This window comes from Cryptomeria japonica, chromosome 11 (assembly GCF_030272615.1).
Source record: "Cryptomeria japonica chromosome 11, Sugi_1.0, whole genome shotgun sequence".
NCBI lineage: Eukaryota > Viridiplantae > Streptophyta > Pinopsida > Cupressales > Cupressaceae > Cryptomeria > Cryptomeria japonica.
The window spans coordinates 219,313,431-219,457,609 of NC_081415.1; the positions used below are offsets into that span (position 1 = coordinate 219,313,431).

A 144,179-nucleotide genomic window follows, 5' to 3' on the forward strand; every position below is an offset into this window, starting at 1 on the left:
TAGTGGCTCAATTTTATTGGTCGAATCATTACAAAGACGGTCTCGACTCTATGGATTGATGGATCTATGCTACATGCATATAGGTCACTGCAGACCGTTGGACGACATGTACAGGTTTTCGAGCCCAAGCACAAATCAAGACTGCTTATGTTGAGGTTTAGGTCTCAAAGGTGTAATGGTCGATATAGCTAGCAACGATGACTGGGCATCAAGATCAGCAAGCCACTGGGGTGCTCACTCTTACAACCGTGAGAGATCAGTTGAACTCACCAAAATTTAATGAAGGGGATTTGAAACTTTAAGCAAATCTAAAACTTCACAGAACAAATCGTCCCTATTACCTCAAATAGATAAATTTCACTACACTCGATGTGTAATAACAAAAAGTAAAATAGCAATCTGTGTATGCTAAATGACGATTTTGACACCTTATACTTTAAGCGTAGGAAATGGAAATTACTAAACTACAGAAAGAGAAAGATAAAAATATAATGCCTACAAATTTGAAATGTACGTTCCACTAGAGTAGCCTGGACACTTCACAGAATGCTCTCTTCCAGATGTCTGGATGCTTCGAATCTGCACATCGAAGGATGGAGTTAAAATGTTGGGCGATTGTTTAAAGGCTTGCCTTAATTAAACTCTGTATTTCTACGTCCACGAACAATAAGATTGGATTGGACAAAATAGATAAATGAGAGATTCAAAGACTACTGTACATAGTGAGATGGTGTTACCAACAGACTTGGATTTCTTCTCTTGAAATGTTTGATGGATTTGCAATGAAAGCTTGGAGTGCTAACAATAATGCTTGCTGAGAGAGAGAGGGAGCTTTGACAATGGGTTGAGTGCATTGTGACAAAGCTTTGTTAACTAGAGAATTTTGTCCTAAAGAATTTTGTTGATTTTCAAAATGCGACCTGGCAGCACTCGATCTTTTCTACGTGCAAAGTCACAATCTTCACAATCAAAGTACATATTTTGTCATAAATATCAAGATCAAGTTGGCTGTTGTAAAGTTTGATGGATGAACAATTGTTGAAAATTTGAAAGGAATGCTGGTTTTGCATAATTATGTGTAACTGCCACCATACTAATCTTGAATGACGTGAATGTTAAGGTTAACCATGCAAATACTTATACCTGCATGTATGAGCACAAATGGAAATACATAGATGTAGATGCATTCAATAACAAGCACAAGAATCTGTATAACTTTGTTTTCGTATTTGTATATATAGTGGAGATGCACTAGACTCTTCTATTATTTTTATAAGTTACATATTTGTTTTGCAGTTTCATTTTCCACGGTCATTTGTGGACATTAAGATTCTACAAAATCATGAAATAAAATGTTTTCACTATGTGCACATGATGCAGAAAGCAAATCTGAAATTTATATGATTTTTATGAAGAAAAATCATCCAAAACATTCATCAATAATCTATTACATAGAATTTATTGACATAAAGTGTTTTCAGTAGATTTTGGATAGGTTCAGATTCAAGCTATCTTGATTGTTGTTTTGGCTGTCTCTATACTGTAGTTTTTCTATTTGTTGATTTCTGCCTTTCTTGTTTTAAGGTCCATTTTTTTATCCTTGTTTGTATGGCTTTCTTACTTATTGTAACATTTTGAATTCTTTTCAAAACTCTCTTCTAACTCTATTTATAAATAAATATATATCGTAATCTAATGCATATTATTTAATTCAATAAAATATCAAACATAAAAACCAACGATTGTATCCTTATCCCCAAATTTCAAGATTGTTGTTTTGGCTCTTTATGCTGTAGTTTTTCTGTTTATTGTTTTCTCTCTTTTTTGTTTTAAGGTCCATTTTTTTATCCCTATTTTAGTGGAGCAGCTACTGCTTACCCTATGTCCCCATGCGACTGCTTAAGTGCAATTTCTGCTTAAAATTAAACGACCAGAGTGGTCCCTTGCAAATTTTTAATTAAGAAGAAAGGATAAATTGGAATCTTGTCCTATTTAAGTGGAGCAGCAGCTGCTTAAAACTTAAAAATAAGCTTTGAAAAAAAGGGGGGGCTCGAAATAAGCAGCAACTGCTTATTGAGAAGATTGACATGTGGCTCTCCAAAACAGTTTCCCTCTTTTGCTTTGTTTCCAATTTTTTCTCCACAATTTATGTGACCAATTAGAATTAAATATTTCTTTTAATAATGCAATTTAAGATGACTGCTTATTTTACAAGCAGCAAAATTTTACATTCATGGAGCCACCAGCTCCACAAATTAATGCTAAAAAAATTGAGCTAAGCAGCCACATGGGGACCTGCCCTTAGAAATTAAAAATAAGCTTTGAAAAAAAGGGGAGGCTAAAAATAAGCAACAACCGCTTATTGAGAAAAATCATATGTGGTTCCACAAATTTCTTTCCCTCTTTTTTATTTGCCTCCAATATTTTCTCCTAAATTTACTCCAGAATTATTACATACATTTTTTCATCTAAAACTAAAAATTAAGGTAATTGCTTCAAAGATAAGCAATAAAATTAAATATCCATGGGGCCACTAGCTATATAAATTACTCCTAAAAATATTGAGCAGTGGCTGCTAGCAAAAATAAGCTTAGTAGCTGCATGGGGACCTGCCTTAAGCTTTGGAAAAAAAGGAGCTAGAAATAAACATTATTTTAAAAAATGATATGTGACTTAATAAATTTCATTTCCTTGGTTTTATATGTCTCCAATTTTGTTTTCTAAATTTACTCCAAAATTTATTATTAATGATTTCATCAAAAATAGAATTTAAGATAATAGCTTAAAATATAAGTAACAAAATTAAATATCCACGAAGCCGACAGATAAATAAATTGCTCCTGAAATATTGGACAGGTGCTATGAACAAAAATAAACTTTGTAACATGGGGACCTGCCCTTACACATCATATAGGATACGGTGAAGGTCAATTATAGATATTGCATGAGTCTATGAATACGGGTACTGCTACATTTAATGGTCTCCATATTGTTTCTCGGGTTCATCTCCTAAAGTCTAGGGAATCATTGATGGGGTTATATCCTCATTTTCAGGTGAGAACAATGCAACGGGCAGCAAGATTTCTGTACTTCTCCGCTGTGGTGTTAGTGCAATTGATGTGCTTCCAGAATCTTGAGAAGCCAAATGGTTGTTGTACTGCCAATCTGTAATGTAACCAGGCTGAGAAGCAACAGGAATTTCCTCCACATCACTAGTCAGCATTGCTACCACTCGAGACATTGACGGGCGCATCGCAGGCGAAGCTTGTGTGCAAAGAAGGGCTACTCCAATAACTCTGAGGACTTCTTCTTCTATGTATGTTGGTCTTAGTTGCGGATCCATCAATTCCAGCAGTCTCTCTTTCTCATGCAGTTGCCAAGCCTGTGATTTGACCAGTAGATGGTGGCCATTACTAATGGTTAAGCTAAACTAAAATTAAAACTCTGCATAATTGAAGAAACTTTACTAGACTAGTACACACCCATTCCAGAAGATAGACACTCTCTCGTGGCAAGGTTGTCTCTGTATTACTCCTACCGCTCACCACTTCTAAAGCAACAACCCCAAAGCTGAAAACATCAGCCTTTTCTGTGAGGTGACCTCGCAATGCATACTCCGGAGCCAGATATCCTCTTCAAACACAAACACTTCCAATCAGATCATGCCAAAGTAAGCAGGGCAACTTCCAACTGTTTTTTAAAAGCTTCAACATTTACAGAAGTTTTATTAATCAGTCCCACAAAATAAAATTGCATTCTTACATGAAAAGAAGAATATAAGACATTTGTAAACAGATGAACAAGTTTGTAACCAGGGAGAATATCTTGTTCACATAGGATCTTACAACATCAGAATATTATATTGTTTTTACTAGTGTAAGGAAAGTTTGTCTCTGATAGGTTTCAGAATATTGAAATTTAATACTCAAGGTGATCTTACATCGTGCCAGCAACTCTGGTACTGATATGAGTTTTGGTTTCATCAAATAGCTTAGCTAACCCAAAATCAGCAATTTTAGGGTTCAGAGAGTTATCCAACAGGATGTTACTGGCTTTGATGTCTCGATGCACTATTCGAACACTGGACTCCTCATGAAGATAAGCAAGCCCACGTGCAATTCCTATGCAGATTTTGTGCCGAGTAGGCCAGTCCAGGTGGACTTCAGGTTTTTTATTACCTGCATACATGAAACTCGTATGTTTGTTGCTCTGTTGTGAATGAGTACAAAATAACAATTTTACAAATTCATATATTTTTACCAAATAAAGCTTGTGCAAGGCTGTTGTTTTCCAGACATTCGTAGACTAAAATGCGATGTTCTCCTTCTACACAGCATCCATGCAATTCAACAAGGTTCCTGTGTTGCACTGCAGATATTGCAATTACCTCATTTATAAACTCGCACTTTCCTTGCTTAGATTCAGATGATAGCTGCTTCACTGCTACTAATTTACCATCTGGAAGAATGCCCTGTTATAATGCCATAGTTGAGCAGAGGAAAAATTAGATAAATTTTAAGGGGAAGTTCAAGGATAGAGAATGATTTGTAATTGGCACGAGACCTAAGAAAAATATACTAGAAAATATAAAGTATGGAAAATGTCATGTGTGCTACCGCTCTATAGAATTTATTTCTGTACACAAAGCTAAAACAAATGAATGCAAATACTGGAATACATATTAACATACCTTATGAACTTTACCATATCCTCCCTGGCCCAACTTATTTTCTTCATGAAAATCGCTTGTTGCATTTTTCATGTCAGTGTAGCTGAAAATGTTCAGTTTTGCCTGGATTCCTCTAAGTGCTGATAAAGAAACAAGTTGTGATGGGTATCAACACCATTACCAAATATCTCCAAATTAAAGTCAGCCAAATTAAGAGAAAGACAAAACTACAATCTTTAAATTTCACCTTCTTGTTCCTGACTACGCGCTTCTAAAGACTTTCTGACTCTCCTCCGCCACAAAATGATAAAAACAAAACATGTCAAAACAGCAGCTATTCCACCTAAAATAATTCCAATCGCTAATCGACTCTTGAGTTTCTTCCGAGGGAAGTTGGAAGGTGGACGATCTGTAACGGTAGGAGTGAAATCTACACAATAAAATATTCAGCAGTAAAGATGTGAAGGATTTCCAATGCATTTAATGTTGTAAATTACGTGAATGAATTTGCATATAACTGCTAAAGAATGCTTTCTAGTAAAACAATGCTTGTTTTTATGCAATAGTCCTCGTCCCCAACAGAAATATCTGAGGTTTATATATTCTTTAGATTAAATAAAGTAGGATAAAAGTCCTGCCATTTTCTTTACCAGACGTAACACTAATGGCTGATATTAAAGGTCCGTAGGTTCCTGGTTTTGTAATACAGCATGTTCCCTTCCCAGTCCAGAAAAAATGTATCTCCAGGAAATTTTCAGTCACATTTGTCCCGAAAGACCGTTCAACTGGTATAAATGAACCTCCTGCCTCCTTTTGGATGTTGAAATTCGTCAATACTTTATTCCCCTACATCACCATGGGGCATAAATTTGCAGAACTGAGGTGCCATGCACTATGCAGAATAGTATTTACCCAATGAGAAAACAAAGAATCCAAATGGGCTAGCATGCATTACGATTGTCACACTAATTATTGTAAAATAAATGTTTTTCTAAAATATTAAATATCAAGAATACAAATCTATTAAATTGTTACATGTAAAAAGTTGTGGGTCTAGTTGGAGACAAGTGGTGAGGATTCTATTTTAATTGAAATAATAAAATAACACCTCCACAAAAACTGAAACATAACATATTTCATGCATTTATCAGTCATTTACATATCAAATTGTTTCAAAAATGAATTTTTTCCACCTTCTACCCATACAAAAAGTGGAAATACATTCACATTTTTCAAGCAGAAATAGAAACCAGACCATTAGAAAAGTGGGTTACACATACCTGCACAGAAACATCAAAAACGCGTCTTCCAATACTCATCCAGCTCTCTGTATCTCGAATGTCTATTTCAGCAAAGTGCAGTTTTACTGTATACGGTCCATTTTCAAGCCCTAAACCATAGTACCTTAGGGAACTAGGAGATAAGCGTGCCATTTGGTAGAGTTCTGCATCTAGTGTATTTGTAAATTGAGATGGACTAGATTCTGTAAAATTGTGGGGGGGAGTGCCCTGAAATTGTCCAGTATTAGAAACTCCCCACTTTAGTGTATCACTCACATAAAATGAGGCGGGATCAAGTGTTTCGTTGTCACGTTCGTAATCAATTCCTTGCTGGGAAGTCGTTTGCGAGCCGCCACAGTTAATTGCAAAGTGAGAATCTGAAAATATAGAAGTCGGAATGTAAAATCAACAATACATTGCCACACTATTTGGAGAAGAAGACAAAACGTTAGTATATCATAATTATGAGGAACAAACTATATTACAGTTCTAAAATAAACTATTCATCATTGGAAACAATAGCATCGTTATCATCTTTTTAATTGTTCTTGGCCATTCAAAATTGTTTACCTTTTATTTTGCTTTTTTTAAAGAACTGACCAATTTCCTTCTAAAATGTTTCTGTTACGAATATTGTATTATTCTCGTAGTTAGGTTTGTTATTAGGAGTTTGTGTATTCCATGAGTATGTGTTATGGTTTGTTTATTTTTATCATTCTTAATTCATAATTATTTATATGATTTTTCATGGCTTCCAAGACTTTCTTGCATACATTCTAAAACTTGTCCATTGTATCATGTGTAGGATTAGAAGAGGGTTTGCTATTAGGTGGAATTGGATTTAAATTTAAATAGGCCCAATCAATATCTAGACATGTGTTATGATACAAATTTTGAGTATCAAATTCAAGCATCTTAGATTTTCTACAAAAAGGAGGTGTGAAATCTAATGACCTCCAATCATCCTTTCAGAGTTCTTCTTTGGGAACATCTTTAGTAGGAGATGGTGCATTTGTCCGAATTGGAGAGAGGATTGTAGGAACTAACAAAGTATGTTGTGTTTCAATTTGTATGTTCTTGCCAACTCCTAAAGTAAACACTTCATTATTATATGTGTAAGGTACTGCATGATAATCAGGTTGATGGTTCACTCCATCCCTTACAACATTTTTTGGTTTTTGGTGAGGTTGGGAGACATCTTGATAAAGGTGGACAACAACCTTAGGCTTCTCAGCAACATGAATAACATTGATTTGATCTTGGTTAGGTTCTTCATCTTTAGGAAAGAGGGCATTGGAAACATTATAATGATGGAAAATGGTATTATCCTCTTGCTGTAAAGTATCGTCATGGCAAACCTTAGGAAACAGACAATCATATCTCATTGATGCTTCATCTCTAGGGGGAAGGTTATTGAAATGAATAGAAGGTGAGGTGTTATTAAGGGAATTGTCAATCACATCACCCTCTTGTACCATAATATCATTCTCTATCACCAAGGTACTCTCATGGGGGAGGGACATATTAAGTTAATAATCAACATCATTCTCCAATGGTTCATCCCAAAGAGGGAGACCATTGAGAGAACTATTAAAAATATCTTCTCGCATCAATATGTCCTCTTTAGAGAGAGAAACTTTGGGAGTGGAATCCCTGAAAGGTTCATAAAGCGGATTTTCATATATCTTAAATCCATGTAGCTTGAGAGCATCCTTTTGCACCAAAGTATCTTTGTAAGGGAGATTATTGATATTATTCTCTTGCATTAGCATGTCATAATGTGTAGCATAACAATCAAAGTCATAGGTACTAAATGGCTTGTCAGAGGTAGTAAAGTCTTGTAAAAAGAACTTTGACATTTTTCTAATTTAAGAAAAAAGAAACTTGAAATGAAAGAAGCTAATGTAATGAAACAAAGCAGAAAGGGACTAATCTAAGCACACATAACAATGCATGAAAGATTTTTTTTTATTGTTTCATGTAAATTAGAAGATGCAATGTAAGAATGAACTAGATCCGAAAACACAATTGAACAATTATGCAACCCACAAGTCAATTTTAGGAAAATAAATTAGGGTTTTTATGAAATTAACCTCTAAATTTATGTAATTCAATTGTGTAAATATGATCTATGAGTGCAAATTTGAATGCTAAAGTGCATACAAATCAGACCTAAGATAACAAATCAAAAATAAGCATGAAAGAAGTCAAGTTCACCAAAATGTAATGGTGGAAAAACTAGGGTTTCACCAATTAAGATAATGAGACCACCAAATTGGAGACCACTGCATTGAAAGAGGGGTGAACCTAATACATTTAGCCACAATCCAAATATGGAAAGAGCTGAAATTTTGATTAGATTCATTGGTTATATATTTTCCCCCTCTTTCTAGTTGAAGATTGGATGATAATTATGAAATTAGGGTAAAACAAGGAATGATTGAAGAAAACTATTGCAAATAGACCACTACAAATATCTCATGGAGCCACAAACTAAGATCTGGGCAAAATGAGATTTTTAGAATTTGTTCCCAAAAGTTTGGCTTGATTTTTCGAGACCACGTAGTACAAACTCGCCTTGGTCCCCTAAATTTTTCTCTGTCAAAAGATGAACCTATTCATCATCGTCAACTCTATCAGAATGCTTGAGTATAGCTCCCGAGCCTATTCCCTACACACAAAAAGAAAGGAAATGGGGTTGTGGATGGGGTTTTGCCTTAGAACAAACCTCGATTTAAGAATTAACCTTGAATTGAATAATATAAATACTTAAGTAAACAGTAAGGAGATATACCTCATATTCACAATTGATGATGATGCAATTCTCTTTGAATCTAATCACAAATGTTGAATGTAATAGCATGACAAACACATGAACATGGAAAAATCTAATCAAGCACGCATGCTTGCATGAAGACTGATGTAACTTTGCTCCATAATACTTGAAGGATGAAATGTAACCTAGAATCTCTGAAAATGTATGATGATGAATGCTTCACAGATGCACATATGATGGGGTATATGAGTGATGTCAAAAAATGAATTGATATGATGTCTTTATTTAGGGTTACCTAGGTAAATTATCGATTAGGCCAACCTCCAACAATCAAGTGTAGCCATGGGGACCAAATGCCATCAGAGAGAGAAAGGGTCTGCCCCATTTCAAATTAGGGCCTATTCAAGGGGGGATTGAGGTGTTTTGGGGCACCCTGGTCCTCCAAAAATAAGACCAGCAAAAGGGAAATGGGGAGAGGACAACCTTCGAGATGGGGCCTACATAATGTTGTCAATGGGTGACATCAAGGTTGGAATAAAATAAACCAAAATGGACCTAGGGGGAATGAAAATAGGAAATGCTAAAGTAAGAGCACAAACATAAGGTGTAAATTTTATGGATCTTACAATTAACAATGCTACATTTATATGAGTTTTTAGCTTTAAAGGTGAAATTTAGGAAAAGAGTTCAAGAAGTTTTGTTTTCACACAATTTTTTGGATTTGTATTGATTTTGTATTGCATAACTAAAGAGATGGTTAATATAAGTAAATTTTTGAACTCTGTTAAACTAGTTTCTTGTTTTTCTTTTTATTCTTTAGAATTTTTTTAGAGCTAAAGTGCAAGACAAAGGCCTTTATTTGCATTAGGTTTGGTATCAGAGTAATCTACAACAACTTGGAGGGGAGTTCATGTGAATTGGGGGTGAAAGGGAAGGAGGAATGCAAGCCCTTGAAGGAACACTCATGACTTGCTTCAAAGAGTAGAGACACTTGAGGTAAGATTAAAATTGGATGAGTTTGAAGAGGAACCTAAGAACTTGGTGAATATTACTAGGATATTAGATCCTATAGAGAAGCTTATTGAGGCATTGACAAAATAGAGTTCTAAGATAAAAGTTGATAGTTCTAATTTTAAAGGTGAGCTCAATCTAGACACATTTTAAGATCAAGTCCAAGAATTGGAGAAGTCCTTTGAGATGGAAGACATAGATGAAGATGATCCAAAAAGAGTAAATATCTCTACTCCCGAGTTGAAGTCGTGTGCACCCCTATGGTGGAAAAATGTGCAGAGATTGAGAAGAAAACAATGAAAAGAAAAAATTTGACTTTGGCCTAAGATGCTGAAATATCTGAAAGCCTAATTTTTGCCTTCTAATCACCAACAAAAATTGTTTAAAAAATTTCAGAATTTAAAACAAATGGGTCAATAAATGTAGACTTATAGTGAATTGTTTGTGAGACTTCAAATTTGAGTGGATATTCAAGAGAGTGAAGGACAAGCGATAGCCTGGTATGTCAATGGACTCAAATTTCAACTTCAAGATGAACTTGCATTGGTGAAAGTTCCTACTACTTGAAGACTATGGAGGAACTAAATTGGAAAAACAAAATAATGAGTAAAAGGGATGGAAGATATCAAAGCAAAGGGAAAGAGGTTTCCTTAGAACCTACTACAAGTGAAGAGCTATAAGAAGGTAATATTGTGAAGGTTGACTTTAGAGGAAGGGGAAACTTTAGAGGTAGAGGATGTGGACAACCACCGTCAGGAGATGTAATTTCCCCTATTAGGACTTAATATGCCCTAGAATTCTTCAAATGAGGCCTAGATTAATGCCTTGATTGAGATCCTAGAACCAGGTTAGTTTCAATAGATAAATAAACATATATTTTATCATTGTTTCAAAGAAAATTTTAATCATTATCATAATAGATGAGCAAATGTAATTCCATGATGAATTTGAAATAATCCTAAACACCACTATACTTAATTTAATATATGATTAGGATTCTCTTAAGATCTTCCCAAATACGCTATTTGCATCATAAAGCACCCTATGGAATCGTACAAGCATCTTGAGCTTGTCCATCAAGCCTAGGAGCATGGAATGATAGTTGTCACTCAACCTCCTGATCCCTCTAAGGTCATCACTACTCGAATGGACCTTATGCTACTTTTCTTCCTTGTGGGTATGTGTAGGATCATGAGGGGCCAAAAAGTGGCAATGGGGAAAAAACCACGTTTTAAACTTTGCCAAACACGCCAAAATCTGCTTTAACTTTTTGTAAAGGTCGGTCAAAACTTGAATTTGGTTTGGTAATACCAAATCAAATTGGATATCCATTAATAATGGATATTGGATATTAATGGATATCCATTTTCCAACATACCTTTATGTTTTTGATAAAGATAAATGAGTTTTACATGGACCCAAAACCAAACGTTTTACAAAAGCCGGCCATCAGCCAAACAAACATAAACCAACAACAAAATAGGAGAGCACCCCAAATCAATCATGAAAGCAAAAGAGCCTCAGACATCAAGACAAAACAAAAGAAAAACACTCAATTAAGAGAGTGCACCAGCTCCTTGTTCTTCTAGATGGAAATCTTGTTGATTTCCTCTAGTTCCTCCATAATGAATCTGGAGGTACCCTTATTGTTGCTCCTTCTTTTGGTTCTGGAACTAGGGCCAGTGGTTTTGTTGTCTCCAGCAGCCATGTCTTCACCTCCAAGATCTTTCTCAGGTTCACTGTGAAAGGATCTGTATTCCGCAACCATGACATTGATCTTTTTGAGCCCCTCTATACTATTGTTCATGGCTTATTTGCTTATGTCAACCAGGTTCTTGAGGTTTTTCTTTATCTCCGTCATAGATTGTTCCACCTTTTCAATTCTTTGTTCGTGGTTGCATTTCATCACCTCGACGTCCTGGGAGAGCTTCTGGGTCATAGTCATGAGTTTCTCAGATTTGCTGGGCTCAAGGGAGGCAGTGAAGATATCAATAATCTCCTTAACCCCCACTTTGAGGGTATCAATTTCTCTCTCCACCCACTTCCAGCAACTCTTCTAGCTTCTGGTAGCTTCCATCACTAGGTTCATTAGATTACTAGTCCTTTGTGTCTCACTGTTCTCTTCTTTAGCCATGGTCCCCTACTTTTCCTTCAGGACATTGATTGGAATGTCCAGTTTAATTTCTCGATCCAAATTCTTTGGATCATACTCCTTAGCTGCAAGCTTCTTCTTTTTAGAAAGGGGCTCGACTTTAGAAATCAGTTTACTGGTAGATTTATATTTTTTGGCCACCCATCTGGGAGGATTCTTACTGCTAAATGTCCCAGGGGTGAACATCATCTCCCCTTCTTCCACAGGCTTATAATCAAGGTCATCAAAAGGAATGGCACCCCCACTATCCTCCAAATCCATTTCTGAGTTAGAGACATCCTGAATATTAGTATGTTGGCCTTTCTCAGTTAGAGAGGGCACAACTTCAAGGGTCTTAGCATAATCCATGATGAGTACAATAAGCCCTTCATGAAGAATAGGATTGTTTGGATTGTCCATATGTTTTTCAAGACAATTTTCTAAAGAGGAGGCCAGATAGAAAGGAACATAAATGATTTTACCATGTCTAAAATGATTCAAAATGGTAAAATGATAGGAAAAGATACTAGCATATCTACCATTGAGCGTAATATACCTCATGATGAACTCGTCCATGTCTGCCTAGGGAGCCATAAGATCTTTCCTGTTGTAGCCACAATCAACCATCTTGTTAACTCTTGAGCGCTCCTTGTCTTTGTCAAAGAAATTCATCAAGTCCTCCTCCCTAGTTTTCCTGTCTCTATAGAACCTTCTGCCATTCGTCACCAGACCAATGACCATCACCACCAGGGTTTCATCAAGCTGATACTCGGCTCCATAAGCCCTCAAGATCCCTTTCTTCCACCCATTGACAAAGGACTCTGTGAGTAGAGGAGAAGGGTCATGAATTCTATCCAAGAAGGGGACAATTCCCCCATCAACTATTTCCTACCACACACCCTTGTTTTTCTTCCATTTCTCACAAGTAGACGGTTCTTGCCTGTTCTTGTCCCCACCCATTATGCTTTGGGTCACCAAACAGCAGGAAATGGGCCACACCAGAGAAGTCTTCGAATAGTCGCAGGAAATGGGCCACACAATAAGACAAAAAATCCAAGCACAAGGGAAGTTTCTAGATCTTCGGTTAGTGAAAGCAAAAAGGAGCCATTTCCCCATCAACTCTATCAAATCATGATTAAAGATCATTGATTAATGCAAGGGGCATAATCATCACGAGCCAAATTGCACAAGTTTTTTGGGAATGAATCCCTACTACTCCACCATTTAGTTGCCACGTAGCCCACCGCCAGATTGGCCAGAAGATCTGCCGCTTTGTTGCCTTCCTGGTATACGTGCAAAATTTTGAATTCTTCCAACTCATTTATTATATCCTGGCAATCCTTGATCAGATTAGCAATCATTCAGCTAGGATCCGTGCGCCCATTCAAACAATTGACAGTGTTTAGTGAGTTAGACTCCAGCCAAACTTTTCTAAAGCCTTCTCTTTTAGCCATGTGTAACAAATTGTGGGCAGCACTAGCCTCCACAAAGTGGTTAGACTGGGTGCCCAGAGGGAGCGCCACCATAGAAACCAATAGACTTGAATGATTCTTAGCCACTCCCCCGCACTTGGCCGACCCAAGATTCCCTTTAGCTGCCCCATCCACATTGATTTTGATCCATCCCATAGGGGGGGATGCCAAATAACATTTTGTCTGCACTGCTTGGTTTTGTGAACTGGAATGGCAATATTCCAATCAATTTGTCACTGATTGATAGTATCTCATTCCTCCTGGAGAGTAGGGAGGGGATGGTCATTCTTTCTGCTAGGGAGGGAGTGCAGGAAATTCTCCTTGGTAGAAATGTGAATTTTAGTAGCCACAACAAGCGCAAGAGTTTCCAAATCTCTTAAGGCTTTATTGTTTCTTTCTTTCCAAATTCCCTAGGCAATATGAGGAAGAGATAAATTACAGAGTACTCCCAAAGCCTGATTGTCAAAGGGGCACTTCCATTCAAACCACATTCTTTGAATAGATTCAGGGAAGACCCAATTAGTGTTCCAAATGTTAAGGAAGTGGTTCCAAATATCTCTGACAAAAGAGTAGTGAAGCAGCAGACGGCCAGCATTTTCCTCCACCTCTTTGCAAAGAAAACATCTATTAGTAAGAGGAATACCTCTTTTGCAAAGATTGTCAATGGTAGAGATCTTACCTTGCATAAACAGCCAGAAAAATATGTTAATTTTCTGAATTAAGTGCTTATTCCAGATACCTGCCCAGAAGGGGGGGGGGGAAGCTTTTGGAGATGAACTTATAAGCATCAGCAACCTTGAACTTCCCAGAAGAGGAGAAATTCCAAAACACTTCATCCTCCACATGAGAGCAGGGGATGTGTATACAATTCAACTAAGGTTGCATAGGAATCAAAGCATTATCCCTAGAATTGAGGTCCAACCAGTCTCCATCTCTAAAATAATCAACCACCCAGACGCCAATTTTTCTGAGACATAATTCTTTGAAGGGAGAAGCCCAAAAAAAATCCGATAGGGGGCCATCACCAGTCATCCCAAAACTTGATTTTGGTACCATTCCCCAACACCCATCTATAACCATGCAAAATAACTTTGGAGGAGCCAAAGAAGTTGCTCCATAAATCAAAAACAGCGTTGGGAAGATCATAAGATTTCAGAGTGTTTTGGATATCCAGAATGTGGTATTTATATTTAAATATGTCAATCCATTCATCAATCTCTTTAAGACATCTCCACAACTACTTGGCCATCAGGGCTTTATTGAAATCTCTTAGATTTCGGATGTCTAGTCCCCCCATGAATTTTGGAAGGAAAACCCAATTCCAAGCCACAAGATGTAATATATTCTTAGATTCAGTCCCAGTCCACAATTTTTTGTTCTTGTATTCTTTCCAGTTCATCAGCAATTTTGGCTAGGATTTTGAATAAATTCATAGCATAAACTAGGAGGCTTTGAAGCGAAGCTTTGAGCAGCTGGAGTTTACCAGCTTGGCTTAACAAAGCACCTTTCCACACAGCCAACTTATTTTGGAATTTATCAGTAAGGTTCACCCAGAAGGAGTTTGGGGTCGGACCATGGCAAAGGGGGAGACCTAAATAAGAGTTGGGCAAAATTCCAACTTTACAACCAATAATCGAGGCAATCTTCTTTTCCTGTGCTCAGGGGTGTTCAAGAAAAAAATGGAGCTTTTAGCCAGGCTAATTTTTTGCCCGGAACCTTGTTCATAGATATCCAGAGTCTTTTTTAAATTCTTAGCTTCTTTAACCAAGCCTTCCCCCATCAATAAAGTATCATCTACAAATTGTTGGTGAGACCATGAGGAGGCCTAAGAGGAGGGTCGTAATCCCATAATATTGCGTTTTCTAACTTCCCTCTGAATAATTTGACTAAGAGCTTCACTCATCAAAATGAAAAGGAAAGGAGATAGAGGATGCCCTTGTCTAATTCGCCTTGACATGGAGAAGAAACCAAAGGTAGGAGAAAACTCCAGTTGACTCTATCAAAAGCTTTCAATAGGTCCAATTTCAGAAAAAAGTCAAGTTTTTTATTGATAGATAGGGAGTGGATGTTCTCATGCACCACAATAACAGAATCCAGGATCTGCCTTCCAAGAACAAACCCATTTTGATGCTTAGAAATTAAAGAAGGGATGAAAGTCTTAAGTCTGAGCACCAGAATCTTGGTGAAGATTTTATATAAAGAATTGCAAAGACTTATAGGTCTAAAATCCTGAAAAGAGAAGGCATCAGATTTCTTGGGGATGAGGACAAGGAAGGTGGTGTTTAGCTCCTTTAGGAGATAGCGGGATCCAAAAAATTCTTGAGCCACAGCGACCACATCAGAGAAAATAATCTACCAAAAATACTGAAATAAAAAAAAAGGGAAGCCATCAAGACCAGAGACCTTTTTACCTTCAAAAGAGAAGACCGCATTGCGAACTTCAGCAGGAGAGGGAATTCTGGTAAACTCCAAGTTCATATCCTGAGAGATAATGGTGGGAACCTCCTGCAAGATTTCATTTTGAGCTAGAGGGTCAAGAGGATCATCCACTGAAAGGAGATTAGAGAAAAAATTGATGGCTTCCTGGCAAATCTCTTCATGCTTAACAAACCATCTCTGGACAATCTGAATTTTGTTTATTCTATTAGCAGCCCTATGTTTAAGAGTCGTCATATGAAAGAACTTAGTGTTTTTGTCACCACTTTTAAGCCATAAAGCTCTAGATCTCTGCTTCCAAAATTCCTCTTCTTTGGAAATAATGTCATGCAATTTAGTCAAAATTTCAATTTCTTTATTCAAGACATCTTTATCAAACCCAAAAACTTGAGTATGTTTTTGAACCTCCTCAAGATCCAGTTTGAGCTTATCTTTAGCTTTGAAGATATTGCCAAAAGAGGATTTGTTCCAATGTTGAATATTAGATTTGACATTAGATAGCTTCTTGGCTGTATGAAACATGGTCGTGCCCTCGATATCAATATTCCACCATTCCATAATTTTATCTTGGATGTTAGGGGCCATCAACCATATTTTCTCAAATCTAAAGGGGTACGCCTTTCTGCCAGACAACAAAGTCACCGAAAGGCAAATAGGGAAGTGGTTTGATCCAACATGGGCCAAGGCATTGAGTCTGTAGGAAGCAATCTGAATCCAATCAGGGGAGACAAGTCCCCTATCAAACTTAACCTGAATGAGATCCTCCCTACTGCGTCTCTTAGACTAGGTGAACTTAGCACCAATAAGATCTAGATCCAAAAGGCTCAAAGAGCTGATCATGTCAGCCAAGTCTTTTCTACTATCAATAGAGATAGGAATACCCCCAGATTTCTCCAAACTTGAGAGTGGGGTGTTGAAATTGCCAAGAAGGACCCATTTCTCATTATGGAAGAGCGACCTAGCATGGCAGATGGAAGACCAGAGGGATTTCCTAGCAGATCTCCCATTAGGAGCATAGATGTTGGAAATAATCTAGGAGGATCCATCTTTAAGATTTAAATATCTAGTAGCAATGTGATTAGGAGAAGAGAGAACCACCTTACCACTTAGCAGTCTCGGATTCCAAAGGGTGGCAATACTGCCTGAAGCACCATCTGCATCCACACAGTGAACACCACAATCTCCAAAAATCGCCAATTTAATTTTTTCCACTTTGCTACTAGGCATTTTAGTTTCTTGGACAAGGCAAATATCTAGTTTATGATCTTTGACCAAATTGGATAGCAGGTTATGCTTGTGGGGGTGATTTAAACCCCTTATATTCCACGAGATGACTTTCATTTAGCATGAGAGGGGGGATCCCATCCCCATTTTTGGTAACGTTATCAGGGCTCTGTCTGCAATGGCAACCCGACTCTGCCTATCTCTGCTAACTGCATTGGGTGGTCTCCCCACCTCCCTTGAATCTGACCCATAGTCCATTTTTTGCCTATTTCTGGTTAAGACCCCCCCTAATACTAAGGTATTTTGGCCAATAGGGGAGGTCCTTCTTCTGTTTTTGGGTTTGACCTCAATAAAATGAGCGGAGTCCTCAAGGGATCATTCCAACAAGGGGGAGGTCTGGGGTTTCGATTCAATAGAGTTATCCATATCAACAACTAGCTGAATGGGAACATCCTAGCAGATCCAGTAGCATTTAAGAAAATCTCATCATCATAGGGGGCATCCACAATAGGGGATTCCCCAATATTCTCTGCAAGGGGCGAGAGGTTCGAGTCAAGGGTAGCAGGAACATTTGGCTCAGATCTAGGCAAAATCCCAACCCCCACAATTGGGGTAGGAATAGAGGGAATAGATCCAACCAAATCATTGCTCAAGTCATTAGGTTCTATGGGTAGGGCATCCATCTTCTCTAAGAGTGACAAATCATTCCTCTTTGTCCATTCCTTCTTTGGCTTAGATGAACACTACTTGGCCCAGTGACCCACTTTTTACAATGGAAACACGTGAAAGGGATGGATTCATACTCCACTTTCTGCATCCATTTGCCTAGCTTGGAGAAAAGATCTACCTCAGAAGGTAGGTTTGTAGACTGTTTGACATTAACACACAGTCTGGCATAAACCAGTCGTCTTTTAGCTGCAGTCATTGGGTCGACTAAGATTAGCTCACCAAAACAAGCTGTAATACCCACAAATATTTCTTCTCCCCAGAATTCCATGGGTAAACTTGGCAGTCTGACCCAGATAGGGGCTTCATTATATTCCCAGTCTTTGGGATTAAAACCTGATTCCCACTTTTTAAGGGCCAACAAGGCTTTGCCTAGCATCCAAGGACCTCCCGCCAAAATAGATAGAAAGTCTTCTTCATAGGCGAATGAAAAGGAGAAGAAGCCACCAGCCATAGCCATGACATCAATTTGACCCTTACCTTTCCATTTCCTAGCCACCCAGGATCTAATAGCCTCAATATTCGAGCATGGTCCAACAAATTTTCCAACCAAGACTAAGTTCATGTGAGCCATATTCTAATCCACAATACAGTCTAGGATAGAGATGGAGCAAGCACCAGAAATACGGTCCACTTTATGTAGTACTAGCGAAATGGCCTTGCCCTTAAGTTTTGTTGCAAAAAGAGAGGTCCATTTCTTGTTGCATTCCGTAGAGAGAATCTTATTATTGGGGCCCTCAAGCTCACTAGGTTTGTCGGAAATGATAGATTTACCATTAGCAATATTTTGCATGGTACCACCATCCCATGTATCATTTGAGGCCCCATCCAAAGGATTAGGGATCAATTTTGTGGGGCGAGTCACGGGGGAATCCTTGGACTCCCAGAGCCAGAGTCATGCAAATTCAAACCTGAACCTATTCCCGCATCAACTCCTGCTCCTGCTCCTGGAAAGTGCGCCATCCGTAACATACCTTTATGTTGTGATACAACCATATTTTTAATCATCATTCAAAGATCCTAGTAAAAATCTTCAAGAGTTTGGAAATTTTACATTAGTGCTTTTATCTCCTCTTGCATTGCCCCAATGCCCACCCTAACCTCTTTTCCATTTAGAATGGAATATTATAATTTACTAGCACCATATCCTCTAACACATCACCCTCCTCCAAGGATGAATAAACCTAAAGATTTTAAAAACTCTCATGAATCTCCATATTTTGCACTACCAACTTTAATTTCCTTGTAAAATCACCCTTTGAGTCTCTTAGCACATATCTTGCACCCAGAATACCTAGTTTCTTTTTGATGTCCCACCAAAATTCAATTTTACTCCATTCATTATTGCCTTCCATCTTTTCTCCTTTCTATTATTTTTATGAACTACCGACCCTTGAATGGGATTGAACAATTGAATTTTATCTTTGATGTCTATCTAGGTTTTAATACAAACCTAAGTATTGTTAGGGTATACTAATGATGATCATGTGATTGATCTCAACAATATTGTTCCCAAATCAATTTGGTTGATAAGAGGGAGAATTCTATGTTCTTATAGGATTTTGCATTATTGGGTGAGGAAATGATATTAATGAAGTGTCAAAATGTAGGAGCTTGAGCTTCCTCTTCTTAAGGCTAATATCATTGCTTGTAGTTGAATGTACCTTGTGTAACTTGTACCTTATAGTTATAGTAGTCTAGCTTCTAAAGAGTGCAGATATTTGATTTTGACATTGAAAACTCTTTATTAAATTTCAGAATTGGTATTTGATGAATCTGAACCTTGATTGGTAAATTTATTAACATGTTAATAATAAATGTTATCATCTTTCTTTTTCCTTATATTTTCTTTATTTGTTTCAATGCTTATAAACTATATTTGGTTTGAAATAATAAGATCTAATTTAAAGACTTCAAAATGTCACAATCCATAATATTAGTAATAAGACTTTGGAAAAAAACTTAAGAAATGCAATTGAAAAGCATCAATGTTTTATACAACAACAATTTGAATTAGATTCCATATTGTTGTCATCCAAAGTATCTTTTTTTGTTTTCTTCTTTCTACTAGTTTTGGATGACAACAATGTAGATCCTAATTTGAATTGGGGTCCATAAACATTAATACTTTTTATGTCTTTGTATTGATATCGAATTTTTTTAGCAATATTTTATTTTGAAAATTGCCATGTTTTCTCGAGTACTCTTAAAAACAGAGTCCTTGTTAAGAGAAACACTATGAACAATCTTTGATACAATAGATCACATTTATCTATAAATATGTGATGACCAAATTCTAGTTTGAAATGTTGTCTTCTCTTTTTTTGTCATATCCATTACATTGCATTGAAGGAAGGACCCAACTGATGGAATTCTTTTGAAAAAGAACATAAAGGATGGAAAAAAACCTTGTTATGTTTTGCCAGTTTGTTTTGTATCTTTCTTGACAATAAGAGTTGTAGTGAGAAAGTGTGGAAGATGGGTCTAACAAGCATACCTTAGAAAGGAAATGGAATGAGAGTTTAGGTAAGTTGTTCAAATAAGTTTTTTAAGTAGAATCATGGTTAAAAAGCTCAGACTTGGCAGTGATTCAATTGGTCCAAAAATGTCAAAATCTTGGGACTCACCAAAAAATTCGAGAAAAAAATGGCAATAACTTGACAAATTTATTGAACATTTTAAAATACATAGATTTTTAAAAATATTCTTCAAAAACACATATTACTAAATTTGTTGAGCATATCACTAATTTTCATCATATATAAGTGAAGATAGAGTTTAATGCTAAGTTGCTGGTATAGGTGTGAGAACCGGGTATGCCAATAAGGGAAATTTTTTAAGCCATTAGGTACAGTAGGTTTGGACACACACACACGCACACACAAAGACATGTATACACATACACATACACACATACACATACATATACATATACTACACAACTAAATACATTTCATAGTATGATACTTCATCATTGATCAATGCTAAATGCCAACGGATAGTTAAATATCTAATATTTATTTTTATCAATTAACATTTAAGTGTGATAATTTTATTTGTCTAAGTTCTTGATTTTGGTCTCCACTTCCAGATCCCCTTATTGTAATCAAATTTTTTATATGACAAAGATGCCAATAACTAGCAAGAGGTTTGGCAATGGAGACCCTAATGGGTTTGAGGGGCAGCAATAATAAACTACACAAAGTGTTAGATGTGAGAAAAATCCAAAAATAGGAGGAGTAGCAGGAAACATTTCATTTTCCTCTGGGTCAAAAGTGGGGGTTTGAGAGCTGTGCCCACCCAATTTTTTTTTTTTGAGAAAATGAGAAAAGAGAGTGAAGATCATCACCAATGAAAATTATGTTTTTATAATTACAAAAAAGAAAAACTAAATCATATGAATTTGGATGAATTTTTCAAGGAAAAATCACGATTTTTTATATTTACTCGCAAATTTTTCAAACAAAGAATTGGCTAAGTATTGGACGAGTGACTTACCTAACGAACTGGCTCACGAGTACTAACAAGTTTTGCGAGTACTTGGTGAGTTTTTCAACTATGTGTAGAACAACAATGCTGGACAAGCTAGGTTTGTTTCTATTGAGAGAGAGAGCAACTCTGATGGAGCATAGAGGAGATCTTAGCTGGAGTATGGAAATGCTTGGAGTACCCAAGAGTTTTGTCAGATTCACCAGCCAGTGGATGCCTCTTCATCGGGACTTCAAGGATTCAGTATCCTTATTCTTGAATCTTTAGTTTACATAGTTTTAGGTGAAGTAAATAAATTTTCAATATCTTTCTGAAAGGGAGTGTTGAGGTGGTCCATTAAGATATTGGAAATAGATGTATGGAGAAGCATATGATTAGAAATTGAATAGCCTTTAGTTTAAAGAAGAGTTTAGAATTATTCTTTTATTTAGTTATCTCTTCATTGTGTGGTATTTTCTTTACATTCTAAGGTGGACAGTATTCTAGGCTAGATATTATCTTTCCCAGTGCATTCAAAATCATCAAGTTTAAGTGCTTGGCAATTTAAATAGTACTTACAAATTTACCAAGCAAAACAAAATCGAAGGACGGACTTGTCTGTTCAAGCTGTTTGTATTTTTTCAGGGATAGAAAGTTTTACGTTTTTTTGGCCTTGATTTGTGGTATCTGCTCCGGCTTTTGTCTTTTGTCTTTTGGGTGTTTGGTCATATGGGCTCCAACAATTATAGTCTAAGTATGATATTACCATCTTTTCTTCGGCCATGGCTATTCTAGCTCCAAAATAGATCTTTTGTACAGCATGTTAGTGACAGGTTAGTCAATCGCAACCGTTAACTACAAAATCGACGGTGTAAAATGCGCGACTAACATGCGTGTTAGTCAATCCGTACTGTCTTTTTGAAACCAGAATAGACGCGTCCCTTTTCTTCACTACAGTACTTCAGCTTTCATACTAGTAATTTTCTTACCATTAATATTAAAATCAACTTTAAAAATAATATCTCCACCTACTAGCTGTTTACCTCATAAATACAGTTAGCTATAATCAAAATAAATTATTTCAACTTACATCGAGGAGCTCCTCTATTACAAGGAAAATTCCTTTGAAGGCAAGAGAGTCTTCTTGAGGCAAATCTGCAGTTAACAACATTGCCATTGACTTGAATGCAATGTGCTGCTTCATGCTAATTTAAGGGAACAGTTTATATCTAGGAAAATACTAAAGTTTTGCGGGCTTAAACTTTAAGTGCCAATTTTTTGGATTCATAGACAATCTTCCCTAGTATATCATATTAAAGAAGAATAATGTACTAAGTTTCTTCTTACATGGTAGAATGTCGACCACTAGTGTGATGGAAATGTTTGTACAATATTTCCTTCATCTTTACTCTTTAATAAAATATGACAATAGAGAGGGAATATTCTTACCCATTATTTGTCTCCGTTATTTCCAAGTAATTTCCTACCAAATTCCTGCAAATAGAGAAATTAAATTTCATATTTTGTACAATAAAACTGATAGAAAGAAAGAACCTTGTTGAATATAGTTCGCAATAATAGAAACATTTATTCAACGAAAGTTGTATATATTAGACAAAGATGAAAAGAAGCAGAGTTTATAAAATCCATTTCCAAAAACCTTGAAAAGTCTAACTGATGACTTGGTTTCAGTAAATGTATACGCTCTCTCTTGACTTACACTTTCAAAGTTGTGTCATTGGTCCAGGTTGGAAGAGTTCCTGAAAATTGGTTGTAAGATAGATCTCTGGGACACAGGACATCAAGACGAAAGTAGGTTCAAATTACAAGTAAAAGTCAAAAGAATACTCCATAAAGTAAAGAAATTCAGATAGCCTGAGATTTCTGTTCACAAATCCAATTTTTAAATAAATAGAAAAATTCTCAGTACATTGGTATTAATACAAATACAATAATCTCATTTTGAACCATAACAACCAACAATTGTAAATGGAAATAGAGATAGACAAATCAACATAAACATCTTTGATGAAAGTATAGAATATGATAGAAAGGGTGGTTGACTGATCCTAATCTATTGGAAAGGTGAGGAAGAGCTCCACAATTGCTATCAAAGGATATGAATAGCTTTGTACCAATATTAGTTACTAACCTGTATATTAATTAAATTGTTCGATGCATCTTATGTGAGAAAAAATAAATAATAAGCTGCTTCTATTGGAAGTTTATAAGTTGATTTGAACGCAAGTACATAGAGAATTTCCCCTAATTAGAAAATGTTGCAGTTGAAAAATAAACATATAGTTGAACCAATGGCAGGGGCTTTTACAAGCTCTACTTAACACCTAAAACAATTCTATAAGAGCATCAACGTCTTATTAAAGTTTATTGTACTCTATATCTCAATTTTATATCTATTGACTGTACAAGGGTCAATACTAACTTTCATCCTTCATATCTTCTCAATGCATTCTACTGTTTCCAAGTTTCTCGGTTATACAGAATTTACTGGACGGTGCACATTACTGATTTGTTCTAAGTTTGATGCTAATCACTATCATTAACTTGTGTGTATCATTAAAGAAGTGAAATTCAATCACTTTGTGATTAAATTAACAAAGTCAATATATTTCATACATGGTTGATTAAGAAACTAACCTTCAATCTCCATGTTCAATTTCCATAAATAACACGATTCATGCAATAGGCTCCATATAAGACAAATTTCAATACCATGACCACTGTTAACTGTGTTATTGTCAAAATACAATGGAGACAACAAGAGAAACATAGATGTGTGTTACTTTGAAGAAGTAATAGCACTGTCATGCACTAGATTTGGGAAGATTAGTACAAAATTCAACCAACAAGAGAGAAACCTATTGTGTAGACAAACATACCTTGACGTTCATAGACCCATCCCCTTAGGATTTGAACTCATCAACTTGGAACTCCAACCAATTTGTCAAATCAACTATTTTATATGAAAATAAAAATACTAAGTTTCACTACTCTATATATATAGATATGTGCATTATTCAATAGAAATCAGAAATTAGAAATTATATTAATGTCCTTTAATGACTAAAAATAGACAAATGGGACTGGACTGTACAATAGGTATAAAAGCAAAGGATTTTGCTGAAAGGAAAAAGAATGAAAAAGTCAACTTGAAACTCCAAACAATTCGTCAATCAACTATTTTATAAGAAAATAAAAATGACTAAGTTTCACTAATACATATATAATACCAATATATGTGCATTATTCAATAGAAATCAGAAATTAGAAATTATATTAATGTCCATTAATGATTAAAAATAGATAAATGGGACTATACTATACAATAGGTACAAAAGCAAAGGATTTTGCTGAAAGGAAAAAGAATGAAAAAGCGAGAATAGCTGAAATATGAAGGTTAACCTGAAAAGAGCAACCCCCAAATTAGTACAATTACAAAATAGAAAAATAGATGGAGAATCTCACAAAGCAGTAGGAACAAAAGTAGATCACCCTCGCTAAGAGTCAAAACCCTTAGATGTTAGTGATAAGTGACTTCTTGGGGGAGCCAATGATGTTATCGTCTATCATTGTAGGAGTACCAATGCCAAGTTTAAGAATGCTCATTGAGGAAAGTTCAAGGCTAAGAGAACTAGGTTGGACAATCCGAGGAGGCAATTGCTTCCATAGAGGACCTATCTTACCATTCAAAGCCAAAAGTTTACAGCAAGTAGTGATGTGATCTTGTCCTTGATATTTGCACCATGGAAGAGGGATGTGAGAGGGTCCTTAATGCCAAGAAGAGATAGAGCACTAACCATTAGAGTGAGAGACAAGGTGTCGAGGAGCCTTATATTTAGTCAATCATAAGGATGAACAATCTATCATCAATTTATCCCCATCCATACGTGGATCAATAGTATCCATAAGATTATTAATGCCTCCAAAATTAGTGGTGGGATAAAAGAATAAAGTTATCAATTTGGTATATTTGGGACCACCAAGGGGAGGTTTGATCTCATTTAGAAAAAGCCTTAAGCACCTCTAATTAGGGTAACATAAGAATGTGAATAGACAAGCATCAAAATCTTTATATAAACATTAGTACCTACCAAAAATTTCATAGTAGACTAGACCCTAAAAAATAGATTGCTTCTTAGATTTGACTTCTTGAAGAGATAAAAGGAAACACACTCTTCAATTCTATAAAACACGATGGCCCATCTCAAGACAAAGTTGATGGGAGCACACCCACAATGATCAAGGGAATCCTCAAGCCATGAGACCAAAAATATTGAAGATATGTGGAATGAATAATCATCCCATCAATAACTTATAAGAAATGCTTTGTGTAGAAAACTAGCTTGGGATTGAAAGGATTTAGAGGGGAGATCCAAGTAACATGGATGTGAGAACAATAAATATGCCCTCCAATGGATCCATTGAGAACCTCTTTACCTAGAAGAAGATGAGGAGGAGCACACAAGGAGTTATTCAAAGGAGGATATTGGACCAAAGAAATGCCAATAGATTAGAAAAGCAGATGCACCTCAAAGAGCCAACAAAGGCAATGCACATGAAACCCAAAGAGGCAATATGCTTTGAAAAATAAATTGCTAGAAAAGGACATCTCTAATCAAATAAAGCATCAACCGCCATGGATCTCAACTACTGAATAAATAACTTGAATTTGAAAATACTCTATACATGAAGACATTTTGCCAAAATATTTACCTTGAACAATATATCGAGGAACTATTAATTTCCAATAAATCACATGTTGAAGGAAAATCATATAAACCCTCTTAACAAAAGTTTAGTCAAAATGACCCACACTAGGGTCCCAAACCTCACTTACAATGTTGTAGGCTTAATTATTGCATCAAAGAGTTGCATCTTTGAAGGGAAATCCTAGAAATGTACTTGAAAACATTAGTGCTCAAGAATAGAGAGTGAAGCATTTCTTTGTAAAGTCAAGGCTAAAAGGTAGCCTGAAGCGGGAGAGAACTTGCAAACTTCACTCATAGATAAGTATAATTAGTGGTTACCTCCACAGGGTGTCCTTTGCAAAACAAATAAAAGGTGCAAAGGGAATCCTTGGTAGTGTTGTAGACTATGACATTATTTTTATTAAGGTTAACCACAAGTTGGGAAAGTTCACAAAACTTAGAAAATGCATCATGTTATGTTTACAAACCATGAAGAGAATGAGAGGACCACCTCATTTGCAATGCAATTTATTTAAGAACTATTTTATTTTATTTGAATTGTTTAAGAGCTTTTTTATTTAGTAAATAGTTATTTTACTTAATGAGTTATTTTACATCTTTTCTTAAATATATGTTGATTGTATTTTGGTTTTTATGTACACAACTTCATGTCTTGCAGCTATTGTAGTGTGCCTCTTCGTGTAATAAATAAATATAATAAAAATTGAAATGGTTGAGTAAGTTATATTTTAATTAATAAATATGAAAAAACCAAGGTATTGTTGACTAAAATGTAATGTCCCCTTCTTCATCTTAAGCGTTGAGGAAGTATTATTAGCCTATTTTATTCCCCTAGGCTAATTTTGAGAAATTTTAAATAATTAAATTAAATAACCTTAGGTGTTTTAGGTGACTTTATCTAATTAACTTTATAATGCAACTAAGTTAAGAGTAGAAAAAAATAAAATATAGTCACTTTATAGGACCAAAAAGGTGATACTTTTAATAAAGATAAAAATTGAATTATAACTTCTCAACTGTTAAGAGTTATAAAAGAGGAATGAAGGGTTCATTTGCACATTTTGGATGATTAATATTTCTCTCATTTCAACTTTGTACTTGAGTACAACTACAAACCCTAGGATGAAAACCCTAGAGGTATTTGACTTTGAGGATGTAACATTTGTCTCTAATCAGATTCATGATGGATTCGCACAAGATTCATGGTTGTGTTTAATTAAAGAAACAAATATTTATTTAAAGTGTTGGCTCTAGAATATCCAAGCGCAAATTTATTAAGATTTGTAGACGAACAATATATTTAAGTGGTGGTGTCTACGTATAGTGAAATGAAAAAAAAAACGAAGAGAAAGAAAGAAAGAACGAACAAGTGATGTGTGTGTAAGTGACATTGGACAAAGATCTTTGTAGTGTGAGATTGTGAAAGGAGGGAATCAAATTTATTTATTTACCCCGATTTTTTCCCAAGGAATCGTACCATTATATCTTTTAAGTACTAAGAGGGGTCGATTGTTGCTAAGAAAGGCTTGAAGACTTTTCTAAGGGCCAACGTGGCCTTGCCAAGGCTCCACCATTACCAGGCTCAACTTTTTTAGGCTGTCACCCTCCTTTTAAGTGCTGTCGTACTCTTACAAAGGCTACCGCACAAGCTTGGAGAGGTCGTACAACTCATGGAAAGGGAATTAAAGTTTTAAGATGAAAGCTGATTGGTTTTTGACTGGTCTACCATACAGGTCAGTGAATCCAGATAGTAATATTGATGATCTATTAAAGATAAATCTGCTTTAACAATTTCTTAGATCTTTTCTTTATCAGCAATACATGGACACATAAAATTCTCTATTGCGTATTTTTATACAAATAAAATTGGTATGATGATGTTATCATTAATATGGAGTGTGAGAAGTAATGTCATAAAGAATATTTGAAATATATCCTCAATACAAGTCGATACAAAAATCCAAAACAGCATCTATGCAAATTGTTTGACGAAATGTCTCTACACCTAAACTGGTGAAATTTGCAATATTTTGGTTTTAAAATTATTGTCAGCATATTTCAGTGGTATCAGAGCAAAGTTTCCTACTAGCCGGTGGAAATTTAAGGCACTTTTAGGCAGCAGAAATGTCTTATGCAGCAAGAGGGTCCACGTCGATATTATTCTAGAAGAAGAGCAAATGATCCACCAAAGCAGCTGAAAATTGAAGGGGAAGTTCCTATTGCATATTTGTTTGTTGAGGGAGCCCTAGAGAACATGGGTGTTATGAGAGAGCATAATGAAGGGAGTACCATGCAAATTTGAATGATCTTGCAAGAGGGCAGCAGTAGTTAGTACATTTAATGACACAAATAATGCAACAGATAAACACTGATAAGAGCAATGGAGGAAATAATAGCAATAAAATCAACGGAGGTAACAATGGGGAGGCTAATAACACAAACATGCTAGTTAATAACATTCCAGTACTGTGTAATGTCCCCAACTAGGGATTACCTGAATTTCATCCTAAATTAGTAATTCCATAATATAGTTTATCATTTTTTCAAATTATGAGAGTGACTTAATCTATTCATTAAATAAACTTACGAATTGATGAATAAATAGATGGATTAATAGCACATATATTGCAAAGAATGATAAACATGTCTTTCTACCTATAACCAATCATAGTTTAGTTTGGTAGGAAAGCTTTGAGAGGGTGCCTGTAAACTGCTCAACCCAACTAAGCCCAAGAGCACGCAGTGTCCCACTATGACAACTCACCTCTTGGCCCACAAGAGGCAGGAACGTCCTACTATGACAATTCCATCCCTTGGGGTGGCCTACTTAGCTTGGGAGAACCGGTAAACTGCAATTCCCTAACATACTTCCTCCATTCATTCCTTTGATTGATTACGAGATAAGACATGCATATATAAATAATCTAAGAAAATATAATCAAGTATATATATATAAATATAATATCAAGCCAATATAAATCTTGCTAACATCATTATCGTATATAAATCTATTATCCTTATTCTAATTTGAATATATATATATATATATATATATATAAAATTATATTACCAATATATTTGGTAATTACCTACTATATAAATTATTAACACCACTTCTACCTATTGTGGCTGTAAAAGAAGACAGATCTGACATGCGTCAGATCTGGTCTACCACAGTAATGAAATTAAATATGAATGTCATCGTATTGCAGTCTATATTAATAGTATTATTAAATTCTGCATAATAACATTATCAGGCTTCATATATTAAGCATACGTATTAAGCACATCCCCATGCATACCACCAAGAACACAAACGTTACCGCCTGTAACTTGATAACAATTCTGATCTGATCTGATCAATGGTGTTCTTACTAGATGCTTTTGATTTCTTTCCTTTATATCTCTCAATGTGAGGGAGAGATCACACCTCTTCATCATGTATGCCCTTTGGCAAGAGACACACCCTTTCACCATTCCCTTTGATAGAGTGCAACTCTTCATTATTTCTGCCTTTTGAAAGGGACACAACCTCTAATAATCAGATCTGCACTTATTATTTAAATCAGATCTGCACTTCTCATTTCCAAATTATCCCCCCCTCTCAAATGAGGTTTTCTTCTCCCTTTTATATCTCATTGTTGAGGGAGTCACAACTTTTCCTTTCATGTCTTTTGACTTTTCATTAACTTAATCAATTTTTAATTAATCATATTATTTTATATTTTAATTTAATTTTTTTATTATCATTTATTATTAAATTCTATTTCAAAGTGGGGACATTACATACTGTTTGTGGAACAACTGCTAGACCATTGATGCCTACTCTTTTACTAAATAATGTTGTTGCAGGAGAAATCCAGCAACATGTAGAAGAGGGCTTTACAGATTGGTTACATGAATACAAGCCATTAGGTGATGAGTTTCATGCTGCCGTGTCTTTATAGGATTTTTGGTAGCTCAAGCTAAGGAACAGACCTAGGAAAGATAGGTGTCCTAATAGTCATGATTGTAGAAGAAGTTGGGTAAGCTCTCTATTCGCACATTCAATAGTTCCAGCAATTGAACAGCTAGAATGTGGGCACAAAAATTGGGAACTTACTTTTCATTAAACCCCATGTTTGAAAGAGAGGCTATCAAATATCTTACCTTGCATTTAGATGGTGAGGCTCACAAATGGTGGTATCATAGATTAGTGACTCAGGGGCATAACTTAATTAATTCCTATGCAAAGTTCATGTAGACGCTTATTGATAGTTTTGATAACAAAGATACAGAGCTGCACTTTAGAGAGTGTTGTGCCTTGCACACACTCCCCGTCGTTGACAGGGTCCCCCCTTCTTTGTTTTACTGTCTCGTTCTTGCTGAGGTCCTGAGTAGGAAGTTTTGGGTAAATTCGTGGAGAGATGATGCAGCAACTAAGAGTTTGACTGTTGAGAAAATGATCCAGCCCGAGTCCTCGATACTAGAGTAATTGCATCTTGAAAATGAGGAGCAAAATTTTGTAGTTAAATTAGATCACCAAGCTAACAAGAGGGTCTTGAACTGATAAGAAAATTGGTTACTTAAATAAGAAAGGGAGCTGAGGTGAAGTCCCGAAATGTTGTCAAGTCAACATTGCTCATCAACGAGTTTAAACCCTAAAAGCAAGAATTGCCTAAGGCCAATCAAAATACACCTTTTGACTGAATTGCAAAGGACTAAAGTGAGAGCCCAAAATTGGAAAATTGACTTCATAGTGCGAGTTGAGAAATGAAGTTTGCGAACAAGCCTCGTAGGCCGAAAATGTTCAAGTTCGTGAAGGTTGGCCCAAGAGGTCGAAATGGGAAAAAGCTCACAAAACCGGCTTGTAAGCCAAAATTGAGGAAAGAAAACTAAAAGCTTGCATTTCCTTTCTTTAGGCCGAAAAACTCTTTAGAATCAAAAGAAGATTTAAATTGAAGGCCTCTAAATTGCACATTTCGCCTTCATGGGCCAAAAATGGTGAAAGACTAAAGTTGCACATTTCAATTCATTGAGCTGGAAGAGAAAAGTTCAACTCGTGCAAAAGGTCTATTCAGGCCGAAAAAGAACTTAAAACTTCACAAAGACTTGCAAAGTTGGTGTTTAGGCCAAAAACGTGAGAAGGTGGAGAAAACAAAAGTTAAAAGTTGCGCAAAATCTCTCATTTAGAAGACAAAGGGCCAAAATTTCAATCTCGCCATCTTCCTTATTTGCCCAAAAAGGTAAAATGAGGAGTAAATTCAAAATGTCTCTCTAAGCCGAAAACTACAAAAGTTCAAATCGCACAATATCATCCTTTTAGCCGAAATGAGGCTCACAAAATGGTTCCTTTGCCCAAAAAACCTATAGCTAAGTCTAAAATCTCACAGAAAACATCTTCAGTAAATCTCGCATTTGTATCAAAGGGCGCGAAATTGAAAGGCCGACAAACCCTTGCAGAGTGACCATGCACAGAATCATTAAGGCGTCAAAATACGAAATGCAAAACCACTTCCAAACTCTCAAATCGGCCTCCCAGGCCGAAATGAGACAAGGCTCACAAATTGGCCTCTAGGGCCAAAAACATAAAGGCCCCCCGAAAATCGCAGATTTCCTCTATTATGCCTGAGTTTTGTGACAAGAAGAGGGCGTCTAAAGTGAAACGAAAAATGAAAATCGTGCGGAATAGGCTTCATGATCGAAAATTTGCAAACTCTAAATCGCGCAAACCCTTCTCAGGCCGAAAACGATAAGTATTCAAAATTGTGCAAGCTCACAAAACTGGCTTGTAAGTCGAAATTGAGGAAAGAAAACTAAAAGCTCGCATTTCCTTGCTTTAGGCCGAAAAACTCTTTGAATCAAAAGAAGATTTAAACCGAAGGCCTCTAAATTGCACATTTCGCCTTCATAGGCCGAAAATGGTGAAAGACTAAAGTTGCACATTTCAATTCATTGAGCTGGAAGAGAAAAGTTCAACTCGTGCAAAAGGTCTATTTAGGCCAAAAAAGAACTTAAAACTTCACAAAGCCTTGCAAAAACGGCTTCCAGGCCGAAATTGGCTAAAAAAAAAACAAAATTGCCATTTTTAATTGAAAATACCGAGTTAGGTGAGTGTTCTCCCATTTTGGTTCAAAGTGCCAAGTTTCAGATTCAAAACACAAAGGTCTCACATTATGGCCCTTAGGCCCGAAATTCAAAAGGAGTGGCTTTAACTTGAAGTTTGAAATCTTGCAAAAGGCCTCTACGGCCCGAAATTGGCAATGGGCAAACATTGTGATTTAAAATAAATCTTGAATTTCACCTATTTTGTCCGAAGTGATGAAAGGAGGACATTTAAACTCAGAATGAAATTTCTTCAAAGTTGTCAAGTACCGACTCTCCAAAATCGCATAATCCTTCCAATGTAGTCGATTTCATGTCAAAGGATTAGGCGTTTAAAAATGAAGAAGGCCGACATTGTTTAGATTTAAATATTTTTGTTAAATTGATTTATTTAATTTTTCAAAAATGGTTAATCCGAAGTGGAAATTGATTATTTGTAGGTCGAAGGCGTCGTCGGGAAGAACCAGGAGAAAGCTTGAAACGTCAAGGAGACCTGATCGCGATTAAAGCCGGAAGTGAGAATGCAGAACGCACCACAGAGCGCAAGGTTGAAGCAACGAAGCATGGGAAAACGCACCACCACTTGAACCAATAAGACCGAAGTGAAGAACACAGAACACTCAAAATGTGCAAAGTCAGAAATGCACAACTGGATTTAATTCCGGAAGTTCAGTTCCTAAAAACTGAAATTGTTTAGTGTAAAACTGCTTGTGGCCCCACTCAAGATATTTTGAAACAAAGTGGAACACAAGTCAGTTGTGGACAACTATTCCCAACCACCAGGAGGACCAAATTAATGCCAAACAGTTGTAGGCAGTTGAGATAGTGATTGGGTAGATAACTGAAAATTGAGTGGGCATGGGTTAAAGTTGCCAGCTTCTAGAATGCAGACCAGGGCCCTTGGATGTAGTCAATCCTAGCCACCGGTTCGAATTGTAAAATCTATAAAAGGCAGAGGCTTTTCTTTTGTAAAGGGTTAGACTCTAGTTAGATTGTTAGGTTAGATTTTTAGGTTTAGATAGTTAGATTCTGGTTAGAATTTAGTAGTTAGAAGTAGCATAGAGATGCTGTAGAAATTGTTGTAATAGGTAGCTGGAATCAATATAATGGACATTGATTTGGTGTTTATCATCTTGGTTTTAGTCTGTGTGCATGGTTTCTTTCAACATTTTAGATAGATCTTTCTTTTGGGTGTGCAGGTATTTGATGGATTCAGGCTCATACCACTGAGGATATATTGATTGTATGTCCTTGTGTATGGTTAGCCTGAGCCTTTAATTGTGTTTAGTTCAATTGCAGGTGTCTGTTTGAGTTGCGTCAGAATTGGGTGTTTAGCCATGCTCCTGTAGTCTGAAAATCTTTCAAGTGCCCTTGAAGATTGCACCGTTCCTGCGAGGTTGTGAGTTATTTTGGCCAAGCAAGGATTGTTTATGTTGAATCCGTCCACCTGCATACCAGCCCGGTTAATTTTAGGTTTCCTTAACCCTTCCCTTTTGATTTTATTTCCCAGTTCGAGAATCAAATACAGAGCAGCTTGTTGCAAAACGTAAGGCCCCTTGTGCTCCCAACAAAACACATTGACCGTTGAGTTATCCCGCAGTCAAGACCTGACAACCAAAACATTGAGGTCACACCCACATGATCAAACCAAACAACATTAGGGATTTCCTTATTTCAAGGGAGGATAGGATACTTGGTGAGATCATTCTATTCTGCATTGGCCGGATAGAGTTGTAGCGATGCGACTTTAGCCACGTCAACAGAGAGCTAGCACAACTGAAGCACAGTGGTATTATTGATACATATTGCAGATTTTCAAAGGCTTGTTGTTATGGTTCTAAATTTTTCAAAAAGGAGGTTGATAGTGCTCTTCACTGAGGGGTTATCAGAACCTCTTCATGGTTGGGTTAAGGCTTTTCATCCTCCCGCTCTTCAAGATGCAATTAAGAAGGCCAGGAACATGGAGGTTTCTACTCCAAAAGAAAAATTTCATTCTAAGTTTCCTCCACCTAAGAAAAACAAGAAACCTTTTCTAAAAGAGAGGTCTACAAAGCCTAGCTTATTAGATGAGGCTAAAAATGAATTGAGGAAAAACTTATGTTTCTCCTAGGAGGAAGCATGGGAGCTAAGAAACAAGTGCCTAAGAAAAGGTAAAGTTCATTATAGAGAGGTGGTTTCTATCGGTGAAGAGGAGGTAGCAGGTAATGGGTCAAGTAGTCAACAAATTGATTCAGAGGAGCACACTTCAAATGGAGTGAAGGGAGGTACCATTGCCACTCTTTCGTGCACTCCCATGTATAACTCTTTCAAAGTTACAAGAGTCCTATAGGGATATTGAGTTACTATTTTGATAGATAGTGGGGCAACCCACAATTTCATGGATGAGGCCTTGGCAGCCAAGAGAGAATTACAAACAAAGGACGTTGAGGGCTTCAGCATGATGGTGGCCAATGGATTTACCATGGCTTCCACCAAGAGGATTCCCTAGTTGAGCATTGCCTTGAGTAATTATATTGTGATAGATGATGTTTATGTGGTATGCATTGGGGAGACTAATGTCATATTGGGAGTTCAGTGGTTGCACTCATTGGGTAAGTACTCATGGAATTTTCAAACCATGGAGCTGAAATTCAAAGTAGAAGCTAAAAAATTTGTACTTCATGGCATGTCTAATGGTGCACCTAGAGTTGTTACAGCTAAGAAAATGGCAAGTGGAAAGTGTCTTTCGTCATGGTGAGGTTGCTAGGTAGCTCAATGCTTCATTTCTTCTGAGGAACATTCAATCAAGGAAAAGACATCATGTGGATATTCAAGTTGTTTTGGATAAACATGTTATTCCTCCAAAGAGGCCACTAGGTAGAGGATTTAAACATGTGATTGAGCTTGAGGAAAGGTCTAAACTAGTGATTACTCCTTATCGTCACAAAAAGAGGCATAAAGAGGAGATAGAAAAGGCCATCCTAGAGGAAGGGGCTAAACTAGTGATTTCAACAAAGTCTGCTAAGGACTCCTGGTCTACAAGCCTTATTGAGAGTATTGTACAAGATGATAGATCCTTCTATACGCAGTGACTAATGAGCTGATAATCTACGAGGGGAAATTTTTTATCTAGTATCAAATTTAGAGCTTAAGGTGAATATTTTGAGAACTTTCCACGATGCACGTATGGCTGGAGAATCGGGTTTTTTCAAAACATGCAAGCAAATTTACGAGAGATTCACTTGGAAAGGACTTAAAAATGAAATCCTTAAGTATGTTCGGGAGTGTCCTACATACCAACAAAACGAGAATGAACACACTTATCTAGCTGGTTTGTTGCAGCCCTTTTCGATTCCTAATCAAAAATGGGATTGTATCTCTATGGACTTCATTACAAGACTACCGAAGGTATAAGGTAAAGATTGTGTATGAGTTGTTGTAGACCGATTGACAAAATTTGCACAATTTTTTTCCATTTAGGCAGCATATATAGTAGCACAAGTAACCGATTTATTCTTAAGGGAGATATTTAGACTCCATGGGATGCCCAAGAGTATTGTTAGTGACAGGGACAACAAAGTCCTCAATCTTTTTTGGTGGAAACTCTTTAGGTTGAGTGGCATTGAGCTCACTCCTAGTACCAATTATCACCCATAGACAAATGGGCAAACGTTGATAGTGAATAAATGGGTGTAAGTGTACCTCATAAGTTATATTTCAAGGTAGCATAAAGAATGGTTGAGGTGGTTGCACCTTGGTGAGTACTATTATAACTCAACTTACTACATGTCTATCAAGATGTCACCATTTATGGCGTTGTACAGATATCAAGCTCCAAATTTATTGATCTATTGTTTAGGGACAACAGAGTGCCTAAGGCTAGAGATTTATCATAGGGAAGTCAAGACATTGAAATCTTTGAAAGAGAACTTGCAATAGGTACAAAATTAGCAGAAGATGTATGGAAATCAACATCACAGAAAGCATACTTTTGAGATTGGTGACACAATATATCTGAGATTACAACCCTATAGGCAGTCCACTCTCAAGAAAAGTGGGTTGAAGAAGCTTAAGCCATAGTTTCATGGCCCTTTCAAGATCTCCAAACAGATTAGAGAGGTGGCTTATGATATGGAGTTACCGAGAAGTAGTAGAATGCACAACATTTTTCAAGTATTATGCCTCAAAAAGGCATTGGAGCATAATATGGTTCCTTATTTCAAGTTGCCACCATTAGATGAGGAAGAGAAGTTGATTTTAATTCTTGAGGTTATCATTGATTCCAAGGAACACACTCTACGAATGAGGACTATTAAAGAATGCTTGGTCAAGTGGAAGAACCTGCCGGTTGAGGATGTGACATGGGAGAATGAATAGCTATTACAACACCCAGAGCTACAATTGCTTGAGGACAAGCAAGTTTGGGGAGGGAGGATTGTAGTGTCCCCTTCCTAAGCTATTGACAAATGGTTATCGTTAGCCTATTTCTTTGGGTTCCCATAGGTTAATGCAGTAGGATTAGTGAACTCCTTGGGACTTGGAGACCAATAGTTAGTCCATATGGCCTTTCTATGTGTTTCTTCGAGCTCAGACCATTAGATGCTTTGGGATAACACTTTCTAGGGTGTTCTCGGATACTCTATTAGTTATTACTATTTTTTAGTTAGTCATCATTTTGGGCACCAAACTTGTCACTGGACAATGGTTACATCTTGGCTTTGTTGATTTATGCATTTGATATTGATTTGGTGGTTATCCAAGACAAACAAGTTACTTTAATAAATGCTAATGTCATAAAGCTAAATTAAATATTTAGCCTGGCATTTACTAGAATATTAAAAGGTGACTTTATTAAGTGGATGCCTAGGAGACATAAGGTGTTGACAAAAGTTAATTTAATGTGTTTTTAAAAGGAGCGTCCAAAAATGAGGAGTCATAAGGAATTAAAAATAAAGTAAATATTTAATTTCCCAAGTTGGGCGTTGCGTTTTGGAGAGGAAATAAAAGTGCTTTGGGAGTTTAATTTGGGGGAGGCTTTAGTTTTGATAACACGATAGTGCTGGTTGGACTTTGTTCATCCAAGGGCTTTGTGAGGATGAAAACCCTCATAGAAGACATCAATTACGGAAGTGAAAGATCTTTCCTGGCTGGTTTGCAAGTGGCTTCATTCAGGAACTATGCAAGAGCTTCATTGATTTGATCTTCCAATTGTTTTCCCCAGATTTTCAAGAAGGCATTTTGTGGCATTTCTGAGAGGACATTGCAGCAATTTAGAGAGCACTAAATGCAGATATCACCACCATTAATGCTGCTTGTATCTGTTGACATGTGTTTTGTGACCACACCAACATAGAAGAAAGTTTCCCAACCGTCACCGTATCCTCTCTTCATCAAAATCAAATGTATGCTAAGATTGCAGGAAGATCATACATTGACTCCAAGGTTCCAACTACGTACTAGCGACTTTATGTGGATATAGGCTCATGTGGTAGATGTTTGTTGGTAACCCAAGGGGGCTTACATTTGGATCATTCTTTCACTTCTTTGTTGTGGCTGGAACTTCTTCATTGGATATAGCAATTTTGTGATGCTTCTGCTTCAAACGGACTAAACTGGAATGAATTGAAATTAAAGGGGAAAGGGTTAGAAGGATCTAAATCTACTCCTAAGGTCAGTGATATCAATAGATAGTGCTCTAATGGATGAATTCCAAATAAACCAAGTTCTGCTTCGCCAAGATTAACTACAACTCAACAAGAATTGGTGCAATCTTCCAAGGATTTTCAAGGATTTTCACATCGAGAACGTGAATTTGAATACCCAAAACGACTCAATCCAAACAACTATCCACAATCGAACTTAGCACAAATTTAGTGGCTTGGGCTAACTTTACACTACAACTTATAATCAACAAGATGCAAAAAGTATGAACCATGGAAATTGATCAAACACCATTACATTCTCAATTGAAATCAAAGCACTACTCTACTTCTACTCTACGTGAGGAAGGTGAAACCATGCAAGTTTTGAAAAGTAACTTATGTGAACACCATCAGAGAACAATGCATCACTGTTATTATCTCAATAACTTATCACAACAATTTCATACAAATCTCCCTCTCTTTACAAATGAAGGGGTCACCCCCTTATATAGGCCTCCAACCTTGATTACATGCAAATCCTAATTAGGGTTTGACCCAAAAGATTCCACACACATGATGCAACAAGGTGGGAATAAACATTAAATGCCCATTATGCCTATTTACAATAAATTCTTTCTTGCCCAAAATGGTGCCCACTATGCATTAAATGCACCACTTTCCATCAAATTCGTCCAATATGTCATAAATATTCTTCCATGTAAAAATCAGTCATGACACCATAAAATGCTCCATCATTTCCTAAATACAATAGCTACATGCAAAAGATGCTCCACTACTTTACCATGCGTTGAGCTAGTCACCACTTGGTCAAATATTCCAGCCATACATGCGCCATTATGTCAAAAGATTTTCGTCTGGAAATGGACGGCCACTATCTCACTCATTAATAGCATATGCATTGAACCTAGTGACGACGACCTCCAATTCTCCTATGGAGACACTTGGCATTCTCTCCATCCTAAATTTTACTAGAGCAATTTCTTCCTCGCTCTTGGAGAAAAGCTTCTCCCAATCTGCCGCCAACTCCTATGTCTTCCACATGGTACTGGAGAACAAAGAAACATTTTCCAAGTGTCATGGAAAATGAATCCACAAAAAAAAATTAATGCAATCTATCCCTAAGGAAGTCCATCGTCAATCACTTCTCAGTCACTCTTCTAGAAAATAGTGCCTCAACTGCCTTAAGGATTTCTTCTTGTACTTTCTTGACTGAATCCCTCAAAGAAGTAGACTCCCTGTCGAATCTTTCAAAATATTCCTTTCTGGTGTAGACGGCATAAAACCACCGCGGTAAATCATAAACATCATTCTCTTTAACAACTTTCTCGTCAATCAGTGTCTGCCTAGGAATTTTAATTAAACTCTCTGAGTTGCGGAATAGTTAAGTCCTGGTAAATGTGCACATCCTCTCATGAACTATTTGCAACTCCCAGCCTATTCAGGATTGCAAGAATTCTGGAGTGAAGGCAAGCCAAGTTCTCAATGAATCCTCCTGCTGAAGTGAAAACACCTTCCACCCACTCCTTAGAGCATTGAGCTCTCTTCTTGACTTCTTCAGCACCATCAATAGATTCCTTAGGAAGAGAGGAGGGAAGTACAAAGAATGGATCTTCTTCGCTGAGTGGATGTCTAAAACTCCACATATACTCACACAAGGCTCGATTTTTGTCTTTAGCCTCTTGCACTTCTTCATTTTTTTCATTTTCTCCTTCATGGCCAAGGATGATTCTTCAAAATCTTCTACTACCTGTGTCGTGGATGCATGCCTCAAGTTGACTCCCTTGATCACATATTCATTAGGCGTAATCCCACTTTTGTCTTTGTCTACTATAGGTTCGGCCAAGTGCAACATCCTGGATCTAGACTCATCCCTTGTAATCTTTGAAAATTTCCTAGTGGCCTTCTTCTCTATAGGTTTATCCATTCTGCTTAGAAGTCTTTCTAATTCTTGTGCTGGATCTATTTCTTCTTCTGGCTCTCTTCTCATTCTTTCCCTGAGCCAATCAGGAGCGGCCATTGATTGATCTTGAACTTCCATGTGTACTTTCTCTTGTGAAACTTCCTCCATGTCCTCGAGAATTGTATCAATGAAAGCATCTTGGTCTTGCTCTTTTGGATGTGGAGGAACTTCCTACCTTGGAGCTGTTAGCTAAACTGGTTTGTGAGAAGCATTGGCGCTGAGCATATTTTGTGCTGGTGTCTTATCAAAAATATTATCCTGAGCCTGACTTCGTAGAATCTCCTGTGTAAACATCTCCACTTCCTGCACACTAGAGGAACTGGACGACAATTGTGCCTCTTCCACCCTTGGCCTTTTTTGTTGAGTCTCTTTCAGCTAAACTTTTGGTTGGACTTCTGGTTGGGCATCTTTCCTCTTCCTTGTTCTGGACTCCTTAGGAACATTCATTTCTTTACTATGTCCAACTCCTTCTTGTTGGATTTCTCCCTCTTTAGCTTGGGCTTGCGATGATCCTTCTGTGGCATCACTTTGGGAATCTCCAAGTTTCTCATTAGTTGGTAGCTCAGGTGAACATTTGCTTCCTTCAATGTCTGGATGCACCGATCCACCCAATGTTTGGTAAATTTCAGAATTGGCCTAGCCAAAACATCTAAATCATCGATTTCAGGCTCTGACCAATCCGGAGTCTGGATAGGTGTATCTTTTAACTTTTCAAATCCCGGTTGTATCACATCCTGATCTTCCTTCACTTGATCTCGCACCTAAATGATTTCACCAATTTTGATCATCTCAAGGGGCAATTTCGAAAACATTCTTTTCTTGATCTCAAGATCATCCTTGGCATTTGCCCAAAAATCCTCCAAGTGAAATTTGTGCTTGAACTTCATTCCGGTGACCATCCTGGTTTTGTTATATGGATCATACTTATGATCTGGTTGTATGGAATGTCAAGTGATAAAATGCCAATTCTTCCATAGACTTTTCAGCCATTGCTAATGATGGACACAATTCTACATAGTTGCCTACAACAATAGTGAATTCAATGGATAGCTTCCTTTTCTTCTTCTGAATCATGTCATAAGTTGTCAATTGCTTGGTGAGTTCTAGCAATACCATTTTATCCGAGGGATACCTTGGTAACTTGTGCAGCTGGAAGGAAAATCTTTGGATCTGGATGTAAGTAAACTTTGAAACTGGATGTACTAGGCTCCAAACTTCTGTATTAGGGCCCTAGCTTCTGGCAACAACCTTGTGTGAAGTTCACCCTACAATAGTCTAGTTAAATACATTGTGAACGTATCATTCACCAGTTTGAAATAATCAGTGCTATATAGGAGCAACTAGAGATAGCATTCGTGGACCTTCAGCTGTCTTGGCCCACATCCCATGGGCCCTTTTCCTGGTAAGTTGTCGAAGCTGCTCATCCTCGCCAGCAAATAAATCACATACGAGCTCATTTAAAAGGATTGGGTACACTTCTCCTTCAAATTCTTCAATTGTTCATGCAAATAATGGCTTATCAATCTCACCCAATCCACTATCCCATTGGCATTCATAACCTCGCCAATGAAGAAGAATATCCAGGTTTCAAATGTTAAAGCATGTGGACACCCCATTATCCTACTTAGCATCATTACAAGATCCACGTACTCCTGCTTGAAGTCAAAATTGGTGATCTGTTTAGGCATCTTGGAAATATGCGGTCTTGGCTTCTGCATCTAGGTCTTGTTGATCATCTCAACACATCTTTCCACACCAGCCTCATACATTGCTGCTGCTCTTTCCTTAAGTCTGTAAGTCATGGAATGATATGCCAGAATTCCAAACGTTTCTCCAATAGCTTTGGCGATCAAGTTAGCCAAATAGCTTGCCATCTAATGTCAAAATCACTCTTCTTTCTTCATCATAGTGCTTTGCGCATTTCAAAATCAATTATGGACATTGAATGCTTGGAGGGAAGCCTGCAATTGAGACAATTCCGCTCTTGACAAATCTAACAACAGTAGGTGATGGATTGTATCCATCTGTTCCAAAAATCCTGTTGGTGTCGCTAATCTGTGCCTGCCTGGACGTAACCGCAACCTTGCTTGATTCTGCTATTCCTACAAAACAAAGTAAACTAACATTAAAATCATTGTAAGGATTTAAACAAAATGATGGAGAAGAAATTCCAGCTGATAAATTCCTAACTAGGAATAAAATTAAACCTCTGCAGTCAAGAACTTCTTGAAAAGAAATAAAATTCTTCGAATCTGATTTTTTGCCACTTCTCTCCAACTTCAACTTTTCTCCAAAATCACGCATGAGAAATGAATTGTGTTTCATTGTTTAAATAGAATTTCCCCACCAAAGCTACCAAGTTGGCAAGAGACTTATCTTAGCAGTTGCATTAAGAATGTGTCATAGTTTCCTTGCCAACTTGCCATGCAAACAGGTCTTGTCGTTAACGTTGAGTTCAAAAATGGAATTTTCCATTATTCTTTAAGTCATGCATCATAAATTTGAAATATTCCTTTTTGCATGTTGCCAACTCGCTGATTGTTAAAATCTTTCCATTTCGAATTCAGAAGGATATCTTGAAATATTTTCCTTCCCTTAGAGAATTTTGTCGATTTATCCACTTGGAAAGAAATCTTGTTCGTCCGAATATTTGGAGAGAGAAAATTCCTAGAGAGAAAATTTTATCCGAGAAGAATTTTTTGTGCTTTTTGAGTTCATGTTGTTCCTAGGAATCTTTTCCATCAATTTCTCACATTTCCTATTTTTTAGGAACTTTTTTCCATTTTTAGCTCCAAGATTCAGGAGAGAGAAAATTCTCTCATTTGGCCAAATTTGTCTTTGCCTTGAAATTTGGTAATGTTCCCATTTTAGTAGACATGGATTTTGGATGCTTAGCCTATCATTCTGACCCTCGTAGGCTAATGAGTATGGTTAGAGGGTCTCTTGAGGCTTGTATCGTCTCCAGAGTTCAGTGGTTTTCAGTTCTGGCTTTTATTTGGTATTTCCAGGGCTCCATTTGCTATACTTACTATTTATAGTAAGTCAGTAGATGTTAGAGAGGGACCCTTATTATTTTTAGTAAAGCAGTTGGATGCACAGAGATGCAGTGGGTTACCTCCTAGAGTAGACCGAATTGAATTATATGCATTATTCTGGAAGTTATGGCATTTTTATTATTATTAAAGTTGTACTTTAATAATAATAATTAATTAATTAATTAATTTAAAAGTGCACATCATTTATATATCTAATTGGCTTTATTATGAGGGGGTTATTTAATGAATTATGAAGTCAATTATTTAAAGTGCATTTAAGTTATATTGGGGGCCCACTTTAAGAGATGATATATTAAATGCTTTTAAAGTATACTTTATTATAAGTGATAAAGTGTTATTTAAAGGGAGATATAAGTGTTTAATAAAGTATACTTTATATTGTGCACCAAATGGAGGGAAAAGTAAATGAAATTAAAGTGAAATTAAATGAGATGAAGCCAAATGCAAATTAAATATTATATAAAGGCTTTTGAAAAGGGATTTCATTCATTCTTTTGTGCATCTATTTCATGAGTTTTCTCTACAAGGAGCCGAGGGTTTCTGTCTTCAGCTAGCCATTGGAGAATGATAATTCTTTAGTGTTGCAGCCATTTGAGGTGGTGAAATATCCATTGAATTTGGCTTATGGGCGAGCTTCATTCAGAGGCTCTATTTGTGCTAAATTTGTAAGAACTCGTTTAAGTCTCAGGCAGAATTGGAGGATAGAGTGATTTATTTAACTTTTCCAGCTAGGGTTTTTTGGTTTCAGAGTGCAGTAGAAGCCTTCTGATGGTGGTTTCATGATTTTCGAAGCAGCCTATGATTTTATACAAATTTTCTATATTTGGGTGACTAGGGTTTGAAGATATAAGTTGCATTTTGTGATCAGACTTGCTCAGAAAATTCTGGGAGGGTTTTGGCCATCAGTAAGGCCTCGTTTCACATCCATATCCAGCATAGGGTTTATATTTCTCATCATCAGCTTGGACGGCTTCATTTGGAGGTGTTTGGCACATTCCCCGGGGTTCTAATTGGCTGTTATCAGTCCCAGGAATTCTCAGAATTTATATCAGATTGTATTCAGCTCCAAACTCTACATTTTATGGTCATACTTCAAGTAATAATATCCGAGTATGTAAAATTTGATGTGTATACTCACCTAATTAATGTATGAAGCTGATTTGATGTATATTGCAGTCAGAGAACATTTATATCAGTCAATTAAATGTTTTTCTTAGTTCTGATTTTTGAACCCACAAGTTGTTATTTAGTGCCTATGGTTATAATCTTCATAGACAGCATAATAGTTTGCATGCCAACTGTTTGAGTTAATGTCCAGTTGTTGTAGGTGCATATTTACATAGTGTGGGTCATCTATATGCATTCAAAAAGACAAGAATTGCACTTACATTTTAGTTCTTTGCCTAGACATCTTAGTAATCTTTTGAAAGCATTTAAATAACATGTGACATCATTCCAAACAAAACCAAACAAACTGAAACAAGAACAACAAGTACAGACTTTGCAAGACAAGTGTTTGACAATATTCCTTGGAGTTCAAATAAGCAAAACAAGGTTAGATTAGACAAGGGATATTACAAATTTCTTCAATTTTGGCGAATTTCCATGCCTGAGAGAGACATTTTGAATTTTTTCCCTGAGGAGATTTTCCTTACCTCTTCATCCTTGACTTAATTTTCATGGCCCTCTTTCCAACTTCTTCCTTAGGCATGGAATTGACCTTGTGGAGGATAATCTTGCGTGGAAGGAATTCCTTCCTTACTCTTGCTTCAACGTGTATTTCTTGCCTTGGGCGTGGAAGCTACCTCATGGAGGAATTTGTCTTGGGAAGGAGAAATCCTTCATCACCTTGTCCTAGCACTCCCACCAGGACTTGGGCATTGTTTTGCTCATAAGGAGGAATTTGATGCTGAGGAGAAACTCCTCCTGACCCCAATTTTGGCGCTCTGACATCTGACCTGGGCACTATAAGATGGCATGCTACAAGATTTTGGATTGAGGAGGAAAAATCCTCCATGAATCCTGTTTGGCGCTCTTCCACAAGCTTAGGTGCAGAAAGCATGGTATGTAGGAATCATGTTTGGGGAGAAAAAGTCCTTCACACCCCCTATTTGGTGCTTATCCACCATGCTAGAGCGTTGTTTAGGTGTTGTGGAGGAATTTTGAAATTTTTTTCTTTTCCTCCAAGGCTTGTATTTGGTGCTCCGTACCTTTACTTGGGCGTGAAAACCATGTGATGAAGGAATTTTGGTCATGGAGGAAAATTCCTCCATGACCCCAATTTAGCACCCAACTCCCAAACATGATCGCCATTTAGACCCTGAGGAGGAATTTGGTCTTGGAAGGAAAATTCCTCCAAGACCACATTTTGGTGCCCATCTTCTTTTGGATGCATTTCTCTAGTGAGGGATTCTTCCCTAGCTTTTCTCTAGACTTAGCCATTTTTGCAGTTTCTAGACTAGGATGCCATCTTGGATTGAAGTCGATTTTTGTGCCTTACGAGATTTTTCAATGCCTTTCCACTTCTAGAATGAATTCCACACTTGGCCACTCTTGATCAACTGTCTGCTTTTTTTTTTAAATCTTTCCGGATTTAGACAAATATTTAGGAATGCTCAATCTTCAGTGTTAGGACCCCTTCTTGTGTTGAACCTGCCAAAATAGACTTACCAAAAATAGTAAGTACTTCAAAATTTCAAAATTAGGGCAAACCAGAGCAAGATGACACTTACTAAAAATAGAAACTGCTCAAAATAGTAAGTTTGATTTTTGGCAAAATAAAGACAATCCGGGAGGCAATGAAATTCCCTAAAATACGAACTTTCTAAAAATAGAAAGTTGTTTAGAATTCACTCAAATTTCACTAGTAGCTTCCTCAAAGGGTCCTGATTCCAATGCAATGTTCAGTTTTTCCAAAACCCTAAGGAAAAAACCTCAAATCTAAATCTGAAGGGCAAAACCCTAAAATAGGCAAAACAGGTTCCAGACTTAGCCAAAATCATTCAAACGACTTGCAGACTTGATCAAATTCATTCCAAAACACTTGCAAACCAAGGAGACCGAAGAGATTGCTGCGAAAAGACCCAAAGAACCAAAACCGAAAGACCACGAGGATCTAAAAAGTAGGGGGTTCCCATTTGGAATGGGTTGATGTGTGATTAGGTCACAACAATACCATTCTAGAGGTAGGTTGTACAACTTAGATAGGGGGCAAGAGCATCATAGGGCCAAAATGCCTAGGGTTTGGAGCAGATTTTGGCAGGAAAAGGGGTGCCTAGGAGTCTTTTATGCATAGATGACAGTTTGGAGCTGGAGCTGCTAGGGTTTGTAGGGATTTGATACCATTTTGGAGTCCTATTTTGTTGATATCAGACCAATATAATTCTTATTTGTAACAGCAAAAAGGGGTATGTTTGTATTTTCATTTTGAGTCATTTCGGCCATCTGGGCACTATTATTTTTAAAGATATATTGCTGTCCAAACTCTATATCAGATCTGAAAATAAATTGCAGCTTGTGGGTATTTCAGAAGATCTAAATATCAATGTTCATTTCATCTAGATATTGTTGCAAACATTTCTATTCAATTGTATGCTTCATATTGTCATAAAAACCCATAAACAACATTAAAAAATTTTTAAAAAAAGCAAATAGGGTGGTTATTACAAAACCTATGCATTCTTCACATTTCCTGGAGCCTAATATATGTACTTCAATATATGACTAATAAATTTGCTAAATGCTCTAGGTTTGATCCAATGATTAAGTTCCTTGCTGCTGAACTTCTTTGCTTTGATTGGAACCTAAAGGTTTGTGTCCTTGAGGGAAATGAATTTTCTTTTGAACCTGATTCTACATATTGTGATGAAAAAGTATGCAATGGAGGGCTACATTGAAAGACTTGGTTCTTCATCTTTAGTATCCCATATTTTTTATTATTGTGCTAGTAATATAGTTGAAGACCTGGAAGTTCTATGTGGTCCAAATAAAAAGAATTTTACCAGCACTTACAATGGTAATGAATACCAGCTGTCAAATGACAATGAGGTGGATATAAGTACAAATACTCTAGATACCTTCCATTTTGATGCAGAGCATATCTTCATTATGACAATGGTGATGCACCTCTTAGAATCCTTTGTTTGTTACTGGTGTTCTAATAAAGAAGATGATAACCTGCAATGATTTATTGAACAAATAGCATGTTGCAGTTTAGTTTAATGGCATGCCTCAACCTACATCCTTTTATCTTGATGTGCAAGATTCTACCCTAGCTAGTGGCTGGAGAATTCATTCAGATTTCTCACATTGGAATAGTGATTGAAGATCAATGAAATTTATGAAGTCTTTTGCTAAAGATAAATTTTAGAGTTGTAAGCTTGTTGGAGGTTTGCTATGAAGACATTGGACGCCTAGGTTTGAGAGTTCATTCTATTTGTCCAGTGATTGGAGGTTCCCTTGCTAGCATGAAAATAACTTTCAGCAATGGCAGGGGATTGCAAGCAAAAAGTTGGAGTTTAAGGCTGGCCAATTCACTTTTTTGGGCCAATTGAAGTGGTTGGGTTTGATAGTTGTGGATAAGAACTTCTTTGCTAGGAATTAAGACTAGAAACTCAAACTTGGGCGATAATAAATCAGTTAACTGCTGGAGTTTACTTTCAATAATGTGGAGTTTGAGGATGATGGCGATGGAACAAATACTATACAGGCCATCTGAAAGTAAGATTAAACTATGTTCTAGTGCGTGGGACTTTTTCCATATGTGCAACTTCTTTGTTGGGTGCCATGAGTAGATATAAATGGGCGAGTTAAGTGTCAGACCTGTGGCCCTTTGTTGGAGTTTTTATCATCAGTTCTTCCTTGCATTAGCAACCTTGACTTCTATGTTGGTCGGATTCCCTTTATTGGTACTGGGCGAGTTATTATGGGAAGAAATAAGACCAATCCCTGCTACGCATGGTGATTTTATATTCCTCTATAGATGTATTATGCTCTTGTTCATCAACTAACTGTTGGGACAGCATATCATGTTTCTATATTGTATATTCTTATCACTCTAATGTACATTTTCAGACCTGTGCATGCTTATAAAGGATTTATCTCTGCTACAGTAAGTAAAGGTCAAACCAATATATTTGCTTCTAGTATTCCAGTTATCTTGTTGCTCAATTTGAAATCTCAGTGATTATATGTATTTCTGCACACAAATCCATAAACAAATAAAAAAACATTGAAACAATATAGTGACATGACATTTGGATGAGTAATTCAGCCGAACACACATCATTATTACCTAAGAAGAAATAGATCAAAACTAACATTGAAGATCCAGCAGAAATTGATCTGTTTGTGGGTGGTGAAAGAGTTGAAGTAAATATGGGTGACAAAGAGCATAGAGACCATCAAGAACCAAGCACAAGAGATATCCTCAATGATCTGGCTAGAGGTCAGCAGGAGTTATAGCAGAATATAACTCAAATGTGTGCACTAATGGCTCAGCACATTGTAGGAAATAACAATAACAACAACAATAATAATAACAATGGTGGGAACAGCGATGGGAACAATGGACATGGGGATGGTTCAGTCAACAACAGAGCTGCGAATCAGCGTACTATGGTTGGAATAGCCAATTCTAGGCCCCTTATGCATAACATACCTCCAAGAAATAATCTTCAAGCAGAAAATGAACCAACACAGTAAGAGTTGTGGGACCAAATTGTACAAGACTGAAGGGATTTAGGTGCTGATTTTCAGGCTGAAATGTCTTTCTGTGACTACATGGTCAAGTTGAAACATAGACCCCTCACAGGGGTGGTAGACCAGAAAACCAAGATTTGCAGAGGAAGGTTTGGAAGCTATCCATTCCTTCTTATGATGAGTCTGGAAAAACTACATCTAGAGCATAGGTGCAAAAACTAGACACTTATTTTCAACTTAACCCCATTCTAGAGGATGAAGGTATTATATATGCATCTATTCATTTGGATGGTAGTGCTTATGAGTGGTGGCATCATGGAATGGTCACATTGGGACATGGTCAGATTGATTCATATGCAAAGTTCATTGAGAGGCTAATTGGTAGATTCGATAAAAAAGATCTTGAGTTGCACTTGAAGGAATTGGCATAGCTTCAGCAATGGGGTTCTGTTGATGTATACATTGCTGATTTTTAGAGGTTATCACTTTTGTTGACTGATATTTCAAAAAGGAGATTGATTGTGTTATTCATGGATGGGTTATTGGATCCATTAAGAGGGTGGATTAAGGCACTTTGCCCACCCACACTATAGGAAGCAATAAAAAAGGTTAGAGGCATGCAGTCCTCTCCTTCAAAAAGAATTTTTTTAGTAAAAAAGGATTCTCACATATGAAGGATAAGGACAAGGAACCTGTTCAACAGGATTAGCCCAAAACGAACAGTAGGGGTGATGAGGTTTGAAATGAGTTTCGTTGAAAAAAGTTATGTTTCAGCTACAAAGAGCCTTGGGAGCCAAGTTATAGTCTTGTAGGGGCAACATGTGATGATTTTAGTGGACAATTGGGCAACCCATAACTTCATAAACTCAACACTGGTGGCTAAGAGGTGTATATAGACTGAAGATTTTAAGGGATTTAATGTTATGGTGGCAGATGGTTTTAACATGGCTTGTACCCAACGGGTCCCTCAGTTGAGCATTACACTCGGCAATAAAAATTGCCTTGATCTTGACTTGGTCAATACTTACCCCTTTTAAGTTGATCACATGATCAAAATGAAACAATTTATCTCCTCATCATTAAGGGCTTTAAAACCCACCCCAAAAACAATAATGACATCTACCATATTTTGCCAATAAGGAGACCAAAAGCAAATAAAATAATCAAAATAACTATTACAAAATATAGAGTTTAAATTCTAAGAACCCTTAAATTCAAAATTCAAGAGACAAAAAAATGACAAAAAAGGGGGACAAGTTTGAAACTTGGTTCCATACAAATACAATACTTGTCACTCTCTCATCCACATGAAGAGTGTTCTATAAGTTTTTGACATTTTTCAACATATTGTCAAAGACCTAGATGATTGTCCTCTCTGTTGGTTGAAAATTTTGTACACTTGGGGAGGTGTGCAAAATTGTGGTTTTAGCCACAGCGTGTGAGTTAAAACTCTCCTGATTTTAAGGGAAGGCTCCCCCTTTTCTACTATTACAAATTAACTATAACACTAATCTAAATTGGGTGGGACAACATCCTTTTCTTTTTTCTCAGAAAAAATGATATTCTCTTCTCTTTCTAGAAGAGAAATAATAGTTAAGAAAACAAATACAACCACCTAAGAAACTTTAACAATTACAAGGATGTTTTTACAAAAAGGAAGTAAAGTTTCCGTGAAAGCTCAAAGTCTTCCGTTACTTCCCCGGGATGAGAAAATAGAAATAAAGCTCAAAGTCTTTACTTTCCACTATCCTATCTACCTTTCAAAATGATTAGAATAAGAACAATATGCAGCATATGACAGCACAAAGTCTGTTGATATGGTGCACTTCTAAACTACTACAAATGGGACCAACTACAAGCACAAAGCCTTACAATTGCTCTCTATTATGAACACTTAGCTTTAATAATTTAATCCTTAATACTTTTAGCACAAAGTCTACAAGAAATCAGATCAAATCTCCTTTCAACAATCTCACTAGAACCTCAAGCAAATGCAAAAAAATATACCACTATGATGCAAGAACACAATGGATATTACTTGAGAAATCAATTTACAAGTATGAAGCACAGAGTCTTTATGACTGTAAATTTTTGGAGAGTTTTCTTGCTTGCTAAAAAGATAAAAATTACATAGAGCACCCTCCAATATATATAGGAGAGGGGCTAAGAGAAAAAAGTGGGAGAAGTCCAACTAACTAAGACTTACTCCACAACTAACTATGACTTAATTCCAAATTTTAGTCCTATTGTCTTCCAACTTGTAATTTGTTTACATGTAATTACAAGTTACAAGAATGCAAGTAATGTGACTACTTGCAATTACAACTTTTGACATTACATGCAATTTGTCAAAGGGAAATTACAAATGCATAATTGAAACTAATCTGTGTCTGAGACACGATTCTATTTATATTATCCTCTATTTGAGAGGTCTTCATGCTTGTAATGTCCCCACTTCCTGAGTAATCAATCAGGATGGGGAATTCACCTGACACCCATCTCCACAGGTGAATTCTAGTGTTGGGGATGATTTACTTGCCAAAGGGAATCATGCACTTAGTCATTTTTATGACTTTGGTAAGTTAATAAAGTAACTTTATAATTTAAAGTTATAAAAGTAACTTTTTCTAAAAATAGAAAAAGTTAAGTTATAAGTTGTTTATTTTAAATAACTTTATATTACTCCCTTGGCACACTTTCTTGAGTGAATAATATTTTAAAAAAGTGGCCCCATTCAATGATAAGTTGACCCCTCAAGTTGAGCAAACCATTATGAAGCCCAAAGATTCCATTTGGAATCTTCTAAGATGCCATGTAGGGTTTGATTTAGGGTTTGGAGACTTAAAATGCTTGTACGTGCCAATTGGGGAGGTATGCTTTTGGAAAATTATTGAATCTTTTACCTTGCAGCAGTCTGCCATTGCAGGAACAGCTTGAGGAAACCTGATTGGAGACGAAAACCTTTGATCCGGGCTTGGTTGGACGATACCCCATCCATTCACACTACATCAGCACTCAGAATTCACCTCATATTTGGCCATTTGGGGTCACAAATCAGAGGTTATTGATTGTAATAGGAATTATAGGGTGAGAACCACAGATCATAGCAGATTGGAGGGTCTCTACAGAAAAATAAGTGCATTTATGACAGCCATACTACTCCAGGTAGCTGGCCGTACCATTTTGGGCAGCCTGGGGTTCCAAATAAAATAATTGGAGGGTTTGGAGAATTAGAATTGCCTGTGATTTCATTGTTGGAGTCTAAATAAGAGATCATAGTAGCTTTGGAGGGAAGAAAATATCAGATCTGAGCAGCAGCAGCAAATCATTGGGGAAAAAGGTCACAATTTGGGAATCTTGCTTGACAACATTTTGGAATTCTTAGCTGACTTGCTATTTCTTCTCATATTTTGTTTTGGTAATTCATTATTAGTCAAATAAAGCTCATTGGAGCTATTGTAGTGCTCTGAAAGCTTCCATTTCAGTAGTTAATGCATTTTGGGTCAATAAACGGGGCTCATCCAGGCAGGCGTTGGACTCCTGGTAAGACAATTGGGCTTAGTATCTCTAGTTTGGTAAATTATTCTGATTTCTTTAAATGCTGCAATAAAAATCAGAATCTTGAATTTAGTTCTGTTGATCTTCTTTATGTTTGGCATCTATTTTCCTATAAACATTGTCTGTCATTCTCACATAAAACATCAAAACTTCAAAATTTCAAAACCTCATCAAATTCTAAAGTAAACAATTCACCCGTCAAAGAGTTTGAATTTGTAAACAAACAGCAGATTGGATCAGATTTCTAGTTAGGGATCTTTCAATGCTGCTAGCACTTGAAGTATTCAAGATCGGTGAAGGTATTTGTCCAGGATCATCAACTTGCATCATTTGACCATGAATGGTAATGATAGTAACCTCATGAAGATCAACCACTAAACTTGAAGATAATTAACATTCTTTGTTGGTCACCGTGATAGTGAAAGTCATTGCCTTTTACCACATAGCGCTGCTATAATGCATTGTAACAATGCATTCCTCTACTGCATTACTTTTTCATTTGTCAAGTTCTCTCTTACAATGGCATTGAAAAGAAAATATTCCCAATGGTGAGACTAGAACTGTCATCCCTGATTTTAGATAGGACTTGATTTAGCCACTGTTCTCTGCTTCATGGTTCATGCTTGTTGTCCTCACAAAAATGAGACAACCCTTACAAAATTTTGGTTTAAATGTGTTGTTTTTGTCTCCAAGGCAAGTTTTATGAGGTACAATACTCACATTTGTTAGTGTCAAATCATTGGGGGGTGTCTTTGCCATCATTGTCCAAGTTTTGGTGAGTTTTGGTCTTCTTTTTCCTAGCTTTTTGTGCAATTTCGGGTTTCAGAGCAATCACTGTAGGTTGAAGATTTTACTCTTAAGGCACACTTCCCAAGGCAAAATTTTTGCTCCTTGAACTGGACTGATCTTCGGTCTATTCTCAATTCACGTTTCAAATTTCATCGCGTTTCGATTTCATTTGCTATGTCTTTCCTTCAATTTTGGGTTTTTTCTTCTTGACTGTAGGTGGGAAATTTTCCCTTTATTGCAGGTTAGGAGTTTTCTTCTATTTTTATGTTGTAGGGAAATTTTAAAACAATTACAAGTGCACTTTATTGTAAACTTGTAACTTACTTTTTATTTCCCCGTTGCTTTTCATTTCTATTAAGTTGTTGTAGGAACTTTTTGGACAAATTGCAAGTGAATTTAAAATTACAAGTTTAATGAGAACTTGTAAGTTCTCATAAAAGTTCCTACTTTGTGCTTTTATGTTGTAATAGGAGTTTTATTTCCCTATTACAAGTCTTTTTGAGTTTTTAAAGTCTTTTTATGTTTTATGTTTACTTGTAATGGGAATTCTATTTCCCTATTACAAGTTTTTAAGTTTTTATTTCTTTAGTTGTTGTAGGGGTTTTATTTCCCCATTGCAAGTCGAAATGCTCTTTATTTTTATGCTCTTCTCCCTTAAAAACCCGAATTTGCCTAACTGAGAGAAAAGTGAAGTTTTTAAAACTTGTAAAGGGGTTTCTAAAACCTGATTACATCTTTTTTGCAAGCATTTGCTACTTGTATTGGGAAGTGAAGAACCTGTCTTGCACATTTGTTCTCCCAAATCCGTTTTTGGTGGTATTTCTTCCCTAAAATCCACCCAATATGTATGCAAAATCATTGGAAATCAATGATTCTTCCTACGTTTTTCACTTAAACTAGATTGGGCAAACACGTATTGCATTTTTGAGGGCATTTTTATAGACGTTTTTGAAACACGTCTTTGCTAGTTGTTACCATGTCTTGGAGCATGAAGTTCGCCTTCTTTCCACATTGCAAAACACGTTTTGTATGTGCTCCATTAATGAGTGTTTGAAGTCAAGCATATCTCTCCTTGTAAGCTGTTTTTTGTGGAAGGGTTTAAAGGCGAAACCGATTTTGTTTGCTGATTGCAATCATAACGTGGTGGCTTCTTCATCTATTTAGAGAGTGTAATGTCCCCTTCTCAGTGATGTTCATTCAGTATTCCAGTGGCCTATTCCGGAGACCCCTATGCTATTTGGAAAGGAGAATGAGGGTTTCCTAATTTTGTAGAGTTTTGCACGAGCTTTTTAGGGGTTGTCAAGAGGGAATTCTTCAATTCTGTTTATGGTTTCCTTTTGGGAACTTTAGGGTGACATAACATGCATTTGATTCTTCGGTGAAGTGCGAGTTTACTATTTTTAGTAAGTTAGGGTTTGGCTGACTGGATGGTACAGCTTTACTGAGCTTTTCAAGCTCTTTCTCTGGGTGGGAAGGTCATATTTTTCGAAGCAGTATTTCATGACTTACTATTTTTAGTAAGTGGTAGTTTGAGCATTACTATTTTTGGCAATCTTGGGCAGGGCTCTGATCCAGTTCAGTTCAGTGGTTCTCATTGCTCAGTTTCATCCTTGATTTTGATGATAATCAATATTGGAGTTATAAGTTATTTAATTAAATATTATTTCCTTATCCTAAGGTTTAATATTTAATTATTTTATTATTGATTAATTTTATTGTGGGCAACTTAGGAAAAAAAAAATGATATATATATATATATATATATCTTCTGTTAATATTATTATTTTCCCAAGTCAGTGGCGCTAGAAAAAGGAGGCATATTTCATGTGTTTATTATATTGTAATTTGCAAATTATTCACCTAGGAAAAGTTCGAACTTTTGCCTAGGAAGACTGGGTAAAGTGGGCACCATGTCTTGAGGGGACATGAAAATGAAATAAAGTGAGTTTCAAATGAATTTGGGCGCCATTTGTATTTGAATTTCAGTGAGAAAAATCTATAAATATAGGTGCTTGGCCTCTCATTTGGTTATCTTGAAGAAATCATATTGTTATGCTGTCGGAATGGTGAGTGAACTTGAGCTTCAGAGTTGTGGTTTCCTAGTTTAGCCAGTTTCCTACTTGAAACATAGTACTTAGTTGAGGGTTGGATTGTGGTGAAGTTTTCAGTGTGCATTTTCAGTTTCAGTGTGGTTTTTGGAGTGTCGAGTTTGCTGCTGTGATTTCAGTGTTGCTGGTTTTTGGTGTGGCTAAAGCAAAGATTCGATCCCACCTCCCTGCCTGTGCGAGCTATCATTTTGGGTATTGGCTCGAAATATTTATGTGCATTTGGTGATAAGATTTGTAAGTTTTTAGCCCCTAGTTAGGAGTCTTTAATTTTATAATGCAAATCGTACTTTTCCAGCATAGGCATACTTTTTGTGGGTGCATTGGGATGTGTGCTATGTGTTTGAGGGCATATTGAATCTCATTTCCAGTTCGTTCTTAGTCGCTTTATGCTTATTGTCAGTTTGGGTGTGTCGGGTGTTTTGGGTGAGTTTGGAGTGAGTTGGGAGCATTTTGGTGTGGTTTTGGGTTGCTGGTTATGCATTTCCAGCCTACTGTTATTTATATCAGATTTTCTAAAGTTGATGTTTGACTGAGTTCTTGCGAGTGAGTGTAGTTTGAGCTGGTTTTGGTGGTAGTTATCTTTTGTGATCAGCATTGCTCTTCTATTCTATCTTTCTTTGCTTTGTAAGGTTGAATAATAGTACTATCAACCACTTTTGGATTGTAAAGCATACCAGTTGAAAAGTGGAAGAGGCTGGCTTGCCGCCTACTTTTGATATTTGTAATTCGTGTCCTCCCACTAGGTAAGTGGTTGAGTGATATTGTCCTCCAGCTGAAATATGCGGTAGAGTGCTTTGTCCTCCCGGTGAAATATGTGGTAGAGTGATTGAGTTGAAATTCCTTGTTGTTTCCTTGGCTGGTTCACCGCCAACTAGTTTAGTTTTCTATCCTGTTGGATAAGCAGAAGGGGCTGGCTTGCCGCCCGTGCATTGTAATTTCAGTTCAGTTTATGGTGCTAACAATCCCCGGAACACCGTATGCTCTCACGCTCCCAAATTTGGCTATCAGTGAACAAAAGGTGGAAGGGTTCCCTTTCAATTATTTTAGCTTATTTCTCTAACCTTAACAGGTTATTGTGTTTGCATTGTAATCTTATTGTGAAAAAAAAATAAAAAATTAAGGGGTATATTACAGTGGTATCAGAACCACACATCCTGCCAACTTGTGTGACTGAAGGGTTCCATGAGTGACAGAGATATTAGATACTACAACCAGGAATAGAGAAGGCAGCAGTATCAGATACCGTCAACGCTGGTGGAATAAACTTTTTCAGAGGTCCCGAGGAACAGGGACAAAGAAATTGATTCAACAAATTCAATGGGAGAAAGTTTATTTGGTCAGAATGAGGTAGAAGTGGTTGTGGAGAATATGGAGAAGAAATTTGACACTATGATGGACATGATGTCCTAGATGATAGCCACCTTTAGACAGAGTGCTGGAGGAGGGCAAAGCCAAGATCTGAATCAGACTATGAGTGGAAATAATGCTAGCACTTCCAACAACTTCAGTGGTAATGGAAATGGCAGCAATAGTAGTGTAATGCCTGTTGGATCGGTGACAAGACCGTTGCAACTTGTTTTCCTTCTAAGGGAAACACTGCCTCTTGAAGTTGAAATCCCTATGGCTGATTAGATCTGGGCTAGTTTTGTGGAGTATGCGTCACTTCCCCAAGAGATCTGAAATGTTATGTCTCTTGATCAATACATGATTCAAAAGAAGAGGAGGGAAGGAAGATATGATAATCGATACTCCGCTCCGAGAGATTATCAACAGGCTCTTGGAAAGGTCACCCTAGCGCATTTTGATGGAAGTAGTAAGAGTACAGCTAGAGCGTGGGTGCAGAAGTTGGACAATTATTTGTCCTTGAGGCCTATGCCAAAGAAGAAGCCATCAAGTTCCCCACCTTGCACTTGGATGGAGTTGCTCACGAATGGTGGTACCATGGGTTGGTCACCCTTGGTCATAGCTTGATAACCACCTATGCTGAATTCACCAACAAACTGATTGATAGGTTTGATTCTAAGGACCCGAAGGTGAAGTTTAGAGAGCTTGCTCAACTCAAACAGCAAGGCTCCTTGGACAACTACATAACCGAATTCCAAAACCTCTCAGTTATGGTCAGTAGCATCTCAGAGAAGAGGCTAGTGGTTCTTTTCACAGAAGGTCTTGAAGAGCCTTTGAAAGGATGGGTTAAAGATTTCGATCCGCCTACCTTGGTAGAGGCCATAAAAAAATCTAGAAGTATGGAGTTGGCTGCCCCAAGGAGTAAATTTCAGTCCAAGCCTTTTCCTTTCCAGAAGGATAAAAAGAAGTTTTCAAATCAGAGCAAGAAGTTCCCTTCTCGGATGGATGATCAGCTCCGTCAAGAGCTCCAGAGGAAGAATATTTGCTACTCTTGCAGAGAACCTTGGGCCCTAGGACATAAATGTCATGGGAAGGGCAATTTACACCAAATGGAGTGCTAGTCAACTGATGGATCAGATTCTGAAAAGTCAGAACAGCCGATTGAAATTGAGGATAGTGAGTATGAAGAGGCTCCTAAAGGGCCTGAAAGTGAAATGGAAGATAGAGGAGTGGTTGCTCAACTCTTGAGCATTCACAAGAATGAGTCTTTTAGAGTTTGGGGAGTGATAGGAGAACATCGTGTCATTGTTCTCATTGACATAGGAGCGACTCACAATTTCATTGATGAGAGAGTTGTTGTGAAGAGGGGGTTAGTGGCTAAGGAAGTAGAAGGCTTCAAAGTCATGGTAGTTGATGGCTCCACTATATCCTGCAACCGAATGATTTCCAACATGTCTCTGAAGTTAGGAAATCATGAAATTAGAGATGACTTCTTTGTGGTTAGCATTGGAGGGACTGGTGATGCAATCCTTGGAATTCAATGGCTGAGATCTCTTGGCAAGATCACTTTAAATCTGCAAACCATGGAGCTGAAGTTCATGTCTGATGGGAAGGTGGTATTGAGAGGAATGTCAAATGGTGGTCTTAGAGTTGTTTCATTGAAGAGGATGGAGAGGCTGATCCACCATAACCAAGTGAAGTGGGTAGTAGAGTGTTTGATAATGCTGTCAAATCCATTAGAAGACAAGGGTAACTACTCTGCTGATATTCAAGCTCTAATCACAAACAAGAGTAAGGTCTTTGGAAATCCACCACTTAGAAGATTTCCTGAGTGTATGGTCATGCCATCTAATTCACTTGAAGAGAAAAGAAATTATCCTGATGACATTCAAGCTTTTCTCACAAAAAGGAGTAAGGTGTTTGAGAACCCACCTCCTGGTAGACCTCCTGAGCGAGGTACTGAACACATTATTGAGTTAGAAGGAGCTAATCCTATCATGACTACTCCTTATCGATACCCCAAGAAGCAAAAGGATGAAATTGAGAAAGCCATTAAGGAGCTTCTTGACATGGGTTACATTCGGCCAAGCAAGAAACCCTTTGCTTCAACTGTAGTTCTGGTGAAAAAGAAGGATGGGACCATGCGCATGTGCGTGGATTATCGGGCTCTCAATCAGAAAACCATAAAGACTCAGTAGCTGTAATGTCCCTACTAGTTAGAGATCACTGTCTTGCAAAACAAATTGTTAGAAATACAACAAATATACATATTTATAACTAATCTAATTTGCAATTGAACTTAAATTACTTAATTAACACTAATCTCAATTCTTATTTAATAAAAAGGATACGAATGTAGTACTGGGACATGTCCTTAGGCGGCTGTGAAGCTCGCCTTCTTGGAACCCATCTTGGTTCCAAGCCATCCAGGAAAGCGAAGATTAATTCGATTCCTGTCTTGGATGTAATTTCTTACACCCAAGCCATCCAGGAAATCGAAGGTCAATTCGATTCCTGTCTTGGGTGTAATTTCTTACACCCAAGCCATCCAAGGAATGACCATATGTCAATTCCTTGCCTTGGATGATGCATCTCATCATCCAAGTCTACCAGAGGGGACCGGCCAGATCCGTCTCTTCTTGGATGAACTTATTCAACCAAGCCATATATATACATATAACCATTCAGTATATACTGCCTACCAGGGATTGTCATAATCCCTTCATAAAGCCAAGGGAGTTTCCTCCCTATATTCTCCATCATATAATCACATTTATATTACATTTTCATAGTTGATTACTATTTTCCATTTATATTTACATCTTCCTAACTTGACATGTAGTCCATAACATATATCTTAGAAAATGTCCATTATCAAATATTCACATTTATTAATTTATATTCCTACTATTCATTGATACGTATTCCTTAACATACGTCTATACATATCCATTAATATCTGAAAATCATTCATTAATATATGTATTAAATTACTATATCCATTAATACATGTATTAAAATATTCAGTATTCATTAACATAAGTAATATCATTTTCATTATATATATTTATTAACATATATAATAACATATTCATACAACTTACCTGTAGCCTGCCGTCGTAGCTTCTGATCTTCCTTCCTTGCCACACAGCAACCTTTCTATCCTCTGCCTTTTCCCTTTGATCCTGTGGTAGTATGGGTTTATATACCCATGGAGAGGGATAGACGTGACCCTCCATGGGGCCCCTTCCGTGGGAAGGGGTGTGACAGGTCGCAGCCCAGCCTAGGCTGCGGCTACCGTCACACCACTTCCCTTCCAAGGGAAAGGGTGTGATGGTAGTCGCAGCCCATGCTGCGGCTCCCGTCCCACCACTTCCCACCGGGGGGGGGAAGAGGGGGGGTCCACATGACCTTCCCCTAATTAAATATATCTATGTATTTAATATATTTAATATATCATGGCCTATGTAATATGTTTAAATAGATCTACGTAATTTTCCCAACTTTAAATATAATAATCTTTTCTTTGTAAATAATATATTAATATTATTTAATGTTTTAATTCCATCATTTTCATAATTGTCTTACATCATTTTAATTCCATAATATATTAATATATTACAATTATCTTACATCATTTTAATTCCCTAATATATTAATATATTACATTATTTTAATAATGGTCTTTTAATTTATTACATCATTATAAGGCTTACATCGGGTAGTGAGGTAGGGTTATCACAATATCCTATTCCTAGGATTGATGAGCTCATTGATGAGCTACATGGTGCTGTTTACTTTTCAAAGATTGATCTCAAGTCCGGTTATCATCAAATCAGGATGAGGGAATCTGACATTGAGAAGACAGCCTTCAGATGCCACTTTGGGCATTTTGAGTTTTTAGTCATGCCCTTTGGCTTGACTAATGCACTTGCTACCTTCTAGTTGTGCATGAACAAGATTTTTCAGAAGCAGTTGTAGAAGTTCGTGCTTATCTTCTTTGATGACATCCTCATTTTCAGTAAGTCATGGAAGGAGCACCTGCAACACAGATGAAATTCTCAGCATTCTAGAGTCTGAATCATTGTTTGCAAAAGCATCTAAGTGTGAATTTGGAATGAAGGAGTTTCTCTACTTGGGGCATATCATCAGTGCAGAAGGAGTGAAGGTTGATCTAGAAAAGATCAAAGCCATAATTGATTGGCCTCCACTTGAGAACTTGACTCACTGGAAGGGGTTCTTGGGTCTACGTGGCTTCTATCGGAGGTTGGTGAAGGGTTACTCTCAGATGGCTGCCCCCCTCACGGATCTCACTAAGAAAGGAGCTTTTGTGTGGTCAGAAAAGGCACAAGGAGTTTTTGACAAGTTTAAAGAACTTATGAGCTCATGCCCTATTTTGGTCCTGCCTGATTTCACCAAGTTTTTCGAACTACAATGTGATGCATCAGGGGAAGGTGTTGGTGCGGTCCTTATGCAAGACAAGCATCCTATTGTCTTTGAAAGTAGGAAGTTAAGAGGACCTGAAAGATTGTATTCAATTTATGACAAAGAGATGTTTGCCATTATGCATGCTCTTGTGAAGTTCAGGTAGTATCTCGTAGGGAGTAAGTTTGTTGTTAAGACTGATCATAATAGTCTTAGACACTTCATGCACTAGAAAGATTTGAATGATAGGCAGCAAAAGTGGGTTAGTAAGCTTCAGGCTTACGACTTTGACATTGAGTCTGTCAAAGGAAAAATCAACATAGTGGCAAATGCACTTTCATGGAGACCACATCTGAGCTTTATATGTGAGTTCACTGCTGATTTGAGGGACTTGTTGCTTGCTGATTATGCAAAAAATCAGTTTGCAACCAGCATTGTTGAAGGTACTTTTCACGATGAAAAGTATAGTTTGGTTGATGGATTGATTATGTACAAGGGGAGGATCCTTCTTCTACCTAAATCTAAGTCGAAGGAGAAGGTATTACAAACTTTTCATGATATTCCCCTTGCTGGTCATTAAGGGTTTTTCAAGACATACAACCAGATCCGAGAGAGATTCTCTTGGAAAGGGTTGAAAAAAGATGTTTTGAAATACGTCAGGGAATGCCATACTTGTCAGAAGAACAAGGACGAGCACACTGCACCCGTCGGTTTGTTGCAACCATTGCCGATTCCCAATAAAAAATGGGAAAGTATTTCTATGGATTTCATCACTTGGTTGCCTAGAGATAGTGGGAAGGATTGTATCTTTGTGGTGGTAGACAGATTAACAAAATTTGCTCTTTTTTTTTCTATCACCAGCTCATTTACAGCAGCTCAGGTTGCTGATTTGTTCTTCTGTGAGGTGTTTAGGCTACATGGGTTGCCTAAAAACATTGTGAGTGATAGGGACGTCAAGTTCCTAAGCTCTTTTTGGTAGGAGATTTTCGGATTGTGTGGTATTGTGCTTACCCCAAGCATGAGTTACCATCCACAGACAAATGGACAAACAGAGATAGTAAATAAGTGGTTGGAGGGCTACTTGAGAAACTATGTTTCAAAACAGCAAAAGGCATGGGTAAGATGGCTACATCATGGTGAATACTGCTATAATTCCACTTATCACATGTCCATCCGGATGTCTCCTTTCATGGCACTCTATGGTTACAAGGCCCCTAGCTTTGTTGACTTGGTGTTTGGAGATAGCATAGCACCCTAAGCTAGGTATATGGTTCAATAGTGTCAGGATATTCTGAAGGCATTGAAGGACAACTTCCAGATTGCACAGAATCAGCAAAAGTTGTATTCTGATCAGAAGCGTATTGAGCGTTTATTTGAGGTTGGTGATATGGTCTACTTGAGACTACAACCCTTCAGACAGTCTACTCTTAAGAAGAGTGGAGCGGAAAAGCTTAAGCCACGTTTTTATGGACCATTCAAGGTCATTAGGAGAGTGGGAATTGTGGCTTATGAGTTGGAGCTACCGACAAGTAGCCGAGTACATAATGTCTTCCACGTGTCACGCCTAAAAAAGGCGCTTGGGCACAATGTGATAATCTCTTCCGATTTGTCTCCTTTGGATGAAGAGGGAGAATTGGCACTAGTTCTTGAAGCAATCCTTGATGTCAGAGAACGATTTTTGAGGAGGACCATCAGAGAGTAATTGGTTAAGTGGAAAGACTTACCAGTTCAGGATGCTACATGGGAGAATGAGGAGATTTTACAGCATCCTAGATTGCGATTGCTTGAGGGCAAGCAATTTTGGGAATGGTGGACTGTAATGTCCCCTTCTCACTGATGTTCATTCAATGATCCGGTGGCCTATTCCAGAGACCCGTAGGCTATATGGAAAGGAGAATTAGGGTTTCCTACTTTTGTGGAGTTTTGCACGAGCTTTTTAGGGGTTGTCAGGAGGGAATTCTTCAATTGGTTTCCTTCTGGGTTTTTCATGAACTTCAGGGTGGCATAACATGCATTTGATTCTTCGGTGAAGTGTGAACTTACTATTTTTAGTAAGTTAGGGTTTGGCTAACTGGATGGTACAATTTTACCGAGTTTTTCAAGCTCTTTCTCTATGTGCAAAGATCATGTTTTTCGGAGCAGTATTTCATGACTTACTATTTTTAGTAAGTGGCAATTTGAGCATTGCTATTTTTGGCAGTCTTGGCAGTTCAGTGGTTCTCATTGCTCAGTTTCATCCTTGATTTTGATGATAATCAGTATTGGAGTTATAAGTTATTTAATTAAATATTATTTCCTTATCCTAAGGTTTCATATTTAATTATTTTATTACTAATTAATTTTATTGTGGGCGACTTAGGAAAAAAAAAGATATATATATATATATATATATATATATATCTGTATATATATATATATATATATATATATCTGTTGTTAATATTATTATTTTCCGAAGTTAGTGGCGCTAGAAAAATGAGGCATATTTCATGTGTTTATTATATTGTAATTTGCAAATTATTCACCTAGGAAAAGTTCGAACTTTTGCCTAGGTGCTTGGTAAAGTGGGCACCATGTCTTGAAGGGACATGAAAATGAAATCAAGTGAGTTTAAAATGAATTTGGCCGTCATTTGCATTTGAATTTCAGAGGGAAAAATCTACAAATACAGGTGCTTGGCCTCTTATTTGGTTATTTTGAAGAAATCATATTGTTATGTTGTTAGAATGGTAGTGAACTTGAGCTTCGGAGTTGTGGCTTCCTAGTTTAGGCAGTTTCGTACTTGAAAGATAGTACCTAGCTGAGAGTTGGATTGTGGTGAAGTTTTCAGTGTGCATTTTCAGTTTCAGTGTGGTTTTTGGAGTGTCGAGTTTGCTGCTGTTATTTTAGTGTTGTTGGTTTTTGGTGTGGCTAAAGCAAAGATTCGATCCTACCTCCCTACATGTGAGACCTATCATTTTGGGTATTGGCTCGAAATATTTCTATGCATTTGGTGATAAGATTTGTAAGTTTTTAGGCCCTAGTTTGGAGTCTATAATTTTATAATGCAAATCGTACTTTTCAAGCACAGGCATACATTTTGTTGGTTCATTGGGATGCATGCTATGTGTTTGGGGGCATATTGAAGCTCATTTCCAGTTCGTTCTTAGTTGCTTTATGCCTAGTGTCATTTTGGGTGTGTTGTGGGGTATTTTGGGTGAGTTTGGAGCGAGTTGGGAGCATTTTGGTGTGGTTTTGGGTTGTTGGTTATGCATTTCCAGCTTGCTGTTATTTATATCAGTTTTTCGAAAGTGGATGTTTGACTGAGTTCTTGCGAGTGAGTGTAGTTTGGGCTGGTTTTGGTGGTAGTTATCTTTTGTGATTAGCATTGCTCTTCTATTCTATCTTTCCTTTCTTTGTAAGGTTGAATAGTAGTACTATCAACCACTTCTGGATTGTAAAGCATACCTATTGAAAAGTGGGAGAGGCTGGCTTTCCGCCTACTTTTGATATTTGTAATTCTTGTCCTCCCACTGAGTAAGTGGTTGAGTGATATTGCCCTCCCGCTGAAATATGCAGTAGAGTGATAGTTGCTATGTATTGACTTCTTGCTGAAATATACGGTAGAGTGATAGTTGCTATGTATTGTCTTCTCGTTGAAATATACTGTAGTGTCATGTCCCTCCTTGATCGTTATATACATCCTAAATAAAGTAATTATTATTATTAATTAATATAATAATAATAACGAATTTTTATTTGGAATTTATTTATTTATTAAATGTATTATTTAATTAATATCTATTAATATTTATTACTAATAATATTCTTGAAATATTCAAATAAAAATAAATAATATAAATAAATAAATAAGTAACATTACATATCAGGTTATGGTGATTTCCAAATTACAATGATCATGTCATATTAAATAAATTCAGTAATAAACTATAGTGATTAGCATAATGAGAATCATGTGAAAAGGTACGATATTAATTGGAGAACACTAAAACAAAGGTATCGATAGTTATGCATGACCATAATCGGTGAATATCTTAAAGTCTAATAGTAAGTATAATAAATAGAATTGATGGCAAACAAAACCATTAAAAAGAATTATCGATGGTTTATTAATATTAAAACCGATAGTCATATTAAAACAAGAGAATTAGGTATCGGTAATTAAAAGTAATAAAACATGACCGATAGTTATCGAATCGGTATAATCAAGAGAGATGCACTTATAGTCACGACCTTTGGGTTTCAAAAAGATGTGACATGGTTACATGAAAGATATATAAGAAAAATAGAATCAGGTGGAAAAGGGGTAGGGTGTGTATGGAAAAAAAGAAAAAGAAAAAAATATAAACTTTCTCGCAGCATGGATCAGATCAGATCAGAACTGTTATGAATTTACAGGTAGTAACATCCCTGTTCTGGGTGGTAGGCATGGGGGGATGTGTTTAGTAAGTATGCTTAATATATGAGGCACATGAAACTCGATAATGTTGTATGCAGAATGTAATATTAATAATATTAACATAACCTACAAAGATACTAAGACTAAGGCATTCATACTTAACAATTTCATATACTGTGGCAGACCAGATTTGACACAAATCAGATCTGTCTGCCACTACAGTTACTAAGTGGAATAATGATTAGTGACTTAGTAAATGGGTAGGGAAAGTAATTTATATTATAGGGAATATAATCTGATTTATTGACTAGTGACTTAGTAAATGGGTAGGGAAAGTAATTTATATTATAGGGAATATAATCTGATTTATTGACTAGTGACTTAGTAAATGGGTAGGGAAAGTAATTTATAGGGAATATAATTTGATTTATTTATTTCATATGTGTTTATACAAAGGTTGATTAGTCAACTAATATCTTATAAAGAACTATTCTGTAGTAAAACATATAGTGTAATACTACCTAAACTTAAATATATATATGTATGTATGCGGTATATATATATGTATGTATGCAGTATATATATATATGTATGTATGCAGTATACATGTATGTATGCAGGATATTTATATGTATGTAGAATCATGTAAATGTAGGCTTAATTTATGGATTGAAAAAATGATAATGAATTGTAGGATGTTATATGAATAATGTGGCTATATGATGGAGGCTATTGGGAGGAAATTTCCTTAGCCTAATTCAGGGATTATGATAATCCTAAGTAGGCAGTATATACTGAATATCTATATGCATATATATGGCTTGGTTGACTAAGTTCATCCAAGAAGAGATGGATCTAGCCGGTCCCCTCTGAAGACTTGGATGATGGGATGCATCATCCAAGACAAGGAATTGACATATGGTCTTCCTTGGATGGCTTGGGTGTAAGAGGTTACATCCAAGACAGGAATCGAATTAACCTTCGATTTCCTGGATGGCTTGGGTGTAAGAGGTTACATCCAAGACAGGAATCGAATTAACCTTCGATTTCCTGGATGGCTTGGGTGTAAGAGGTTACGTCCAAGACAGGAATCGAATTAACCTTCGATTTCTTGGATGGCTTGGGTGTAAGAAGTTATATCCAAGATAGGAATCGAATTAACCTTTGATTTCCTGGATGGCTTGGGTGTAAGAAATTACATCCAAGATAGGAATCGAATTCACCTTCTATTTCCTGGATGGCTTGGAACCAAGATGGGTTTCAAGAAGGCGAGCTTCACAGCCGCCTAAGGACATATCTCCGTATGGCATTCGTATCCTTTTTATTAGATAAGAATTGTGATTAGTGTTAATTAAGTATTTTAAGGTTAAATTGCAAGTTAGATTAGTTATATATGTATATTTGTTGTATTCTAACAATCTATTTTGTAGGACAATGATCTCTAACTAGTAGGGACATTACAAGTAGAGTGATTGAGTTGAAATTCTTTGTTGTTTCCTTGGCTGGTTCACCACCAAGTAGTTTAGTTTTCTATCCTGCTGGATAAGAAGAAAGGGCTGGCTTGCTGCCGCTCGTGCATTGTAATTTCAGTTCAGTTTATGGTGCTAACGATCCCCGGAACACCGTATGCTCCCACCCTCCTAGATTGGGCTCTCGATGAACAAAAGTTGGAAGGGTTTCCTTTTAGTTGTTTTAGCTTGTTTCTCTAACCTTAACGGGTTATTGTGTTTGCATTGTAATCTTATTGTGAAAATCAAAAAAAAATTTAAGGAGTATATTACATAGAGCATTTCGGTTCTTCCCAAGCCCATTTGTTTTGGTCTAGGGCATTCTTCAAGCAAGGCTCATTGAATGCAAGTTGTAAATATGCAAGATTTTCCCCTCTTTCATTTTTCCTGTTTACTTGTATTCGGATTTTCAAAACCCGATTGCAAGTAACTGTGGTAATGTTGATCTTCCCCTTTGGTTAAAGGAGTTAACATTCTTTTACAAAATCGCAATGTTGAAGAATTTTCAAGAGACTCATTCATTTGATTTTGGGTTTTACAAATCTGATTGCAAACAAGAGTTTTTCCCATTTTCAAAGTTTGCCATTATCGGTTGGTATCATTCTTTCCATTTTCCCCTCATGTCAAAACCCCATTTTATCCATTCATTTCACACTTTCATCCATTTTTCCCCATCTAAAGTCTACTTGCAGTCGGAATTTTAAAACCTAATTACGGTTGTGTCTTCAGTTGCAGTCAGCCTTCCAGAACCCGAAATTGGTCCAAAATGCACTCAATAAACAATTGAAAATGAGTCTTAAAGGTCCAATTACAAGTGCAAACTTGTGGTTACCCATTACACATATGAAGTTGCATGTTTGTTCTCCATATTTGCAAGTTAATGCTCTTGTTTTTCCACACATGTAATGCAGCTTTTAGAACCCGAAATTCACTTGTGAGCCCATTTTTGCATCAATTTATCCTTTCCCTTGTCAGTCTTGTTTGCACACACGACCTACCAAATCAATGAATTAAGGCATGGGCCTTATTTTGCAAGCAGATTCCAAGATTAGAGAAAGAACAACAACATGACGGAGCCACACAAGGAGATGGATAAGTGACATGAATGGTTGAGAGCATACAATCCTTTCAAGATAGAGATAGGCTTCTTACTTCAACCTTGCAAAGAACTTCTCTCCTGAAAAGTCAGTACTACCCCAAGAATGTGAAAGGTTAGAGTTCACTGGTTAAAGACGCAAAGACTATCAAAGGTGTAAGTTCTTGTTCCAGTTCAAGAAGTCATTTACCTCGATCACAAAGTGTCTTGTAGCAACATGAAGATTTTCAAAACAAAGAATTATGTAATTAGAGTCGTGTCTTCAAACACAGAGAATAGTTTCATAATTGTAGTTTTCCTTTCGACAAAGTTTACTTGTAAAAAAAAAATACAATTTTGTAATTGCAAGTTTAGCACTTGGACTTTTTTAATTAGAAGTAAGCTGATTACAAGTCAATTTAGAATAGAACTTTTAATTTTGAATAAGTCTTAGTCTGTAGTTGGAATAAGTCATGGTGGTTGAGAGAATTTCTCAAGTTAGTTGGGATCCTCCCACCTTTTTCTCAAGGTTCCTCTCCTATAAATACTTGAGGGGGTCTATTGTAATTTTTATCTTTTTGGCAATGCAACAAAACTCTGCAAGTTTGTATGTACACTCTAAGACTTTGAGCTTAGTTGTAAATCAGATTGCAGTCAATTAAAAGATGCAAATTGCTTTCAAACTTTGTGTTGATTCAAGGTGTTATGTGATGACATTTTCTGGAAATTGATTGTGATTTTTGAGGTGTTATACAAGAGGGATTCAAGCTTAATCTTGCAGACTTTGAGCTGCTTATTGCATTTTAAGTTTTAGATTGGTTTTCAGATTTGATACTTGTTGTGACCATTTCACACATCGCCCCATGAGAATGGGGACCCCCTCTTTTTGCTCGGTTTTGCCTGTTCTTCTCTCTGCTTTTAGGGTTTTGAGTAGGTGAGTGAGTCGTCTGGACTAGGGTTAAGCCTTAGGGTTTCCTTTTTTGATGCTTTCAAGCCGAAGACTAGTCAAATTTTGAAGGATTATTTAGCTTCCTCTCGAAGGTTGCAATCTTGAAATAGGGTGAGTCTGTCAGGATGTCAGATGAGTCTGTCTAGGTCAAGTCGGAATTTTGAAGGCGAGTTCAAATTTTACCTAAGTGTTAATGATGGAATTATGAAATTTTGTCCAATTGAATTTTTGACCAAATTTTGGAAGTTTTGATAATTGACCCCTGGCCTTGGAGATAACCTAATTATGCCTTGTGAAGTGACTGAAAGCCTAAATTCTTGATATTTTGGCCTATAGGGGCAAAATCGCTCCTGTCCCTCACTCAGGGACCAGGGCGAAATTGATATTTTATGCATCTTGGTTATTGACTTGTTTCATTTGTCTTGTGCAGGGTCGCCAGGAGATGCAATCGAACATGAATTGGAGGTTTTGAAGATTTTGAGACTCAAAAATGGCAAGTTTTTTAAGGTTTAAGGTCAAATCGCTCCTGTCCCACACCCAGGGACCAGGGCGAAATGGCTTACTTAGGGCATTTTGGCCTTAGTTGATCAAATTAAAGCATCAAGGACACAATAAGGGATGAAATCAACACAATGGAGTACCAAGACTTAGTCATTGGCAATGAAAGGTTGAACTTTTGGCCTAGCAAGACAAGTTCACTCCTGTCCCTCACCCAGGGACCAGAGCGATTTTCTTCAAACACACCTTCTTGGACATTTTTTGGATTTGGGCTTTTGTTCATAGCTTGCAAAATGATGGTATCTTCCCCAGCAAAGGAAATTTGAGATGAAAATTGTAAAGATTTGACCTTGAGGACAAAAAGCGCTCCTGTCCCTCACTGAAGGACCGGAGCTTGAACTCCAAGTTTGCCTCATCCTTGCAAGATTTAAGTGATTTCGCGATTTGAGGAGGACAAGGGAAGTATGTTTTGCCCGTTGAATATAACTTGAATGGACCACGAAGGAGAAAATCGACCCAAGATACAATAGGCGCTCCTGTCCCTTACCCAGGGACCAGAGCGATTTTTAGAGGAAGCTCCTGTCCCTCTCCAAGGGACCAGAGCGATTTTCTCAAAGGACAAGATTTGGACCAAGGAAAAGCGAATTTCAAGCTTGAGATGAAGGAAAGACAACTCAACCAATCCGTCAAAGATGATTTTGAAAGTTGGCGAAACACAAATGAGCTTATAAATGCAAAATCTCTCCTGTCCCTCTCCCAGGGACCAGGGCGAAATATGCATTATCTAGCATTTCCTTCCGAATTTGGTTGAGTCCAGGCCAAGGCACATGATGGTAAAGATGTTTGGAATGCCTCAAAGAAGAACGAAGTTGTAAATAACCCGAGAACTTGATGGAATTGCCCAAGGCGCTCCTGTCCCTCTCCCAGGGACCAGAGCGAAATCCTCAAATTTGCCTTATTGCCTAGTATTTTGGAGCACTACTATCGTTTGCAAGACTCAAGAAGGAATAAGAAACAACGTTTTTCGCTTTGAAGGCAATTGGAAGTTGATATGATCAAGGGTTCGCACAAAGAACAAAATGGCGCTCCTGTCCTTCAGTCAAGGACCAAGGCGAATATCCTTAGAAGGGCTCATTTGGTCTTGGGGAGACAAGTTTGGCATGCGTAGAGCAAACAAGGGTCATCAATTGCCCTCACAACTCAATTTGGCAATTTGGAAAGTGAAGACCAAAGGCACGAAGTAAAGTTCGCTCCTGTCCCTCACCAAGGGACCAGGGCGAAAATCTCTAGAATATCAAGTTTGCTTTACAAAGGACGAGTTAAACATGCGCAGAACAAACAAGGATGATCATTCCTTACCTCGCAAGTTGATTTGATGATTTAAAAGACAAAGATCAAGGATAAAAGACAAGTTCGCTCCTGTCCCTCTCCCAGGGACCAGGGCGAAAATGGTTCTAAGAGGCATTCATTCAAAAAATTGAATAGATCAAACTCGAAGTTACGAATGAAGATCCCAGTTTGGACGTAAAGGAAGTGACTTTGAACGTGAAAATCAATCCAAGTTGGCTAAGGCGCTCCTGTCCCTCTCCCAGGGACCAGAGCGATATTGGTTAATGTCCCAAATTCCTCCCATGCTTAAGCGCCAACATTTTTTGAATTACATTAAGTGCTAATTTCGATAAACTTTGAAATATTTAATTAAATTGGCATTTAAAAATAGCGCATAAGGCATTTAATAATTAATTTAGCCTTTTAAGAAATCGAAATTATTAATTACAAAGGCATTTAAATTAATTAATTATTAAATTTAAAAAAAAAAGAGAGCGCTTGGGGTTTTATTTTCATACTTTTATAAAGGTCGGCCTCCTTTTTATTTAATTTTTTGTTTATTTTTGCCTATTTTCAAAAGCCGGCCTATGGGAGAGTGTAATGGTGAGCGCTAATATAAGAAGGGGTACTTTGAAGCATTTTAAACCATCATTCAATCATTGTTACATGCAATTTTGGAGAAACAATCAAGGTGCAAATTTTGATCCAAGGAGAAGTGCGAAATTTCAATCCAAGGAGGAGTGCGAATTTTGTTAGAGTTGAAGCGAATTTTCCCTTAAGGCGTTGAAGACCCCAAAGGTGGTGAAGTTAATAAAGAAGGCGCATTTTGCTAAGAGGACTTCGATCCACATTTTGGCATAGCGAACTTGCTTAATTTTGCATCTTTTCTTAGAGTTAGCTCTCAAGGAAAGGTATGGCAAGATCTCCCTTGTCCAAATTTTGAATTTTAAATCGTCCTAGTCTCAATCTTGAATTTTGAATTTTGAAAATTTGAATTTCCAGTAGCTCAATCGTATTTAGGAAATGATAACTCAAAGACTTATCATGAAGTTTCCTAAATTTAAACTTTAATCTAATCTATGCTTCTACATTGCAAAATCTATTACTCATTAAGAAATGTTGTGTAGGTGTTACGATGGCGACTCCGAAGGCAGGAGCATCCACTAGTCGTCCAGCCCTCATGAAGGAAGATCAAAAGAATGAAGAATTGGAGACCAAGATCGTGTCGAAATGGAGCAACATTGGAGATACCAACTTGGGAAACTTCAGTGTGAAGAAGTTTCAAGAGGTCCCTTACATTGGCAAGCCATCACCTGTCGCAAGAAGAATAATTGAAAGTGGCATCATTAAGGCGGCCGGCTTCCCTCCAGCAATCCAGTGCCATGAGTTGATGATTGAGTGTGCCCGCCATTATGACCCACAATCCAGATCGATCGTGTCCAAGGAAGGAAACACTTTGGCTTATCTTTCAGAGGAGGCTATAAGTGAGGCTTTCCATCTTCCGGAGCACAGAGATATGATCTACAAAAGCCTAGAAGGAGCCAGGTCCATGTACGAAGATGATCCAGACACTTGCCTAAGCATCATCAACAAGAATTGGTTACTCAAGAGTCGTCCTCACCTGAGCAAGATTCCAAACACACCACATAGGATCGACTTCCAGGAGGAGTACAGAGATTTGATAACACTACTCAACCGAGTCATAGGGGCTCCTCAAGCTTTCTATTTTGAGAAGTGGATGTTCTACTTCATCCAAGTGATAGTTCAGGGAAAAGGAACAATTCATTGGGCTAGAATGATTAGCCATTGCTTGGACGTACAGTTAAGGAGACTGAAGGCTACCAAGTCCTTCCACATGAGTTCATACATCATATATGCCTTGATCAGGAGCTTTGAATATGCAGGATAACCTCACAGAGGAGTGATTGGAAGAGGGCCCGGGGAAGTCAGAGTTTGTGATTCCTATGTTCACTTGCATCATCCGCCAGGAAGTGACTACAAGTTAGTCAATGATACCTTCACGATGAACATCACCAGGACATTGCAAGGTGGGATTCACAATCGGCTATCTCAAGATGCACAAGAGCTTGTAAAGAGGTAGGGTGCTTGGTTCATCCAATTTCAGAAATTTACATATATTAGAGTTCATGGTTGTCCATCACCTCCATACATGTTGCCGAGATATCCGACAGACAGAATAGTGTTACTTGAGGTAACTAGACAGTTGGCAGCTTATGCGAAGGCATTCAGACATAGGCATGGAAATGGAGTTCCTGTGCCTATCATATTAGGGAATTCAGTTGAGGTATGTCCTAATGCTCTAGCCATGGATGATGCAGAGAAGGAGTTAGCTTTATATTCATTTTCATTCTTTGCCTTGAGAGAGAGTTTTGATCCTTATGGGTATATAGAGGAGACAGTCGGAAGAAAATACAAGTATGAGTTTCAGATAGAGGACTTTGTGATGAATCTCTCAGATGATCTTGAAGTAAAAAGAAAGATGCATTCCAGATTGCCTTTAGACTTCATCAGGAAATGCAAAATTTACAGAGTGGCCGACCAAGCTCAGGGCAGTGGTAGACATCTCCAGTCATCTTATGACCGAGAAAGCAAAGCAGTGAAGCTAGATTGGAACGAACCCGAGATTTTGGATCTAGATGCTTTGATGGCTTCAGTTTTGTCTTGTACTCGCAGATGGGTTGATGTGCAACATCAAAAGTTGAGAGAGCAGGGCATATCTATGACTTTTACTTTGGAGGAAAGGCCAGGAGAAGGAGGAGCAAGTGTAAGTGAAGGTAATCCTAATCCCAGAAGCACAAGCGAAGGCAACCTTCGAAGCGCAAGTGAAGGCAATCCTCATCCTAGAGGCTCGAAGAGGAAAGAGAGACCTGAGAAAAGAGAATCCTCCAAGAAGAAACTAGAGGCCAACTGAGATCGTTCATCCGGCACATCTTCCCGACAAGAGAAGAGGACACTTGAAATGGAGGAATCTATGGAATCAATGGTACAGAACGATAAACAGGAAGAAGGACAGGCACCTCAACGATCATCAAGTCGATCTCTCCAAGTCAATGAGCTACATGAAGACAAGAACGATGATGAAGTGACATCTCCTCTCAGAGAAGAAGAAACATTGCCTAAGGAGACATAGGTTAGAGAAACAAGATCTGCCATTCCGGATTGGTTAAAGGAGAGACTGACAAGGGTGATTGTGATTGAGGACGAGGATAATGTGATTGATTTAGAAAGCCTTGTTGAAAATTCTCAGGAAGTGACAGAAAAGAGGAAGGCTACTAAGATGTCCAAGATGATCAGAGATGAGACAGGATCCAGGAAATTGCAGATAGCTACACCGGCAGTGGACAAGTATGAAGGTGAGATCCTCGCAGAGGAATATGATGTAGAGACATTTGAGCTTGGTCCACTCACAGCCGAACAAACACTGGATGAGGCAACCGATTCGTTTGAAGCGCTAAAAGACAAGCTTAAGGAATAAATGGAAAAGAATGGAAAGCTTGAGAGAGAGAGAGGTGCATGGAGAGGCTACTTTAGCCATCTCAATCAGCCTTTGGGACGTTAGGATCCAGCAGTATCACCTGTGCAGGCACTTCCCCTTGAATCAGTTAGTGAGGCAGAGAGAGTCAAGAGTTTGGTCCAGCTTATGAGCTCTTGGATTGACAAATCTCATACAGTTGCTATTGAATTTGCAACAAGGATGATGCAGACCATTCACCGAGCTATCTAGGTTCTTGAGATCATCCACAACTTAATGATAACGGTAGCCGCCTTTGCTCATACTAAAGATGTTATCATTCCTGTTCTGCAAGTAATCAGACAAACATCAAGGAAGGTCCTAGCACAAGAAAAGATAATGGATGGAGGACCTCATAATTTACTTCAGTGGTCAACCTTACTCCAGATGAAGGAAGTTCTCTTCAAGGACATCAGTACCAAATGCAATCATGTTGAGGAGGTCATCCACCCGATCCAGGACAGAGTGTTTGAGGTATTATGTACTATTCTTGGCAGGAGGATCGAAGTTGAGACAGATGTGGATTTACAAGAATTGGAAGAAAGAGTCAAGGTCATCTTTTGCAAAGATGCGAATGTTATCACAAATGGGCAACAGGACCAAATGTTTGCTACCATGCTCCTGATTGAGAAGATTAAAGAACTTGAACCTGAATGGGACACTGCTCTTCTCAAGGCTTTCGATCAGGTCATCTACTTGGAAGAACGAATGAGGAATCTTCCCGAGATTCCAATTGCTGAGATCGAAGGAATCGTGTCTAGATTCATTGCATATGCTAAGAAGGAGCATTGGAAAGGGAATAAGATTCTAGAAGAAAGGTTGTTATAGATGATGTGGCACCTTAATTGTCATTGGTCTATGTCTCCTAGATTTTTGTGCCAAATTTAATATTTGGCTATGCATTTAATATTGTTCAGTAAAAAGGGGGCTATTTGTAATAAACCCTAATTAGGGTTTAGGTGTCATAATCTTGGCCATTGATCTTCTTTTGATCTGGACCGTTCATTGTAATTGAGGATGCTATATATACCCTCACTCCTTTTCATTTTTGTCATTAGTCATTAGTGATTAGCAATTAGATATTAGAAATTAAAAAAGAGAGAGCAAGTTACTTTGTAGCAAGATTGAGCTTTGAAGAAGGAATTTCAAACAATTGTTGTTTATGATGGCTTTGAGATCAATAAAATATTGAAGTTATGGTGTTTTATTGCAATTCTTGTGGTTATCTTCATGGTTGTTTGCTTTCTTGAATCATTCTCAGTCAAAGTAGTATTTAAGTTTGAAGGACTAAGTGTTGAGCTTGATCTTTGGTGAGATTTACTTTCCAAACCACTAGATTCTTGCTGATTGTAGGAACGCCTTGCATGGTCAACTGGAGAAACTTGAATCACCTAAACCTTCAATCGTCATTGAACTTTGGATATGTGCCTTTGTGGTAGTGTCTATGATCCTTGATGAATTGAAAGATCATTTGTTACCTTAGAAGATCGCATCAATTTCAGTTGAGTTGTTATTTTATGGCAATATTGAAGTTGGTAGAATCTTACCAAGTCCTGTCCACATTGAGTCATTCTTAGGATTAGATTAGAATTTATCTCTTGCAAACCTTACCCTTTTGATCTTTTTTGGAAATTCATTAGTATTTAGGAAATCTTGTTCTTGCAATTCGGATACGTAAGGCCCCCTTGATGAAACAGCAATCACAATGACCACTGGTGCTTATCCACACGTAGAGACCCTACATAAAAGAACATTGGAGTCACCCTGATTGATCCTTTTTTGCAACATCTTCAGCAATCAGAGACTTTATTCAAGAGAGGATAAGGTACCCTTGGGTATTTTATTCTGTGTATGATTGTGTACAAAATACACGTCAACAGAATTGGTGCTAGAAGGAGGGCCTGAACATCCGAAATCCGAAGATTTAAAGAAGAATACGTTTCAAACATGATCATGAATCACGATGGTGTTGCCACATGAGGGATTGAATCAAGTAGTACAACCTAATTTGCAGATAGGCAACGTTCAGGAAGATATTGTTTCAGGATTGAATCATCTAGCGTGGAACGTAAGGAGAAGTGAAGCTGAGTATAACAGAGTGAGAATCATTTTGGAACAAGAAGAAGATAGGGCTGAAGAACACCGAAGAGTCGCAGCTAGAGAACTTCGCAATCAAAGGAACCTACAATAGTCTCCACAAGACAAAACTTCACGCTGGATCGCATTGGTTCTTTCCCCCCCGAGAAACAACAAAAGATATTGAGGTCAACACCAGGCATCAAGAATCTAAGTGAGCTTCAGTTTACTTCAAAGTCGAAGCGAGTCAAAAGAGAAGATACTTCCAAGGAATTTGAGCTAAGATTGGAGGAATCTCCTGAGTCATCACAAGCCCCGTCTCTTCAAGAACAAGTACAAGCGGCGATCCAATCAAGTATCCAGGCAATTTCTCAGACAAAAAGCCAGGCTAGTTCATCAAGCCCCTTGTCAAACTTCCAAGCCTCAAGAAGTACGATGGCTCACAATGCTCCGCCGCCTCCCCCTCCTCCTCATGTGCTTAATGGCGCAACTTGGCTAATCAACAACCCATCACCATTAGAATTTGCAGTCTATCATGATATGCCAAAAAATCCAGAGCATTTCTGTTCAAAATTCAATGTCAGTGATTTTAATCGCACAGCGGAGGATCATATCAAGATGTTCGAAGACCTTCTTCGTAACAGACGAATCGAATATGGAGATGTAGCATGTAGGCTTTTCCCCTACTCATTGGGAGAAGAAGCATACTTTTGGTTCATCCACTTGCCTACAGGGTCAATTAGGACTTGGGACGCGATGAAAGATGCATTTATTGCAAAGTTTGGTATACCAACCACACCAGCTGAGTTGTATAGACAATTTGTTGAAGTCCGAAGGAGAGAACATGAGCCAATCACTTCGTTCAACAACAGGTTTCACCGCGCATACACGATGTTACAGCATCCTTATCTCATTGCGGACCCAAGGGAAATCTACTATGGGGCTTTGGACCATCTCACTGCTATGTTTGTAAGGACACATCCTATCCCAAATGATCTAAACGCGGCGTATGCAAAGGCTATTGAAGTTAGTAAGCACATGAAACAGCAATCACAACGACCACTGGTGCTTATCCACACGTAGAGACCCTACATAAAAGAACATTGGAGTCACCCTGATTGATCCTTTTTTGCGACATCTTCAGCAATCAGAGACTTTATTCAAGAGAGGATAAGGTACCCTTGGGTATTTTATTCTGTGTATGATTGTGTACAAAATACACGTCAACAATACTGTAGACTTTGAGCTGCTTGTCACGTCTAAAACTATTGTAGGACGCTCAAGCAAGGGGGTAACTTGCAAACTTTGTGCTTCTTTTATTTTCTATGCTTGTGCATAAGAGGTGCATCATGTGGTTAGACTTTGAGCTGCTACATATTGTGCTTAGTTACCAAAAAATCATTTACAAAGGTTGATAAGACAATAGAAGTGTTAAATCTTTGTGCTTTCATTTCTGTTTTCCCGTCCCGAGGAAGTGACGAAGGTCTTTGTGCTTTCATGGAAACTTTGCTTCCCTTTATGTTCCAAAAATCCTACAAAAAAAAGTCTCATTTCTGTATTTGCTGTTATTTATTTCCAATTACTATTGCTTTTTTGCGAAGAGAAAAGAGTATAGTTTTTCTTGAAAGAAGAAGAAAGATTGTTGTCTCACCCATATTAGATTAGATTAGTTTGTAGATAGGGGGAGCCTTCCCTAAATTAGGAGAGTATCATACTCACATTGTGGCTGAAACCACAATTTTGCACATCCCCTAGGTGTACAAAATTTTCAACCACCAATGTTATTTTGATCCTCTATGTGCATATGACAACGTACTCTTTTCATTTGATGTCATCAACATATGACAACACTGGCTTTTGTTTATTGTCTTCACATGTATTTGAGACCCCTTGCAATCGGGTCTCTAGGACCCAAATGCAAGTGGAAGAGGTTTGTAAATGTGAGGTGAATATAGGCTTGCAATCGGGGCTTTGAGACCTGATTGCAAGTAAGCATACTTGCAAGGATGGTGAGAGAAACAAACTTGCAATCGGGGTTCTAGGACCCGACTACAAGTGGGAAGGTTTGCAAGGGAGGGACAAGCTTGCAATCGGGATTCTAAGACCCAATTGCAAGTAATCACATCGAAATGTTCATACAATGGTGGCTTACAATCAAGTCTTACAACCCCGATTGCAAGTGCAATTGAACTATGAAGACAAGGCAATGAACTAGAAGAACATACTTGCAATCGAGCCTTAGAAACCCAATTGCAAGTGAAGTTCATTTACTTGCAATGACATCCAAAAGTCCCTACTTGCAGTGACTGATTCAAAAGCCGAAATTGCACAAAAAGTTAGGAAAATGAAAGCAAAAGCTGAAATTGCACAAAAAGATAGGAAAATGAAAGCAAAAGCCAACCAAAACTTGAACAACAATGACAGACACAACCACTAATGATTTGACATTAACAAATATAAGTCTTAAACCTTGTAAATGTTAAGTTCTTTCAAAATTTTGTGATCAAAATAGAAGAGATGGAGATATGATCTGAAAGTTGTATTTTATCTGCTATAGCGTGTTTTGAAGATGCACCACACTTATTAATTTCAGTGTGTACATCCTCCTCAATGTAAGCATGCTATATAAGTGGATGAGGGGTTACGTAGTGAAGAGATATGTCTTCCCACGCGGGAAGACACATCTCTTCCCAAGTGGGAAGACACATCTCTTCCCTACGTACCTCTCACCATAGTACGTGGGAAGACACATCTCTTCCCACGTGGGAAGAAACATCTCTTCCCTACGTACCTCTCACCATAGTATATAAACTAGTCACCATTTACTTACCTGATCGAAAGGAGTGCGACTTGTTTGAGAATCGCTTTACCACCCAATACCATGAACGGTGTAACCGTTGATCAAACGTGATAAGTTAACTTTGGTTTTATTTATCATTAGTTAACGTTAACATATTAGTATATGTAATCAAATTAATATATATATATATATCGAAAGCATGAAATAGTACGACCGACGTTACAAAATTTAACACTCCCTCTTAACAAGGGAGGAAACACTTCATGTTAGATAAAACATCACAATTCATCCATTGATTGTGAAGAGAGGAGATATCACACCATAGTGATATTCAGAGATATGGTTCAACAATGAATATCAAGTCTCATGATACTCACCATAACTCATAGTTATCAAGGTATGTGCACTGGCATCAAGTCACATGATGCCTACCATACTGATAATGATTTCTTGGCATGTCCACGAATATTATGTTCATAATATTCACCATGAAGATCTCCATCATAATTATGGTTTATTTAATGATATCAACCAACAGATATCTACCATAATGTCTCAGAGATATATATACTATCATGACATGTCCACAGATATCAAGTCACATGATATCCATCAAGATAGTTAAATTGATAATTGTAAAACCATCACCTTACAATATCAATTTGAAACAAGTGTTCATTATTGAAAAGTCGTCACCCTTCAATAATGTTCACAAAAGGCCCATGCAGTCATGGACTCACACACATGACAAATAAAAGAGTTTACACACTAAACATCTTTAAATATATTAGTATATCAAAATAAATGAGACTATCTCTCAAAATTAAATAACATTTTCAACCATACCAAATTTATCTCTAAAGTGTTCAATCTTGATCTTGTAGAGAGGTTTGGTAAGAATGTTTGCAATCTGATCACCTGTACGAATATAATTCAGTCGGATCATATTCCTTTCCACCATATCTCGAACATAGTGATAAGGAATCTCAATGTGTTTAGACCTGTCACGAAATACTGGATTCATTGAAAGCTTGATGCAACTCTGATTATCACAGTAGATGACAGTAGGATTTAAGGGCTGACCAAACAGTCCTACAAGCAGTTTCCGAAGCCATACTGCTTCTCTTGCTCCCATGGAGGCTGCAATGTATTCAGCTTCTGTAGAACTCTGAGCAACTGAAGACTGTTTTCTACATATCCATGAGATCATTCCTGATCCTAAACTGAAGCAACATCCTGATGTGCTTTTCCTATCAACTACGCTTCCAGCCCAATCAAAATTAGTGAATCCATGTAGGTCAAGCTCTTCATGTTTATACTTCAGACCAAAACCAATAGTTCCTTGAAGATATCTCAGAATATGTTTTGCAGCAACAAGATGTATTTCCCTAGGTTCACACATGAACTGACTTAGTGCATTAACAGCATAACATATATCAGGTCTTGTGTGTACCAAATACATCAGAGATCCAATAATCTGTCTGTAGAGGGTAGGATCTGCAAACTCTGATTCTGCAGCTGCTTCCTTTAGTTTGTGTAGAATTGTCTCCATAGGTGTGGTCATGGATCTACAATCCATCATTCCAAATCTCTTGAGTATATCAATGGTGTATTTTCCTTGATTAAGGATTATACCATCTGCCTGCTGCCAAACTTCCAATCCGAGGAAGTAGTGAAGAATTCCTGAATCTTTCATATCAAACTTAGAGGCTAATTCTTTCTTACATTGAGAAATACAATTATCCTCTCCTGTGATTAGTAGATCATCAACATAAAGAATAAGAATTAATAATTCGCCATTGATTACCTTGTAGTAGAGATTTGGATCTGCTTCATTCTTGGAAAACCCTAATTCCAAGAGATAGTGATCAATTCTTTCATACGATGCTCTGGGGGGCTGTTTCAGTCCATATAGAGCTTTCTTTAATCTGCAGACATGTGATTCAGTCTTATGAATCACAAAACCTTCAGGTTGCTCCAAATAAACTTCTTCTTCAATCTTACCATTCAGAAAAGCAGTCTCAACATCCATTTGATCGATTTTCCATCCTTTAGATGTTGCAATACACAAAATTGCTCGGACAAAAGTGTATCTGGCAACAGGAGCAAATGTCTCTTCATAGTCAATACCTTCTTTCTGTGAGAAACCTCTAGCAACAAACCTTGCTTTGTGCTTCTCAATGCTGCCATCTACTGCACGTTTGATTTTGAAGAGCCATTTAGAAGGTACCACAGATTTGCCTTTAGGCCTAGGCACAATATCCCAGACATTATTTTTCAGAATTGACTGATACTCTTCTGACATAGCCGTAAAGCAGAAAATCGAACCCTAGGTGTTCTCCCCCACTCCAAGGAGAGAGGGGGTCACTAGGATTGACGGTTTTCACTTAGGAGGGACTTTACATTCAAAAGAGGGGTTGAAACCCACAAGATCCAATCCCACACAATGCAGGATTGGATTCTAAATGAGTTTCAAGGGTTAAGACAGCAAGGCTACCGTCTTTTGTAAAGAATGTAGATAGAAGATTGAACTAGGAATGTATGTAGAAGCAAGAAAGATTCGCTTATAAACGGAGATAGGAATATAGGATGAAGCTGCGGACTTGGAATTAGCAGTAAAATGTCGAGATGATGCTGTTCTGCAAATTTGAGCGAAAGTTGACGGGACGATGGCGCCCGGCGTGCACACGGTCCTCCGAAAAATCCGCAAAACGAAGGGGGATTTGTTCGTCTCTGCACAAGGATTCCAGATCTTCAATTACAGCTGCGTACCTGCAACCTACACACAGAAAAGAGAGGACGATTGGGAGGTTAGGGATTAGGGGTTTGCCTTTAGGTCAAACCCCGGTTTTGGAATTAACCAAGAAATGAGAATGCTGTAAATGTAAATGTTTGTAATGTAAACAAGTACTGATACCTTGTTGTAAGAATGTTTGTATTCTTACATGCGAAGGTGTAAATGTTGTTGTATGTTGTATGTTGTATGTGGTATGTGATCTCCTCTTCAATGGTTGAATCCTTGTCTTGAATGCAACACCTAGCCTTGAATGGAGACTTAGAATGATCAATTGCTTGAAGGAATGCTTGAATGCTTGAATGCTTGAATATCGTTTCCGCGTCTTGTACACATATGTCCTTCCTTCTCAAAATGGGAGAGGAAATGTAGTTTATATACTTGTCAATTAGGGTTAAAAGACTGATTTTTCCGACCTTAGGCCGACCTGGGAAGATTATTTTCCAATTTGCAAACTTAAAGACCCGAAACCCCAAAAGAGACCGGGCCCAAAATAGGGCCAGGGACCAGGGCGCTGGGCGCCATGGTCCCACCTCCCGGGACAGCAGGGTGCAAGGAGGATCAGGCCAGGGTGCTAAAAAATGTAGTTTTTGATGTCATAAACAGGTTTCGGGGTCTCCATTCAGGTTCAACGTTGCGCCGCCATCGTGAAGACCCAAATGCAGTCGAAATTGCAAGTGTCGCAATTTTAGGACGCTACAATAGCATCTTTCCAAACTTGATGCTTGAGTGCATCTCCAACATAGGAAGGTTTTGCATCAATGATCTCACTCATCAAGGTAGTATAACTAGAAAATAGGTTAGGTCTCTTACTTTCTCTGAAGGTACCCTTTGGAGCAGCATAATTTTTATCTTCTTGAAACATCTTTTTAGCCCAAAGTGATCTCTTCTTAGTTTCAGGATAATTTTCTTCTAAAGGTAAGCCTTGAACTTCATGCTCAGCATCTTCAGGGGTCTCCCTCTAAATCTCAGGGGTGGAATCCTCATCCAAGCTTGTAGGAGGATCTTGGTGTTCTAATTCATTAGAGCTTTTGGACCTCCTGAATGCTATGTCTTCCTCAAAGATGACATCTCTGCTTAGTTCAATTTGTCTTTGACCAGGTATGTATCTTATGTAGGCTTTAGAGGTTTCACTGTACCCAACAAATACTCCTTTCTTTCTAGAAGGTTCTAACTTTGACCTCTTTTCTTTGGGGACATGAATATAGACTGGACACCCAAAGATCCGGAAATGACTTATGTCAGGTTTGTTGCCAGTAAAGGCTTCTTCAGGGGTTTTATTGTCAAGAAGAGAATGAGGACATCTATTTTGAATGTACGCAGCTGTCCTAGATGCTTCAACCCAAAATGAGGTTTCTATATTTTGGTCAAACAACATAGCCCTAGCAGCTTCTGCTATAGTCCTATTCTTTCTTTCATCTACCCCATTTTGTTGTGGGTTATAAGGTACAGTTAACTCCCTCTTAATCCTAGCATTTATACAATAATCTTTTAACATATCAGAAGTGTATTCCCCCCCATTGTCTGTTCTTAAGGTTATGATTTTCTTACCTGTCATATTTTCTGCAAGAGCTTTGAATTCCTTAAATTTAGAAAGGATTTCTTCAGACTCTTTGTACCTCAGAAAATATATCCAGGTCTTCCTAGAATAATCATCTACAAATATTACATAATATAAAAATCCCCCTAATGAGGGTACAGACATGGGTCCACATAAATCAGAATGAACTAATTCTAATACATTTTTGGATTTACTGTTGCTAGAATTAAAAGACCCTTTAGTATTCTTTCCCAAGGCACACCCTTTGTAGGCTCCTTCAGATTTTTTGACTTAGCTTGGGTAAGCCGATCACCATCTTCTCTATCTTAGGTAGGGCATGGAAATGAAGGTGCCCTAATCTTCTGTGCCAAAGTTCATTCGAATCTGGAGTCTCATGAATCAAGGATCGAGATGGAGTGGTGCAAAGTCTGTAGAGGCTCCCTTGTCTTACTCCAATGGTGTGGGTTTTCTTGATGGTGGAGTTCTTTGGCCAAGCAAGTACCTTTCCTTCCATAAAGGTTAATCTGTAACCCTTATCTTCAAGTGCAAAAATTGAGACAAGGTTTCTCTTTATACCAGGTACAAATAGAACTCCAGTCAGCTGTAGGGATATGCCTGACTTTAGGTTGATATTGTAGGTTCCTATTCCCATAATTGGATAATTTGAGTCATCACCAATTGTCACTTCTTCATTTGAACTTTCCACAAGTGTATCTAGGTGCTCACGAAATCCAGCGATGTGTCGAGATGCTCTGCTGTCAATCACCCATGTGTTGAAACTGGAGGTGACTTGACTAGAGAGGGCTGAGTAGAAAACTAGCTTCTCGAAATTACTCCCTTTATTAATTTCTGCCATTGAAGCTTGTTGTTTGATCCTGTCTGGACACTTCATTGCATACTGCCCATATTGGTCACATCTGAAACATTGTACTTCAGAAATGTCTCTCTTCTTCTTTGAAGACCTCTTCCCATTTGAGTTGTTGTCCCTCTTTCTCTTAAAGTTTTTCTTCTTTCCTTTCTTGTGGGAATTAGAGTTTAGAACTTGAATGTCTTCATTACCATTGTTTTGTTTTATTCCTCTTGTGACAAGCTGAGATTCCTCTTGAATGCAGTCGGTTTTCAATCTATCAAACTTGGGAAATTTAGAACGAGCACTAATTCCTTGAATGAACAATTCCCATGAGGTAGGAAGTCCATTTAGGGCCATCATAGCAAGTACTTTGTTGTCTACTAGATGTCCAATAGTGGATAGTTGATCCCTAAGTTCACTGATCCTCAAGAAATAGGATGTAACTGTTTCTCCTTTATTCATCTTTATATGGTGTAGTTGATTCTTTAGGGTGAGAGCCCTGCTAGTGTTGTTGATTTCATAAATGTCAGCTAGTGCTTTGAACATCTGAAAGGCCGTCTCATATTTAAAAATAACTGGTACAATGTGGTCTCTTATTGAATCCACAATTATCTTAAGGGCCTTCTCACTGTCCTTCCTCCACTGAATTTTCTTTGTATCATCAGAGGGTTCAGGAATTTCACTTTTGACATGGGAGTCAATTTTATTTTCTTTCAAAACAAGCATGATCCTGAATTTCCAAGATACAAAATTTGATGCTCCATCTAATCTATCTTCAAACTTACTCCGATTGCCATTAGGATTATGGGAATGTGATCTTAGTAAGAGCTTGGTGAAATTTTATGAGATCGTTACAGAATTTTAATATGATCTTCCTTAACTTGGCTTTGATACCATGTTAAGTTCTTTCAAAATTCTGTGATCAAAATAGAAAAGATGGAGATATGATCTGAAAGTTGTATTTTATCTGCTATAGCGTGTTTTGAAGATGCACCACACTTATTAATTTCAGTGTACATCCTCCTTAATGTAAGCATGCTATATAAGTGGATGAGGGGTTACGTAGTGAAGAGATATCTCTTCCCACGTGGGAAGACACATCTCTTCCCTACGTACCTCTCACCATAGTATATAAACTAGTCACCATTTACTTACCCGATCCGAAGGAGTGCGACTTGTTTGAGAATCACTTTACCACCCGATACCATGAACGGTGTAACCGTTGATCAAATGCGATAAGTTAACTTTGGTTTTATTTATCATTAGTTAACGTTAACATATTAGTATATGTAATCAAATTAATATATATATATATATCAAAAGCATGAAATAGTACGACCGACGTTACAAAATTTAATAGTAAAATGTGCCTTAAAGAAGAAAACTATGAATTTTGAGTAAAAAATTGTAGGGGTTGTTAATTTTTTGAAAGTTAAAAAATTAAGACAGTACTATATAAATATTTGTTTTGTACAAGTTATAGGTAGGCAACTTAATACCTAGAAGGCACTACATACATAACACTATATAAGCCTATCACTTAATGCAATTGCATTACACCATCTTCCACTCTTGTTGAATGTGCATAGGTATCTAAAATATCTTACGCATGTTCTACAAATTTTATAGGTAACACCATTTATCTACAAGTTTGTCCTACAATACTCTTGGGGTTGAAATCATTAAGTCCCCTTTGGATACTATTGATTCATGAAAAGGGGGTAGATCAATGAGGCATTTCATATCTTTTCTAGTTACTAATACTAAAGCTCTGTTGATGCTTAAATTTTTGTCCAAATGTAATGTCTCTTGTTGCCTAGCGCTCAATTTAATATTAATTTGCTAGCCTTTATTCTCTGAAGGCTAAAGCAAAAATTAAAAGGGGAATAAAATTATTTAATTAAATATGAAAGGAAAAGCTAAAGTCACATTTACAATTCATATTTAATTATTAATTCACCACTTTACGGTGAATTGAATCACCCAAGCCTTCCTTGGCAATGCATTCTCCTAAGTTAAGTTTACACATCAATATGTCTTGAGCAGCTTATGGAGGGAGGCGGTATAATTTATTTATGCCATTATAAAAAGGGTTAATGAAGCCCGACTTTTTATTTCATATGGAGCGACTTTATCAAAGGGAAATAATTAGAGAAGTGAGTTTATTCCAAGTGGTGCAATTTCACAACTCTTGGTCAAAGAAATTAATAAACGAAAAGGAAGGTGTGACTTCAGTTTGGTGGGAGTAATTTGTTTCAGTTCAATAAACAAAACGATTTCATGTATGATCGTAATACACACAGCCAACTTCTCAAATAAATTCGTATCAAGCATATTCAATGTTCCATGTGATTTACGGTGCTGATTGGAGTACAAAAATGAATGCGATGGCCCTAAGGTTCGATGTCTTTGAAAAAGACAAATTCTTACTATTGGGTGAGTTGGACGTGGAAATTCTAAGTTGTGGGATAAGGAGTGATCCATATGTTCTCCGATGAAGACAAAAATCAAATGTTGAATGATATGATAATCGATAAAACTATGAAATCATTGATAATTACAATCATCGTTTGATAAAGCATATGACCGGTTTGGATTAGTAAGGCAAAGGTGCGATTAAAAGAAGAGATACGATTTAGTATTTGAAAGATATGTCTTTTCAATATGACCGCTTCATGTAAAGGTATATATAGAGGGTTTAAATAAAGTGTAAAACAGAAAAGGGGATGGAGTGTGTGAGAGAATAATTCTGAGATTACAACTCAGAAAATAAAGTAGTTCTCAGACGTGGGTGATGCATGCCATGAAAAAGAAATATATATTTAAGAAGTGTAGTGCGGAATACAATGCTGGAATAATAATTCAGTATAAGTGTAATCTTCGGGTGTATGTGGTGAGTGTGAGTGAAGAACGTAATATGTGTGAGTTGTGTGCAATAAGGAGTGTGAGTGAAATAAAAGAATGAGTGATAAGTAATAAAGAAATATATAATTCATATGTATATGTTGATCTATATGCTGACTGAAAAGAGGAGTTTACACAAATATTAAAAGGGTATTTATACAGATCTAAAGGAGAATATAGAAAAAAAGGAATTATTATTGCTACGGAGAGAGAGAACGGTAAAGGAAAAGAAGGGAGGAAGAAAGGCAGCGGAAGATATAAGGGGAAAACTGCGAACACAGGTAAGTAATGAATGAATATTTTTATATATATGTTAATGAATATAATTAATGTTTATTTAATGTATATGTTTTGTTTTTTTTATTAGTAATTTTGTAGTATATTAATTCAGAAATAAAAGAGTACAGCAAAACATCCAAGGCCAAGCTAAAAAGACGTAAACGTCGGCCCAAAATATTCATAGTCATGACCTACTCTGAAAAACATTTGAAAACAAACCAAGAAAGAACCAATTCTGTGCATCTATGCACCAAAATATTACAGACATGACTAAAAAATGTCTATTCAAAACAGTATGTCATGTCCCCTTTCTAGAGTGGACATCAGAGACGGAGGAGTTGGCCTATCATTGGAGTCTCGTAGGCTAGCAGAGGTTGATTGGGACTCATTCAGTGCATATAGTGACTGGATTTTGGCTTTACAGGCAGTTTGGACCAGTTCCTACTCTTTAGGAGGTTGTGATAGCGTCCAGGGTTGGGGTTCCATGAGACCATTCCTTGGTTTCAGTTTCAGGAGATTTGGGTGTGTTTCCTAGTTTCTAGGAGCATTCCTAGATTTTAGGGATGAGACTGCCAGTTGATCCATGATTTCCGACATCAGTCACAGACAGGTGACAGGTTCAGTGTCAGGCTTTTGGTGTGTTTCGAGCTTTCTGTAGCTATTTGGGTTATATTTTTAATATATTTAAATATTTCCTAAGTTAGCGTTTTAATATTTTAAATAAGGCTATGTCTATAGCCATTTCGGAGTAATAAGGGGTTTTTAGCTTCATATCGATTCGTATGCCCATGTGTTATAGCTCGTTGGAAAGGTCTTGAACTTTTCTAAATGATTTTCACTTGCCAGGGTCCTTTTGGTGCTTGGAGTTATTTTATATTGAAAAAGTGATGTTTTCTCTATACTTGAGTGCCCAATATTGGGAAATATGACTTTATATTAAAGTGCACTTTTCATATATCTTTAGGGTTCGATTTGGAAGGAAAGAGATATAAGGAGAAGGAAACCTAATTTCTCATCATCTTTTACATATTGAAAACTTGTTTGGTGCGATTTTGCTCTGGTAGAGCAATTCTTCAATCTGGGACGCAAGCCCCATGATTGGTATTGGCTGGGATGTAGCCCTCAGCTATTGATTGGTGGTGGATTCTTTTGGCAGTGGCATTATTGGTCAGAGTGTATGCGCTATTCCTTGTGGAGATTCAGATTGCTTGGTGAGGGTTTCAGCAGGGTGGTTGAATTTCTCAGTTGGGGCGTGATTGTTTTAGCTTGATGCCACCATTACAGCAGGTACACTATACGCTGGAAGTGGTGAAGACTTTCATTCAGCCATAGCTGGTGTTCTTGGTTTGTGTTCATCATCTACCCTTCAATTGGTGCCATTATTGGATGTAAGCACATCCCCAATGCATAGGGAATAATCTGGATATTATAAATCAGAAATCTGCCTGGTACGATTTGTATCAATTTTGATTTAATTGAATGTTCTTACTTGTTTCAGTTTCCTTTCTTATTTGTTGTTCTTTATTCATTACTTGCTTATATATTCAAAAAAATACAAAGAGAAATCAAACATTCTGCAACTTCTCTCTATTCTGTAAGACCATCAGCAAAATCACAGGAAAATATAGTTTATTATTTTAAAAATTACAGCAGATCAGCAAGGGGATCCATCAGGGATCTTTCAGTAGTATCAGAGCCTACATCTTGCCAGCTTGTAGGGTTTATGAGAAATTATCACATAGGGTACTGGATAAAAGTTTTGATAATTCATTTCAGCATCTGGGTACTGGATAAAAGGTTTTGATAATTCATTTCGGCGTCTAGGTAGTTGATAAAAAGTTTTGATAATTCATTCCAGCATTTGGGTATTTGATAAAAGGTTTTGATAATTCATATCAGCAACTGGGTAGTTGTCAGCCTACACATTTATGCTTACAGTTGACAGCTGGTAAGACAATACGCTGGCCAAAGTCCCAAAATTGTTGAGAACAAACTTCTATTTCAACCTCCGGGATCCGTTGGGATATCAGTTTAGTTACAGGTAAATACCATGGCTAGAACTAAAATTGGGCACTCAAAAGTTTCATCTTCTCCAACACGTAAAAGTAGGATGCCGCCTGCCAAGATATTTAATGATACAGTTATGAGCAGCTATCATCAGTATTGTTCTCTTCCTAAGATGATACGTGAGCTCCTTTCCTTCACACAATTTTTGGGTGTACCTGGAACAGACGAAGATAACTTGGTAGCTACAAGTTCAGATCAGTGGCAAAGAGGGAAAGAAGAATCAAGGGTGCAAGAATCAGGAATGGATAGAGAACTTTCATTTAGGGGCAATATACCTCTACATAAGAATGTTTTGGTGCCCTCAAGTTCCGATGAGTGGGACAAGAATTTATGTGATGGTTTTGTTAGACATGTGGATTCAACTCAAGGAGACATTAGGACAGCTTTGGATAATGAATTGTTCTCATCTTCCGTGCAGGGGATTTCCCAAGAGGCAACTGATTTAGAGGTTAGCAATTTTGATTTTCATGACAGCAGTGAGGTACCTTTGCATCAGCTTGAGGTATCAATGTCTACACTTGTACAAGATGTTGCCAATGGGCTGGCACATGAAGGTATTCAAATTTCGGGTACCAATGATGCTTTGAATGTTGAGAACTCATATCATGATGATTCTGATTTTATAGATCAGACCTTAGAATCCAGCCCAATATGTTCTCTTAGTAGCACTGGACCCCAAGATCATGAGCCAGTGGGTTGTGCGGACATAGGGGATGCAAAAGAGAGTGATGACAGTGCATTTTCAGTAGTATCATCATTGACGGATGTGGTGTTCTCAGAGGCACAAAGCAGTAGTACATTTTATGAGGTTGTATCCATGGCCGAGTGCATACACGATGTTGACTACAGAGAGGTACAGGATACAGATACAACTTCTTTCCACAATGTAGAATTTGAGTTTGTACAGTTATAGGAGAGCCAACATTCTCGGAATCCTCATCACCTGATTGGACAACTCAAGGTTGATGACAGGAGTATAGATACAGTTATTGAGCATTTTGATGTCGCTCGCCAGTTGTTGGCTACACATAGTTGGAGCACCCTCATGATTGATGAGCAGGGCAGCAGTGATTTTTTTTTACCAGAGTTTCATGCTCTTTATGGAGCCATTGGGATACTGAAGCATGAGTATTTACAGTTAGTGGCTGACCGAGATTATCTCCTTAAGAGGGATTTTATTAGTTATGGTGCTTTGTTGAGGGAAGAGGAGGAAGTTGATATCCTCTCTCAGGAGCTTGAGGCGACTGTTGTTGCATGGGAGGATACCCAGTTGTCCCTTCAGGAAGCGAACTCCAAATTGGAGGAGCTTTTTGATAGATTGAGAGTGGCATAGACATCATCAACGACAGATACAGTACAGTGTTCTACTGTGACACTGCAAGATTCACCAGAGAGTTGTGATTTGACTCACGATATTACTCCATCATTGTTTTCATAGGCGACTAGCAGTTTGTCAGCTGGTTCGGAGTATGATACTCCTGTTGACTTGTTTCCTTCTCTGGAAAGCAAATCTTCTTTTACACCTCTTACAGCCGACGAGGGAAACCAGTATGTTTCACTGCAGAGCCACAGTGCTCAGTTGAGGTGTATTTTGGATCTTGGATCTCAGACATATGAGTTGTCTTCGGGTTCATGGTTTGAGAGCAGTGGGAGTGATGATGAGTTTGATGGACAAGATTATGACACAGAGCCATTGAGTGAGCCTACGAGAGTCCATTTAGATTACCTCGCGAGGAGTGCACTTCATTTCTCTTTTAGTCCGATTGTAGATGATTGGATGGCTCGCAGATGTGAGTTGGTTCGGGACTTATACTATCCGTGTTGCGATAGTGCTCTCCCATCTTCAGAGGATAGAGTTATTGATTGCAGGCACCTGATCCAACAGTTTGGGATGGATTGTTTGCGGGATCAGCAAATAATCAACTGTTATGATGAGCAGCGACCGTCAGAGTTTTACATCTCCTTGACACAGAGACTTCATCCAAGATCATGGGGGAAGGATGATGCATGGATTAGCAGGTGTGTTGTTGTGGATGGTTATCACAGGTGTGAGAGTTTCACAGTGGCTCTAGAGAGACGCGGTATCGAGGATGCCTCTTACTATCATTGTATGTTCATGACAGATGGATGTGGATTTAGTTTTATTTGGGATCCAGGTGTTGATTCATTTGATACAACATCTTATAGGGATTATAGTATGTTGCTCCAGATATTAAGATTATATGGCACTTATATCAGAGGAGAGCAACAGGAGCAGTTTAGGTCCTACAGGTTTTCTGTGTGGGATCATGGTATAGACATGTCATGTCCCCTCTTTAGCTCTATCTAGCAGAGACATGTGAGTCAGCTTATTATGGGGTCTTGTAGGCTGACAGTGGTAGATAGAGATTCAGTGAGAATATTCAGTGTTTGGGATTTGGTGTTCTGGCAGTAGTAGACTAGTTTGGAGCAGTTCCTTAATTTTAGGAGGCAGTTCCTACATTTCTGGAGGCTATTCCTACTATTTAGGAGGTTATGATAGTATCCAGGGTTGGGTTTCCATGAGACTATTCCTTGGTTTCAGTTTCAGAAGATTTGGGTATGTTTCCTAGTTTCCAGGAGCATCCCTAGATTTTAGGGATAAGATTGCCAATGGATCCATGATTTCTGACTTCAGTCACAGACAGGTGGCAGGTTCCGTTTTAGGCTTTTGGAGTCATTTAAGCCTTTTGCAACTATTTGGGTTATATTTTTAATATATTTAAATATTTCCTAAGTTAGCGTTTAATTAATTAAATAAGGCTATGGTTATAGCCATTTTGGAGTAAGAAGGGGTTTTGGCTTCATCTAGATGCATATGCCCATGTGTTATAGCTCATTGGAAAGGTCTTGAACTTTTCTAAATGTTTCCCATTTGTCAGGGACCCTTTTGATGAACGAAATTCTTTTATATTAAAAAAGTGGCGTTTTCTCTATACTTGGTGACTAAAAATGAGAAATAAGACTTTATAAGCCTAAGCGCACTTTTCATACACTTTTAGGGTTCGAGCTAGAGGGGAGGAGCTATAAGGAGATGGTAACCTAATTATCATCCATCTTTTACACATTTCATCTTTGATTTGGAGAATTTGCTTTGGAGTGCGATTCAGCATCTGGGACGAAAACCCCAGGGTCTTGCCTGTCTAGGACGTAGCCCCCAGCACAGTGGTTATTTGGTTCTTGCATTCAGTTTTCAATGCCTTAGAGTTGGTACGACATCTTTTCTAGAGGATTCAATGGATAGAGTTAGGGTTCAGCGTGGAGATTGGGGTTTCCAGCTTGGCGTCACCTAACAGTCGTATGGCCGTATTTTGCAGCCGTTTCTCTTCCCACGTGGAGCTATGTAAGAGCTTTGGACGTTTGCCGCAGCCTCCTTCTTGATTACAATATTCACTCTTCATCCAGGCTGGACTCATTGCTTATTGTAATCTTCCTGGAATTGTTTGGAATCACTATTTGGGAAATTATTTGATTTAAATAATCAGGAATTTGCTTGGTACGATTCTGATTTGGCTGTGTATGAACATTTATTTCCAGTACTCTTTTCATGTACTTGTTCTTCAATTATTACTTGCTGAAAAACTATCAAAACATAAAAAGAATTCAACCTTCTGCAACTTCTGTCTATTTTTGGAAGATTATAGTAATAAACAGGAAATTCAATTAAAATAATTTAAAAACTACAGCAGATCAGTGAAGGGATCCATCAGGGATCTTTCAAGACGTGTAGTACCTTTCTTTCGTGGATCCTACATGGGTTGCTTCACTTCAGATGTATAGATGTAGTCGTGGGTGTACAGTGGTTGTTGACACTTGGACAGTATGTTCGGAATTTCACGAGGATGGAGCTGGAGTTTACCCACTATCCATCTCAATTTATCGAGCAGAGTGGGACGATAGTTGATCCACAGGTTGATTGTCATTAGATAGCTGACGTGGATGAGTTATGTGATGTTACTCCTAGTGAGTACTTTGAGCCAGTTGATGTGGTAGTTTCACCTGATTCTCTAGACAGGGTGATTGTTTCATTGCTGGTTGGTGATTACATATTTTTAGATGCCAGCTTGGATAGTGATGATTTTAGTCAGTATTATATATTGTCTAGTGAGTTGGCATTAGATCTTCCGGCACATCAACAATAGTGTGTGGCAGTTGTGTGTCACTTGTGTCAGATGGGGTCAGATCACAGAGGGTCTTCCATGGATTGGCATTCATTGGATATTATGACGGATGTTATGCATGTTGGTGATCACAGACACACTAGTGATCTTGGCATTTATGGATATTTGATCTATGGAGATGATATAGTTTTCCAATGCTCACTTGAGGTATTCAGCAGGAGCTATGCTTCGCTTTGGGACCCAGGCAGTGTTGATTTGACAGCACAGGTGCTTCAGCATTTTGAGGAGCCATTCCAGACCGGGGTATTGCATGTTGTTTATATCAGAGATGAGCAGCAGTTACATGCAATCATTTGTTTACGTCTTATTTGGGATGGTGGAGGATTGGTGTTTCAGTTGCTTGTGGGCAAGCAACTTCGAGAGGGGACGATTGTCATGTCCCCTTTCTAGAGTGGACATTAGAGACGAAGGAGTTGGCCTATCATTGGAGTCTCGTAGGCTAGCAGAGGTTGATTGGGACTCATTCAATGCATATAGTGTTGGCTTTATAGGTAGTTTGGAGCCAGTTTGGAGCAGTTCCTACTTTTTAGGAGGTTGTGACAGCGTCCAGGGTTGGGGTTTCATGAGATCATTCCTTGGTTTCAGTTTTAGGAGATTTGGGTGTGTTTCCTAGTTTCTAGGAGCATCCCTAGATTTTAGGGATGAGATTGCCAGTTGATCCATGATTTCCGACATCAGTCACAGACAGGTGACAAGTTCAGTTTCAGGCTTTTGGTGTGTTTCGAGCTTTCTATAGCTATTTGGGTTATATTTTTAATATATTTAAATATTTCCTAAGTTAGCATTTTAATATTTTAAATAAGGTTGTCTATAGCCATTTTGGAGTAATAAGGGGTTTTTGGCTTCATATGGATTCGTATGCCCATGTGTTATAGCTCGTTGGAAAGGTCTTGAACTTTTCTAAATGATTTTCACTTGCCAGGGTCCTTTTGGCGCTTGGAGTTATTTTATATTGAAAAAGTGGTGTTTCCTCTATACTTGGGCGCCCAATATTGGGAAATATGACTTTATATTAATGCGCACTTTTCATATATCTTTAGGGTTCGATTTGGAAGGAAAGAGATATAAGGAGAAGGAAACCTAATTTCTCATCATCTTTTACATATTGAAAACTTGTTTGATGCGATTTTGCTCTAGTAGAACAATTCTTCAATCTGGGACACAAACCCCATGATTGGTATTGGCTGGGATGTAGCCCTTAGCTATTGATTGGCAGTGGCATTATTGGTCAGAGTGTATGCGCTATTCCTTGTGGAGATTCAAATTGCTTGGTGAGGGTTTCAGCAGGGTGGTTGAATTTCTCAGCTGGGGCATGATTGTTTTAGCTTGATGCCACCATTACAGTAGGTACACTATATGTAATGCCCCGCCAGGAAACCCCGAAGGGATTAAGCCATAACATAAGAATAGAGTGCAAATTTTTTTTTTTTTTTAAAGTTACAACACATAAGATGCAACAAGATATCGAAGATTCAGATTACATAGCGGAAGACTTCAACTAACACCTAGAGAGTTTCCCAACGAGATTACTTAAATTTCACAATTCACTTATCTCACACAATTAATTCAAAAGCTGAATATCTAATAACTAGATAATTCATAATCAGAATAATTCCTTTCAAAAGAGGGAAATATAAATCACAAGCGAAGATTCATCATTAAGATCCATTCATAATCTTCACTCAAGCTTTTCATTTAAAATTACAAACCATACATCTAACATTCTAATACACTAGGTTTTCATCATAACATAAGAGATCTTTCCAAGCATATTTAAATTCCTTAACAACAACTGAGTATAATTCATTACTCTAAGTTACATTCTTCCATATTCCAACTTATTGCATTTCAAAAGGCGATTGCATACTAGCATCTACGATAAATCTCATCTAAACCACTTACGCATTTGATCAACATGGCATTCAAGAAAGAACTGAATATAAGCATTTATAGTTAATTCCAATTATCCACTTAACCATTCTAACATAAGTTAATCATACATGATAAAGCTGAATAAAGGAAACATAAGAGAATACATCACATAACACCATAATGATAAAAAAACACATTAAAAAAAAACGTTTTATAAACTATGTAATATCATTTTGATGTATGTTATTTTAATGTTGAGTTTTATTAGTTCTTAATTTTGATTAAGGAGGCAATAATCGTCACAAATGTTAGTTTGATAATGATTAATTTTATAATAGAGCTTATAGGTTAATTGTTATTTAGCTTCATTTCGTGACTTATGCCCTCTTCCCAATTAAGTTCTTCGACTGTAATATTGCAATTTAATATTGTCGATTATTCTCTGATTGATCTTGGGTTAATAAATCTAGATCTCACCTTCTAGCTGATTAGAGCATTTGGCTAATTAAGGTAGTGTTGTTTAAAAACAAAATAGAGAATAATGTGTTATTGGAAAATCGTTGAAATATGATGTAATTACTAATTGATGTTGTTAATATTATCTTAGATCATATCATTTGAGTAATTGAGAAGTAGCGTAACATTTATCGTTGGGTGTTTGAATTGAAACGATATGCTTTGGAATTGATTATCTCCATTTAGATTCTCTTTCTACATTTTTATTTCCGTAATCCGTATAATGCATCTGGGCTTGAGAAATAATACGAAACTGTAGAGGTCGGTTTCAGACCAGTATGTTAATGATGTTTGTTGGAGATTAAATATCTTATTTATTTGATTAATGGTTGTCTGAGTTTTATTAATATGAATTTGGTTTTAAAAAAAAAAAAAAAAAAAAAAATTTTTGCACTCTATTCTTATGTTATGGCTTAATCCCTTCGGGGTTTTCTGGCGGGGCATTACACTATACGCTGGAAGTGGTGAAGACTTTCATTCAGCCATAACTGGTGTTCTTGGTTTGTGTTCATCATCTACCCTTCAGTTGGTGCCATTATTGGATGTAAGCACATCCCCAGTGCATAGGGAATAATCTGGATATTATAAATCAGAAATCTGCCCGGTACGATTTGTATCAATTCTGATTTAATTGAATGTTCTTACTTGTTTCAGTTTCCTTTCTTATTTGTTGTTCTTTATTCATTAATTGCTTATATATTCAAAAAAATACAAAGAGAAACCAAACATTCTGCAACTTCTCTCTATTCTGTAAGACCATCAGCAAAATCACAGGAAAATATAGTTTATTATTTTAAAAATTACAGCAGATCAGCAAGGGGATCCATCAGGGATCTTTCACAGTATATTGGAGGAAAGTGGAAAAAGAATGGCCCCATGGCCACTCACTCGCTCTCGCTCTGGTTCACCTTCTCCTCGTCCGCAATGTCCGCCAAAGCTTTGCCCTTTGCAGCTTCGCTTTTCATCTTCGGAATGCATTCCAAGCATCCAAAATCGGGGTCTCCTTCCAGGCTTGCTAGCAATTGGACCACCCGCCCTTCCTCGAACCTATCTCATAGATCTCTCTCGACCGCCATCCGCGCCACCACCTTTAGGGCCTTCAATACTTCATCCATCCTAATGAGTTTGACACAGAGCTTCATGGCTTCCCAGCCAATGCGAGCTCGTTCCCGGCATTGTTCCTTTATGTGATTTTCTGCTCCTCTAACAAACGGCAGCAGCTCCTCATTATCGTCTCCCTCCCTAATGCGAATGCCTGTCCGAGGCACTACCCACTCTAGAATGGATTCGAGATTGATTAGGTACTCCCCATCTATCAATTTTTTTAGAGTGAGTTTGATTTTCTCCACCTCCGGCTCAAACTCGCATGCCCATGCCATGATCAAGGAATACACTTCCATGTTCGTCCAATAGCAAAAATGGATATGCGACACCTCCTCTCCTAGCATCAAGCACGCCGCACTCCACAATTTCTCCTCTTTGTATTTGAAGAGCCCCTGCATCCTCTTCTCCGATACCATCCCCAGGAATGGTACCAACTTCTTCTCAGTTCGCAAAGTGAAGTTTGCTTCCATTAGACTTGCACAACTTATTTTCTCCAGCCTCTACAATGCAAATGACATTAAAACATTTATCAATCAAACTAAATACAAATTCAATAACCAGCGCACAAACCAAAGGAATTAAATTCCTCCGCCGTTGTTTGAGGCAGGTAATAAATGCAGGCGTGATGACATAAAGGAAATAAAATTTCACAGCAGATTTGCTGCACTCCGCCATCATCTCTAAAAAGTACTGTTTGCACTCGGCAACTGCCACTTTAATTGCAACCGCCGGCGAACGAGGTGTACTTGTCATTTCGGGCTTCTTGCGTGCATGTTGTTGGCTTCATATTTCTAGGATTGCATTTAAGACCACTTCCACAATCTGCCATCTCCCTTCCACCACTTGGCCATTTGGCTATTCATGTCGCATCCAATGTTGGAGAGTAGATCTACCACTGCGTTTGCACCTCACCTGACATGGGATACCCGAAATTCCTCAAAGGATTTGAGTTTCTCTCGGATGATTGCCACCCAACGAGATAATTTCCAAGATGGAGTGTTGCCTTTAGTGATTGCATTGATGATCACCTGGTAGTCTCCTTCCAGATGGTACCGTTGGACTTTCATGTTTAAGGCCAACTCAGTTGCCATAAGTGCCACTTGGGCCTCTGCTTCGTTATTCGTTCCATCCTGTAGACAACGTTCTCCTTTGAAGAGGATAGACCCTTTGTCATTTCTCGCCACTACCCCCACACCTGAGGTTCCCGGGTTTCCTCTAGATGCCCCATCGAAATTTATTTTTATCCATTCCTTGCTAGGTGGCTCCCATGTGACCTCCCCTTTTTTGATGTGGGATTAGCCCTCAGGGACCCATTAACGGGTTATTTAATGTATATGTTAATGAATATAAGTAATCAATATTTTAATATATATATTAATGAATGAATATTTTAATATATATGTTAATGAATGAAATTAATGCATATTTAATATTTCTGTTAATGAATGTAATTAATGTATATTTAATATGTGTTAATGAATGTAATTAATGCATATTTAATATACATGTTAATGAATATTTTAATAAATATATATTAATGAATGGTTTTTAGATGTTAAGGAATATGTGTAAACATATGTTAATGAATATGTGAAAATATATGTTAATGAATACACATTAATGAATAGTTAGGAATATACGTTAATAAATAAATGTGAATATATGATAATGGATGTTTCCTGAATATACGTTATGGAATACATGTTAAGTTAGGAACATGTAAATGTAGATTATGAAATGGAAAATAGTAATAAATTGTAAAATTTAATATAAATGTGATTGTATGCTGGTGGCTATAGGGAGGAAACTCCCTTAGCCTAATGGAGGGATTATGATAATCCCTGGTAGGCAGTATATACTGAATATCTATATGCATATATGTATGGCTTGGTTGACAAAGTTCATCCAAGAAGAGACGGATTTGGCCGGTCCCCTCTGGTAGACTTGGATGATGAGATGCATCATCCAAGGAAAGGAATTGACATATGGTCTTCCTTGGATGGCTTGGGTGTAAGAAATTACACCCAAGACAAGAATTGAATTAACCTTTGATTTCCTGGATGGCTTGGGTGTAAGTAGTTACATCCAAGACAGGAATCAAATTAACCTTCAATTTCTTGGATGGCTTGGAACCAAGATGGGTTCCAAGAAGGCGAGCTTCACAACCGCCTAAGGACATATCTTCGTATGGCATTCGTATCCTTTTTATTAGATAAGAATTGTGATTAGTGTTAATTAAGTATTTTTAAAGTTAAATTGCAAGTCAGATTAGTTATATATATATATATTTGTTGTATTCTAACAATCTGTTTGCGGGATAGTGATCCCTAACTAGTAGGGACATTACATCGAACCCTAAGGCGTGACCCCTAGCTACTGGAGGTTTGGACGAAATCCCAAATCTCTGGCCTGGATCTAAAGCATCTAATTGCAGGTTACATTGTTGAGTCATAGTGTTCACAGTGAGGGCGAAAATCATTTTGTGGAGCCGTCTGGAGAGATATAGCCACCAAATGTTCTGTGGAAGATTTTGAGCAGCCAAGGAAGGAGTCTCTAAGCATTGGTACTCACGGTAGGGAAGAGGCAAATCTAGGGCTCAAGGTTGTTGGAGATTCCCATCGTTTGGCGTTAGAACTCCAGCAATGTAATTCAGGTTTTGTGGAACAAATATGCACTAGTCATGATCAGATTTTAGTTGCAGCAAAGGCAAACATTTTTTCTAGAATCGTATGGGAACATAAATCGTATTTCTTGCAGATTCAGACCCAATCAATGCTGGTTACATTCTTGTGAATGAGGTCAGAAAATATTATAAACTCTGTCCCTGAAATTAATATATCTCTATTATTGCAGCTAGATGTTTCCTTTATGTATATTCATGGCATGGTATGAATTTACATTTCTTGTTTAAATCTGAAGCATGTCATCGAGTGCATGTGAAAGTGTTGAGACTCAATACATGATATGCTTAAAAGATTAATTCAACTTGCTATCTGGATTGAAATGTATAAAGTCTCTTCTTTTTAGTTTTAACCATTCAATCGATCCACAAACTCAAAAAAATCACAAACCTGTCATTTCAATGTCTATACAAGCTTTTTAACTAAATGCCTATTGAGGAAACTCCAAAATAGTGGTGGCAGAGTAGACAAGGGTTACTATAGTGGTATCAGAGCTGGTGGTCTTGCCAGCCTATTGGGGTTTCAACAAAAGACCAAACACATACAAATTTGCAATTTGTTTGATGAAATATCAACAGATTGGAAGGGAGAAGTGAAATTTTTTAGTGCAAATTAGGGTTAAGACACTGCAGTGAATTGATTCTATGAACCCAAGAGAAATTGGCCCACATAGATATTACACTTGATGCAGAGATGAACAACAAGAACAAGAAGTGGTAGAAGAATAGGATCCCTTGAATATGGCAGAGCAACGGAATGAGGGTTGAAATGGTCAACCCAACATACAAGATGTTTTGGGTCAGTTGGCTCAACAACAACAACAAATGATGCAAACCTTCATGTAGTCACAACAACAAATTTTGAATGCAATTGGTAATTTAAGGGTAGAGCCACAGGCACAGAGTCAAGATGGAGAAGGTAGTGAGATAGATCGTGAAAACCATGTTGGAGCAACCTCTAATGCTGTTAGGACAGAAAATACAAGGTCCGATTGGCCACTTAGACCTACATTTCTACCAAGAAGAAGTGAAGCAGAAGAGGTTCCTCGAGAAGAGGTTGAAGAAACACATCATAGATGACGTCATGGCTGCCTATGACGACTACATGGCACTTTCGGAGCAAGTTAGAACATTAATAAATTTGAATAAGTTCATGAATCAATGGAAAGATAAGGTCAAATTCAGATTGGAAAGGTAAGACAGAGGGCCTAGAAGGCAAATTGGGCAAGGCACTAAACCTGTAGAGTATAAAGTGGCATTAAACAAGGTCTCATTACCCACCTTCGATGGAAGCGGGAAGATTAGTGCCAGATCATGGGTGCACAAGCTTGATACATTCCTTTCCCTTAAACCCATGGATGAAGATAAGGCTATACACTTTGCCACAACGCACTTTGAGGGAGTAGCATATGATTGGTGGCACCATGCTTTAGTATCACAAGATAATGCCATGATACATTCCTATGAAGTATTTGTTAGTAAGTTGATTGCTCGCTTTGATCGGAAGGACATTGAGGTTGACTACCGGAACTTGGCTTAGCTTAAACAAGTTGGACATGTAGAAGCATATATCAATGAGTTCCAAAAGATTGCGGTCATGTTTTCCGACATGTCAGAAAGAAGGGTCACCATGTTTGTGGAAGGATTGAGTGACAGATTAAGGGGATTGGTCAAGGCACATAAGCCTAGCACCTTGCATGATGCCATTGGGTTAGCTCTTGACCTTGAGACTACACCATCCTTTCAGCCACAAAAGAAGAATTTCAACCCTTGGAAATCAAATAAAAAGGGCTTTAATCAGCAGAAGAACACTTCACCAAAAGTAGATCAGGAATCCAAGAATGAGTTGAGGAAGAAGCTATGCTTCTCATGTAAGGAACCATGGGAACCTGGACATCGTTGCTTGGGAAAAAACAAAGTTCATTTGATTGAGGTCATGTCTGATGATGAAGAGCATGGGGAGCAAGAGGCTAGTGTCGAGGATGATAATGATCATGAGGATCAGCCACCATAGGTGGAATTGGAGGATACTGCAGCCAAAGAAACTCCTCATAGTACCATTGCCACTTTGTCAAGAATTCCCTATAGTCGCCCTTTCAGGTTGAGAGGTGTCATTAAGGGGCAACAAATGGTTTACTTAGTAGACAGTGGAGCCACACATAATTTTATCGATGAGCGTTTAGTGGTGAAGCATGGGTTTTATGTCGAAGATTTTCCTGGATTTAGTGTGACTATTGCAGATGGATTTTAGCTGAGTTGCACCAGGGTGGTACGCCAACTTAGCATTCAGTTGGGAGATTACACTCTAACAAATGATTTTTATGTTGTTGGACTTGGTAATATTGATGTCGTCTTGGGACTCTAGTGATTAGAGTCACTTGAGTGTAATGTACAAGACTTTCGCCATATGCAGCTCGAATTAATGGTTGATGGTAAGAAGATGGTACTTAAGGCTATATCTAATGGTAATTCTCAAGTGGTTTCAGCGAGGATGGAGGCTCTAGTCAGGCATGGAGATATGGATTGGGTAGTTTAGTGTTTTATTTCCTCCAAGCAAACTCCCAGCAGCGAGCCACAGTATCATGCTTGAAGAGGGCACCAAGCCAGTTATCACTACCCCCTACTGACACCCATGCCATTTTAAAGAAGAGATTGAGAAAACAATCAAGGAGTTACTAGTGTGGGACACATCCAGCCTAGTTCCAATCCATTTGCTTCATAGGTTGTTTTGGTCAAAAAGAAGGATGGCACTATGTGCATGTGCATAGATTATAGAGCCCTAAACAAGAAAATTATTAAGAAAAGGTACCCCATTCCTAGGTTTGACAAGCTACTTGATGAATTGCATGGGGCCATGTATTTTTCTAAGATTGATCTTTGTTCAGGTTATCACCAAATTCGTGTCTGGGAAGAAGACATACACAAGACTGCTTTTCTCTATCACTATGGACACTTTGAGTTCCTAGTCATGTCGTTCGAACTCACCAATGCCTTGACAACATTTCAATTGTGTATGAACCAAACCTTTTGGGATTAGTTGCGTAAGCTTGTACTAGTTTTCTTTGATGACATACTGATATACAATAAGTCTTGGAACGACCATCTTCAACATTTGGATGTGGTGTTGGATATTATGGAGGCTCAATAATTGTATGCGAAGGCTTCTAAATGTGAGTTTGGAATGACGGTGATTCTTTATCTCGGACATGTGATTGGAGTTGACAGTGTTAAGGTACACCAAGAGAAGATTCAGGCTATACAAGACCGATCACCACCTAAGAACATTTCAGAGTTGAGAGGTCCTTCGGCCTATGTTACTATTACTGAAGGTTTGTGAAAGGTTTCTCACAATTAGCATCACCACTCACAGAAGTCACAAAAAGGGTGCATTTCATTGGATTGATGAGGTGCAGGTGACTTTTGACAAGCTTAAGGAAGTCATGAGCTAATGTCCAGTATTGGTGCTTCCTGATTTTACACAACCATTTGTCTTGGAGTGCGATGCATTGGGTTAGGGGATAGGTGCAATTTTGATGTAGAATCAACATTCGATTGCATATGAGAGCAGAAAACTAAGGGACACAAAAAGATTATACTCCACACATGATAAGGAGATGCTAGCAATTATGCATGCGCTAGCTAAGTTCAGACAGTATTTGGTGGGGACTAAATTTGTGGTCGGGATTGATCACAACAGTCTTAAGTATTTTTTGGAATAGAAGGATTTGAATGAACGGCAATAGAAGTGGGTGAGCAAGATTTAGGCTTACAACTTCGATGTGGAGTATGTTAAGGGGAAGAAAAATATTGTTGCTAATGCACTGTTTAGAAAACCAACACTTTGTTCTCTCATTGAGATTTCAACTAATTGGAAATCTCAATTAGTGGCTGAGTATAGCAAAAATGACTTTTCCAGTGATTTGATTGACAGACGGGCATAGGATGACAGGTATTCAGTGGTTGATGATATCATTTATTATAAGAGCACGATATATCTTGTACTCGGATCAAAGTTGAAGGTCAAGATTATAAGGGCGATGCATGGTACACCTCTAGCAGGACATCCAGATTTCTTCATAACCTATTGACAAATTCAAGAGAGATTCACCTGGAAGGTACTTAAGGATGCTGTGTTGCAATATGTTAGAGAATGCTTGACTTGTCAGTGTAACAAGTCAGAACACATGTTCCATGCAGGCCTTCTGTAGCCATTGCCGATACCTAAATAGAAATGGGAAGGAATATCCATGGACTTTATTACAGGACTTCCACGTGTTCAGGGGAGAGATTGCATATTTGTGGTTGCTGATAGATTAACTAAATATGCACATTTCTTTGTTGTACCTACTAACTTCACAACACCTCAAGTAGCAAAATTATTTTTCAGAGAGGTGTTCAAGTTGCATGGGCTTCCCAAAACTATTGTTAGTGACCGGGACAACAGGTTTCTTAGTATGTTTTGGCAGGAGTTGTTTCGATTAGCGGGTACAGAGTTGACACCGAGCACGAGCTACCATCCTCAAATCGATGGTCAAATAGAGATGTGAATAAATGGATTGAGGGATACCTATGGAATTATGTTGCAGGGCAGCAGCCTGCTTGGACCATATGGCTATATTTAGGTGAGTATTGCTACAATACCACCTACCACATGTCTATTGGCATGTCTCCCTTCAAGGCATTATACAGGTATGATGCACTATCATTTATGGATTTGGCCTTCGATGATAGTAAAGTCCCTCGGGCAAAAGAAACGATGCAAAGTTATCAGGATATCCTCAAGGCATTAAAGGATATGTAATGTCCCCTTTTGGCTTAAGATGTAATTAAATAATTAAAAGCATGTTTAATTATTTAATAAGCCATTAATGTAATTATTTAATATTATTCCTTTAAAAAAGTACATCATAAGGATAATATTATATAATTACTTAAGTGACTTAATAAAGTGGGAAATCAAATAAAGTCACATTTAATTCAAAAGTAAAAGAAAAGAAAAGAAAATGAAAAGGGAAGAGGAAATGGAAGGCCAAGGGACATTCAAAAAGTTATAAAAGAGGATTGAGAGGATTGTTTGAATATGTTGAGTTTATTCATTTCATTGATTGTAACCTGGCATGGTTTTGGAGATTTGGACGTGATCTATCTCAGCCTTCCTAAGGACAAAATCCCTCTTGAAGAAGACTAGCTAGGTAGTGAAAGATCTACTTTGGCTGGTGTTTGCTGAAGATAACAGATTGATCTACTGTTGGTGTGTGGATTTCCAATCCTTCTATACATCCTGTATCTGTGATTGGGAAGTTCTCTGTGAATCCAATCTTTCTGTAAGTTCTGTGGCTACAATTGGGAAGATAATTTTGTTGTTAATTCTGTTGGAGGTTGTAATGATTTATCTATTTTGATGACATTATTCATATTTAATTTCAGATCTCTATTTCAATCTAATATTATATGATTTTCAATATAATCTGTTGAATGAATGGAAATCAATTTTTATGCAAACTGTTTGTTTAAATTCTTGTGGAACATTTGGTAAAATCTGGAGCAAATATCCATACGTGATATTTTAGTAGTATTAGAGCTAGTTTTCTTGCCAGCCTGTGAGGTTTCATGAGTGATAGATGAGTGTAGCCTTGGGTGCCTGGTTGAGGCGAGGATGAAAACACTCGTTCATGGTGGATTTTGATCTAAGAAGTTTTACTAGGTTTGATTGGATTTTAAGTTTAAGTTTAGAAATTTAGAGTCTTCAATGGAAGACAAATTTCAAAATTTTGGAATTTTTTGATTGACAAAGAGGAGGTTATTTGATTGTGCTGATTTACTTGGGTGATTAAATGAGTGTTATTTTAATTGATATCTCCATTTGCTGGAACGAATTTATGTGAGGCCCTAGCCCTAAAACTTGAGAAATCTAAATCTATCAAATGGGTGGCTAATTTTATTTGAATTGTAGTATTTAAATCTGGTGATGGAAAACAAAGAAGTGAGACAAGGTGTAAAAATAAAGTAAGCTGGAGTTCTGATTTTATTTTCTGAATATTATCGGCCTCTATTATTTCACAACTCTTTTGGGGGCATGAAGCTTTGGATTAAGTCTCATTATTAAAGGAATCACATCATACAAGAAGATTCAAGGGTGAAATAAAAATAAAGGAAATCTTTCATCAACTCTGCCACCAACTATCAAATACAGTCAATTCGGTCAATGCTAAAAGACAAGGAGCCAAATATATCATGCAAATCGTGGTATTTCTATTGGTCACAACAAGACAAAAAATAAGAGGATCGCATGTTAGGTGACATGGCACTAACAAGGGTGGTCGTAATTTTTCATTATGGTTTAATTCATACACTAAAGACAAAGTAGAAAATCGTGGCTGGAGACAGATTTCAAAAGATTTGGGGAATGAGACAAATTTGTTTTGTCTTTAGTGCTGGAAGTTGAACTTTTTTTTAAGAAAAAATCGGGCTAAGTCTTCGAAGTGGCACAAAGGGACAAAGCTCAGAAAAGACAAGCCAAACATTGGCTTCCTCGTTTGGACTGTCATATCTACACATCGAAAGAGTCAAGGGCACAAAGGACAAAGGATAATAAGACAAAAAATAAAGATTGGTTGTCTTCTGTGAAAACTTGGCCCAAGTAAGACAGATAATCTTTAGATGTGGCTTATATTAAGCCTACTGTAGTTAACGTGGAGCATAGAATCAAAGTTTTGAGGAAATCGAATAATACCATTCCAGGTGCTAGAATTTGTAGGAGTAGAAATTTGAGAATATAAAGTTGAAGACATAACTTTTTGAGCAAATTATAAGTAACCTTGCATAGAAGCCGTCAGTTCATTGTCTCTTTTCTATATTTGCTAACTGTATTTGCAAAAGTTAAAGTTTATTGACAAGATTCAGGGGTTCGAGTGCAAGGAAAGAGGTCGACTGCAGAATAGAGAGCTTGAACGTGTGAGCTGGAAGCTTCCAGACCAGCATTAACTCTGACCATTGATTGCTGTTCATAACTGAAGCTCATTATCAGCATATAGAATTGCTCTATCACCTCAAAGTGGTCAGATTACAATGATATTATATCCAGATGAGAATATAGCATTTGCTTGAAAATCTGTTCAGAGCAGCAGAAAATTGAATAGAAAGTTTGAATTATATCAGTATAATTTCATAGCCCTTGGAGGACACTGTATTTGTGGGAAGAGCTGCAATTCATAGTTAGGACTTCCATTTACTTCTCAGTGTTGATCAAGTGTGTTAAGGTCAGGTATTAATTCTCTATTTGTACCATTTTTGCCAATTAATGAAATACATTCATTTGCAGTCATTTTGTATGTTTAAAGCCATAATTTTGTCATGGTTAATTGCATGCATTTCTAAGCAAGAAGCTCTCCTGATAACACTTCTATGCAATTAAAAAATATTTTCATTATGAATGTTACTTGAAAGCTATGCAAACAGCCATACATCTAAAAAGACAAACATAATCAGTTAACTAGGCAATCCTGCAAAATGCCTGATATAATATCAATGGTAAGAAGTGGAATAAAAAAATGCAATTTTTTTGGTGCAAACTGGGTAGTCCACTACAGTGGTATCGGAGTTTTCTAGATTAAAGTATGGCTTCAATGTTACCAAAGGCTTTAAGTGATGCTGGTATCAAACTCAATACGCAATCTAAATCAGAAGATGTTTTCATGACTCTGAATCAATTGGAAGGATAATTAGGCTTAGTGGAACAGTTACCTTCAAATCAGTTGGAAAAAGCTCTGGTTCCAACAGTAACTTTTCTAAGTCAGCCTAAATGGTTGAGCCATTCAAATGATGACATAAGCATTGTGGTTGCAACTTGTTTGAGTGAAATCATGAGGATCCTAGTACCTGGAATTCCATATGATGGTGAGACAATGAAGGAGGTATTGCACTTGATTGTAGATAGTTTTCAAGATCTTGATGATTTAAAAAATGTTCACTATTCAAGAAGAATTGCTATAGTAAAAATATTTGTAGGAATCAGAATTAGCAATCTTTTAATAGATTTGGAAATGCATGATTTGATCTATGATGTGTTTCATCATTTCTTGGTTACAACCAATGGAAGACATGACAAAGAAATTATTGCAGCTATGAAGACCATTATGGTCTTGTGTATAAATGAGTGTGATGTTATATCTCAGCCCCTATTATCCATGCTAATGGCTGTTCAAAAAAATGAGTGGGTTGTCTCTTCCAATACAGGTGAATTAGTTAAAGTTGTGTTTAGTTCTTGTGAGGGAAAATTGAAGCCTATTTTGAAGAGAGAAGAGTAGAAAATAGAAAATGAGAGATTCAATTCAGAGAACAAAGAGATTACCTTGCCTAAAGATGGAAGTGTGTCAATCGTCCAAGATGTTTCTTTTGATGTTCATGCATCAATACAAGCTGAAAATGAAAGCAATGAAGTGGTCAAACCAACAACCTTGATTGCCCAAGAAGTTGATACAAATTCAGAAATATTGAATGCACTACCTAGGGATAGAAATGAAGATGTTGGTGAATCATCCTTTTTTTTCAATGACACAAGAGGTTTCTGGTTTGATTTCCAAAACAAGCCTTTAGCTAGGCAAAATGAAATTTCTTTTAATATTGTTTATATCTCCCCTCACGATTAATGTAGTAGGACTAATATTGGAAGTGTTGATTCTATTGAGTGCAAATTGGATTTTCCCTTTCTTGCATATGATTTAGAGCAAAGTCCTATTGTCTCTATTGTTTCAGATTCTCAGCTTCTTGTTGCAAAGAGAAAGGAAGAGGTACATCAGATTGGGAATAGCTCTACGGTTGAGAAGAATTCTGATATGCTCATGCAGCATGACAATAGTTCATCATCCTTGAGTGATCAACATTGGGGAAGACACCTCTTGGCATCAGCTGAAAGGGAAATTTAGATTTTATCTACAGTGGATGGCAGACATAGGTATGTAGAAAATTTATTTCATAACATACCAAGAGATCAAAATAAGGTTAACATCTTCCTTGCTGATTTACGATTAATAAAGAACAATATGGAAGAAATCAAGTACACTTTCTTGCATGCAATTCATGATAGAGATATGGCTTCTAAGGTTGCAAAAGAGGCCACAAATTTATACAATGAAACTCAAAAGAAATTGAAGATTGCTCAAAGGATCCTACAAGAAACAGAAAATCAGTTTATTGCTACTAAACAATTTTGGGAGCAAAAGAATAAGGGATTGGTTGAGGAAATCAAGGAGGTGATTAAGGAACTTAGCTTGCAAGAGACCTATGAACTGGATCATTGTCCCAAAAGATCAGATAACAAAAGTTTGGACCAGCAAGAACATTGGTATGAATCAGGAGTTAAGAATTATCTTCAATTTATTGAAAATCCTTTGTTTGAATTTGATGATGATATGATTCATGACAATCCACTTTTTGAGTTAGATGATGGAATTCCATCCAATTCTAGTGATGAAGATGAAGTCGATCACAAAAGTATAGTGTTGAGACAGGATGGGAATTGTGAGCTTTATTCTAGTAATGTTGTTGTTCCCATAGTTCTTCATCACATTGCAATCCATGATAAGCAAATGTATAGATTTCCCTTTGATCAGAAATCAAGTTTGGTTTGGGTTGATTGTGGGCAGATTAATGGTGAATTCTCACAAGTTTTAATGCAAATGGTGGAAAGAATTATACCAAATACCATTCCTACATTAGTTGATGATGACATAGACTCTATTGAGATGTTGGCTCAATATTTGTTTCCTAATATTGAGTTCAGTTTCTTTAGATATTCTTGTTTGGGTTATGATGTTGGGCAATTCTTAGTGTTCTAGAAGTTGAGGATACAAATTGAGGACACAAGTCAGTTTGTTATAATCAGAGTGGCACAGTGTCATCATGGTGTCTCTTTCCTAAGACTAATTTGGAATCCTGGGATCACATGGGATTCATCAGTTGTTGAAGGTGAGTTTGTTGATCTTCTATAGATAATTATCCGAATGTTTTTTTGGAGAATTAAGGAGGTGACAATAGTATGCACTATTCCTAACACAAGATCATGGCAGCCTCAAAGATTGGTATGGGATCCTGGTGCTAATTGCTTGAGGACAAGCAAATTTTGGGCGGGAGGACTTGTAATGTCCCCTTTTGGCTTTATATATAATTAAATTATTAAAAGCATGTTTAATTATTTAATAAGCCATTAATGTAATTATTTAATATTATTCCTTTAAAAAGGTACATCATAAGGATAATATTATATAATTACTTAAGTGACTTAATAAAGTGGGAAACCAAATAAAGTCACCTTTAATTCAAAAGTGAAATAAAAGAAAAGAAAATGAAAAGGCAAGAGGAAATGGAAGGCCAAGGGACATTCAAAAAGTTATAAAAGAGGATTGTTTGAGTATGTTGAGTCTATTCATTTTATTGATTGTAACCCAACATGGTTTTGGAGATTTGGACGTGGTCCATCTGAGCCTTCCTGAGGATGGAATCCCTCTTGAGGCAGACTAGCTATGGTAGTGTGTAATGTCCCCAAAATTGGACATTACATTGCTAGTGTTCCTCAATTTTGTGAAGTCTCTAAAAGAGACAAAATTGCAAATGTATATTGGAAGACCATTAATTTAGATGATTCAAGTGTGATGCTTAGCATGGACCATCATTCAGGAACATTAATCGTATAGTCAACAATCACAATTAAAGACCGTATCAGGCACTCTAAGGAGACTCATGAGATAGCTTTCTGCTCAGTTGTCGCATTTCATTCTTAGGGGTTCGATAATCAAAATAATATGATTTGCATTTGGAATGAAAGACAACGTATTCCCATATACAATGAAGGAATAATAAGATTTATTAAAGGTCGACAACCTAGATGATAGAACATTGATGACAAGAAGCTGCCAATCAATTAGAAAAGAGATATCTCTTAAGATACTTTGACTCCTCACATATGCTACACATATACATTAGAGAAACATATCATATAATCTCCAATGAATATGGATCGACTAAGAATTATACAAGATGGATAAATATCGATTGTCAACACCAACTAGGAACAACTCCTAAAAGCACCGGATATGTCAAGTAATGCCACCGATCATTCGTTATGCCATGAAAGGGCGTGATTAAGATTGATGTTGGGCATTGCAGATGACAGCAATTAGTCGTAAAGGCTTAAAAAAAGATAATCATCGATATTATTATTTAGCGCATGGTCTGGTAAGCATTGATGAATAGAAGGATAAATAATAAACAATATTAAGGTTAGTGGGTGATTCGTGAGATGGTCATTAGATTGGAGACTTTGAGGAAGACATAATTCCGATGTGCAAGAAGAATGGACATTACATATGAATATATATTTACTTACATCCAAATTAGGAGCTCAATATATCGTCCAAGCCGACTATATAATAATAACCGCAAGTTTATATTATGCATCCGTGGATGCTCATTAATAAACCTTATGACTTGACGATAATAATGGCGATAATCGAACTACGATTAGTGAGAGCGGAAAACTCAATAAATAATAATACAATCACTTGGTTATTGAAAGGTCCGACAATCATACGAATGTGGAGATGTTATGATAGCAATATAGAAGGCAAGGATATCTAAGGAGAATAGGCAATTAGAAAAATATTGGCTGTGGTTAAGTTAGGAAAAGGCACAATAATAATGAGTTATTAGCATAGTCAAACACCAATTATGAATGACAGCCACATGAAGGGATGCGATTTGTATAAGGAAAGGAGGCGATGATGAGTAGACATGAGTCGTGTCTATGCAATGTGGCTTATCATCTCAAGTTAATGTATAAGAAGGCATTCATTGTGACTGCGAAGGGGAGGGAGGAGACTACCATAAGGAGGATAATAAATGCAAGAAGGAAAAAGATGAAAAGGTCACGAATGGTATTCTAATACAGCGGATTTGTTCTTAAGAAGCCTTAGCAAATATGAAGATCTCCATCATGTAAGGAGTATGATCTTATATCAGGAAGGAAGTTTTTATATATTGTTTTTCATTTCAGTTTGGAAGAGCTGTGGGGAGACGCCCATCACCGGGTGCACACGTCAGTTAGTGGAACATTAGAAATTGCCCCTCATTCTAGCGGATATTCACTGCCAATATCAGTCATTGCAGATTGTGCGATCATTGCAAATACAAGTATATCAATTCATCTCATTGAAGCATACTCTTAAACATATAGATCAGAAATAACAAGCAACATTGAAAGTGTCCTTTTATATAAATTTGTCTTTATATTATCAATTATATAATTCGTAAGAAAAATTGGACTTTATAATCCATAATTAATATAAAGAATTCAAGTAATTGCCCCATAATTTTAAGTTACCTTAGAAGGAGACATTACAAAGTGAAAGTTATAATTTGGCTGGTGTTTGTTGAAGATAACAGATTGATTTGTTGTTGGTGTGTGGATTTCCAATCCTTCTATACATCCTATTTCTGTGATTTAGAAGTTCTTTGTGCATCCAATCTTTCTGTAAGTTTTGTGGCTACGATTGGGAAGATAATTTTGTTGTTATTCTGTTGGAGGTTGTAATGATTTATCTATTTTGACGACATTATTGATATTTAATTTCAGATCTCTATTTCAGCTTGATATTATATGATTTTCAATATAATCTATTGAATGAATTGAAATCAATTTTTATGCAAACTATCTGTTTAAATTCCTGTGGAACATTTGGTAAAATCTGGAGCAAATATCCATATGGGATATTTTAGGATAATCTCCAACACGCATAGAGCTAGCAAAAAGTGTATGCAAACAGACACCATGTTGAGAGATCTTTTGAGGTTGGGGATTTAGTTTTCTTGCGTCTACAACCATACAGACAATCAACATTGAAGAAAAGTGGAGTAGAAAAATGTAAGTCACGTTTCTATGGGCCCTACAAGATACTAAGAAGAATTGGGGAGGTTGCATATGAATTGGAACTTCCAGAAGGCAATAAAATACACAATGTGTTCCATGTTTCATGCCTCAAGAAGGCATTGGGCCAGCATACAGTTTCATCTCCCGAACTTCTGCCTCTCGATAAGGAAGGAAATTTGGTTTTAGTCCTTAACAGTATTGTAGATATGAGGAAGAAAAGATTGAGGAACAGGGTGATCCGTGAATATCTCATCAGGTGGAGAGACTTGCCAATTGAGGATGCAACTTGGGAAGGAGAACATATTTTAGAGCATCCTAATTTGCGATTGCTAGAGGACCAGCAATCTTGGGAAGGGAGGACTATAATGTCCCCCATTGCCTAGCTCTCAATTTAATATTAATTTGCTAGCCTTTATTTCCCCAAAGGCTAACACAAAAATTAAAAGGGGAATAAAATTATTTAATTAAATATGAAAGGAAAAGCTAAAGTCACATTTACAATTCATATTTAATTATTAACTGATCACTTTATGGTGAATTGAGTCGCCCAAGCCTTCCTTGGCAATACATTCTCCTAAGTTAAGTTTACACATCAATATGTCTTGAGAGGCTTATGGAGGGAGGTAGTATAATTAATTTATGCCATTATAAAAAGGGTTAATCAAGCCCGACTTTTTATTTGATATGGAGCGGCTTTATCAAAGGGAAATATTATTATTTCATGGAGCAATATGAGGAAGGGAAAAGGCGGTATAATTAAATGAGACGTGGTGAATACGTTATGAAGGACTTTGTTTGAAGTGGATTTATAAAATGAAGAAACGTGAACTTGGAGGACACGATTATTTTTTCACGATATTTTCTTCCTTGTCAGAGCTTCTTTGTGCAATCGGTTATGTAGCTCGAACCCTAAGGTGTGAACCCTAGCCACTGGAGGTTTGGACGAAACCCCAAATCGCTGGTCTGTATCCGAAGCATCTAATTGTAGGTTACATTCCTGAGTCATAGTGTTCACAGTGAGGGTGAAAATCGTTTTGTGGAGCCGTCTAGAGAGATATAGCCACAACATGTTTTGTAGAAGAGTTCAAGCCAGCCAAGGAAGGACTCTTTGAGCATTGACAGAGAAGACTGCCATGATCTTGGGGTATTCACGGCAGGGAAGAGGCAAATCTAGGGCTCAGGGCTGTTGGTGATTCCCATTGTGTGGCATTAGAACTCCAGCAGCGTAATTCAAGTTTTGTGGAACAAATAATGCCATAGTCTTGAGCAGATTTTAGTTGCAGCAAAGGTACACATTTTTTCCAGAATCGTATGGGAACATAAAGCATATTTCTTGCAGATTCAAACCCAATCAATGCTGGTTACATTCTTGTGAATGAGGTCAGAAAATATTATAAACTCTATCCCTACAATTAATAAATCTCTGTTATTGCAGCTAGATGTTTCCTTTATGTATATTCATGGCATGGTATCGGTTTACATTTCTTTATAAATCTGAAGCATGTCATCTAGTGTATGTGAAAGTGTTGAGACTCAATACATGATATACTCAAAAGATTAATTCAACTTGCTATCTGAATTGAAATGTATAAATTCTCTTCCTTTTAGTTTTAACCATTCAATCGATTCACAAACTCAAAAAAATCAGAAACCTGTCATTCCAATGTCTATAGAAGCTGTTTAACTAATTGCCTATTGAGGAAACTCCAAAATAGTGGTGTGAGAGTAGACAAGGGTTACTACACCAAATACCAACAATGTGAAATCTCATAAATGTGGGACTCGATTCATGACATAACATTCATTTACAACTTTGCATAGTTTTTGTTGTCCTCATTTTTTGTTTTCAAAAATGAAGGACCATTACATGAAATGTTTGTGAAAAAATCAAAATTTTACTCTATGGCATGCTTCCCGAGGCAGAATTTCGACTAATCCTTAGACTGGCTTAATCCTCAGTCCATCCTCGAACCACGTTTCGAATTTCGTCGCATTCTGGATTCGTTTGCTATGTCTTTCCTTCAATTTCGGGTTTTTTCTCCCTGACTGTAGGTGGGAAATTTCTCTTGAATTACAAGTTTTAATGATTTCCATTGTTTTGGTGTTTGTAGGGAAATTTTTGACTCATTACAAGTGCACTTTATTAAAAATAAAAACTTGTAATTTGCTTTTTATTTCCCCCTTGATGCTTTTTGGCTTTTTCAGTTAAAATAGGGATTTTTTGGTTAAGTTACAAGTAAACTTGTAATTCTTTTCTAAAACCCCTACTTTAATGTCTTTTGCTTGTAATAGGGATTTTAAACCCCTTTTACATATGTGCAAGTTACTAAAACTTGTTGTAGGGATTTTATTTTCCCTTTACAAGTAAAATGTAACTTGCACATCTCTCTCCAAAACTCGATTCTGCCTAGAATTGAAACAAAGTGACATTTAAAACTTGCTATTTTGCCCAAAAAACCCGATTTTCTCTATAAAGTGCATTTTGGAGGATTTTAAACATGTATTTGCATTTTAAAAACCCGATTTTGCCTTGTTGAGGAAAAAGTGACAACGAAACTTGTTATATGGGAAATAAAACCCGATTTCCTCTATTGCACGTGAATACATGAATCAAAACTTGTATTTTTTTCCAAAAAACCCGATTTTCTTCTCCTAAGTCGATTTTTCCACAAATTCTTCCCAATTTTTTGTGGAGAAATTCAAGGAGTAAGGAGGCGATTTTATATCAAGGCGATTTATGTGGGTTGAAGAACACATTGCTGCTGTTTGGTGATGATTTACCCTCATTCTTTGCAAAAAACGGTTTACCACGTGGTCCCTTCAATCCACGTTTTGGAGGATTTTTACTTTGCAAATCAGCAATCTCCTAAATCGTTTTTACCTCTCTTACCTAGGCGTTGAAGTTGGGAGAATTTTTCAGTCATTGTTTGGGCCATTTAAGATGCATTTGATGCCACGTTTTTACCACGTGATCCTTCCTAGGCTGCATTTTGGAAGGTTTTGATGCCATGTTTTCATCTCTTCCTTAGGCATTTTGCTTTGGGACTCTTAGGCGTGGTTCCTCTTTGGCATTTTGGCCCTCCAAACTTGCATTTGCTGCCACGTTTTTCAGCTTATGGTGTTTTGGTAAAAACGTGGCTAGGGTTTTCAATTGCGGATTGTCTCTATGTAAGAGCTATTCTTTTTTCTTCCAAAGATTGATCATCTTTTGGAGAGACATTTTCAGATTGAAACAAGGTATGATTTCTTTTCTTTTCTTGTTTCATTTTCTTGTTTTCTTGTTTTCTTATTTTCCTTTCTAGTTGTAAATTTGTAAATATGTTGTTCTAGCCCCAAAAATCGGTTTTGTGAGAGAGATTTTCCCCCTTGATAAGCAATTTTTGAATTGCATTGATCTTCCCCATTTTCCCTCTTTACTTGTATTCGGGATTTTAAATCCCGATTACAAGTTGGATGAAAATCTTTGTTCTTCCCTTACGGTTAAAAGAATTTAACCATTTTTGGTTAAAATTCCAAGTTGCAAAAATGAGAAATACCCATCTTTTCAAAATCGGGTTTTAAGAACCGGATTATATGTTGAAAGTAGTTCCCATTTTCATGAAAATGACATTCCTAAATCTTCCCATTTTAATCTTTTCATGTCACCCATATCCGTACTTTCCATTTTCGTCATTTTCCGCAAGTCTAATTCTCATTTTCCACCCATTTCTCCATTTGCAAATTTACAAGTGTACTTGCATTCGGGTTTTAAAAATCCGATTGCATGTATGCTCTTTCCAACTTGTATACTTGCAAAAATTTCCCCAAGATCCGAAATTGGTCAAAGTCAAGTTTCCCCCATTCCCATTTATTTCCCATTTTTCTCTCACAAAAATCGTGAAGTGCAGGAGTTGAAGTTCTTCCCATTTGAAGAAGGGAAAATGTTAATTGCAGTTGATTATGATGTTGCCTTAACACTTTTAAGTCTTCATCATAGTATTCCAGGTTGTCCTTCAATGTCAGATTTGCCGTCATCTCCAATTCCAAAAAAGATGAAATATAAATATAACAGGTACCAAAATGAAGTTACACCTTCCCAAGTTTCCTCTCCTTTGGATCGCATAAGAGATACAAAGATAGGGCATGTGGACATGTCAGAATTTGTCAAGAGGGTTGAGGATCTGCAAGATAGCAATATGCAGCGGCTGTTGGACAGCCATATCCATCACGCATTTTCTTTTGCAGTGGCTGCCCTAGAACCTGAATTTGTTCTCGTTTGCGCCCATCACTTTGACAAGGAGACAAGAATCATTAAAAATGATGACGGGGAAGCAATAATCCGCCTTGATGCAGACACAATTGAGAAAGTGTTCAGAATACCTCCTACACCTGTTTACATGGAAATCTCCAAAGATAGTACAGCTGAGTATTATGTGAAAAGGGAGAAAGACTGCAAACGTCATATCAACAGGTGGATCCATGAGCCATGAGCCGCCTTCTCAAGGTGGGCTAAGTTGTACCACTGTGACTTCAAATGGGAAATTGGAGACATCATAACCCTCCTCAGCAGGATAATGGGCCTTGAACATTCTAATGTTTTTGAGCCCTGGATGTACCAGTTCATCATGTTCATAAGGCAGTTCCATCACATTTCATAGGGAGAAGTCATCAGTGATGCCTTGTGTGAACAACTTGCAGCAGTCTCTTCCACCATGACTTTCTACATGAACTCATATTTGATGTATTTGGCAGCGTCACTTAGATATTTTCCAGGTCTTTCTACCAGGGGTGATCGCTCACTTATACCGGTCTGGGAATATTATGATCAGCTGCCTTTGAGACCCAGTAGATTGCATTTCAGAAGGATTCAAGATACATTCTTCGGTTATTTTATGTGCCAGTTTGACAAGAATTTGAAGAACAGAAGAGTAGCCGATGATGCACGGAAAAGGGTGAATGAGTATGGATGCTTGTTTCTTCAATTCCTGACCTTTACCTATATGAAAGTTGGATGCTATAGTGGGCAGCCATACATGCTCCCTAGATACCCAACTGATAAGATTATTCTTATGGAGTTGAGAAGACAAATCATGGTTGTCCACGCTCATCAATCCGTCAGACATAAGGTTGGAATGGGGATCTCTACAACAAACCCATTAAAAATTGGTCGGTATTCTCTTGTCACATCCGTCAAAGCCAAGGCTATGGAGACCGAAATGCAGGAAATTAAGCTCAAAAGGTTTAAGTCTAGAGTTGATTTTGATTACCAGGGTATGAAGGAGAAGATCAAAAAATCCTTCGTGCACATGCATCGCATTGAGGATATTTGGGTAGATCTCCGTACAAAGGCCAAAGTTCTGAAGATGGATTACTGCAGGCTCATTGTTGAGCAAGTTGTCGATTTGAACTTAGTGGATATTCCACAAGGGGTGATTGATGATGGGCATGTACTTGATCCTGAATACATTTCATGAAGGGATGAGGAAGCTCCACTTCCTTTAATCCAATGGTCACACAAGGAGTGCACATCCATCCTTGAGAGATTTCAGCCTATCTTGGCTAACACCAACGCTTGGCTGAAAAGTAATGGTGTTAGACTCATTAAAATCAAGGTTGGAAAGGAAGATGATTCTACTGGGCCTCTTGGACGTAAGTCTGAGATTCAGGTTGACAATAAGGAAGGTGCATCATCTTCGAGCACAAGGATCAAATTGCGAGTTAGTCGGGAAGTAGTGCTTCCTCCTGAGGAGGCGACAGTTCATGGGAAGGAAAAGTCACGTTTCCATGTTCAGGTGATTGATCTTGATAATCCAGAAGAAGGGCAGCAATCTGATGATGGTCCTAAGTCTCCAGCTTCGGATTCGCCTCATGAGATCCCTTCCTCAGTTTCCATTGAGACGCCCCTTTCTCCTCCTGACTTAATGGTAGAATAGTCTCCTCAAAATGTCGTCCCTATTTCAGCATACGAGCTGCCTCCTGATCATCAACAAGAGAGTGTGCTGGAATTTCCTGAAGATACTCCCGCTTGTATCCAGCTGTCAAAGATTGATACCTCTACTTCTGGCTTTGAAGAATTTATGAGGCAATCTTCATGCCCATTGGTTACTGAGCAAACCATGGTTGCCATCCAAACAGATACTCCTCCTAGGATGACCACAGTTGTTCAAACAGAAACTACTTCTCCTTTGCCTATAGCTGCTACTGAAGGAGAGTTGATGGCTTTACCTCCATGGCTTAGTTCTTTTACTCCAAAAAGAAAGAAGCAAGAAATCTCGCCTGATGCCTTTGATTATCAGCAACTTAAACAGTCTAGACTATCTGCAGAGTAACTGTTGACAACAACAAGATGAAGGTAGCTGAAATTGTTGAACCCATTGCAGATAAGCCACTTGAAGAAATGTCAGCTGCTGATTCCAAAGTTACAAGGATAGAATTGGGTAAGCAAATGCATGAGGTGATTAAAAATGATGCTCAGTTTTCTGTAGCTTCACTGGTACAGCGGTGCGATGAACTTCTAGCAAAGAAAGACAAGCTAGAAGAGGAAAACCAACAACTTATGGCAGTTGTTCATAAAATTACAAAACCTGCTGCTAAAGGGAGTAATCCCACAGGTTCTTCCGGTTCCCAAGAATCAATTCACGGAGTTGAAAGGGCTGCTCAGAAGGTACAAGCATTGGATTTCTGGGTTGATTAGCTTCATGATCTATGTGCACAAGTGATGAAAGACATTTTTCAGATGATGTCTAAGTTGGAAATCGTTGAAGAGAAATTGGATCAGACTTCCGATACTTTAAAAAAGAATCTCGAAAGTGTTGAAGATAGTTTGACAATCCGGTGTACCATGCCCCAACAATAGTTGAGTGTTCTATAGGAGCATGCCATCATCTCTTCCAGGGTCATGTACTTGGAATTTGAAGAGCTTCTGGAAAATAAGGCCCTTGTTCTTAAATCCCTGATTGAGGAGATTGGTGATGCAATGAGATTACGAGGTGAAGTTTTCCAAGATATTGTCTCTCATTGTGAAAAGGCCTCTTGCAACATAATAAGTCAGGATGGAGAGCTAATACCAGAAGAAGAAGTTCTTGCAGATTTGCAGATAAGGATTCATCTCTTCATGTGCTGCAACTTAAGTGTTTTTCAACACTTAGTTGTATTTTTTCAGATTTGTAATCTTTTAGTTATAGTTTTTCTTTTGACAAGTTACATGTAAAAGCTTTTTTGTAAAATGCAAGTTAAGTCTTTACTTGCACTTTTGTAATTACATGTAAGGCAACTACAAGTTGTGTTCAGTTAGGACTGTAGTTGGAATAAGTCTTAGTTATTGAATAAGTCTTGGTGGTTGAGAGAATCTCTCAAATTAGTTAGGATCCTCCCACCTTTTTTTCAAGGCTCCTCTTCTATAAATACTTGAGGGGTCCATTGTAATTTTTATCTTTCTGGAAAGCAAACAAAAACTTTGCCAAATTTACAACAAAGAAGTCTTTGAGCTTTCATGTGTAAATTCAAGAATTGAAAGGAATAGAAGGAAATTGCTCAAGCTTTGGGTCTTTGTCCTACATTCTTGAGTTATTGTTCTATATTATCTTTCTTGCAAGTGTTTCTTAAAGAGCTTAATCGAATTTGATTTGCAATCTTTGTGCTGCAAGTATTTGAGGTTAATATAGATTAAAATAAGTATTCTATTGAGAAAAGTTGTAAGTCTTTGTGCTTTCACTTGTTCTCAAGAGAATTTAGGAGCAGATTTTGTGAGAAATAGTTGTGAGTCTTTGAGCTTATACTACTTCCCATTGTTTTAAGTAGAAAAGAATAAGATATTCCAGTCTTTGAGCTGTTATAATTTGTTCTTGATAGCATTAGTATAGAAAAGGGTAGATAGGACTTCACATAATCAGGTCTTTGAGCTTGATATTGTTGTCCCGTCCCGAAGGAAGTGACGGAAGTGTTTGATCTTTCAGGAAACTTCATTTCATTTTTCTCATTTTATTTCGAAAGTTGTTACTGTTGTTTTATATCAAATTGCTATCACTTTTGTGTGAAGAGAAAGGGATATTGTCTTTCTTGAAAGAAGAGGAAAGATTGCTGTCCCATCCTATTTTATTTTCAAATTTGTAGTTAGATAGGGGGAGCCTTCCCTTAATTAGGAGATTTTTACTCACACGCTATGGTTGAAATCACAATTTTGTATATTTCCCCAAGTGTACAAAATTTTCAACCAACAGTTTTAAGTTGTTTTATGTAGTCTATAAATCCTACAATATATTCAGGAATCTTATGACACAATTGAAGGTAATTCACAATTTATTTTCCAACTCCATACGTCTCATGACTTACCAGGTCATCTGCATCAGAGTTTCCACATCTTATTAGACCAGGATCAAAACCTAATGCAAGCATGTGTGCCCTCATAGTATCTACTCCCATTTAAACAGGGAAAAGGACATTCTTCCTATGCAAGGATTTGTTAATCCAAGGTCAAGATTACACAATAGATCTCTTGACATCATATATTGTCATGATGATCAATATTATTCAAAGTTAATCAAGGAAGCTGACGGTAGATAATACCAAGTGTGACCAATATCTATTGTCCACCTTTATTTGATGGCCAAGGAAGGAAACTCACTTTACAAAAGCTATATCCAAAAGAAAAAATTATGTATTTATACTATAGTTAAATAAAGATTCCCACATGCCTGCAACACTTTTCTGCCATCAAGTTACAGCAACAAATAAATCATATCCATTTGTGGATTCCTTACTCACACATGGGTGGTTTCATTGATTGGTATGCAATTATGAACCTTTGTAAACACAAACAAAAACATGACCCCGTTTTGCCACCTACTCTTGACCTTCCAGATGATTGTAGATCAACTACATCAAAATTTAATGTGTATCGTCATAACCCCATTCGAATGATAAATAAATCACACAAGACCTTCCCTGGACGCAATGAACATTATAATTAAGATTATCACTGTCTAAAGGAAGAGCAATCAGATCAATCAAAGGTTAATTAGTTAAGTTAATGATAATGTCCATAAACAAAGGCTAAGTCCAATTAAGTGTATGATTAATTAAGTTGTTCGAAAGAGACATGGTGGAAGAGATACAATTCCACACATCATGCCCCCTTTATGGCATATTAAAGAAGTATCACGGGTTCATTACAAGACATTCAGAATTTTTTTATAATATTTACTTCAGACTGTAAGCACTCAAGAGAGACATAGCATAGCCGAGTAAAGGTGGCATTGTCCACCCATTGCAAGGCCAAGAGGCATGAGCAGAGAGTAATCCTAACAGAGAAGGTGTCAAAGATTGCATGAAAAAAAGGAGAAAATATCAGGAAAAGTGATCAAGATCAGAAACTATAAATCTGTCATAACCGAACCATTATTGTTCAATCGCTTGATTAGAAGGAGACCATTCAGGCACAGTGATCTAATCTATAATAGTCAAAGGTTATATGCTTATCAACTGAGTGAATCGCAATAGCCAGATCTCTTGTACATTGGCATCTATATTAAGATTTCAGAACCGATTCTTCTTAGAACAGTTTATTGGAATTTGTAACAGATAAAAGGAGAATATATTATTAGGTATTGGAGCATTTTATATCAACTAAGCTCTTTACTGGTAATATTCTTGATATAAGTCTTACTTAATACTTTTCCAATCATAAGAATGAGTGACTCATTAAAATTCGAAGTTAGAGAAAATCCCACAAGGGACATTTCATGTATACTGTAATAACTTGTCCATATCTGGATTTCCAAGAGAAAACAAAACTTTTGGCCAGAAGTACCAATGCAACCAACGCTTTCATTTGAAAGGAGGCCCAGATTGCAAGGTACAAGTTAGGTCAGACCAGTTTCAGTATGGATGGATGCCAGTTTATATGACAGTTTGAGAACAGCATATGTGTCTCTTGGGAAAGCAAGGGAAGAAAGAACTTTTAACCTTTAATTTGATTCTAGCGATTCCTTTATTATGAGATTCCTGTTAAGTAACCTGATATGAGACAAGGATTAAAAGAAAAAGAAAGGAAAGGTGGATTCCAGGAGCGGAAAGAAAGACTAGAGGCTGTAGGGGGAACAAAACCAACACAAAGTGAATCTTTTGATGATACATCTATTGGTTGTACCTAGTGTGTTGAAGTTTGTTTGACATATCTAATAGAAATGATACCTATGGATGTCAGGCCAAGCAAATATCTCCTACTCCAACAAAAGAAGGCTGCATAGGTCATAAGAGGTGTAAATTCGCTTTTCCATAAAAAGAAAATCAATAAAATGATACCATAATTTATGGAGAAACGGCACATATCGGGTGTTTGTGACTGTTTATTAAAAACACAAAATTTTGCCAAGTGGTAACATAAATGTATAGAGTCTGACAGCTGTCTTAGGGCTGAAAGGTTGGAAGAAATGTAGATTCAAATGTAAGTCAAGGTAAATCATGATTTTACAAAGCTGAGGACATGTACTGACATGAGTTTTGATTTCCTGTAGAAAATGCACCTAGATTTGGTGGAGAAACTAAAAAGCAATTCAACAGATTTCATCAAAGATTCTTAACATTGTTAGTTCTATAGATAAATGCACCATGTTTGAACAAATTCTACATAGTGCAGTCTATGAAGGAAAAAAATTATGTTATGCAACAGCTGAACTTCTGTTTCACCTATACAATCTGATGTACCTTCCTTGTTTAACACTGAAGATCTACCTTGTGGTCTTTACAAAAATGAGAGAATTTTGCATTAACAAAAAATTGAAGATGGAATGAAGGGTAATGTAGAGCAAAGATTTGCATTCTGCACCGTTCTCTATCCTCCATATTAAAATCCTGTTCTCACTGTGTTTGATTTTTATAAGTAGATATGGCTCTTTTTGGAGCAGCGTGTGATTTTTATGTGTTGGGTTTTTAATAACCGAACTTTCATTTTTTTCTCTGGTTTTAGAATAACTTCTGGTTATCTACAATATTAGTCTATATCAGTCTACAAATGCACTAAACTACCTTTTTAGTTGTATTTTCATGCAATTACCATTCTCACTTCACAAAAAAGAAGTCAATGGCCTTCAAAGGATGGTAGTTTAGACAAGATTGCTCCCATGATGAGAAAAGAGAGACCATGGAGGACTAATTTCAACTAAACTCTGTTAGCAGTTAAGTCAAGTTTCATGGTTATACTTAGCCATTTTGTTCGAGCTTATGTTGTTTTGAGTGCACACATTATATCCTTCAACAGAGTTCAAGTAGTAGCCAACCTGTGTTGGCCCCATGTAAGATAACATTGCACATATGACTATGGTAATTTTCCTAAAATTCCATTGTTGACCTTCTTATTGTAGGGGCATTCCAATGCATGTTAAAATTTATTTAAGTGCAAGCATCTTGAGATATGTACATCAATCAGTCAATGGGAACATGCATGCATATTATATGCACTAATTTACAAGTATCTCAGTTATCTATATACACACCTTTGCACATTTGAGTGTGTGTGTGTGTGTGTGTGTGAGTGACAGAGAGAGAGAGAGAGAGAGAGAGATCTTACACGTATATAAGATTTGAACTCATTTGAGAAGGAAGCTTCCCAGATAGATTATTATTTCCAAGAAACCTGCAATTAGTGCAATTTAAGTTGTGTTCAAGGAGGTCCACATCGTCAACTACCATTATGAGATCAGTAAGATGAATTTGGAATGCACATACTTGTGAATATACCTATGATTTGAATAAATATGGTTTTTGAAGGCAAGTCACTTACAAGATATTTAAAGAGCTCAAATTTTGAAGTGAAGTAGGAAATTCTCCTGTAAAATTATTAAAACTCAAGTCCCTGACACAATAAATAGTTCACAATAAGTAGATATAGACAAATAAGATCATTCACGAGCCACATCAAATATGTATCATAAACTAGACTAGTCTTTTTTAAATTTCCGAACATTGAAACTTTGCACAACAACACTATCACTTGTTGAATACCGTAAACTCAATCCCTACAGTTATTCCTCAAGAAATTTCAGTCGATTGATTGGAAGATAGTTTACACAAGAGTCAGCATTCATCATGGATCACTGAAACTGCTAAAAGAATTTATCACAACAATAATGATAAGCAACCAACATACAAATCAAGACAAGACTTCAAGTTCATTTAAATTTTTAATCATAATTAAGGAGATACCTTTAAAAAAAGCAATTGTTAATTGAAAAGAATAGAGTGGAACCAGTTCTCTAAATAGGAGCTGGATACCTTAACACAATTTGATGCATTTAGTTGTTTTACATTTGTTTTCTAGTACTGTTAATAAATAAAGTGGAAATACAAAAAAGCATATGAGAGGCTTCTTCGGTATGTACAGTGTAATAAGTGTAGATTAATTAGCTGTAGGTAATTGTCTTTCAATTCAGTATGTTGATGTTATATGATGGAAGAAACAACCAAGGTGCTTTTTAGACAAAGGGGATGTAAGCCAATGATATATTGATAAGATCAATGGTGTTATTTATTGCAAGCATTTCAACTTTCATTTGAATGGAAGTTTATTGAGATTAAAATAGATGAATCTTATCTTTATGATACAACTTAATGGAAAATTGAGATTGAGGTTTTCTTAACAACATATGTCAGAATTCAAAAATGTTGTCAAATCTTTTACAAATGGGAAATACTGAGCTTTTATTTTCATGATATATCATTTTTAATTGGATGACCTATATTTTATGTTTAAATCAGTCTTTGCTGGGAGACCAAAGTTGAGGTTTTCTTTACAACATAAATGAGGCATTCAAAAATATTTTCATCCTCAATACAAATATTAAAATAGAAATCTTTCATTTTTATCAGGCATCATTCTTACTTCTTTAATTGTACTAATATCTACGATGGAATAAATTAGATTCTACCTTTGTTTTGACAGTTAAAACAACTTTTTAATGTCTAACAACTTTTTCTGATTTTCATCATTGAAATCATCTCTCCCGGTCCACTAGTTTGTATTGCCTCGTCTTGATAACGAAAAATAATGATTAGTGCAAGCTTTATCAATCAACTACTAGAATTAAAAAAATTCCAGTCCCCTATCAACATTCATGAAAAAAATCTTTCAACTTGTCTTCTGAGAACTAAAATCAGTGTACCATGGGGATGCATCCTTGGTATATGGGCAACATCCCCAACATCCTATGGAATGGGGAAATTGGAGAGCATTCCTACTCAACTTTTAGAATATCTGCATATTTGCTGGGAATGTCCTCTAAGGTTGAACACTCCATGATGTAATGCCATTTTGTTTCCATCGCCCCTGAAGTTCAAAGACTACAAACCTTGTCCACCCATTCTTCTTTTGGTGTTTTCCACCTCCTCAATTTGCACCTAATATGTTGCGAGCTAGTTCTTGATTGGGTTATTAGCATTTTAACTCTCCATTTTATATCCGCCTCTGCAGTGTTTTTGTTGATTTCTATAGGTAGGATTGAAATGCTTGACGTAGTGTTGACGTGTCTAAAGTCGCGGAACTACGACTTCATCCAGCCAATGTAGAATAGAAATACTAAGAATGCTATCCTCTATTGAGATAAGGAAATCCCTAATGCTGTGTGAATTTGATCAATGGGGATGACCTCAATGTTTTGGTTGTCAGGTCTTGACTGTAGGATAGCTTAGTAGTTTGATGTGTTTTGCTGGAAACACAAAGGGGACTTATGGTTAGGCGGAATTGGTTTCGTACAGGCTCCCTAAAATTTACAGTCCTATATCATTTGATTTTGCTTCTAATTGATTTATTTCAACTTGACTGGATGGTTTCTTTAATGAAAAAGGAAAAAGGGAGAGAGGGATAAAGAGTGAATAAGAACAGCTAACTAATTCTAACTAAGACAACATATCTCAACACATTGACGAAAATCTCAAAATAACTAGAAATTACTTTGCCAGCCAATTAGCACAACTAGGTAAAAACCAGTGCAATCATCTAAGGATTTTGAATTTTCGAGCTTATTAGATACGAATGATAGACTCTTACACCTATTTATCCAAATCTAATAACCAAACTTAGCACAAAAGGGGGGTTCAGACTAACCATGCAGAGGAAACAATAATCAACTATTTCCTAATGGTATGAACCAAGATTTTCCATCAAATATATGCATAAATAACTGTCTAAAATTAAATACAGTTGCAGAAATATGAAATAAATGGAGAAGAGGACCATGCACTCACAGTAAAACAAACACATCTTTAACATCCATCAAATCCTGTATGTATTTTACCACAGTTTTTGCAAAAATATTTGTTTTCTCTCCTTTTACAAAAAGGAACTAATTCCTTTATATAGAATTCCAAAAACGGATGAATGGCCAAGATTAAACTTAAACAAGTGGGCCAGATTCATCCTCTATCAAAACTGCCCATACCCATAAATGGGAGGCAAAATATCAGCAACAACAAAAGGAGAAACATAACTACCAAAAAGGTAATTAGTAACTACCCAAAAAGCTGCTCCAAAAAGTGCACATGCACGGAGCTCAAGATTTACAATTGTTTTGGCAGTTAGAAATGAACTTTATGCCTAAAAAGTGCTTTTTAAGATTTTTAAAAGAAACTTGCAGTTTATGGAAGCACTTTCTCTTGATCTGCTGTAGACCCTTTTTCCAAGAATTCATCCTCGCTGTGCAAATACTCCTTCCAGATGTCCCGACCTGCTGTACGCTCTGCCCGGACATATTCTTGAAATCTGATGCATAGCTGGAACAACATCATGCTTTGAGGCATGGGAGGATGGCATATTTTATATTGCATACCCTCCAAGTGGCGATCTACATGCTTTAACCCATCCTTCCAGTCAGACCGATGAGCCTCAAAACTTAATATGTCCGAATGCAACCCATTGGCAAACTCTAGGTCCTCCATGGAGTATGCGACCTTATCAATTCTCAATCTATCCTCCCAATCTGGTTGTACTTGATCATCGGACAAACTATTTTTCCAGCTCAGAACCATTGATCGGAGGATCTTTCCACCAAGATCCCTCATGTTTTTCAAAATTTCCTCGCATTCCTCCTGCTCTTTATTAATGGTGTCTTTTGTGTCACTCTTCATGTTGGCAGTCCAGTACCATTCTTTAAAAACGCTGATGTCATAAGGATCCAGGATAGCAGTCAATGTGGGAATCTGCGTGTGGGTCCAAAAAAGAGTTCTCATGAGGGGAAGAATTGTACCAACCACCTCATGGACCCTGAAACACTCCTTCTTTACCTCAAACAATTTGACAAGAATGGTCTCTTAGTGGTGGACCATTTCCTTTACATCTTTAATGATCTGCTCTCCCTTTTCCTTAATGTCTCGAATCCATTCCTTGATAGCTTTGGCAGTATCACGTACTCCTTCAAACTCTATTGTAGTCCTTTGTGCCAATGCCAATGGGGGGACATGGGATTCAGGGGCATGTTGCAATGGTTTTAGCAGGTGATCAATATATCCCTCAGCCTGCTCAGCACGAACTCGGTACATATTTCTCTCAGCAGTCATTTCGTCGAGTTGTCTGAGCATATTCTGCACGGAATCCTTGAACTCTTCCCTTTCTTGCTCTTTGGTTGCTCTTCCTATCGGGATGGTTGCAATGCTATAATCGGCCAATGCAATTTGATCTGTTGGCTTATTGACGGGTGGGATAGCGATATGGATGGTGCGGTTCCTCTGCTCATCCTTAGTGATCCGAGAGTAGGTCTTGGGCTTTTTCTTTCCTTTGGACTTTGCCTCCCCTATGCGAGAGAAGATATCCTCCAAGTTGATAGGCGGCTTGATGGATGCTTTTCGTTGTGCACAAGCAATTAGCCAGTCTTGAGGGATGGTCTGTCTGGATGTTATGGCCAAATTCCCACTTTGCTCCTTAGAGGTTTCAGCTGGCTCACTGCCTATCTGCAATTGATCTGTCATAGAAGGAACATATGCAGTATCCAGTCCTTTACTCATAGTTGAGTTCTCCCCTACCTCACTGAACAACTGTCGGGTATCCCCTTGTGATGGTTGCTCTTCAGTTCTGTCGGGCTCGTGGGTCTCATCCCCCTTTCGTTCTCCTTCAACGGTCGTGTCATCTTTGTCGGTGCTATTCAATTGTAATTCATGCTGACTCCCCTAGGTAAGCTCATGCTTACCAACCTCTTGATTAGGCGGAATTTCTCCTTCCTCAACTTGATTTCGAGGTTCATTAGAACCAACGATCCCAATCTCTACATTTGGCTCACCTTGTGCTAGAGGATTATTAGCCTCGAATGCATCAACATCACTCTGGGAAGGCGGAGCAAGTATATAGTCAAGTTCAACTACATCATCCTCCGAACTGGGGTCTTTGGATGACGAACTGACTTCTGGTCTTCTAATAGGGATCTTTTCCCTTCTAGTTCTTTTTGATGCTTGAGTCCCTCTATTAGCTTTGGCTTTCTTCCTCTTCTTTCCGAGTTTCTCAATCTCTTCTTTCGGTGCACTTGAGGTTCCCTCATCTTCCAAAGACTGGGAATTGAGACTGCCCATCATATGGTATGTAAATTGAATTCCTTCATGGGTTAGTCTCTCAATTTGTTGGGATAACCAGTGATCGGTATACCTTCTTGGAGCTGCCATAACTGCCTCAAAATCAGTAATCGGATCCTGAGACCAATCAATGCTCGGCAAGAGGTACTTTACTGCCCCAAACTCTTGGACCTGATGGTACTCATAAAGCCGCATTTGCTGCACGCTTAACCTCGAATACTCACGCCATCGGACCTCATAGTCATCGAAACAATTGCTCCAATAGTCCTCAATTGATGCCTTTGCTCTGTAGCGCCCGCCATAGGCTCTTTTTGCCAAATTGTCATGATCGAAACACTTCCTTGGGAAATGTTCCTGTAGGCCATAAGATGCCAATTCAACAAGTGACTCATCAACTTGTACCGAATTCTTGAAATGCACTTCAAGGGCACCCAAAATCATAGGGAAGGTGAATTTGGACTGTTTCTTATCTCTGAGTAAGTTGCCCGCTGGATGTGCCTGCCTTGCAACTTCCATAAGGACTATTTTGTCTGTCGGATAGCATGGAAGTCGGAGTGGTGCTCCCTCAAAGCCGGCTATTCTGATATAGGTGAACCTAGGGAATTGAATAAACCATGCGTCGTACTTTTGTACCAAAATGGTAGCCTGCTCTGAGAGCCTTATGTGCAATCCCCCCTACATCAACCTGACTAGGCGCATTGTAAAGGCGTCATTGACACGCTCATATTGACCAATTGCATAAGCAACGTTGTTCTTTTCTCTTTGAGCAATGTCATAGTAGTGCAGTTGAGGGTAGCATTCATACACCTTGACTTGATTTGGGTCATTCCAGATTTCACCCTTCTTGATTAATCCTGTCAGTGGCTAGTGTCAGGCAAACATGTAAATCAGGTAGGAGGTCATGGTAAAGTACTTCTTTTCCTCAAGTTTGACCAACTGTGTATGGATATTATCATTGATGATCTGAGCCCAGTCGAACTTGGATTTCCCGGCAAAGACCTGCTCCGTAAAGTAGAACATCCACTCTTCAAAAAAGTTAGACTGAGGGAGTCCCATAACCCGGTTGAGTAAGGTGACCATATCACCATGCTCGTTATGAAAGTCACTTCTGGGGGTCTTTTTACTGATCCTCATACTCGGGGGCCTTCTCTCCTTATACCATTCTTCATTTATCAATGTCCTACATTTAGTAGGGTTCATGTCGTAAGCAACCTGTGCCTCATCTATAGTTGTAGCAATGGGATTATTAGGAAATGGGATGTCAAATGCATCCCCAATGGCCTCAGGTGTGAAGTCAGCTAGCACCATATTTTCTAGAACCACTAATATGGTCTCTGGTTGATAATGTCGGGCAGCCTCAACTACTAGCTCATAATTTTGCACGGATGGAGGGAAACCTGCGGCATGAGCGATACCACTTTCCATCATCCACCTGGGCTTGCCATAGGCATTAGGAGAATATACCTTTTTTCTGAAATCCTGAATGTCTATGTGGCCCAAATCAGTATCTCCTATGTTCTCCCATATGCTCTGGACTTTTGACTCCCTTACTCCTCTTTGGTACTGGTACTTCATCTTCTCGCCTTTGCGGGGAATGTCAGATTTAGAGACCCGAGATGTTCCGATTGCACCAGGTGTTTTTGAGGATTCTACTGCCGATTTAGGCATTTATCTTACACAACTGGATGAGGATTACGAGACAAGATGAAGGAAGTGAACAGGTTAGTCAAAATAGAGGATGATGTTAGCACAAGGATTAATGGGAAAACCGAAAATTGAAGAAAGTACGATTCTTTAGTAAAAGAGCCTGCTTATCTAGAAGCGAAATGCTATCTGAACAAGAAATTAAATTCTTTGTTTAAAATTTGCCACTTGGCTACAGTTCAGTTTTCAAAAATGTTCAAAATTTTCCTAAGTCTGAATTTTACATTTCAAGGTTAATTTTCCTGGCAGGCTATGCCTTTGCACCATGTTTAATGTTTTCAAATAGACGACCAATTTTGCATAAATAATGATTGGAAGGAGAGAATTGAATCATACCTGGCGAATTGTCTAATTGATGAGAGAACTTCGGAGACTCGGGTGGTTTGCAAAGTGTTGTGTCTCTCTATCTTCCCCTTGTGCTTTCGGGCCGGAGAGGCGAAATGAAAATGCAAAGATAAAACCCTACTGCGCAAATTCAGACTGGGAGGGCCTTTTGCAAAGTTTGAAGAGTTATAACGCCTTTCTGCCTTCGCAACTTTTATGTGTCTACCGATTTTTGGGTAGAACTACCAAAACGCATACTTAAAAGTGATGCCATGTCCTACGCCTTGCACTTTCGGGGTAAAATAACGAAATGCCAACTCCACGATTTACCAAAAAAAAAGGTCGTTCTTCCTTGTGCCTTGCGCGATATTGAACGGTATTTGCCGATTCTCGAAATGCAGACTTTCGCGGTTTTCAAGCTGGGAGATTTTCAGGGTTTCGAGACTAAACACCTCACATATAACCCGCACGATTCCCCTGTTGGCCCAATTTCGGGGCAAAACAAGCTTTTGCAAACTTTTCTATTTTCAATGCCTTTCTCCTGATTTGCGAGCCCTTTTTAATGTTTGACGTTTTGCCTTGCACTCCGCTTTTCGGCCAAGAGGGCGACTTTGAAAAGTTTTAGACGTTTTAACTCTATTTCGCCTTTTCGGCCCATGAGGCCTTTTTGCAAACTTTAGTTTAGCAATTTCTAGTGTTTGCCCAATTTCGGGCTAAATGACCCTTTTGCAAACTTTATGAAAAAGATGCCTTCTTCTTTTTCGCGATTTCTTACTTTCAACTGAGAAAGGCGCTATGAAAAGTTTCTTTTGGGGCGACTTTACATCATTTTCGGGGTAAAATGGGTTTTTGAAAAGTTCTTATTTTGTTAAGCGCTTTTCTACGCATTTCGCCTTTTCAGCCAAAAGAAGGCTTTTGCAAGCTTTAAAACTCAACACTTTTTCACATTGCTTTACATTTTTGGCAAAAAAGGTTACTTTGAAAAGTTATAAGACTTAACACTTTTCACGAGTTTTCAGCTAGATGGGTATTTTCGCAAATTTGGGGCTTTTCGGGTTAAAAAACTAAAATTTAAACGTTTAAAATGCCCCTTCGTTAAACTTATTGGTGACTTTGCGATTTCTGAAAAGTTTTAAGTTTCACTTACCTCATGACTTGGGCGATATTCATTTTCGGCCTAGAAAGCACTTTTGCAAGCTTTAAAAATTTTAGCATTTTCTCTCTATCAGGCGATTTTCGGGGTAAATGGGGAGTTTGAAAACTTAGAAAGTTTGACACCTTACTTCGCTCTTCAAATTTGGGCTAAAGGGAATTTCGCAAACCATGGAACTGACATTCATGCCAACTTAGCGATTTCCAGGCTTGTTCTAAAACTTAGTCTCCCTTGGATTGATTTTGGGCATTCAAATTGCGAGACTCTCTGCGCAGGACTCCCAGGCCATGCGACTTAAAACTAACAGACGCCCCATCTCCTAATGGTGACATAGCTCATTGCCTCACTACCACTTGTTGGATCCCAAAAATGGCGGATAAAAATTTAAATTCGAAACTCAGCAGGACGAAGGCTAGAAAATTTGAAGAGGGGGACCTTGTCGGCGACAAGGCATGTGTGCAACGCACAACACGTAGTATTCTCTTTTTGCCCAAGATGTTTTGACCACAATGCTACTTTGACTTTCTCTCTCACATACTTTTTGATTTCTGCATTTACATTTGGGCAGTCATGCATATTAATTCCCCATCTACTCAACCACTTGATATTTTGTTTCATCCAAGTGTTTTTTCTTCTATTTAGCTTTTCCTCTACTACAATTTTTGGCCAACAATGATCTTCCATATTCTTTGTTCTCTTCAAATATCCTAACAATCTAATCATCCTAGCTGCCTCAACTGAGAATGCTTTGGCCTCGACTAAGATGATCTCGTAAGGGACTATAGGTTTAATTTTGAATTGCTTGTGATGAAATATCTTTGTAATCTTTCTATTTGCCGCCATCTTGATATTGATACTTCACAACCATACAATACCACCATTATAACAAGTAGTATGAATAGCATCTTATTAAATTTCAAATCCCATAGCTTGGTTCATTTGCATCTATTTTGAAGCATGTATAATGCTTTCCATCCCCCTTGTATCCTCTTTGCTCTAAAAGCCTCCCAACTGAGGTTGTTATGAAAGTTGAGGCCCAAGTGTTTCTAATCATTTACCACTTGTAACCAGCTTCCCTCAAACTCAAACTTTACTTTCTTTTTTTTTCTTCCCAAAGTAAAAATCATGACTTTGGTTTTTCCATTGTTCACTTGCATTTTCCACCTACTAACAAAAAGATTCCAAAGCTCTTAGGTGTTCTTGAAGACCCTCAGTCATTTAAGCCAATTGAGCTAGGTCATCAACATATAGCATTAACTTTATCACAAAGGTGGCCAAATGCACACCCTCACCACATGACTTGACTATTCAGTCCTCTAATTTGTCTATGTAGAGCCCAAACAAAGTGGGGGACAACAGGCACCCTTGCTTGACTCCAAGGTCACTCCCAAAACTCTTAGAATGCCCGTCCTTAGTTCTAATTTTGGTTTGAACTTTCTCATACAGCTATAGATTGCTACCCTATAATGGGTTGGAACTCCTAACTCTTCCATTTTGTGCTAGAGTTTACTTCTAGGAATCGTATCAAAAGCCTTTCTAAAATCGACAAAACAACAAAAAACCTCTTCCCTATTCTTTTCCTAAACCTTCTCGATCAAATGCCTAAGAGTGATGCAATGGTCAATAGTAGAGTGCCTTGGTGTAAAACTAGGTTGACCTTTTGCCCTTTTCCCTTCTTTTCCTGCCCAAAGGCTAATCCTGTGTTCCACCATACTTCCAAAAAGTTTACAAAAGAGGGGGTTGATCATTGTAGTGCGTTAGTTTGCTAGATTGATGACAACGCCTCTTTTGAGGAGAGGGATAACAATACAAGTCCAATTTTCTGGAAACCCATCCTGAATTACTTGTTTAAATTTTTTTTAATGTTTGGTGCAAGAGCTTTGGTGCCCCACTTTAGGTTTCCATCCAACCTTTTGAGTCCCACCTTTATGTCCTTAGTTTGGTCTTAGTGTTAATAATTGGAGGAGGTTCCATATTTTGTCTTCTTTCATACAATTCTATAGCATATCCAAGCCATTGGACACCTGAGGCATTATTTTCAGTTTTTACTTTAGCCTATTGCAGTTCTTTCCAAAAACATATAGGATTATGCTTACTCAAAGAGATTTTAGCTCCTTTCTTGTTTTCTAGATCTTACAAGCTTTTCATGCACTTTTTTGAACTGTTTTTCTTTTCCTAAGGTTTAAGCTTTCTTTTTGCAGCCTTGCGTTCTTCATCAAACCAAGGGTTTTCTATGAAACTATTATTGATACTCCTTTGACTCCAGCTCTTTTGCTTGACAAGAGCATTGTGGATTATATCCATAAGGTTATTGTTGTTTTGCCTTTGTTGGGGCTACTAGTGTCTCTTCTATCTTGAATTTGTTTTTCAAGTATTTCTTTGAAAGTGTCTTGATTCTCTCAAGTCATGTGGATTTTGTCTTGCGAAGATGCCTCTTTATTTATCTTAAGATTGGCCTTTCGTTGGACAGTTGTTTGCATATTAGTCTTTGCAGAAATAGGGTTATGATCAGATATCATTTCTATACGATAGCTTCCAATTTTGACCTCTTTTATCCTTGATAAAATTTTGTGACCAAATGATATAGTCTACCACACTTTGCCCATTCTATGTTTGTTATGTGATGTTCCCCAATCTTGGCCACACTTTTATCCCGTTACAAATGATCAAATCATTAAGGCTGAATAACACCAACAACTCAACTCCAAAATGCAAAATACGAGGCTCTTTTGTCTTGAGAGACCCTTTCCCACATCTAATTCCCTCCTAGCCATAACAAATTTCTATTCAATCTCTCTTTGGATTGAGGCATAGTACTTGGTTATTTGTTGTTGTAGCATTAAAGTCCCCTATGAGAATGATCTCGCCCATGGCACAATATTCAATTATGTCCCTTTTTAGAACTTCATAAGGATCTTCCTTGTTTAGTTTATTTTTCTTGTAAGTTTTAGAACCATAAGGGAAAAGTAACAAGCAATGAAAAGAATGGTAATCTCTTTATCTGTAGTTCTAATCCATATAAACCAGTTATTTAGGTCCTCCTTTACCATTTTTATGATTCATTGCCATGAACCCTTAAATAAAATCGTCACTCCACCATGTCCCTACCCATTTTCACTAAACTCATTCCAGATTGAGAACTTTTTAAAAACATCAAAAATCAGTACCTTGCGGACCTCGTGATCATATGTTTCAACGAGGACAGCAATGCCTTTCCTTCTGCTATACTCCCCAAACCAAGGTCCCTCCTCCATGGGTAGCCCCTACAATCCCAGCTAACCATTGAGAGATGGTCCTAGGGAGCCCTGAATTCCTCTTTATTGAGTCATGTTGTGATTTATTTGGGCTTTCCCCTTTATAACCATGCCTCGTTTCCTTCATTTCTTTCTTCTATAATCTCCTCCCATTCCTGTTTCCTCTCTTATAATTGTGTTGGGCTAAGATCTTCATCTATATATAGCTGAGTACCTGTTGTGACGTTTTCACATATCGGCCATTGCAAATGGGGACCCCCACTTCTTTTTTGCTTTCTAGGATAGTGGTAGAGTCTTTTGCTATTAGCCTTTGTGTTGAAGAGGTGTGGTTTCTCAAAGTGGCCAGGAGCTAATCAAGTCAAGTTTTTCTCTCTTGATTAAGTGAAGTTAGTCAGTTGTCAAAGCTTAGGAAATGAATGATTGTATGATGATCATTCCATTTGATCATCATCATTGGCTTGTGAGATGTGAGATGAGGTGGCTTGGGTGAAATTTGACTAAGTATAGGAAAATTTCTTTTGCTCTTCAATGGCACTGATAGTCATTTCCATTTCTCTTCAAAGGCATTGATAGTCACTTCAATGGCACTGATAGTCATTTCCATTTCTCTTCAATGGCATTGATAGTCACTTCCTTTGCCCTTCCTTGGCATTGACAGTCACTTCCTTTGCCTTTCCTTGGCATTGACAGCCACTTCCTTTGACCTCATAGAAGCAATATGTGAGATGATGTTAGATGAGGCGATGTGAGATGAGATATCAATTTGAACAAGATAGGTGAGGAGGTTTGAGAGGTGAATCTGATTGCACTTTATGGAGAAGCAAGTCGCATGGGCAAAATTTGGCTAAGTATAGGAAAATTTCCTTTGCTCTCTTGGAGGAGCGATCTCACTTCCTTTGCTCTCTTGGAGGAGCAACCTCACTTCCTTTGCTACTTGAGAAGCCCGAGATGACATCCTTTGCCTTCTAAGAAGTCCGAGATGTTTTTTTTGCTCTTCATTAATAACGATTTAGTGCCTTTGTTGAGTAATGGTTTTGATCTTCCAACCAACGATCAGGCATAGAAGGCATTTCTCTCAAAATCCAAGAGGTTTGATGTATATGCAAGGCGTTCTTTGAAGGAGAATTGATAAGCTTAGGCGAATGGAGGGAGAAACCTTAAGCATTTCTTGCGCTTCACCTTGAGTACTACCTTGCCTTTGCTCGTTAACATGGCACAAATTAGTGAAGGGACCGAATTAATGAAGAAGTTGATGGGAACAAGCTGAAGATGGCAATTTTATATGACTTCCATTGCCCCCTTAGAGGAGCAGCCTCACTTCCATTGCCCCCTTAGAGGAGTGGCTTGACTTCCTTTTCCCATGCATAACCCCGACCTGCCTTCCTTTGCTCATCAAAAGGTCTGATTGAGTAAGTATTATTGGCGCCAAAGGTTTGAATTTAAAAAGAAACTGTTTAAAAAGCAACTAAGTCGGCCTTAAGGGATAATATCAATTTTATTTAAAGCCTATCAAGTCGGCCTAAGAACTGAAAAGACACCTATTCTCTTGAAGGCCTATAAATGCTAAATCAAAATTAGTAATTTGATCACCAGAACAAAGCGATTTTCCTCTCTAAAAGAGCAGACACAACGAAATACACTCAGTCCAACGATTTGACAGTCATTTTGATCATTACATTTGATCAAAATGCACTTACAGAAGATGATTTTGGATTTTAGGATCAAGTTGAAGGCATTCTCAAAAGCTGATATGGAATCAGATCTCCAAACATGTGGCCCAGACCTTGGAGCACTTCAAAATCAGATATGGGAATCAGAGTTAGAATCACCATTTCATCATCGTTTTGAGGATATACCAAATTAGAGGATTATGAAATCTATCCATATCATGTGTGCTTAATACCATCTTTGTTTATTTTTGCAAGTATGACTAACGAAAAGATGAAGATGTGGACTGCAAACAACATCAAGAACACTTCAAAAGCTTGGAAGAAGACTCAAAATATTGCCCGTTGTCAAGGAAGCCTGCACCCTTGCTAAAGCTGTGAACTTCAGCTGCTTATTGAAACATGGGAACACTTCTAGGTTGTGGGTAACTTAAAACTGAAGTGGACCTCCAGAGCAAGCTGGTTCTTTCTAACTGGCATTCACCTAAACCTAACGATTTTGCTGAGAAAAGAGAAGAAGGAGAACATAAAAATGAAACTACTATCTAACAGGTAATACACCAAAATGAATACCAGAAAACCTGGACAAACTGATTAACACACAAAATAACCAGTAATAAAAGGAAACCTTGCACAAATCAGAAAGTTCATAACCTCTGCATCAACACTTCATAAGAAGGCTGTAAAAATTATAATCTCAGTAGGAGAAAAGATGTTTTCTCACAAACTGAGGTTACTCTTACAACTAGAACAACCTATGACCTGCAACTGATTAGAAAAAATTCCTGCATAAAGGTGCTAACAACAACACGATCACAAGGATAAAAGACATCACTTGAAAATGCATTAGGACTAAGCACACAAAAACAAGAAATTTGAGAAGGCAAAATATGTATTACTGTCAAAAGGTGTTACAAAGCTTATCAAAACTCTTCTGAAAACTAGTTACAAACTCCTTCCTTTTTGCAGAGAGAACTCAAAAAATTACAGTCTACCAGAAGCAAAAGGTCAGAAACCCTGAAAAAGTGAAGTCCTGCAGTATAAATGCTTTCCAAAAAGCAGATAATGAATAATATATCCACCTCCTCTTGGGCGAGCAAAACCAAAAAATCCACTTTAAAAGACCTGAAACAGGTCTGAAAGGGGAAAACCTGGGCCAAAAGTCAAGCCAACCCATGCTGCAACCATAAAAACTCTTTAAAACACCATAAATGGCCCCAAAATATCACTGACAAGCCTGCAAGCCTTCATTAATGCAAAAAATATCTCCTTGTTGACTTTATCAAATAAAAAAAATACATCTCATAAAGTGATTTTTTGAAATTTAATATTTAATTGAATATTTGTTTTATTTCATGTTCATGTTTAAAGGCAAAAAATGATAATAAATGAAATAATAATAAAAACAATTTAATAAAGTGACTTATATCACTTTAACAAAAATATTTTATTATTTCATTTATTATTTTTTTTTTAATTTTTAAATATGAACATGAAATAAAATAAGTATTTAATTAAATATTTAAATTTCAAAAATACTTTAATTAATATATGTTACATTTGATTAATTGACTTAAGCTCCAAAGTCCACATGAAAGAAAAAAATTTATTAAGTGATTCATAAATATCACTTAATAAATATTTACATTGGAAAAAAATATTATTAAGTGAAATTTATGAATCACTTAATAAATTTTTAACAAAGGGAAAAAATATATGACCTTAGGCTTCACGTGGCTTTTGAAAAAGAAATAAAAACAAACTAAAGGCAAAAATGCCTAAAGGTCACGATGAGGATATAGGGAAAAGAAAACCCTAAAGTCTTCATTTCTTTCCTCACGATATTTCACTTTTGCTCTTGTAATGTCCCTACTTAGTACCTTGGAAAGAATACAAATAGTTGGTGAACTAAGACAAGACAAATTACCTTCTTACTTAATACCTCTAAAAATTCCCTATAAAATACCCTGCAGAAAACATTCAGATTATTATATTCATTTGGCATATTGAATTTGAATTCTTATAGTTGTTTTCATTATAAATATTTTTTGTTGCAGATTAATGTTTTGGAAATGGAGTAATGATTGGGTTGCCCAGCTAACCCATGCTAAGCTGTAATGTCCCTACTAGTTAGAGATCAAGTTCCTACAAAACAGATTTGTTATACCACAGACATATAAATATATAACTGATCTGAATTGCAACCTAACTTTAAAATACTTAATTAACATAATCATAATTTTTATCTAATAAAAAGGATACGAATGCCATACGAAAGTATGTCCTTAGGCGGCCGTGAAGCTTGCCTTCTTGGAACCCATCTTGGTTCCAAGCCATCCAGGAAATCGTAGGTTAATTCGATTCTTGTCTTGGATGTAACATCTTATATCCAAGCCATCCGAGGAAGACCTTTGTCAATTCCTCGCCTTGGATGATGCATCCCATTATTCCAAGTCCTCAGAGGGGACCGGCCAGATCCGTCTCTTCTTAGTTGAATTTAGTCAACCAAGACATACATATGCATATAGATGTTCAGTATATATACTGCCTTAGGAATTATCATAATCCCTCCATTAGACTACGGGAGTTTCCTCCCTATAACCTCCATCATGTAATCACATTTATATTACCTTTCACAACTTATTACTATTTTCCATTCCTTAATCTACATTTACATATTCCTAGTATTCCATAACATATATTCCGAAAACTATCCATTAACATATATTCGTGAATATCCATTATCATATATTCACAATTATAATAACTATTCCTAACCATTCATTAATATGTATTTATTACATATTTCTACACCTATTCATTAACATATGCTTACACCTATTCATTAACATATTTACACATATTCATTAACATATAAAAAACCATTCATTATCATATTTGTTAAAGTATTCATTACTTATATTCAGAAACATATATATAAAATATGCATTTAATTATAATCATTAACATATACATTAAAATATTCATTTATTAACATGTATATTAAAATATTTATGCATTAACATATAAATTACAATATTCATTACTTACCTGTTAGTGAACTGCAGCAGTGGTTTCTATTTCTACCCTTGCTGTTCGCAGTCTGCTCCTCTCCCAGACTTCCTTCTAAACTCTTTTCCCTGTCCACCTCCTCCCCTCTTATCCTTGCGCTGACCTCCCTTTTTATATATCCCGTGGAGGGGAAAGGTTGCATCCCTCCACGGGTCCCTTTCCACGTGAAGGGATGCAAGGGTAGTCTTTTGCGTCACTTCGTGCGGGGTAGGGGGGTAGTCTTTAGCATTAAATATATTTCTTTGTTTTTTAATATTCTTTATGGTATTTTAATCGTTTACTTTATAATACCATTCACTTATAATATCATTTACTTTATTAGACCCATTAACATTTTAACCATTTTCTTTATAATACTTTCCATTATTATTTAATATATCAAATGTATTACCAATTTAATCATTTGTTTGATAATACTTGTCCTTTATTATTTTATATGTATTAAATCTATTAATATTTTAATTATTTATTAATGTTAACCTTATTTAATTAATCCATATTTAATGATTTATTTCCTCTTAGTATATTAATTATTATTTTATAAATTTACATTGGTGATACTGTTAACTCCTTCCTTATGATAATCGATATTATTCCTTAATCGCTACTAACCATAACTAATGACTATTATCAAACTACCCATCATCTCCACTCAACCCGATATTGCGTAAGTCCCTACTCATCGTCTTTCAACCTTAGAGGAAAATCGTGAAGTCTCATAAGTGAGACGATTTTCTAATATTATTAGATGTTATTTAATAAATGTTTTAATTATCGTATTTATTTAATCACAATAATCCAATGTCTAAAGAGGGGTTATGACAGCTCTGCTGCTGGAAAAACTCTGTCGAGAGGGTTTGGAGGAGCCGCCATGATTTGCAAGGTTTTCTTGAGAAAATGAAGGGCGTTTGTAACACTTATGTTGCACATTTGACAAGGCTGGGCATGATTTTGTTGATGCCGATAGATGAAACTGTGAATTTCTTCGCAAACCCTTGGCACTTGACACTTCATCTTCTTTTGTGGCGCAATTTTTTCAAGCTGGGTGGATATTTGATTTCTGGGCGAAATATGCCAATTTTTAAGGTGTTTTGGATGCGCTCTGGATGATTTTCAATTCACAGGGGTTTCTTTTGATTTTCTGGAAAATAAGGTGCCAAACAGCAAACGTATCTCACATTTCCTCTGATTCAAGGGTTTTATGGAAGGCATATATTTGACATAAATGATAAAATCGCCATTACCTGCCGCCACAGGTGAGACTTTCCTGCTCCACGCATAGCAATCTGGCTTTTGAACAATTATTGACTGGAAAAAGAGAAAAAATACTGCAAATCCTTCCTTTTGCTCTCTGTTTTGAATTTGCACGAACTGCTCTTACTTCCTGGGAATGCATTTGACTGATTTTTATGCATATTTATCTCCTTAAAAACTGAAAGTTGATTTTTGAGCATCTTTTTCCTTAGAAAAAAATTCAAAAAATGAAAAATATTGGCGCTTGCTGCTCTTTATTCTGCTCTTTTTATGGATGATGCATTGATTATAGTGACATGGAGTGTGTAGACTGTTTTTTTGAAGGCTTCTAGCTCTAATCAAACCCTGCAGTGCCCCTTTGAGTGCACAGTCATAATCACAAACAGGGCTGCTAATATTATCACTGCTGTTATTCCATTTGACTACTGCAAAACTGGGAACTGGTTACTGTGATTGAATCATGTATTGGCGTGAGAAAAAGTGTTTTCATAATGATTTTCTGAAAATACACCATTTTCCTTCCTATTTGTTGCCCACTGTTTTGAATTTGCTCTTGCATCACTGTGACCGAGTGATAACTGAACTATCTCTGATGCTTTTATGTGCAAAATGAACTCTAGCTTGATTTGAAATGAAAGAGAAGATGTAATTCAAAAGATTTCACCTAGGGCTTCTATCGAAAACTTGCATCATCTCTTCAATATGACTGTCTATATATATTGCTTTCTTTCTTCTTTCATAGTATTGGCTGCTATCAATAATCTGTTCACTATGCATTTGGCCTTTCAGACTCTTAGTTTTGTGGTGACCGTCATCTTTGTATCTATGGCTTATATTGTTCATCACATGTATCCTTTTCCTCACATTTTGAGACTGTCCTATAGCTGCATGAAGATATCCTTAATAGTGACCCTTGAAAAATACCAATACCACCACTTGGTTGTGCATGCTTACTCTCTACCTTGAGTATATCATTTGGTGTCTCCAACATCCAATTTATTATAGACCTCTTGTATTGGTCTTTCAGTGAGCTGGTCATGAACCTGTTGAGGGACTGTCATTGCTTTGGGTTATGGATATTCTTATGAGTTGCTGTCATAACTCTTTTGACTCGTAGAAAGGAATATGCACTGTAACTTCATACTTTGGCTTCCTCATGATATTGTGAAAGAGGACTGTAATAATGCTTAATGTACTATCGTTCATTTCTGTTTATGAACTTCTCACTATGTTGAACACCGTAGAGTTGCAAACTGAAGGTCTCATTTCTTCATACCTTGTCTTGAAAACCCTATGTCTTGAAGATACTGCCCTTTTGACTGCATTGCTTTCTGCTGCAACTGACATGTCTATTACACTTAATGGAAATATAACCAGTACAAACTCTAATCACCATGGCTCTTTGTACTTGTTCGATTTTGCCAATCATTACTCCCTACTGTAATTGCCTATGGCTGCATCATGTTGTTCTCTATTGGTAAAGTGCTGTCCCGAGGATTTATCATTGGTGTATAAGACTCTTGAACGCATTCTCTAACCTTGATGCCTATCTTTGTTCTCAAACTATTGTATTACCTTTTCAGTTGTATGACCTGATCTTCATCTCATATGAACTGTCATATGAATGCATTGTCTTTTGCTACGCAATCCTTTTATAATAATAATCACCGTACTCTGCTAAGGTACCTGCACCTATCCTTAACAGCATGTTGGGCTCAACCCTTGTGGGAGCCACATTTAAACCCACATGCTGAAAATGAACATGATTACACCTACAGAATTGATGACTTAACCAATAATGAACCTATCCTGTAGCTGCACAAGAAGCAAACAAGTTAGAAATAAAATGCATTTGATTTTCCTCTAATCTGATATTTTCTTTTTCTGAGATCTTCCGTGATGTTGACTATATGCACCTGATGTATGTAGGGACTATATATACATGCATGCGTTAGTATACAAGTTAGGAATGTAATCAGCCATTGCTTAGAACAAAATGTTCTAACACATTGCATATTTTAACTCTTTTGCAGATACCAGAAGGAAAGCAGATGCAGACAGGGACGAAGCAGCAAGACAAAGGCAACATCAAGGCTATTCCAACCATACCAGTCATTCAGACAATGACTGGTTCCATTCTCAACATGCTCTCCTTTATTTAATACTCGTGTGTACATGCCTATGTATTTCTGTTGGTTGAAAATTTTGTACACTTGGGGAAATATACAAAATTGTGGTTTCAACCACAGCGTGTGAGTAAAACTCTCCTAATTAAGGGAAGGCTCCCCCTATCTAACTACAACTTTGAAAATAAAATGGGATGGGACAGCAATCTTTCTTCTTCTTTCAAGAAAGACAATATCCTTTTCTCTTCATAGAAAAGGATAGCGATTGAATATAAAAAGCAGTAACCAATTTCAAATGAAACGAGAGAAAGGAAATGAAGTTTCTTGAAAGCACAAAGACTTCCGTCACTTCTTTCGGGACAGGACAGCAATATCAGCTCAAAGACTTGATTATATGAAGTTCTATCTACCCTTTTCTACACTAATGCTACAAAGGACAAGTTATGATGGCTCAAAGACTGAAATATCTTATTCTTTTCTTACTAAAACAATGAGAAGTAATGTAAGCTCAAAAACTCAGCTATTTTCCCACAAAATCTACTTCTAAATTTTGTTTAAGAACAAGTGTGAGAACAAAGGCTTACAGCTTTTTCCAATAGAACTTCTACTTTAACTA

The 144,179-nt window shown here is 37.3% G+C and overlaps 2 protein-coding genes and 1 long non-coding RNA gene across 4 annotated transcripts; 1 reads left to right on the forward strand and 2 right to left on the reverse strand.

Moving 5' to 3' along the window:
- Positions 1-2,768: 2,768 nt before the first annotated feature.
- Positions 2,769-107,928, reverse strand: LOC131053398 (probable LRR receptor-like serine/threonine-protein kinase At1g56140). 2 transcript variants are annotated; one of them, XM_059213808.1, is made up of 11 exons: positions 107,911-107,928; positions 22,914-22,979; positions 22,643-22,687; positions 22,284-22,348; positions 5,320-5,515; positions 4,917-5,099; positions 4,691-4,809; positions 4,261-4,471; positions 3,941-4,178; positions 3,483-3,633; positions 2,769-3,382 (listed from the first exon to the last, which is right to left on the reverse strand). In XM_059213808.1, exons 3-11 carry the CDS (start codon positions 22,644-22,646, stop codon positions 3,017-3,019), a joined length of 1,533 nt encoding a protein of 510 aa, XP_059069791.1. In that variant the 5' UTR covers positions 22,647-22,687; positions 22,914-22,979; positions 107,911-107,928; the 3' UTR covers positions 2,769-3,016. The 2 variants fall into 2 exon arrangements, with proteins under 2 accessions (XP_059069791.1, XP_059069790.1); XM_059213807.1 differs by lacking the exons at positions 22,284-22,348; positions 107,911-107,928 and adding an exon at positions 5,950-6,326.
- Positions 48,156-62,291, forward strand: LOC131860144 (uncharacterized). Its single transcript, XM_059214519.1, has 4 exons — positions 48,156-48,364; positions 61,451-61,526; positions 61,626-61,706; positions 61,875-62,291. The coding sequence occupies exons 1-4, from the start codon at positions 48,156-48,158 to the stop codon at positions 62,289-62,291; spliced, it is 783 nt and encodes a 260-aa protein (XP_059070502.1).
- A 16,106-nt stretch (positions 107,929-124,034) lies between the features above and the next one.
- LOC131859768 (uncharacterized) lies at positions 124,035-143,801 on the reverse strand. Its single transcript, XR_009359346.1, has 3 exons — positions 141,428-143,801; positions 124,241-124,312; positions 124,035-124,093 (listed from the first exon to the last, which is right to left on the reverse strand). It is a non-coding gene; the product is annotated as an uncharacterized LOC131859768 (long non-coding RNA).
- Positions 143,802-144,179: the final 378 nt, after the last annotated feature.

Excerpts from the sequence above, each read along its gene's own strand:
- LOC131053398 (XM_059213807.1), bottom strand. Across the intron at positions 5,100-5,319 it reads AGCCATTAGTGTTACGTCTG|ATTTCACTCCTACCGTTACA; the intron begins GTAAAGAAAATG and ends TTTATTGTGTAG. Across the intron at positions 4,179-4,260 it reads CCTTGCACAAGCTTTATTTG|GTAATAAAAAACCTGAAGTC; the intron begins GTAAAAATATAT and ends TCATGTATGCAG.
- LOC131860144 (XM_059214519.1), top strand. The coding sequence starts at position 48,156 with ATGGCTCAGCACATTGTAGGAAATAACAATAACAACAACAATAATAAT. Across the intron at positions 48,365-61,450 it reads GCAGAAAATGAACCAACACA|CTCATTTACAGCAGCTCAGG; the intron begins GTAAGAGTTGTG and ends TTCTATCACCAG. Across the intron at positions 61,527-61,625 it reads ATGGGTTGCCTAAAAACATT|ACAAATGGACAAACAGAGAT; the intron begins GTGAGTGATAGG and ends TACCATCCACAG.